A 126057-nucleotide genomic window follows, 5' to 3' on the forward strand; every position below is an offset into this window, starting at 1 on the left:
CAAGAAAGCAGGAGCAAAATCAAAACTCATTTCAGTGATGATAAACAAGTTGCCTTTTATGTTTAATATTGCAGAGGCTGTCCTGTTAATCTCATTTCATAAACATGCATATGAATTGTTTGTATATTTTTATCTCAATTAACATTAAATTGAGCATATTTAAGAGACCACTTCTTCTTTCATATTCACATTTTACAGCTATGCTTCATTCTACAAAAATTACATATTTTGCACGTAATTTCCTGGAAGTTATTGATGGTAAGAGTTGTATTTTAGATCAGAGATTAAAACTTTACAACAATCGGTAAAACATTACAAAGATTTACTTGGTTTTATGCTAATTTATATTTTTTAACAATGGCAATTTTCTAAGGAGACAACATATCCATTTTGAAACACTACCTGCAGTGGATGTGAATTTTCAGCAATATAAACTTTGCTTTCAGCCCATTGGAACACCCTGTACATCGCAAAAGTGTGCTTTCAATTTTGTGGAACCACAGTCATCAAAATATCAGTCTGTTGAATATCCATGCCACTTCAACATTTACATGATTTTCTTTGGATGAAAATATTGGGCAGTGCTGAGACATGGATATACCTGTTATTCCTCATCTGTTCATGAAACTACTAAACCACTAAAACCTGCATTTTTAAGCTAATGGTTTGGTGCTGTATTTGAGCTTGTGTATTCCATCTATCTGATACCATAGCTAGCTTGTTGTACCACTTTATAAAACATTTATTAATCTGGTATCAGTATTACACTTGACGTGGTAGTGATGCATTCATGTACACCCACTCTCCTGCCGATGTGTTCCTGTGTTTTTGTCTTTTGCTGCACACTACATTTTGGGAGTTAAAAATGCTCTACATTACTTTTCAGTATCCATTTTCAAGACAGTATTAGATATATTTATGAAAATATTATAATTATAATTATCTGTATCTTTATATTTATCCCAATCTGCACATGGCCAATACAAGCAAAGTTCAGTTTGCAAACATAAGTCCCATTGCTGGAGATTTGCAAAGAGACGCAGCATGGCTTAACATGTGTCAGACAGGCAGTCAAGTCAAACGTCTGTTAAGATTAAAGGAGGTGCTCACCATTTTATTTTCTCATCCAGTTAGTCAGAGAATTAAACTAAAAAAGAGACATGAATATATATATATATATATATATATATATATATATATATATATATATATATATATATATATATATATAATATATATATATATATATATATATATATATATATATATATATATATATATATATATATATATTGTATTGATTAAAATAAATAACATAAACACTGTAGCCACAAATATATTTTATATTAGGTGAAAAAAGTAATTTAAACAGATGTAGTATGGCAGGGTAACTGATTTTGTTCTGGCAATATGATTATAGTATATGTGTGTGTGTGTTCAGATTACTATAATAATTATTAGTATTATTATAATAAAGAAAGAAATAAAGAATTAAAGTGGCTCTCAAAAGTATTCACCCCCCTTGGACTTTTCCACATTTCATTGTGTTACAACATAAAATCAGAATGGATTTAATCAGGAGTTTTTGCCACTGATCAACACAGAAAATGTCCATAATGTCAAAGTGAATATTTTTGAGAGCCACTGTAGACACTTGTGTGTGTGTGTGTTTTTTTTTACTGTGTAATGTAACTAATGTATCAAAAATACCAAACTAATTACAAACTAGTGTTTGGAAATTAATTCATAGACCTCATGTTTCCATCCCTGAAAAAATAACAATCAAACATTATTCTGGATAAATCTTCAGTGATTCACTTCACAGATTTCAAATTGCATATATTGAAATGACTCAGAGTGAATTGAGTGAATACAATTCCTCTTCACACTGGTTGTGTATCTTCACTATACTCATTACTACAGGATAAACTATTATGTATGTCTGTTTACGAAATTGCTTGAAAATATGAGGGTTGTAAGGAAATACAGTAGAGCCACCCTACATTCCATTTTTTTTATATTGAGTCTTTAATCTGTCATCATGTTATATAAGTGTGGCGTGCTAACTGGAATATTTAAAAACACATTTCTCACTGGGACACAAACACAGAAGCCAGCCACTTCCTCCGAAATCATGAAACAATATTTATACAATATATATATATTCTCTGGCTCACACTTTTCAGCACCTATCTGAAAACTCTGCCTGCAGTTAGAGAAACAGTTATCCTTTCCCCCTGACAAATCTGCCGATAAAGTGCTTTTCAAAGCTGCATAAAGTTATTCAGACTCAATGAAAGTCCATTTGTACAGCGTCCAGCCTTCCTCTAAGTTGTGCATGTGACTGCAGGAAAACTTGCTGGATCACGCCTCCTCACACCACATGTTTCCTGACCTGGGTCATTTCTACTGGGATCTCTGCCACCTGCATATTAGCTCTGTTAACATAACAGCATCCTGTCTAGCATCCATGGAAGCCCATTGTGAATGCATGGGTTTGAATGCGAAGCTGTATGAGCTATAAAGTGGGAAATCTTTTTTATTTGTTCTCTTGATTTATTTGTGAAGAAGTAATGTGTTGAATTACATAATATGTCTCAATCATGCTGATGTTATTTCAGGCAACTAGTATAATATTTATTCTTGTATGGTATTTTTCTTCCAGCTAAGTGGACCCATATCTACTATGAAGAAAATTACTTTAATCCTGCTGCTAAATGCTTTGAAGTGTGACGGTCAGTTAGAAGTTGCCACGCCTGTTTAGTTAACTGCTCTGTACTCCAGACAGAAGCTAACAGCTCACATTCCTGTCACAGTGTTGCTATTGCTCTATCATTTCCAATGCTACTGGAAAGAAAAATAACCTTCTGGAAAATTCTGCTGAGCTCATTAGAATCACAAAATTAGGTGAATGAAAGTTAGATGGAGTATCAAATTATTTTTCACAATAACAAACTGAAGCTTGGAATATTGTGTATTAATAAAAAAGTACACTTTATAATGGTTTCTCTCCATTAATGAACCAAGACCTATCTTTGAATTAAGGAATCTTAATTATCTTCTTGGCCTTGTGTTCCGTAAAAGTTTAAATCTCCTTGGCAGCAAATATATATATATAATATGTGTTTTTTATGCAATTTATGCAAATGTTGTCACACCTTTCCCATATGTTTGCTCTTGTCAAAGGTTCTATATCAGTGAAAATATTCAAATTCAGTGTTTGAAAGATGTCTGGACAAGCAAATGAAAGCAGCATTATGTCTTTTCAAAAGTCTGGGTAGAAACATGCTTTATGTGTTTTGGGCTTCTGTACATGCAAATATGTTCTATTATGTTCTAATTACAAGAACTGTAGTGTGATTATAACAGTTGTATTATCTTTTTAATTAATATTAACATACCTTCAGGGCTACCCATTGCTTATTGTTGTTGCTATGAATGACAGGGGAGAAAAAGCAACAAAGTATGACAGTTATAATATGCTAATAACTACATTAAAACAACACAGAAACATGTCACCAAATCTGCTGTGTTGAAAAAAAGTTGAAAATTACAGACATGTTACCACTGAAGTGTGGGATCTGCAGTCAGACACAGAGCATGGATAAAGAGGGCACTGAATTACGCGGGGGCATAATGAAGGGACAATAATGAAAGATTAATTAGGAAAGAAAAATAAAACATTGATATAATTGCTGACTAAACATGTGACCAGGATCCTCGCACGCCTTCATATGCAATGTTTTGCAGCGTGGCCATAACCCTGCCTGTACAATTCATACACTTCAGTCCATGGGTGTAGTGATCCTCTATATCCCCTCGCCTCCTCTCTTCTTTTGCATTGTTCTGTAGCACCATAGTCAAGACTGTAATGATACAGCCGTAGTTTTGATGCAGCACTCAAATAAATGTATTTGAATAGAATTGTATTCTCTATTGAACTCCTACAGTAGGTGAGTATCACTCAATAGCGAGTCTTCAATCTCCAATTGTTTTCCAATCTTTATCCACAGATCTTTGCAATTACTATATTGGTGTTCACACTCCAGAATTATGATCACTAGACGTGCTAATATTCAGATTGAGGCCAGTAATTAGAAGCTTTATTGTAATGAGAGAACCATGTGAATACTGGGGCAGCAGTATTCACATTGACATTTGGAGAAGGATTGCACACATTCATTGATTATGTTTTGATGTATTCAGAAGTTACTGTGGCATTAATCCATTTTCTAGTCAAGTGAGTATTTGCGCATCTGAAAAATAATCTCATAATTTTACTTGGGTTAGTGTTTTGCTTTATGATTCTATTTTTCATGTTAGATCAATAAAGACACATATGTGGTACAACCAGGAAGTTTTAAGTATAACACAGGAGATGTACTTCAAATAATGCTGTGTGACAGGTCATTCCTGCTGATAAAGCTTTATGAACATTTGATCATCCTCCTAGTGAAGTGAAAAACACTGCAGCCGGCACAGTTGGCAGTACCAGGGCAGTAAACCTGGAAAAGACAGCACAGGACAGGCAGCAAGACAGCATGATGTTCCAGTCAGATTTAGTTTATTTTAATGAGCAGCACTGGCACAGTGTTGGGCTGATTGAAGCCGGTAAAAGAAAGGTGACATCTGCATGTTGGCCCTGAAAGACTTTTGTGTGACTTATCCTGCTCTGCATGGTGCTCTTTGACTCAGAGGTTTGTGTGCCAACCACTGAGCTCAAGACCAGGCGAATGGAAAAGAAGGCATCATTTCTAAACACCATGGGCTATCACATTTGTACCACCGCTGAAAAGATGTACAGATTTTCAGTTGTATTTGCTTGTAGCATTTCTTGCTCTCAATCAATTCTGAATAATCATTCTGACAGATACTACACAATAGCTTTACAGGGTTGATGCCAATTAGACAAAATACATAAAAATAGCTTTATGATATTATGTGCAGTTTACAAAAAAGAATAAAATATGGCGCAACAAATTACACTCTGATTAGAGATCTGATATTCAAGTGAGCATGTTTTGTGTTTTCTCAAATGAAGCAGCAGTGTTTAAAATAATGTGCTGTCACTCAATAACACTCAGCAAACAAAACCTCCCATGAAGGACAGACTGTTGGCTTTTCAGACAGTTGAGGGTTTGTTCATGATGTTTTTGGATACAATACAAATGTTATAATAATGACAACTTACTTATACACCCAAGAGATTCAAATAATATATATTAAATTTTATGTAATTGTTAGTGAAAGGTTGAATAAAATTGCATCCCAAAAATGGAACATGAAACACTATGGCTAGATCTGAAAAAAATAAATAAGGATAAGATGTTATTTCCATGGTAGCCATTCTTAAATCATTTAAATCCCACTAAAACATCTGTGTTTATTTTTCACTTCACACATGTACATTTTCATATTTTTATTCAATGTCAATTCAATTTCTATGACATCTTCCACATAATAATTAAAAATAAAAACATATCTTTAATTTATTGCATATTGCTGAGTCTTGTAATCATTTTGCCCTTTGGATAAAATTAATATTGAATATGTGATTTATGGCAGCCTTTTATTCAAAACTAATATGTACTTGTGAAATAAAGGGCTGGATTAAATCAAAACTTGGATCCACTCGCTAATAGAAAACTACAGAACTGTACTCAGTTGCGGATTCATTTTTAGTAAGATGACACTTTCTCCTAATCATAAATGTAGCCGCTATGATGAACAAGTTTGTAGTTTTCTATTAGGGGGTGGGCCAAAGTTTTGATTTAATCCAGCCCAAAGTGTTAGCTTGGTTGTAGATATTCCTAATGTATTCGCACACAGGTTAGGGCTTTCATATTCTACTGACTAATACAATTGTACAAATATTGCTCTTCCCATGTTGTATGGAAGTTTCATTCGTAATGATCTGGGTACAGAGAGGCAACAACTCACTGGAAATAAACTTTTTTTTTTTTAAGCTGGAATAACTTTTCTGAATAAAAAATATAATATTTACAGCCTGATTTTTACAATAATAGACACTAATAGCTTAAATTGTTAAATTGTTTGTTCATTTGTGAACATTAGAAAATGTTCCTGGTGCCAGCTCTATCTTAACAAAATTTCACCTGCGCAGGGTCGCAGGTTACCCAGATAACACCCGACATCAAAGTTATTTTAAGATTTAAAGATGGGAATTAATTGAAATGCCACCCTCTGAGATGCATGTTTTGTGTTTTAGTAGAATTCTACATTGGTACAAGATGGACGTGTGCATCTTAGCCAAAAGAAACATTTTAGGGTTTTTAATTGCGTTTAGCTTGGCAGCTGCTATTTTATTCAAATAAATGTGAAGCATTGTACTTGGTGTGCGAATGCTGTTCTCAGGCAACGTCTGTCTGACAGACATTTCTTGTCTGAGACAGAAAACTTATCATTTGCTCTTTTTATCCCGTCCAAAATAATTCTAGACATAAAGCAAACTAGGAGCTTGAGGGTGGCCACAGAATAGTGCAGGGTAATCTCTTAAACAAATCTAATTGAATATTTTAGTGCAGACTTCTCAACAGATATGGCTTAGTATCTTTATTTAGATTGGAAAACAATCTGTTAAAAAAGCAGAGTCATTTATTTCTTAACAATCAAGTGCATTGATATTTTGCCCCAGAGAGCTGTTAATTTTTTCTGGCATCTCCTACCTGCAATGTTTAAATTGGTGTTGAACTATCAAAATGTACTCTATCAGAAGCTGTTTATTTTTCTGATTACAATTTGTATTGGTCCAAGGCTTAATTTGTCAAATGAAAACTGGATTGCTTACTTCAGATGTTTCTACTTTCCCAGTTGTAACAATTCTTAATTAATTTTGCAGTGTTTAAATATGAAGCTTACACAATGCAGAGCGAAATGGTTGCAGTAAATTACAACAACAAGTTTAGATTAAACAGCATTTACAGTGCTTCAAAGCAAGATCACAATACTGTTTCTTTCATAGCCATGTGTCAAGACAGGTGATGTAGGACCAAAGCAAGCACAAAATCATTTTGTTATCATTCATATCATCAGGTATGGTTATGCATGAAAAAACAATCACATTGCACATAAGAACATTTAACACAATTGCATGCACATGACTCTTCTAATAAAAAGCAGCAGAATCACAACATAGTTTGTTCTTTCTGAGTTTAACAATGAAGAAAAGGAGGACAAGTATATTGCTCTTTGTAACTACAGTGAGAGTTGGGTGCCATGAAGTGATATCCAAAGAAATGTCTGTGGGTCTTAGTGTGAGGCATCCCCATTGGGGAGGCAGGAAACAGGGCACACTTCCTACAGCAGGATACATGAAATCTCTGAGCAGCATCCTGGAATTGGTCAACCCTGCAGCTTGATAGCACTTATCTCATTCTGTGAAATTCACTATTAAAGCTGCTGTTACCAAGGACAAGGTATTCAATCATATTCACTTAATGGTGATACATTTCTACTAACTTCATTGTACAAAATGGCCTACTGACAATCTGACAGGAGATTGTCAACATTGTCAACATTTGTCAAGTATCAATATTATTGTTAAAAGAAATTCAGATCCCTTTCAATTATGGCTAAGCTTGATTCTTGAAAATGAGAACTGAACCAGCTTTCCTAATTACTTCTGAAAGATAATGTCTGTTTTAAACTCAGGATTTGTTTCTGGTTTTGAAGTTTCAGGTCAGGGAAACATGGTCACCTCTGCTCTTAAATCATAACAAATAGACAGGAAATGATTGCTTAATTAAGGCTGATTTGGAAAAATAAGGCAGACATTCCTGCTGGGTGTGGTGAAAGTGTGTAACTGCATACTTACAAAAAATGTTTTGTTGCAGCTTCAGTTTAACCCTCTGAGGATAAATTAGGCAGATCTGCCCAAAATGGGGGCATCAATTAAAAAGTATTGTAACAGCCACCAGGGAGCTGGAGCCGCCCAGGCTCATCAGTATGCAAGCCCTTGTGCAGGGGCTATTGGGAAGCAGCCCCCTGGACAGTAAAGTGGACAGTATTGAATGTTTGGGGTTCGGCAATTGTCACCTGTGTGTTGCATTATGTTCCCCCATGTCCTCCCTCCTGTGTGTGTCCCTCTTGTTTTGTTGTTCTTTCCCAACTTCATCGTCCAGGCTGGAAACAGCCCTCCCCACATTTCCCGTCTTTCCTCAGTTCTTTCAACTGCCAATTCTTGCCTTTCTAAAGGCAGGTTGTAAGTGCATGTACGAAATAAAGAGCATTGCATCAATCTCAGTTACATTGGTGTTAGCAGTGGGATACATGGCGACTGATAACGAAGACGACTCTGCAAAGAGGAAGAGGAGGACATTGAAGAGGCTGCTTGAGAAGATGGAGGAGCTACAGAGGGAGACACACTTGAACCTGCAACTCCGATGGGAGTTGCCACTCTTCCCCCACAGCCAGCCAGGCAGCAGAACTAAAACCTGCCCGAGTGACCATCATGGGCAGCGCCCAATGAAAGGGGAGTCCCGAATGGCCGATGACGCCAGGACCAGCTCGGGTGGCAATGGCAGAAGGGGCCAGACCGTAAGAGGAAGAACCGGGATGGCTGACGACACCCAGACCTGCCCAGGCAACCGCCATGGAAAATGCCGCCAGACCATGAGACAGTGCGTGGCGTGGGAGACCTACCAGGCCCAGTTTCAAATCGCAGCATGGGCCGGCCACTGGACTACCGAGGAGATGGCCGGGCAGCTTGCCATGGCCCTGGATGGCAAAGCCCGCCAAGCTCACCTGGACGTGCCAGAGGAGCAGCGGTGAGATTTTGGGGCTTGAAAGACTGACTGCATTGAAGAGGAAGCCAGGGGAGAAGCTGTGGCCTGGGACATATTTCTGGCGCGGGTCGAGGACTGCACAGGCACCAGCCTGGCCCAGCACAACATTGACACTGGGACTGCCCCTCCGTCCGCATTCCTCCTCGGCACATGGTGGTTCTGTGTTGACTAAAAGCGACTGAACCAGGTCACCAGGAAGGGCTCCTACCCGCTGCCAAGGAATGATGATGGATTACATTGCAGGCTCGACCTGGTTCAGCTCCCTTGACCTCCGCAGTGGTTATTGTCAGGTGGAAATGGTGCCAGGGGCCCATCCTAAAACTGCGTTTACCGTGATGCCCTTCAGATTGCAACACGCCCACCACTTTCCAGCACCTCATGGAGCAGGTACTGTCTCCCATCCCCTGGTCACAGTGTGTCTTGTACTTGGAGTACCTCCTGGTCCATGCCCCTGACTTCACCGAGGCCCTGACCAACCTCTGCTGTGCTCTGGAGCCCATCTGCCGGGCGGGTCTCCGGCTCAACCCCCGGAAGTGAAACTGCTAAAGAGACAGATCACCTTCCTGGGGCACGTCGTGGGACCGGAGGGGGTTGCCACAGACCCCGCCAAACTAGCGGCTGCCAAGTCAGAATTTATAACATGACCCCCTGGCATGCCAGGTGCCCCTCTGCAACTTCCTGGAGAGGCCCTGCTTTACTCAGTGGCATGTCTGAAGGAGCTGAATAACTCAGCGAAAATAGAATAACAAGGTTCACCTAGGACTGTTTGCAAAAAAGGTGCATTATTTCAGTGTTATGCATATAGTTTATTGAAAAACAATGCATATTTTTGAATACCTAAGGCTTTGAAGAGCATTTTGTAAGCCTCAAAACTGTTCACCATGTGATTATGGGGTATGAAATAAGCGGACTTTGTATTGCGCTTATCACTTTGTATTGTGCTTATATTTTGTAAGACGGCTAATAAATAAATAATAATAATAATAATAATAATAATAATAATAATAATAATTATTATTATTATTATTATTATTATTATTATTATTATTATTATTATTATAAAACAATTAATTCAGTTTCTTAATTTTTTAACTTTATTGCACATTGTCCACTCAAATATTGTCTTATAAGTACATTATACATGAAAAATAAATTTAGCAGAGGTTGTTCTGAAACGATAGATATAAAACACATTGTGGTTCATAAGCAAATGCATATTGTTTATCAGATAGAATTTAAAAGTAGTAAAAATGGGACAAATTGGCTCAGTCCACTGAGGGTTAAGGTTATGTTTGTCAAAGTCAGTTACATCTTCAGCAGATATAATGTTATATAATTATCTCTGCTCTTTGGCATGTTTTGCAAAGCAGATACTTGTCCCTTTGTCTGACAAAGTCAAAACATTGAGGAGGGGACTGAATTTAATAACAAAGCTTTTGGCAGAGAAGGAGCAAGAGGAGGTGAAAGAATCAAGGGAAACAGAAAATGAAAAATCAAAGGAGGGGGAGGAAGATGAAGGGATGTAGAGTAGGTTGAAATCCAGCTGAGCAATTGGCTTAACAAAACAAAAAAGAAGTCATGATTTAAAGGAGTTGTAAAAATGTTCTATTGTGCTCACGGATAGAACAATATTCACAATACAAACTTAGCAAGAGACAGCCAAATACTCGGAGATCAATATTTGTAATTCCAAGTATGGGAGAAGTACTGTTTCCTATTTGTTGAGACAGAAAATACCTCTCCTTTTGGTATTCTATTCACAGTCACAGTATGTAAAAAGAGCCTAAATATTTCTGAAGACATTGAGTCATTGAGTTCTGTTTAAATGTGCATATGCTGTTCATGCAAAGATAACTGTTTATCTTTCAATCATTGATCACTCAGCTGTAAGTGCTAGTGTCTAATCTTTGAAGAGAAGCAGGAAAGAAGCTTGATTTTATAATGTCCTGCTACACAAAGCCTCTTTCATTCCTAAGTAGTTTTGCCTTTGCCTTCCTTCAATCTTACTCTTAGCATTAGCAGGGCCATCATGTTCCATACATTTTACAGCAGATACATTGCTTGCCTGATCTTATATGACCATTCTTTGAATTCAAACAAGAAACCATTGTAGTTTAAAGTTTAGACCAGTGAACATCTGTACAGTTTTTCTCCAGGCTGAAATCAGTGCTCAGGCAAACTGTGAAACTCATTAATGATAACTAAGTATAGTTTGATGAGGATAATTTATTAAATTAAAGTGACTTATCTAATCACAATGTTACAAATGAATACTGTGAAAACTTTCCATTTAAACTGTATGTATAAAGACAAAATAGTCACATTTAAGTCTATGATGTTATATGAAATCCTGTAATTGTTAAATAGCTGCAGGCAGTGTATGTTTTATAAGTAGGGCCCTACCAAATTCACAGTGGATTGCCATACATTTCACGGTGTTGTAACAAAGCAATTAAATACATATATATGTATTAAAAAAATGAAATAGACTATAGAAAGAGCACTTAGTGTAACATAAGTATGTATTATTAATTATATGTACAGTATATAAAAGTGTGAAAACGGTGAATGTACAGAAGTCAGTGGTTGAAGGTGAGCATGGACCATGCTGCAACTGTCTCTTTCTTCATTCCCTGTCTCTGTGCTGAAAACACCTGTCCGTGTTTTGACACAGCTCTCTCTGCGTCCACGGAGTTTGTCGGAAATGATAGACAGCGCCGAGCTAGCCTTGCCCGGTGGGGGATTCTGCTTTCAGCTGAGGTACAAAACTGGAGCCTTCAGTCAGCTGCTTTAGCAATGATTTTATAAGCAGGGATCTCTAGTCTACAGTTCTTGTCAAAGCCAGGAATTGCATTAAGCATTGGGAAATCCACCTGCAACAGTTGTATTTGTGCAGTCAAAAATAAGCTTTTAGGAACTGTAATTCAGGTTGTTGAAACCTTTCAGATTTTTGTTCTGTATTGCTTGACTCTTCGCCATAGCAGTAATCATGTATTTTTCTTTACCATGCCCCAAAACACCTGCTGAGCACTGACATTTAATTCAGCGTTGTCGGAGTGAGTTTCGCTGGACTGCGCTTCAGCTCAGTACAGCAGATTCGTTACTTTGTTGTACGCTTCATGGATCGTGACATGTCGAGATTCGAACCAAGTGATTAAGTCCATCAGTCGTGTAGCATGTGTTGCAATAAACTATTCAGAAGAACATCGTTTAGAAGGGTTGAAAGTTCTGTTAAAACCTGTGTTTTCGGGGTGAGCAAGCTCTTCTGAGACAAACTCAGAGTAGTACTTCAGGGGAGCTGCATGGTACTGTACAGCTCGAAACCACGAACTCTAACGAGTCATTACTGGCCCTGGGGCAAGTCAACTTTGCCAAACTCGCACCTCCACAGCTCACTGACGAGAGAAATGATATGTGCGTTACATGTAATATGGACAGCATTTGGCATTAGACCTTGGAGTACAGATTTGAAAGATTTTGTCATGTAAGTTGCATTGTCGCTTATGAAATCAGATACATTGGCAAAGTCCACTCCGTATTTTGAAACCATTTTAATGATCGCTTGAGAAACTGTAGTGAAGTGTACGGCATCCAAGTCAGCGCAGTCAGCGAGCACAGTTTTTATCTTTCCTGTTTGTACATTTTCAGTCTTGTCAGAAATAAAATCAAACAGAACATGCAGAACGTAGTTGTCTTGCTCATCAGTGGACTCATCAGTAACAACTGCACAAGCCTCACATCAATTAATTAGAGGCTTAATTTCCCCAAAATGTGCAGAAAAAACTTTAGGAAGGTAGTCCTGTCATAGTTTATTCGCACTTGGTAAACAACCGGCATGTTGTACATTCCTTTGAATGAATTCACGCAGTTTTCATTTGGTTTTTCCAATGGTATTAGCACTTGTAAATGCATCCACAAGCTCCATTGTAGCGAGATGACGGCTGTCAGAGCTCAGTGTCCTCTTCTTAAAAAGTGATGAAATTGTTTTTGGTTTTGTTTTTACTTTGTCATTTACCAGTGCATTGCAATCTGCTGCCCTCTTTCTGGGTCGATGACTTTCCGTATCTAAGTGGCACTGAACCGTTGCCCGTCGTGTGATCCAACGACACATTGCAACTTGTACAAAACAAAATCTGACTTCCACATTCTTTGACATGATCTGCTGCAGTAATCACTGAAGGGGTTTTTGACTTGCTTTGGACACTCATTTTGAAATAATTTCACTTTTTTTACGATTAATTTAAATTACTGTTATATAAACCGGGCCCGGATGTCCATATCTACCAATCAATGAGTTGAGCCCTGAGTGTTATTTGCATCTGAAAACTGTCAATCAATTAATCCTGTCCAATTCGTCACCTTTCTTTTTTTCTACTAACAAAACAGAATGTGAATGTCTGGAATACGTAACAATAACTACATTGGATTTTATAATATAGTATAAATTCCACCATTTCTTTAACATTTCACGGAGGAGACCATATTTCACAGTCTGTGACACATTTTTCATGGTCGGGAATTTGGTAGGGCCCTATTTTTAAGGCTCAAGTTTGTCAAGTAGTTGACAGTTAATTGACAGTAGTACTCGCAGATCCTCAAAAGATTGATACTTTGTTACCCAGTGGTTGGCTGTGATTCATTCAGGAGATCATTCCTTTAAAAAAGGAAAACCGAAAACACAACCTAATGAAATATAGCAAGCGGAAAACAATTAAATGTAATGCTTTCTGTGAGACGTCACCTCCATCAAGTGATATCTGCCTTTTTACTGGTGACAGCATTGTACCAAAGTATCAAAGACAGCAAGAAATTAATAAGGGTACAAGAGGTGAATTATATAAAGCATAAACAAAACAATCAATAAGTGAGTCCAGGTTTAATATAAACACAGGCACTGACAATGCAGCTTGTGTCCCATAGACTGGACATTGCTGGAGCACAAGGGCCCTGACATTGACAGGTAGGGTGCTGGTCACAAAGACCCTCCTCTTCCCAATCCTTCCCAATGTAGGCATGATTTTCCTCCAGACAGACATACCAGTAAAATCAGTTAGATGGAGAGGCTGCAAAGGACATTGATGGTGAAGGGTGCCCTGAATGGCGGTAGGGGGGTCCCTGACATCGTGCGGCTCATTAAGGCACAGGGGCTGACATATGTGTCCAAGAATATACAGGCTGCTGGTTAGAAAGTAATTTTCATGAACCACTTCTATTTTGCCAGTAGCCTGAGACCAATTCTGCCTTTGCGCATTCGACAACAACAGGCCACACTCATGGGGCCCCAAGTTGTTTTACAGGGCGCTTCAAGCCTTCGTGTTTGAAGTAAGCCTTCACAAAGCCTCGCTGGTCTCCTGGGAATTCAAGACCATCTGTAATCAGATGACATCTACCAAGGAGACCAGTAGAATAGAAGACTTTCCTCCCGAAACCTGTAGAAATATGTGGGCTAAGGCTACACACTCTTGCTTCACAAATAAGCAGAAAGACGTCTCCTGGATAGCTGTCAGTGCAGATGACCGCCCATCAGATCCTGTATGGAACAGCTAAAGGTATAACATCTCCTTCCCTGAGGTGTTGGTGGCGTGTCGTCGGCGCAGTGAAGTGGCCCTGTGGGAGGGACTGAACATCTGCCTGTTCAACAAGTAAGAGCCAGACCCAATCGCCATCTCAAAGAGGGGCATGAACCTGCTGAAAGACTATGTTAATCTGGAGAACCATCAGAGGGGCAAGGAGGAAAGCTTTAAAACATGGAACATTAAGGGACTTGGGGAACTTAAAATCCCATTAATAGGTCACCACTTATTTTATGTTTTGTTGTTTTCAGTTTGAAAGTTGTTTAGAATTTAATTTTAATATTTTAATCAAGATCAATAACATATCTATGTTTTTATGTTGAATGAACAATGTAAAATACAATTAAAGAGTATCTTCTGTTGTTTTTCACCAGCTCCATTTAATTGAATGGAAGTTTATTCAATTACAACTGTTGTTCAAAAATATTAAAATTATTAACATGGAATTATTAACATCTAATGTATTACTGACACATAGAGTGTATTAGAGTTTGATTTGTTTATCAGATTGGAATTAACTGAGATTTTAATTGCTGCTGTTTTTGTTTGTTTGCTTATTTTTGACAAATTGAAATGATTGTATTGCTGTTCCTCCTGCATAATGGTAGTGTATTTAACCCTTGAAAGCTGTTAGTAAGGCTTTGCTTATTATTCAATTATTTGATTATTCAAATTTTCTGACATTTGTATAGTCCTTGCCCAGTGTAGATTATAATCAAGCTAAAGGTTGATTAAAATATCCCTGCCTTGCTTTCTTGGGAGAATACACTAAACCGATTTCCAGAATTGGTGGCTGAAGAGTCAAAAATCATCCAGAGAGAGATGCATGGTCAGTCAAAAGGAATTTATTACGAGCAGCGGCACAGAAGAGGTCTAAGAGGCACCAGGGCCCACATGTCTGTCCTGTGATGAGTGGAAGCTTGGTTTCTCCTCAGGAGGACCCATATATGGTCAATCTGGGGAAAAATGAAGGCATACGTAATGTTTATTATAAGGGAGTGTATCGAAGTATCAAGCTCAAACTCTAGTGAATTCAATATTTGTTCTTCTGGGTATCAGGGTTGACCTATAACACAATACCGTAGGACAGTAAGACCATGAGAAACTGGCCTTGTGTACACAGACTCAAGGTTTAGTTTGGTAACTTCTGAAGCTTCTGATTCTTCTATGAAAACATTAACACTCATGATAAAACCATTCAAGCACAGATGGAGAACATTAGAAAAACTATGTAGCCTGGAATGGTTTAATTCAATTTAAACTTCAAATCAATACTGCAAAAAGATGACAAGGAAAAGGCATTCCTTATTGTCCAGGTCTCATTTGATGCAGGCCTGTAAGGGTCTGGAACCTTTTACTTCTCAACAGGTTCTCAGTCATGACCTGCTCTAATAAATCATAATCATAAATTATGAACTGCTGGCAGGTTAAGCATAACTTTTGACCCAGAACCAAGGTGGCGCCTTACACTTACAATGTGATTTTTTATGTTCACTGTTATTTCTTGTATGTCCATAACATGCAACATAAATGTGCAAGTCCTTCACCTGAAATGAACTCAGTCTTTAGTAACAATTGGAGTAGATGCAACAAGACATTGATTTGGTAGCTGTAGTTATTCCCCCTTGTCAAGACTTGTCAAGAACAGTGCCTGAACTACAGCTGGTGTACTAGAATAAAACAATTATATTAGCATACCACTTAAGGCTTGAAAACTGGTCCAGCAATCCAGTTGTAATCATAAAACTCCTCTGCAACAAAACCGGATGACCATACAAAACAAATCAGACTTCAGTGTGCTTTAAGCACAGGTGCAAGTGACACCAAACAACAGTTAAAACCATTTACTTTGTGTTGTGTATTGAGATGAAAACAACTAACTCTGTTTTAACTTGATTACTAAAAGACTTAAAGCAATAAAGGGCTCGGACAGTGTCAACTTTTCCCCATTTGAAAAGTTGCTGAAGCTGCCAACAAATTGTATTATTGCTTTCATCCCAATATTTAATTGCACGTCTAAAGTGAAGATTAATTTTGTCTGTGGCTTCATTCATTTGTTATCATCTCTCAGAGTCTAGTTTGGGAGGGTGCTAATGAAGTGGAACTCGATATAGGTCTGAACAATGATGTTAGAGTTGATGAAGAACAGACACCAGACTTACTAAACTTACTAGACTTAATTAGTCTGCATGTGAGAACATGCAGAGTCTTGCTCTCTTGCACAATTTGTATTATTATTATGGATATATTACTGATATAAACCTGCATACTACCATACAAATAACACCTACCCACAAAGTATCTTAAGATACTTTACTCAGGGTCTGAAATAAGGTCAACATATAAACTGACCTGACCAAACATTTGTGGAAATATATTATATTTTTTAAGGCCTTGAAATGCATTGGGGTGAAATTGTGTATCTACATGATCTGAATAACATGCATGTCAGAAGTAAAACACTAGACAGGGTCCTTATCTATTAGAGGCCCACAGCAGTCTGGCTTTTTTTTTTTTTTCTTTGGGGGGGGGGATTTCCTGTTATAAATTATCGTGAAAACTCATTAGTATTTATTTGGCAAGTAAAGAAGTTTGAATCTTACAATTAGGCTTACCGCTGGAGCGGGCTGGAGAGTAAATTGTTTGAGTCATGGTCATTCATTCCTTTTAAATCTCGTTGAAAATAAATAATTTGCCTCAGAGGAGATGTGTGGGAGGGTTAAATTCTGAGAAAAAAGACATAATTTCTGAGATTACTGAGTCAATATTTATATCTGGATTTACAAATCCTTATCCTCGGGGCTCCAGTGTTGCCTGTTTTTTCATGGAAAATACAGCAATAAAGTAATTAAGTCTACACCAGTGTCTTCTCCCTTATTTCTTGGTTTGTTTTTATATTCAAAGCTAAATGTCATTGGCATAACATTCTCTTGTACGTTTGTCGAATGATTCTGGTGCAAGGGAAGTATAAAAATGACCAATATGGCTCGCCTGTAATTCATTCACCGTAGTATTTGGGGTTTTAAAGAGATATGCAGTTTAAACATCTTCAGCAAAGCAGGTCCTAAGGGGCAAATTTGTTAAACCAGCTAACACATTAGTCAAACCATCTGGGGGTCACTGGCTCAAGTTCTAGTCATGCTACAGTGCTCATGTGACACTTTGGCTCTTTTGTTTAGTTTGAAATCATATTTTCTACAGGTGGGTACTCTTCAGAGAGCCTAAAGGTGCTGTCACAACCAGTTTTAGCCAACTGTAAACAGTGCTGCCCTGAGATGCCTTCTTTGCTGGCCAGCTAAGAAACTCTCTGTACCATAATTAAAAAGCTGTATATACATCTGATGGCACACCTGTTTTGCTTTCTTGATTTTCTGAGTTTTGTACTTATTCCAAACAGTAGACATTTCTTGCTTCAGCTGTGGTATCTATTGTGTGGCTTCATTAGAAATCGAATAAGAGGAATATTAATTTGAATGTACATCAATAATGTCAGAGAAAAACAAAGGGGTGGAAAGGTGGCATGGTGGTTAGTGCTGCTGCCTAATAGCTCCAGGGGTGTCAGGTTCAAGTCACAGCCTGGGGGGCTGTCTGTGTGGAGTTTGCATGTTCTCCCTGTGTCTGTGTGGGTTTTCTCTGGGAACTCCAGTTTCCTCCCACCATCCAAAAACATGCAAGTTAGGTTAATGGGCCTCACTAAATTGCCATGTGTGTGTTACCCAGCAATGGATTGGTGTCCTGTGCTGGGTGTATTCCTGCCTTGCACCCTATGCCTGCCAGGATTGGCTCTGGCTTCCCTGCAACCCTCACTAGCATAAGTGGTTTTGAAGATGGATGGATGGATAGAAAATCAATATTTCCCATACTATATTATTGATGTACTTCTTAGCAGACACCCTTATCCATAACAAGCTAATGTTGACTTAGCTCAACACTTACAGTAATAGATTTAAGATTAGAGACTTTCATAACTTGAAATGTTATGCAACGATACTATAAGAAATACAACAATAGAAAAATAATTAATACACCATAAATACATCCACCTGTTTATATTCCGATATTGAAATACCAAATGGATGAAAATAATGTTATTTTGGGTTCATTCATTGTGAATGATACAAAGCAATAACACTGCAATCCGACCAGACAGACACAAACAACATCCTATTTGTCTAAAGCTATGAATAGTTGGACAGATCTCTGAAAGGGTCTCTGAAGTTCATCCTAAGTAAACATGCACATTGCCTGGTTACTATGAACACTGAAAACATGCACGCAACACAGTTCCTTCGTGATGTAGGTAGAAATGGTACCCTGAACTTCACGTCGATGGTCACGTATGCAGGAAGCCACGCGTCAGAAAATTAATTCAGAACCAATAATAACTTCAAATGTTCTGCACATTTGTCAGCGAGCAAATTATCAAACAGGGAATGGGATTGAAATAGTAAGCATGTCATTTTGTGCCTGTTTTTTTTCTGTAATTCCTTATTTAGAGATAAAGGTGAGTATTGAGGCTTTTTACAACACAATTGCACACACAATTCACTAATATGGCTACTTTTGTCTGTTTCTAAAAAGAAAGAAATACATAATAGTCCAATAAAACAAATATATAAAACATAAGCCTATCTTATAGTGTTGTTCTAGAGTAAAGTTGCAGGCTTATCTGTCTAAGAAACTGATACCACACCAATATCATTGCCGTATTGGAGGTGTAGCAGATGATGACACAGAGGCTCACTACAGTGCCATTACATTTAATTAAAATATCTGTAATAGATAAAATCGTGTTTTTATTACAATGCTACACTCGCTTAAACTTGTGTTGTTTTCTTTCCTTCCACAACACTGACAACCTAAAGTCCAGGATCACGTAGCTATATCACCACCTGCTGGTATAAACTGCAACTCTCCTGAATGCATGCTGTAGTTTTTCTCTTGGTGTGTTAATGTTCTGGAGCCTAATGCAATTACTACCATCTTACCTTCCTGCCGTTGACAGAGCACCACTCCCCGGCCTTCTTGTGATGCGTCACAATGGAGTACAAATTGCTGTGTGAAGTTTGGGTAGCCTTACAGTTGTGGCTTGGACCAGAAGTCTATTAGTTGGTTCAGGATCACTTGATGGCTGGCCGACCAGGTTATGGGTGTATGTTCTTGCTGTTTTTTCTAGGTGTTATTTCAGGTGTTATTGTGTTATTTCTTTTAAAGTAACATCTGATGTTGGAGACAGCAAATCAGACAAGTGTTTGACCACTCAGGAGAAATTTGGAATGTATATCTGATAGTAAGAGAGCAATCCCAGCATTTTTCAGAGATCTCAAATGGTGGCATTTTTTCTTTTAAAGCTTGCACTGGAGCTGTCTCAGCTGGGTCGAGAGTGGAGACCATCTTTCACAGGAACCTGACCTTCCTTTTAAACAGTTCACAATGTCACGCTTCTTGGTGAAGCGGCTTTGGACCTGACATATATGTTTTCTGTACTGGTGTGGTATCCTTAAGGTTGATGTGCATATTAAGAGATGGAATACAGCCAATATCATTATCATCAAAGGAAAGGGGATTGCATTCATCTCTCAGCATCAGTCTACAGTTTTCTGCTGAGTCATGCTTAAATGGTCAAGAGTCATAGGTGGATCCCCATGATGTGGTTTTTGGTTTGTACAGTTACTCCTAACCCCCTGCCTTGAGAGGTCTGGTGGTTGGTGAATATCTGCAGTCATGTCTTTGTCCCTGGTGGACTGCAGCTGGATAGGAGGTTTTTACTATCTGTGTATTGAGACAAAGCTCTGGTCTCAGGTGACTTCATGCTTGGTGGTGTTTAGGGTGTTTTTGGCATGTGTTTGGCATTCCTGTCCCCCACATATCCCAGTACTTCATCCATGAAAACCCCATCTGGTAGTGGATAGAGTTTGCTTGGGTTTTAAAATGGGCTCCCACATGTGCTCTTGCATGTTGAGTGGTCATCTGATTCGTTGGCAGATGTTTTCTTTTCTGTCTTATTCTCGCAATTCCTTCCCACCAGAGTTATTCTCTGCAGTTGGTATGAGCTTGAATATAGATTCAGCTGGCAGCTGTCTTGATTGTGACAGGTTTGGGTCTTTTGCCAAGTGTGGGTCACTAGACTACAACAGGAACTCTCCGTGTCTCTGCTGGGGGAGAATCACGATCAAGCTTGAATCACACCTCAATCCATCCAGAAAAAAAGATTTCTGTTTGATTTGCAGCAAGTCCGGACAACGTTTCAGGCCCTTGCAGCTCTTCCGCAGGTCAGACTGACTGATCGGACTGGAGATTCTGTTTTTCTCCAGGGCTCACTGATTATGCAGGCTTGTGCTGCGGTGTCCCAAATGGCTTGCACAATGGTGTCATCTAGCTGCAGATTGACAAGACAATGCTAACTAATCAGATCCAATATTGGCTTGATGTCTTGGTGGCAAGTAATGTGGTCTTCCTAGTGTGGACAATTTTTGGAGCTTTGCAAGTGTGCACCCTCCATTCTGGTGACTGGAAGAACTGGGGGTTTCTGTGTATTAACCTGTGTGGAGGGATTCTAATAAAGGTGGGAGTCCCATCTCAGCAGCATTTCTGCATTTCCTGATTGCCGTCCCCTTCTCCTTCATGTACGCGGTTAGCAATGATCGCTTGTCTCCTCTGTTCATGGCTCCTGGCATTCTTTACAACCTTTCAGTCATTGTACTGTCTGTACTGAACATCTTCCTCTTTTCTGCTACATCTGTCTTGAGCCCCTCAACCAGCTTGTAGGTGTCCGGGTCGAGCTCTTTACATTTCAGTGGAGTTTCCTTTATTTTGAGGAAAAACCTGCAAAAGGTGGGTTTCCTTGATCTGTGGCTGGCTGCTGCAGATGTGTGTCCCTGTGTGGCATTTGTTTGCTCGTAGACATTTTCCCCAAACAGCTCTCTTTCATTTCTGTTGTCACTCTCCTTCAAGGTTTGCAGCCTCATTAACCTTGTCTATGAGCGTATCGTCTGTAATGGTGGTGTCAGGGCTTCACCTGAAATTTGATGGAAGACATTTTCCCTGTATGAGGTCGATGCTGTATTGCTCATCTGCTGCCTTATTTTGGAAATGTAGACATACATAGAAAGTCCTTACTAAGTGTAAGTTTCTAAAGTTACAAATAATATAAGTATTAAGGGTGCCACGGATAAAATGTAGTAGCTATACATTTAAATCTGGGTGTTTATCCTACAAGGGTCCGAAACGGTGTAGCAATGCATTTACATTGGTACTAATAATATTAAAGATATAGAGATAACAAAGAGTGATGGATGCGTGTCAGGAAAAGTACCAGATTATACAGAAAACAAAGAGAAGGTGTTTTTATCCGCCCAATACGTTGACAGAAAATGACTTCCCACCGCCATCTGCTGCTCCCTTGCAGAAACACATGCGGTTGAGCTGCTGGACAGCAAGCCTCCTGTGCGCCATCTCTCTGCTCCCGAGTGATGCGTTTGTCAGGAGATACACATCTTGCAAGTTTGTGGAAGCAATTCAAGTGAAAATCGTAGTTGAATTGATGTCTAATATTGTGATGTACTTTTCACACGGGAATAGCAACACATGGCGGGTGTAGCATCCATGCGCAGCGCGGGCCGGAACTCGGCGCTCGGTCACATGTTGCCGGTCGTGGTTTGTATTCCACACACTTTGAATAGGGTCATACTTTTAGGCATGCGTTTTATTGATTTAATATGGCTACTTTTGTCTGTTTGTTTTTTCGTTGCTTTATGTGTTCACAGTGTGACGGTCGAGGCAGGCGGATTGAGGCTGAACTGGGTTTATAATGTATTCCAGGATCTTATTCGCTATGGGAAAACCAAGCGCAATTTACAACGACCAGCCTTTCTGCACCACTTCGATGTTCCTAAAAGGTAATAATGATCACCTTCAAGTCTGACATACTTACTATGAGTATGGCATTACTTCCTGCACCAGATCTGCTCCTGCTATGTGGTTACGATGAATAAGGTGATCTCTTCTTTTCTTTCCCAGGTGGTTTGTCCATTTTTACACAGTGTCTGTCATCTGGAATAGCTATTTAATGGTCCAGACTGCCCTGCTGGACCAGCCTTTCCCTGTGTGGTTGCAGAGCACAATCAGTTTTCTCACCCGAAGTACTGCTCCATCTCCCGAAGGCAAGCCTCCCCCACTTGGTATTGTTCTGTCAAACTATGTGAAAGTTTGCCACATTGAAGACACGACTTGTCATGAACATTTAAAAGTTGTCCGCTGTGTCTCCTCCCATGTTGTCCCTCTTTAGGTGAGCAGTTGTCCATTACCCTGGGACAGGCGCTCTTGTGGATCCACTCTTTCCGAAGGCTGCTGGAGTGTGTCTTTGTCAGTGTCTATTCTGATGGAGTCATACATTTAGTGCAGTATGGATTTGGCCTTAGCTATTACATCTTACTTGGACTAACGGTGCTTTGTACGGAAGGACAAAGGGAGCACACAGGTCTGTCTGATGTGTATCATCTTTTTTGTAATGTTCCTACTTTATTAAAATGATTTAAACTATACAACCTTGTCTATATTTAACAGAAAGATGCATTGTATTTTCCAGCTATTATTCCATTATTGTACTAAATACTGTATATCCCTTTGGCTTTCCTTTCTTAAAAAGATTGCTCTATTTATATAATAAAGCCAATATATTTGTCTTAATGACAGTTTCCTATTGTTTCTGAAGGACTTTTGAAAGAAGATGTGTTTGCACAAGTTCATTGGTATCACGTTGTGGGGCTCATGCTGTTTGTGTGGGCTTCGGTTCATCAACACAGATGTCACGTCATCCTGGCTAATCTCAGAAAAGGAAGTTCAGGTGGGTTTTCACACGATTGAAGGAATAAAAAGCATCTGGACGTTGAAATTAAGCAACAATTTTAACAATTACAACAATGCATTTATAACCATTTTAAATGCAGACCGTTTAGTTTAGTAGCAATAAACACTGTATACATGTAACTACATCATTAAAAACTTTTATTTTTCAAGTGTTTGGTATTGAGACATCAGTGAGTATGATTTGTTATTGATGGTTACTTTACAAGGAGATGTGTATCTATAAATTGTGTTTGTGATAAATGAGGGCACCTTTTTCTTCTGCTCTGCAGGGACAGTGGTGTCTCTGAAACATGGCGTGCCTCATGGGGACTGGTTCCAGCTCGTCTCCTGCCCGCATTACTTCGCAGAGCTTTTAATCTACGTGGCTTTCTGTATCACCAGTGGCTGTACATTTACCTGGTGGCTGGTGGTTCTCTATGTGCTCTTTAACCAGACCCTGGCAGCAGTACTGTGTCATGATTTCTACCACAAAAAGTTTGAATCGTATCCAAAACAACGCAAAGCTTTTATACCCTTTGTATTATAGAAATGCAATTATATTTGCAATTAAACTCGTGTCTTAAACATGGTGTGTTTGGCCACATTCTTGACCTAAGCCGTCAGAGGGGATGGATAGTAAGTAGCCCAGGAAGTTCAACATCAAAATTAGATCAATTAAAATAGCAGAAACCTGTGAAAACAATAGAATCCATGACACCTGAAATATGATCTCATCCTTATGCAGGTCTGGCATGTGAAAATGTTGAACCTGGGAGTGCTGCTGACGTCACTGCTGGACGTTTCCCTTTCTTCAACACAATACCTGTCTTCCCTCTAACGATATTCACACATTTCCCATTGTTTGCTGGAATTAGACCATCCCCTCCTTTTTAAACAGTTGAATTCCTGTTTTTTCCCCAACTACAGACCGTAGTCAATTGTCAAATGATTTGAAAACCTTTTTCTAAAAATAAATAAATTAAAAAAAACTTTCCAGTTGGTGTTTGAGGAAAAATGTTACTGTATGTATTGGGCTTATAGCTGAGATCAAGTGTCAAGCACATATATTTCACTGCTCTGTAGTTTTTAATTGTTTTAATGCCTAATAAACGTTAACAATTACCAATATTGTGGCCCCAACTGTGTGTAAAAAAACACACTCACATAAATAGGGTCACTAGGATTACAGTGACTTTCTTTATTCAATTATAGCTTGAATGCCTTAATTTCAATCTGCAGCTGTACTAACAAACTATTAATTTAGATAACTTTATTCTCCATGGAGCAAAAACCTTTCCAGCTTATTCGTGTTCAAGTGCTGTGTGTATATCAATATGTGATAAATTAAAAGAAAGTTAGATAACCTAACCTAGTCAATGCATACTCTGCGCTGAGATTAAACAGCTTTTATAGAAATAATGATAAAAGTTGGCTTTCGAATCGAGTGGTTTTAATGTATTAGCAGTTTCATCACTAGACACGTTTATTTATTGTATTATTTTTCTATTCATTAAACCTCCGTTCAAAGTTTGCTTCCACTTCCTGCTCCGGTGTCGTAAATCTCCATCTAACTTGACATTGAATGGTGTGACGTATTTGGACTGCCAGGTGCCTTAACCAATCATATCACTGTATCGAGTGCGCGTCAGACCGGATCTTGAATATGACTGGTTTGACGCTTTGACAGACCTTTCGCTTAGCCAATGAAATCGCTGGGATGGGATCCGTGCGCTCAGGACTGGGCTTTAACCTCCCCGCTGACGTGGGCCGGAATGGTGATCAGTGAAGCTCCGCGGTAGGAAGTTCGTATCAACCCGTCCGGTTTGTGAAGGGAAGAGCGGACCGGGTCTAAATCAATATGAGTAAATACTGCCGCTGAATCCAGCTTATAACTTCGTACTGAAAGTTATCATCATTTTTATCTATAGCTGCAGTTTGTGTCGTGCGTTTTTAAAATGTTTCACCACGCCGGCAGTGGGCGCGGAGGCAGACTCGTCCTGTCGCTGCTGGCGGTGGGGCTGCTGTCGGCCGCCGTCCGGGCGATCCAGGAAGAGCAGAGAGCAGAGCCGGATCAGCCGCAGCAAGAGGTATGAGCCCGTACACTGCTTCACAGTCATAATACCGGCGATCATCACTGGAGCCTTTTATTAAAGGCTTAAATGACATTTTAAATGACTTTTTAGACAGACCTAAGATTTCTATAGTATAAAACTAAAACACTTTTTTGAGGTTTGATTCTCCATCAAGAGTGGCACTAGACCTGGCTCTTGTAAATGGAGATTGTATTGTGAGGATCAAGTGTTTCCGAGTCCTGTAGGACATCTCGGGGTACAGAGGACAGCAGAGCAGGAAGGAGAGATGGAGAGTAACCATCAGTCTTACACCGTGGGAGGAAAGGCGAGATGGATCATGTTGGCCATCTGTCCAAAGCGCTGCAGCAGTCATTAAAGCCAAGCATGGGCTGCACTGTATTAAATACACTGTTATACAGCTGGGTTTTGTATTTGGTCTGTTGTCCCAGTACTTTTAACCAGTGTATTATTACTTCAGATTTAATGACAGTGAAGGAGAGCTTTTTAGGATAACAGCCTGTCTTACCCTAATCCCCCACCACAACCACACACACATACACACCACTCACTAGGCAGAATGAGCAAAGGTGGCGTTTGGGTCGGAAGAAGGGCTGCTGAGCAACGAACACTGGGGATGGGGAGTCTGTCGCCCATATTTTGGTTGGGTGTGGAAATGAGGCAAGATTGTGGCTGCCCTTCCCACCCAGACATTCGTTATGAACTCCAACAACTGCTAAGGACGTGGATTCTTAGTTTGGAAGAAGAAAATGTTCTATGATGGTAAATAAACAATCCATTCTCTCGTTATCGTATCGATAATAATGTGTCAAAAAGAAAACGATTGGCTAGACGAGATTGGGTTGTAAACGTAACCTTGTAAAATTCTGCTACAGGTCTCATGTATGTATTTCTCCCCCCCCCCCTCCCCCATGTGCTCCAATGCAGAAAGCCCCGACAGCACATGTCGTAGGCCCCATCATTGGCGAAGATGACCCAAGCAAAGTCAACCTGGGCTTTATCCATGCCTTTGTGGCGGCCATTTCCGTTATCATTGTGTCCGAACTGGGGGATAAGACCTTCTTCATAGCCGCAATCATGGCTATGCGCTACAATCGTCTGACGGTGCTGGCTGGAGCAATGCTTGCTCTGGGGGTGATGACGTGTCTCTCAGGTTAGTGAAATCATTCTGGGTTTAGTGATTTGTCCATCCTGTTGTAGTGAGACGGACTGAAGCGAGACAAACATCACTAAGCACTTTCTAACATATACGCTGTGTTATAGTGTCCTCATCACAGATGCTAAATTGTAACATCTTGATTTTAATGACATCTTCTACCGATTATTTGTTTTTCCCCCAGTTCTTTTTGGCTATGCCACCACCATCATCCCCCGAATATATACCTACTACGTGTCCACCGCGCTCTTTGCCATCTTCGGAGTGCGGATGCTGCGGGAGGGCATGAAGATGAGTCCGGACGAGGGCCAGGAGGAGCTGGAGGAAGTTCAAGCTGAGATCAAGAAGAAAGATGAGGAAGTAAGCTGGCCATTGCGATGGGAGAATATGTTCACTTGTCTTGTTGGGCACCTTTTGCAAGCCCTTTTAAATCCAAACACAGGAAACACATTTTTGCACACAACGTGGCCATGTTGTTTAAGCGGACTCCTCAGCATCCTTCTAGAAGCATTTTGATCAGTTTTTCATGCAACCAAATGAACGAGGTGGGCCGAGAAGCCTCATCTCATTTGTATCCTCTCTTCTCATTTGATATTAAGTTCCAGGCTTCTCCCCAATTCTAATTTCACGCAGGAGAGAAAACTTCAGTTTACATTTGCTAACCGTTTTTATTGATGCTTATCTGGGCTATGTTTGTAGATACAGCAGTTCTTTTGTATTTGTCCAGACATGGTTAATGTATTTGTTGTGCTCCATTAAAAGGTCCCTATCTTAACGTGCCTAATGGGAAGATGTGATTGATTGCAGCTGCAGAGATCCAAGCTGGTGAACGGAGCAGCAGACGTGGAAGCCGGCTCTGGAACCAGCATGCCCCAGAAGAAGTGGCAGAGTGTCATCTCCCCGATCTTCATCCAGGCCTTCACCCTCACGTTCCTGGCAGAATGGGGTGACCGCTCCCAGTTGACCACCATTGTGCTGGCAGCTCGAGAGGTCTGTGAGAGAAGCCGCCTGCGCTTCCATGACAGTGCTGTGCCGAACCCGTAAAAGCTCCTTCTATAACAGATGTGGAATGGGAGGCTTAAAACCCGACTCGGGCTGCATGCGTTCCTAATGTGCTGGGCCACTGCTCTTGTTTTTTTATTTTTTATTCTTTGAATGAACCTTTGGGAGTTGTTTCTTCACACAATTGTACACACCCCAATGACTCAACTGAAGCAGTGTCCCCAAATCTTCAATGAATGTGTGTGTATATATGTAATTGTCATTTAATTACAATATTTTGTGAGCCAATGGCATCACCAGATAACACTTTTGTCGGAGTGAGTTCTTTCAGCTCTGACTGTTCTTATATTGCATCTCTTCAGGATCCTTTCGGGGTAGCTGTTGGCGGAACGCTGGGGCACTGCCTGTGCACAGGACTGGCAGTGATTGGAGGACGGATGATTGCTCAGAAAATATCTGTCCGAACTGGTAAGGTTTGATTATTATAACCCTATTGAATTACAAATGACAAATGTCTTATTGTCTTCATAGTAGGGAGTCACAATCCATTAGGTGTTATGTCTTCAGACAATGGTTAAAGATCTTTAAGACTCGCTAATGAACTCTCGTGAATTCTTTGTATGAAGAACTTCTTAAAGAACCAACTCTTATTACACAATTGAAGATAGTTACTTTAATATGAACCTTAATTGTAGTAACGGAGAGCTTGGTTGGATCACAAAACAGCAGGGTAGGGGATCTCTAGTACCAGTGCTATAGATCTAGGGTCTATACTATATTTAACATTTCTTTAAAAAATATGCATGTCATTTTTTTTTCTGTTTGTTAAATATAGGTCGTATTGTATTCTGTAACAGATTGCTTATCTAGGTTATAATAGCCCTTAAATGTCAGATTCCTCTCCTGTGCAATCAGTGTGAGGTGGTGTGTAGCGCATTGCTCCTCACATCTGGTGTTTGAGGGCCAGAGGGCTTTCCTTTATTTATTTATTTTACTCCACCTGAGATTGTATTAATTGTTGAATTAGTGACCCAATTAAACCCTTCACGTTAAAAACGTGGCCTCAAGTACTGGATTTGAAAACACTGATGCATAGGACTTCAGTTTGTGACACATTTGCATGCCATCATGACACAAAAACATCAAACAAGACTAAGAAGCATGGAAAGGAAAGAGGCAATATCATTGAAAGACTTGCTCAAAATGTGTAAAGTGAGATGCTGTGGGAAAAAAAATCATTTCCACGTGCACAATGTAAACCTTTTTTGTTTCCTTTCTTTTCCAGTTACGATAATCGGTGGGATTGTGTTCTTGGCATTTGCCCTCTCGGCTCTCTTCATCAAGCCAGATGCTGGATTTTGACCGATTTGTATTCCTGTGCTGTGTGAAGATTCATCCAGAGTATTTTCTGTATATATGTACAATTATTCATCTGTGTGATGGAAGCCGTACATGTATGGTTCCGCTCCAGTCCTGCTCTTTTGTGAGTTTGCGACCCATTCACTGCGTGTGCTCTTCAAGCAATTTCTTTATTTTGGTAGAAGAAGTCTTCAAATATAGGAAATGTTTACTGCTACTTATTGACTACATTGTAATAAGAAACAAGGCCAGGGCCATCTTAACAGTTTGAAGATATTTCTTCTGGACTCAGTGGCAGTTTTGTATTTATTTAATGAAATTAGTGTGAAGATTTAAAATATTTTTGCTAGTTTTTTTTTTTTTTTTAAATCAGGTACTGTACATGTCAGGGAAATTTTACATTTGCCGGGTTGAAAACTTACAAGGTAACTACATTGTCAATATTTGACACAAAGCAACTTGACCGACTACAAAGGAAATATTGAGCCACATCGTTGTGATGCAGAAGAATAGATGATTGTAAACCCTGATTCATATAAATAATGTTCCAAATTAAACCAATAAAATCTCTTCCACGGTGTGATATTAGCCACCATTTTAAATCCATGCTGCATTGGATTCTTCCTGATTACTGCAATGACGAAGAGGGGGGGAAATGAGTCAAGACTACAATATAGGGTTTCGATGCAAATGTAAGCCCAATTCAGTAGGAATAGACACACAAGAGCCAAACTCGGAATAATTAAACATATTCACTGCGTTTGTGAATCATCTGCTACAAGGCAACAAACCAAGGATGACCGTTCTGTAGTTTGATGACACAGATTTGAGTTGAAGTGATTATTTTTGCATCATAAACATTTTCATAATATACAAAGCACATGTTTTAAAGTCTCAGGAGACCAGAGATCCAATTTGATTACATCTTAGTGTTTGTTTGCTGCTGGGATTCAAGGGTTTTAGTCTTGGTCTGATTTATCCTGAGCTATAAATGACCATGAAATCTGCGGAGAATGTATTCATGTGTTCCATCTTTTCTCCCAGACAGTCCATACTAATGCTCCCCTAGACCCTTGCAGTTTGGCAAATTAAACTTTTTATTTTCCAATTGTGTAATACAAACCTGAATATTAATTCCTGAAGGTGTAGATATTCCTCAATGGATCCAAGTTTCCAGCATAAGAACAAAGTTTACAAACAAGAGGATACCATTCATCTGATCATGCTCATTTGGTGTCCATTAATAAGTCATCCAAGGATCCTATCCAATCTATTTATAAATGTTCCCAAACTTTCAGCTTCAACCCCATCGCTGGGGAGTTTGTTCCAGATTGTGACAACTCTGTGTGAAGAAGTGTCTCCTGTTTTCTGTCTCGAATGCCTTGAAGCCCAATTTCCATTTGTGTCCCCGGGTGCGTGTGTCCCTGCTGATCTGGAAAAGCTCCTCTGGTTTGATGTGGTCGATGCCCTTCATGATTTTGAAGACTTGGATCAAGTCCCCACGTAGTCTCCTCTGTTCCAGGGTGAAAAGGTTCAGTTCCTCAGTCTCTCAGTAGGACATTCCCTTCAGACCTGGAATAAGTCTGGTTGCTCTCCTCTGAACTGCCTCTAGAGCAGCGATATCTTTCCTGAAGAACTAACACAACTGAATATTACATTCGATTGAAACGACTTGTTTTCTCGTGCTGTGTAGCAAAGGACTGGAAAACAAAGGGGGCTGAATTTAACACAAGTGCATGTCATACATTGTCAAGAGTAGTTCAGTAATGAAAGACCAAGTTCTTAATATATGTTTATTTTCAAAATTGAGTAAGGGGAGAAAACTCAGCAAGTTTTACTGAAAAATGTTCCATTATGTTTTGTTTATGTGAACTGCTTAGCCCATGAAATGAAAATTTTGCAGTACACTTATTAGAAAGGTAAGTGTTATTATAGCACCATCAAATGTAGAATGCACTTTTCAATCTTGTGAGGCTAGTTTCTAAAACCAAAGGTGCTAATGTCATAATTAAAATCTAGGTTTGTTTTTATGTATGGCATATGTGTGGCAAATGGGAAAATAGATCTTCAAATTGTTTTGTTTTTTTGTACAAAACCAAATATTTCATAAGCCAAGCACACGTTCCGCAAAGAACATTATGCATACATTAAATGATACAGAAAGAACACTAATAAACATTCAGAACTTCTAGTGCTTACATTAGAAGTATACAACATTACATGATTTAGAATTTCCCTTTCCTCATTTCTCCCGATCAGTTTTATTTCATTACTTTTATTTAGTTTTTTCATCTTAATAGGACGTGTCTTTGGATTTTTGTTGTAATTATAATCTGCAGTTTAGTTGTAAAACATTTGGACTTTCCATAGCATTATAATGTCAGCAACAATTTAAAATACACAGAACTAAAGAAACATCTATTTGCTTTGTTATAAAATTATAACCTTGATGATTTGCAGAGAATTTATGTTATCAACAGTTGCACATACCTTATTGAACAATAGATACTGCCACTTTCTCACCAGTGTAGGTGTACACAAAATAGTATACAAGTTTAAAATTAAAAATAATTTTGTGGGAAGGTGGGATCAATTTATATTCATATTTAGAAACCAAGTTGAACAATCCTCTTCTAACAATATGTCACAGTTTGTTTAATTTTTAGAATAAATTAAGTTGTTAGGTTTTCTGGATATATGCATACTGGGTTTATTTGGGTTCCCTTTCTTAAAAGCTATGTCATAATAGTTAGAACTAAAGATTTGTTTTATATATCTATTTACCTTATAATCCAGGCCATAAAAAAATAAAATATATGTATTTATATATAATCTTATTAAAAACACTTGGTCATTTATACTCCGAACCTTACCTACAGAATATGTTCAAGCATATTTGAAAACTTGAATGGGTTCTAATTTAAGTACCTTCAGTAAGAACCCACGAAATATGTCTTTATTATATGAACTAATTATAAGCAATACACTCTTTAGATTATAAAGTCCCTCTGATTAGTTTGCTTTCATCTACAGATTAATTTCTACATGCTGGTTACTGTTGAAAACAAAAAAGTTCTCTGGGATTACCAAACTTAGGTTTTAGCTGGATATAGGTGGACCACCATAGACTGCACTGCAATAATGCATTGTCATCTCTTAAATATATATAATTATTGGAAATCTCCGGGTGTGCAAGAGAGAGTCAACTGAAACACACTTTTTACTGTGCGGAAGTACAGTGGTTTGCTCTCGGACGCAAAAATGCAAGGAATAGGTTCACTGGGTCATTGTGTCAACACGGACCCCCATGTTAACAGACAGGAGGCAGTGAAGGGGTCAGCGTCAACACAGAGGAAGTGCCTCTACTGCGGCCGATCACTATTCTAATTGACGATGGGACACTAAACCATAACCTATGTGTAACAGAGAACACAATATGCCCTTCCAGGGGTTCAAGTGGATTATCATCATATCCTGGATAATCTCACATTAAAGTTAAGTCTATACAAGCTCTCTGAACTAGGCGGCGTCATCAAATACTATGAAAGCACCCACAATGCAATGCACCTTTCCCTCACGTCACGTCTATGTCTAGTTTGTGAGTTTATCATAGGGACGGGCTGAACTGAAACCAAATTTAACAGAACAGTTTATCGGTTTTCTTCAATGGCTTCTCAAACCAGAGACTGCACTGCCACCTATTGCTGTAAGTGACTACTGGAGATAGATGGCAAATTCTGGGTATCTGTGAGACTCTGCATTGAACATTGAGAGATGTGTGTGCTTTGGAGTTTTCCCATCACTATAAATTCAAACGGTGCGATTCATAACAAAGCTTGCCCACTGTTTCCAAGATTCACACAAGGTAGTCACAATCTAAACCTACAAAACTTGTTAATCAAGAAAAATAAATATGCTTGGAAAAAAGTTATGAAGCAGTTACTGTAAGTGCTAATCTTCCCCCTCCCCTCATCTGATAAAGCAGTAGCAGACGTTAAATCAAAGTGTTCTGTATGAGCATCTCTGGTCCCTTTAACATAAACCCCTTCGCTTTCAGGAGGATTATTCAAATAAAGTTTGAACAGGTCTGAAAAGAATAGTGTTTTTATATTGTATTTTAATATAAGTACTATATGATTGTCATTCACGGAACAAAACAAAAAACTATACACAGGTATCTTCTATTCCAATAATTTAAAAGAAACAATCATCAAAATGTAAAAGTGTCTGATTTGAAAATAACCTGATCATAATAACTGGTTTACCCAGCAAAGGATTGGCCAGAAACCATACACTGCTGTAATTTTTACAATCGCACACTGTGAGGTAACAATCCAAAAGCTTTCTCTTAAAGAAGTGAGGAGCCGACAATTTCAAAGAGGGAACAGCAAACTGAGAATGTGCCCAGTTACCATAAGAGGGCAGTGCTGATTTATTGCCTTGAATAAACTGAATAAAATAATGTAAAAAAAATAATGTTTTGTAAAAATCTTTACTGACCCAGTTTATCGACACTGATGAGCAGTGGGGATATTCTGAACTTAGGTCAAGTTTGCGTCGACATTCATGTGCAACCTCGTCACTTTCCCTTCCCTACTGTCAGCCGACAAAACATCTCTATTGGACCAAGCATCTCTAAATATGACTAAAAACATGTTCAGTTATTCATTAACATTTTCCTCCTCGCCAGAATGCACTGGGTATCGGACTGAAACGTTGCATTTCCATAAAGATGAGGATTATTTGCTTGAAGTGCACATGTTGGGCGTTTATACTGGGATGATAAATAAATAAATAAATGGAGCAGCTGTGCCTAGTCTATCAGAATGATCTCCCTGGACAGACTGTATTTCATACACCCTTCCTGGGGCGGAGATCTTACAGGGTCCTTTAGCATTTGATATGTTTGTCAATAATTATGACCAGCATTAGGGGTTTTACTCCTTGCAAGGCTGTTATATGTGTTCACTTTAGGCCCAAGCCAAATTCAGCTTCATGGTGTAAACTTGTCAGCTCTTGTACTAAGGATAAAACATATTTCAACAGAATGAGCGAGGAGGGAAGGTCCATCAGAGAGATGACGCCAGCTCCAATTTGGAGATGGTCTGTGATTAGTGTCACTATTCATTTCCTGTGAAATTAAGCGAATGCATAGCATTGGCAAGTAGTGTCCTAACAGCAGCCCCAGCACAGGTAGCATCTGCTCAGATTGTCTGACCCGGGCTGTGGGAAGCGGAGGGGTAGCACAGTCTCAATACATCGGCCAAGCAGTACAAACAACCTCTTTTGGAAATACTATGTATTTCAAGATGGGTCCTTTATAGAGAACACAACATTAGAGAGAACACTTCAAAGTACTTTACAGCTTCGGTACTTAACAAGATCGCTGCTGCAGCTTAACGTCGATAACGTAACACTACATGTTGGATCCAGTCAGGCTAAATGATTTTCATTCGGGATGAAAACTTTGTGGTTGCTGAAATCTACACATACGTAAGCCACGGTGGTCTATATTTAGAGTTAATAGAGATATATATTTTAATATACTTTTAGTGTGCAAATGCATAATTATGTGCTGATAACTCTAAAAGGGATTATATTGTTTGATATTTTAAGGTTTTTACTATTTAAAACTATTTTTAATATAATATATAATCTGTTGTTTGTCAGGGTAGTTTTTTGAAAATAATACGACTGCTATAAATTTCTGGATAATTCATATAAAACTAATGAAAAGTATAATTACTTTATTGGCACTCCGATTAATAAATTTTATAACAGCATGCAAAGCTTTTTTGTAAGTTCTTATTTACATATTAAAATTTGACTCACATTAGCTATTTGTTTATATTTAAGTTCTCTTATTGTGCGTCTTTGGAACACAAAATTAGCAGAAAAAGGATTTAAAATAATTCTTCTGAAATTCACAAAACAGGACCTCTATTAAAATACAAATCTACGTATTAAACAAACTGTGACACCACAGACTTTATGCACAAACAAAAGTGCCAGTCAAACAGATGCAATATATCTGATGTGAAAGGAAGTTGATGAAAATATTAGCTTTAGCGTTTTTTTTTTCCAAATACTAAAAAAAAAAATAATAATAATATATTCAAAGCTACAAATAACAGATTACGCTTTCATGCATCATATAAAATATTCGTTCTCTTTCCTTTTATCCAGATATTTACACATTATTTTACAGGTGTCTATACAATAAAGTTGAATCCACATGACATTCTGAAAAATATTTTCTGACCCATAATTATTTGACATGAACAAAAAAAAAAAAAAAAACCCGTCCTTTGGACTTATCTAAAGCATCATCATCATCATCATCATCATCATCATCATCATCATCATCATCATCATCATCATCAGCCACAAAATAAAAAGAGGCAGCAGGTTTTTTTTTCTGCTTGAACACTCTGCATAAATTAAAACAACTGCTTGAAAATGCAATTGCGAAGAGTAAGAGAAGGACAGGGAAACGGTCAGAACCTGGGTGCTGCTCTCCCGCCGCCAGGAGTCAGGTCTCGGTGCGTTCTCTCTGCAGCGCCTCCCAATGTGTTGCCGTGTGAACACAGCCGGCTTGCTGCTCGAGGCTGCCCTGCCTCCCGTTGCATCCTGGGTAACCATCCACTGTAGTGATCCATTGCTTGTGAACATGTAGCACCTCTAAGGAACTGCGGAGGTGCATGCTGAATACTGCATTTCAAGCCTCTTAGACTGCTCTTACGCTCAGTACAAACATCTGACAGAGCAGGACAGGGTTACTGGGGCTGCACACTGGAGGGATCAGACATGCTGTCGGTCCTGTGTCCGGAGAGCTGCTGCTGCTGCTGCTGCTGCTGCTGCTGTTGCTGGTGGTGTGCTTGAGTGAAAGTGTTCTGTTGCTGCAATGGGAACGCAGCCTGCAGGATGAGCTGGGTGGACTGGTTGCCGTGAAGCAATCGAGAAGTCTGAAATACAATTTTAAATATATTCAAAAGTGAGGCAGAGACGTGTACCTAGATATAAGGGGATTGCAGCCAGTAAGAGCATCAGATGATCTTTTAGTCAAATAAACCAAAACCACATGAAATCAATCCCTTCTTGAAATGAAAGCACGGCATTTCTGTCTATTCAACAGGTGGTTCAAATAATTAAAAACCAAATGATTCATTGTAAATGTGGGCTGTTATTCTGTCATTCCTGGTTGGAAAGAAAGATATGTATATTGCAAAAACAATTATTGAGATCAGAGTTAACCATTATTCTGTGTTATATAGGCATGACATTTCACAATTCCTTTTACCACCACTGACCACTACAACAGTATTGTCACTAACAACTCAATGTCCTTATTAGTATTAGGATTATGTGCAGTTTGTTTGCTTTATCAATTTCTGGAATTGAAATTTCAATTATTAAGAATGTGAAGTGAACCGTTGGTTTGTCTTTCAGTTCAGTCAGTTGCATTTCAGTACATTAGCTCTATATCCAGCCTTTGTGCTGTTTTTGCAGGAAAATGCCAGAAAGGCTGGTTTACATGAGTGTGAATGATACTCGAGACCACAGAATACATGGCTGTCATGTGACAACCTCACTGTTCAAATGAAACCGTGTGCAGCTGTGGCTTGTGCCTTGCGTCTAGTTGTTTAACACCTTGTTTTCCAGATCTTATCGGAGTGTTTTTCACATCAAAGATGGTGCTAGCAAGCCATGAATGTAAGTGTTTTATAAAGTTAGGATTACAACATGATGTACAGTACTAAACAATGCACAATAGACCCACAGCAATATAGAGAGCATAACGATAATAGGGAAAAACTAAAAAAAAAAAAAAAAAAAAAAAAGCTTTCCGCATTGCCATTAACCTGAAATACTCCATTCCTAAACCAGGAAACGTCCGTCAGCAACTTATTTCACCTTGAAACCCACAATAAACTCAGCACTTTTATAATCCATTCATTTAAGGATATATACAATTAACCCAGTAGCATCTGCACATGAAGAGCGGGTTTACAAGTGGAAATGGACATGTCTTTCTTGTCTTTATAGTTATCATGTCTTTTATTTGAGCATTTAGGATTGACTCTGTCCTTCTGCCTTTTTTTTTTTTGGTCCTGTTGAGTTTGCAGGCTAAACGTGCACACACCATCACTTCACGAGTTAAAAACACTTCATGTAAACTCCCCCAATGTCAAAGCAATATGGTGCTGTGTACTTCTGATGAGCCAGCTGCAAGGAGTAGTACAAAGGGCTGTGATGAGGATCAACTCCTCGCAGACTTCTAGAAGCAGTTGAATGAGAGACCACTTCAGACACTGGAAATTGAATAGTTCTTAATCACTAGCAGCTATAGTTTAGTTTGTGAAAGATTTAATTTTGATTTAATCAAATACTGTTTAGTTGACCTTCAACACATAATGTTGAACAAATGTTCTTTCCTTTATATTCTGTGGTGTGAGGCAATCGTACTTTGCTACACTTCAGAGTTCTGTGGTTTCCTTTCCTTTCCCTAATTAGGTTTTAACGCTACAGTCTGGTGTTTTAAAGAGTTCTCAAAAGCTCCATTCACACAAACTGTTGCAGCCTTATTTTCGTGGCAATTTCTTGCAGGAAAGGTCTCTGTAAAACGGTATAAGCCAGGAATTTTCCACCTCGCAACCTAGTGGCAATGGGTCTGTGTGAATGGAGCAGAAATAAGAATACCAGCAACTGACGCGTCACGTCCTTGCGTTATCATGAACGTTAACTAACTGGAGTAACCAATCAGAAGGGTGGGGTATCATCTGAGATTCCCTCCTGACTATTTGTTGCTTTTAAGAGCCTTGTTCCTGAGTATAAAACGAACCAGTGCCCTGCTTAGAACGAAGAGCCCAGTAAACACAATGGAAGGAAACCGGCAAAACGGGGAAATGATCCATGTGTCCTCTCTTGAATCCACATGCTTCTATAGCATCTCGTTCCCAAGGCTACAAAGGTTTTGCCAGCATTCACCCCATTCCCCATTCACACTGAAACAATTGCCTGCAATCTAGTGGCATTTTGTTACTGGCAAGGTGTGTGTGAATGGGTTATTGACGGTAAATTATTGCCAGCATAATTTTCTGGCAAAGGTCCTAGTTTAATTACTGGCAATTTTCTGGCAACGTGTCTGTGTGAATGCAGCAGGAAAATGATTGCCGGTAAATGACGCGTCACGTCTTTGTGTGGTTCAGCTAACAGATGTAACCAATCAGAATAGGGGTGCATTTTTGCGACTGCAACACAACAAGGTTAAGCCACCTTTGACCAAGAACTTGTGACCGTAACGAGAAAGGGACTGGGTTGTTAGAAATGACGGAGCTTGAAAATAATATAGTCGCAGCAATTCTGAGTGTTATTGATGAACCAACAGGTTGGCATATGTAATGCTAACTATTGTCACACATATGTCAGATGTTATATACCAATAAATCATGCAAAATATAATATCTATACACAGGCAAACGTGTTACCCCCTCACACTGGGTTCGTTTCAAAAGAAATCGCTTTGGTTCGTTGCTTTGAAACAATGTATCAGTCAATGCACTCGCTGTTCACACTTGCCTTGTGTACAGACGTGCTCAGTTTGTAACTCGGGTTCGTTTTTCGTGGTTCACTTCCGTGTTTTCTCATGACTCGGATCACTTGTGTTCATATTGCAAAAATCAAGTGAGCTCGGTTCTTTCAAAGTAAATACATGCAGTAGTCTAACACATTTAACAGTCTACTTCTGATACAACCGAATAATACACGGGCGCGTTCACGTGCAGAATGTGCGCAGATCTGACCAGCAAAGCAATTCATTTTCACAATCTGTGACTATTGTCTGTATCATGAACGCATCGTATATTTAAACATACTGTATGCAGTTACTGAATATAACAATATGCTGCTATACTTCTGAATATATAATTAGTGCATGTTGCACTGCCGAATTGTGATTTTCTTTGCCTATATACAAATATACCATAACACAGTAGTGTGACGTCCCCTAAATATCCATCTAGGAGTATTTTACTGCTACTGCGATACCTTTCAATCAATCAATTTCAGATCTGCAAACCCAGACTTTTGAGAGATACACTACCAGTCAAAAGTTTTAGCCCACCCCCATTTTTCCTGTTTTTATAGAAATTTAAGCAGTTCAAGTCCAGTGAATAACCTGAAATGGTACAAAGGTAAGAGGTAAACTGCCAGAGGTTAAAAAAAGTTTAGGTTACCAAAGACTGAAAAATAATGTACATTTCAGAATTATATACTGTGTTACTACACCCTCTTAAGCATTATTTGGCAGTGTTACGCGCGGCTCCTGTGCATACAACGCGCACATCGTTTGAAAGCTTACTCTCTTGTCTACCAGCGTGTTTCATTCCCAAACACGTGCAATTTACAGTTTCCGTGTCGCCCGCCGTCATTCAGAGCCCGAGGGGTAAAGCCTGGCTACAGCGCTCTGTTTTATATCTATATAGCAATATCTGTTTTCTGTGTGAATGGATCCTTGCTGGCAATGTTCCGGCATTCAAAGCCAGTGCGAATGGTGTGCAACAGGAAAAAAGCAGGCAAACATTGCCTGCAATTTTCCGGCATTTCAGTGTGAATTTGGTTTATTTTGTGTGTTCAAGGGTACAAGCCAGCACTTTGCCGGCAATCGAAGTTAGTGTGAATGGGAGTGCAATAGGAATAAAGCATTACAATGCGGTCTGCTTTTTGCAGATATGCGACTGTGAAAGGGACTAGAGAAATGCAGGAACCGGATTACCTGTAAGAACTGCTGTGGCTGCTGGGAGAGCTGCGTCTGTGCCTGACCAGACTGCATTGCGTTCTGCTGATGCTGCTCCTGTTGGCTCTGCTGCTGCTGTGCTATTGATATTGTCTGTGGCTGCTGCTGCTGCGTCGCAAAGGTGGGATATGCAGTCACTACCTGGCCCATAAACATGGTCGTGGGCACCATGACGGCTCCGCAGGCCATTGGAGCCGTAACCAACTTTGTCACAAGCTGCTGTCCTTGAGGAAATCTGCCAACAGAGACGGAGGGAGAACTCAGTTTCAAAGCATTATTGTTTCAGTATTTATTTCTTAGCAGACATCCTTATCCAGGGCAAAAAGTATTATATAAAGGCCCTTTTCAGGAACAGGCCTTCCATCAAAGGTATATTACTCCATAATGTTGACATTTTCAGACCATTTAAAATAAAAACTGAGGTGAAGCAAATAATCCAATGTTTGGCTCCAGACTTCATGGGAACTGCGTAATTTGACATAGGTTCATATATACACAGCATAAAGACGTCTGCTAAATAAAAGCTGACGTACAATGAAAAATAATATAAAGCACACATTCCTATGATACTTTCACTACTAATTCACTGGAAATGTTTTTCCGTGTTCATACCAGTTTTTCCTGTCTAACACCTGATGTTTTTCAAAAGATAACTGGTGGAGCATAATTGTTTGTTTTTGTTTATTTGAACAGATAATAATAATAATAATAATAATAATAATAATAATAATAATAACAACAATTATTTACAATAACCTTTGTGTTAACACTAATTTGGGACTAATTTGGTAGTGTGGTGTTACGCATTGCATACTCATCACAAATGTGCATCAGCACGGTCAGATGGTTTATGTTTTTATTTATTGGTGTTCATTTACCCTTCGATGCCTTTTGTTTAGTGAAAAGAGTGTATTTTGGCACCTGGAATCAATTGCAACTCCTCTAAATTACGGAGGACAAAGTTTCAAAGTTTCCCAAAAAGTTATCAGAGAGGGCAAAAACACTTTACTACCAACCATTTTCTCTAATAACCTTATACCTTAATCTATACTATAACACCGGGGAGTCACTACACCACTCCAGGAAGAGCAGCGCAATCCAGTGTTTGTCCTTTCTTACCTAATGGATCTGCCTGCTGAAGAATATTAGTCATATATATGATGATTTAAATATAAATAAGTTCAAATCATTAAACTCAGAACCACATAGCCTATTATTTCTTACCGTATCTGTCTGTCCTGAGTGAAAGTGGCCACAGTGCCACTCTGATTGGTGTTTTGTGGCAAACTGGATGCAATCTGAACCACATTAGCTGATCCAGGTTGAGAGATCATCATAGTGTTATAGAGTGAGGGTGGGAGTGCGTTCTGAGTCTGACTGGGCAGGGAGGTCTGCTGGCTGTGTGCTGTCCGTAATGACTGCTGGCCCTGCTACAGACAGAAACACAAACAAAACAAGCGTTAATAGGAAGAACACTCCTCGGTACAGTATATGGTCGCTCCCAGATGCAGCAAAAGGACAGCAATATGGCTCACTTCCAGCGGAGGATCATAGAAAATTCCTGCAAAAAATTCCTCTACAACTTTCCCTGGGCGTACACCTGCTGGTTCACATGCAATCCACCTGAACCACACCAGAGGAAAAACAGCACACGCTAGAATATACTCTGGTAATGACGCAGGCTAAAGCTCTTTACACACTGGATCCGATGACGCATCCCATTTGTACAAGCGTGACAAGAGAGAGACGAGTGCATGCCTCCCTATATCAGCCACACACCAAGTCCGTCACTGTCGTACGGCGGAGATGCATCAATTTTGGAATCGAATCGAGTTGGATTTGATCCGATTTTATGTGTGTCAAAAATTCTGCTTTTGTGTCTGAGGTGTAGTATGCGATAAGGTTCTTTAAAGAAACAGTGGTATAGCCTGTGAGACGCACACCAGCGCAAGAAGGGGAGAGGCTGTGTACTTGTTTCCCAGTACCTGTGTTAATGTGGTGTTTTGCTGATGCTGTTGTTGCTGCTGCTGTTGCTGTTGCTGTTGCTGTTGTTGTTGTTGTTGTTGTTGTTGTTGCTGCTGTTGCTGCTGCTGCTGCTGCTGCTGTATGACGTGCTGAGTGCTGACATGGCTGGAGCTCAGTCCTCCCTGTATGGGACTGGCGGGAATGACCTGGCCCTGCATCGTGATGGACGTGCCCGGCTGCATTGTGGTTGGACTCCCTGCAGCCAGCTGCACAGAGCCAAAGTTTAGCCCACCAGCAGGCTGCTGAAGAAACATCTTCAGAGATTAAAAAAGTAAAGCAGGTTTTAACTAATCTTTCCACACAAACAAAACATATGGGTACGTTTACCACATGGAAAGGTACTCTTGGAATCCAAAAAGTGAATCAGAAAATATTTTGACTGTCTCAATCTTTTCATATTGTAACCCGATTCATTTGTGAGTGGGAGTTGTTTGAGGGGGTTTGCTCATTTGGGTTTGCTTCCCAACTTTGCTCATTTCTTAAAATCTCCTTCCCCAGGGAAACCCATTGCACCTCCACAATTATCTTAAAAACAGATTCACCAAACCTATTTCACTTTCCATTTTTAAAATATAATATTAGCTTGCGATCCACATGTCTGGAACATGCAGGACATGTTCAGGAGTCATGAGCTTGCTACTACAAAGATTACGGTTACATGTTTATTGAATATTTATTGTGTAATACTGAATACTCTTAGTATAAATGCATCTACTGAAATGATACAATTGTCCTAGATTTAATGTGGTCCACCGATCTGATCTTTCATAATAAGATGTGTTTAAACAACCCCACCGAAGGAAGAGAGATGTTGACAAAACAGTATCTAACATGCTGTGAAAGAGTGCTAGGAAAAAGAAAAGAAAATGTGAGCAGAAATAGAAAGACAAGAATGTAGAGTATATCTGTACTCATACGCTACTATCATTTAATTATGTTAGATTAGGAATTTGTTAAAGGGATACTTTGGTATTTTGGCATTTTAGCCTGAATGCTTACACACTCAGAGCCACACAAATCCATGGAAACCTTTTCTAATTCTGTGCTTCCAGTTTGAAGAAATCTGATTTTTTTTGTTTTGTTAGTTTAGCACAGGGGTGAACAAACCTTTTTTGACATGAGATCTACTTTTTCTATTGCCAGCCTGATGAGATCTACCAGTCCCAGTTACGAAATGTATGAAACGGAAGCTCAGCACATATCACTATGATACTCAGTTGATACTGACACATCAAATCAAAGGACTCTACTCTTATATCACAGTGATAGGTTTCCATATTGGAACATTTTACATTAATTAATTTCCTATTTTAGTGTGACCGCTGTCATTGGAAGGATGCAGCTAGTTTCTCAGTCTTGGCAGTAGCAGCTGGTTGCAAGCCTCAGGCAGGCCACTAGGTGGTCATCTGTCATGGTAGATCTGTACTTGGACTTTATGATCTTCATGTGAGAGAATGCAGACTCGCAAAGGTAGGTTGATCCAAAAAGGTCTGACAAGTAGAATGCACATTTTCTTATGTTGGGATAATTCTCCTGCAGCAATAGCTCCCAGAACTTTCCCTTCATCTCAGTGATTGCCCTGAATTTAATCTCAATGTCATTTTGAAGGGTGAGAATTTCATTCTCCACTGCAGTTGTGTCCAGGTGAAAAAGTGATCCAATGCAATGCCACCCACATCTATATCTGTGCCACACGGGAAGCACATACAGCTCTGGAAAAAATTAAGAGACATTGATTTCTGAACTTGGAGTGGTCTCTTAATTTTTTCCAGAGCTGTATATATGGCGACAGGCTCAAGTGACACAAAGTCAGAGAAGCGTCTGTCAAACTCTGACGAGATGCTCTGTACTTGCTCAATGTAACATGCACTGTCAAACTGCGCTGCATATTTGCCCTGACACTCAAGTTCTGAATGCATATTTTGAAAGTTGCGCAGGTCCTTCCATTGCAGTTTACTTGAGAGTAGTTGAAGCTTGCGTTTAAAAGGGTTCACGGAGCCGATCATGTCGATTACATTGTTTTCTTTTCCTTGCAGCTCTACATTCAGTTCATTCAGCATGGCAGTTAGGTCAGTAAGAAAAGCTAAATCCAGAAGCCACTGTTTGTCCTCTAGCTGAGCATATTCTGCATTTTTAGAGAGCTGGTGAAACTTTGATTTCAGGCAACAGCTCACTGAATCTCCGCAAAAATTTGCCTATGCTCAGGCAGCGCACATCAGTGTGCAGGTCCATGTGCTCTGCTTCAGTCTCCTCCAAGTGAGCACAGAACAGCCTCTGCTGAAGGCTTCTCGTTCCAATCAAACACAAGATTTCATTGCAACATCCATCACCTCATTCATGTTTAACATTTTTCCCGCACAAAGCATGTTGGTGAATTATGCAATGATTTGAGATCCTCTGCTATTCCCTCACATTGTATTTCTGGATAACTGATAATTGATAGCAGCCACGATTTCAGTCTTAATCTTAAAATCCCCAAACAGCGAGTCTGCAGCCTCAATAAATGCCTCTGTGACCATCTCTCCATCTTTGAACGAGTTTTTGTGGTTAGCAAGAATGTGACTCAAATGATGCTATGGTTGCTGCCTTCCCTTTGGTAGGTCTCGTGAAAATTGACTGCTGCGCTGCTAGTGGAGATTTCAGTTCTTGCACCTTTCTTTTTCGTAGTTAACTCTTCGCAGGGAAATCAATCTCATGGGTTTTTTGTGTGGTTTTGAAATGCTGTTCTAGATTGCCCTTCTTTGCAATGGAAATGCTAGCATGGCAGATGAGACACACACACTTTGAGGTTGACATAACGAAGAAACAATCCTCCTCCCATTCCTTGTGAAAATGATACAGCTTCTGTCTCTTTGTATCCATCCCATCACTAATTTTTGTTTGTTTGATATATTACCATAAGAAAAAATCTATGATAGTCTGACCGGGCTATTTGTGATTTCTGTTCACATAGTACGAAATTGTTAATTCTAGAAGTTTCACTGAGAAAGTTCCATTAGGGAACGAACAGGGAAACTTGAAGAAAGAAAGTTTTCTGAATTTGATTATATAAATATTTTTGTGGTAATTCATATTGAGTATCGCATAACAAGAAATAATCTGTGGAAATTAAGAATCGCTTTAAGAACGCAACACCCCCCCACCCCTACTTTTTGTGCTAAATTGTATATCTGGTACGGTCCCAAAAAATGGGCAGGGACTGGTCAGCGTTTATGTCAATTAAAACAAGGCATTTATGTGAGTGGAGGATTGTTGAACATTAAAACAGGAATTTATTACAGACATCGATATGAGTGTTGAACTGTCAAATTTAAATATGAATATTGATTATACTTTTTCCAAAAATCATCACGCGATCGACTGGGAAGCACTCTGCAATTGACTGGTCGACTGGTTGGGCATGCCTGGTTTAGCACAACTGATGGAAGCAAATAGTCAGAAGAAGCTGACTCTCAAAAAACGGCTAATAAATCTTTTAAATACTGAAAAGCTGGGTTGATAGCAAGTACTCTCTACAAGTCTATACAAAATCTAAAGTATTTTGATGAATACGTTTAAACATATTTTCCGAAAATAGTCCGTAAATAAGGAAATGTTGGAAACTCAATTCTTATTGCCAGTAAATTAACAAATATATTGAACTATTTATAGCATTGTAAGACTATAGATGACAAACAGCCAAGCTTTGGAGTATTTAAAAGGTCTATTAGCTTCCAGCAATTGTGCTAAACTAACAAAACAATAAATTCAAATTTCTACAAACTGGACGCACAGAATTAAAAAAAGGTTTCGATGGATTCAGTCTAAAATGCCAAAATACTGAAGTATCCCTTTAAGGATGGTTTTTCCCAACTTTACAATACTTGGCTTTCTACAAATACGTTTTTGAAGATGAAGATCATGGCTTCAATTTCAAATAAGGACAATGAAAATGCAAACAAAGTCTGCAAACAATAAAAAAATAAGCGTAATACTAGAACATGTAATCTGTAATTCAGTTAAAATTTTTTTTTTAAACTAATTAATAAATTGTGGTTTTGCAGTTGCAGTGCTAGGTCACAATATATCCCAGTGGCAGGAGGAGCCCTAGCCCACACCATGGTTACCTGCAGGCCCTGTCCCTGAACCATCTGGAGCTGCTCCTGAATCTTGCGTAACTCCTCCTGCTGTCTCTGGATGTTGGCCTCGATCATCCTTGTCCTCTGCTCCAGCTGGTCTTTAAGGTGCTGCATAGCGCCGAGCTGAGCAGAGAACTGTAACATGGGCTAAGCACAAGTTAATGGAGGGTTTTGCAATAAGACAGAACTGGTTTTGGTGCTACATTTTCTACTACTACAATTAACAAGAATAACAATAATAACAATAATAACGTGTCAGGAAAACACAACAGTGTTTTAACATTATCTTAACATCATACGATATGTATTATTTTCTTTTCATTCTCCTAACTCTCCGTTCATTAGTTTTTAATTTTAAAAGACAGTTTCAGGTTTACACACAGCACACGATAGGCAAATGCACATTGAAGCTGCATGCTGTTAGCCTGCAGTATTTCCTCACCTGCGACATGCTGGGTTGAATCTGTAAGGTGGATGGCTGTTGCGTTATCATAGGCTGGCCCATAGTCTGGCCTGTATTTTGAGAACTCATTGATTGCTGGCAAAGACAAATATGGGAAAGCAAGTTACTTAAATAATATATAGCCCAGGTGGTACAATATATTTTATCAGTCATTAAATGGATGCATTTGATTAATTTTAAATATGTATTTTTAGTATCCCCATCTCTGACTTGTATGCAGGCATGCAACTAGGGGGGTTCAACAGGCGCGGTGAACTTTGGGCACACACAAAAATCATATTTTATCTGTGGTGTTTTAATTAAATCAGTGTGTACTGTGATCTCTCGTTTCTTACTTTAATTGAAAAGGCACCATTTATTTGTGCCAGTTTGCACAGGGATTAAAGGGGCTTCACACTGGAGGTGGCGCTGCAGCTCCCACTGATCTCAGTGGAGACGGGAGCGCACTGCAGCAGAGGGGCAGGGCTAAGAAGCGGAAAAGCTGAAAGGCACGCAAGAGATCAAATATTTTTCAAACTTTCACCATCGGCCATCAGCCAAACCGAGAAAAGCAGGGGGCTCAGTGGAGATATCGAAGTAATTCAAATGGAGGAGAAACTTATCCGTGATTATTTTCATATTTAATATTTATATCATAACTGTCAATAGATTGAAAATCCATTCACCTTAAACTTGCAGAACCCAATATACTCCGAAAAGTGATGCGAGCAGCAGGTTGATAAGAGAACTTTTCAGAAGCTTGATATTATATTATTTTGCTTGATATTATAATGTAAGCAATATATTAAACATATTAAAATAATAACAAAAAAGTTATGATGTACCCGCAAATGTGTTGCATTATAGAGACTCTTATATGGAGAAAATAAATTGTAGACATCCTTATTATAGGGCTGGAGCTATCAATTAATACGATAATCCATTATTCTATACATAAAACGATCAATTATTCGAATATCAAATCAAAAACAGTTTTATTAGCATTGTTTTGTTATAATAAACTTTTGTATTAAAACAAATACACTAAAATAAAAATAAAAATATTAAACAATACACTGAAACACTAATAATAATCAATACACTGGAACTCATGAAAATACACTGAAACTCTGTAATAATAAACAATGAACAGTAATTATCAACTAAAACTCAATCTCTATCAAAACCTGTGCCATCGGCGGCTTGTTCTGTACAACGTATTGAAATGTTCAGCACAATAAGCTTGGAAGACAGTGCCATTGTGGCACACGTATGCGCAATAACCCACATGTCTACAGCATAACTTAAAAATTACTTTACACAAAATCCTTTTTCCCTGAGCTGAGTTTCCCAGCTTAAATCAATTAATGTGTTCGATGCTGCGACTGTCGGTGCACAAGCATTGTCGAGAACCAATTGACTTTAACTGGGAAATTCTGGTGTGCTTGTATTCAAGTCACTTTTAAGTTATTCTGTACCTATGGGAAATTGCATCTACGTGCCCCACGATTGAAGACAGGTGTAGGCTTAAGTGCATGTTTAGGTATGTCAAATTCGATGTCGAATTTTGGATATAGACTTTTGCATAGATTAGCATGAAAGAAAAGCTTACATCGGAGGCAAGCACAGCAAATACAACACTTTCCTCAGAGCAATTTCATAATTCACAACAGTTGCGCTATTACTAGCAACATTGCAAAAACTCGTTTAAAGTGCTCAAGCTTGTCGAATGTGCTCTTTTGGAAAGCTAATTCTGATTTACACAGTCCACAAAGCACCGTACGGTTATCATTCTCTCTCTCTTATAAATACTTCCACAGTTTCGATGCTTTTGCCCGAGTTTTGTTTCGTGCGGTGGCTGGCTGCGACGTGGATGACAAACCAAGTGATGAATTACTACCACCTACTGCTGTTTGCAATGAAACCGTTGTTCTCACACAGAGCTAGAAATACGGGCCAAGGATATTAGGCGAAAGGGCTCAGATCAAGGATATTAATAAGAACGGCTATGATACAAACTGTAATGTTTTTTTGTGCTAAATCTTGGTGTGTCAGGGGTCCACAATTACCTCTTGAACCCCCTCCTGTGAAACACTAGTTGTACCCCTGCTTGTATGCATGCCACCCTGGGGTATTGACTCAAATATTATCATATATATCAGAAAATGCTTTAATTCCAGACACTTGCATACTGTAGATAATAAATGCTATCTTTACAAAATTCTCCTTAATAAATCACAATTTCACTTTGTTGATTATGAAGAAAACTATGTTCCTTCAATCAGCAGTTTTTATATAAACAAAGACAAAGACAAAAGATGAGCCAGTGTTGTCAGCTGTGAGACCACACGTACCTGACTAACTTGACTGCTTATGGACGATCTCCTCTGAGAGGTCATTTCAATAGCTGATGCCATAGACTGTCGGGGTGGGGTACTTGTTTCGGTTTGTAGCTTAGTTGGTGTTGCTGTGGAATATATTAATTGGATTAAAAACAGGATATAGATGATTTAATCAATTCTCCCATTGCCAGTTTCATAAACAATTCTGAGTGAACATCTGTTATCTGCCCATTGAAAAAGCGCTTTGCTATTGTCCTGTAAACTATGCTGACTACTAGTTCTTGGAATGTGAGCTGATTTCAACTATGAATTTGAGGGCAGTCTTCAGGGTGGTTGTGTCGGCGTGTACACTCTGAGTAACAGGAAAAGATTCAATTCCACTTCCAGCGAACACAATGGAAAACACTGACCTATAATAAAAAGTGGAAACAAATAAACATTTTTTTAAATAAAAAATAGGTCACCATGAATTAATTAAAAAATACTTTTTTGTCAGGCAATAAACCATGTCAGTTTGACGTTACGCACTCAGAACTCTCTGAGGTGTCACGCTGTGGCCAGTGAGGAAGTTAATGGTTCAGTACAGTATCAACGCCCAGGGTACTCACAGGTGGGGTCTGACACAGCAGTGTGAGAGGAGGACTTCCGAGAGCTCCTGGAGGACGGAGAGGGAGTCCTGCTGTGATCAAATCTCTCCAGAGCTTCTTTCAGACTGACTGTGTTCAGCTGGGAATCTGACCCCGAGTCCTGGCTCTGCACACAGGCACAGACAACTTGATTAGTTCACGCAATTGAAGAAACAGATATTCTTGACAACCTCAGCCATAATCTTGTGCTGGAATGAGTGTCTAATAATATAAAGTCGGGTTTCGCTGTACATCATCAAAATTTTAAATCATTTAAATAATTCTATAGTCCTTTGTAAAAAAACAAACCAAAAAGTTTCATTGGATCTCTGTGCCATAAGCTGAAATCTAGAATTGAAATGACACAATCCTATAAGAACTGGCATTGAAATATGGTGTAAACACAATGGTTTAATATTGCTTTAATATTACAGTTTATGTGAATGATCATCAGTCACATTCCTAATGAGAGAGACCTACAGGTGTAAAGTTTTTTTTTTTTTTTTTTTTTTTTTACGGAAAAATAAAATATCAAACAATACATTATAAATTAATATAAATCAACACAAACAAAATGTTAAGTCCTGCATTTTAAATAGTCGTTCACCTTATCAGCAGCAATTTCTGGAGTACACTCTTCAATCCCAAGCTCTCGCCGTTGCTCTGCCCTCACTTCAGCGTAGCTATACAGTGAAAAAGATTAATCAATAACCACTGTATACATCATAACCTCTAGCTGAGACAGACCGTTATTGTTCCTGTCCTGGCGATTATGGCACGGACATGGCAGACTGGGAGATGTGTCATAGGGGAACCCAGGCCAGGCTAATATTACAAAGGACCAACGTAAGCTAAAGCTGAACAGGTGGGGCAGCCAAACCAGATGCCTGGCTTAAAAGTGAGTTAGAAAAGGAACATGAAGAATCTGGCTATCAAAATATGGCAGGAAGTGTTCCTTTTCTAGGACTGTCGTCGTTAAAGAAGTCAACAGATACCTTATTACAGACATAGTCAACAGACGTTTTCTGATATTTTACCTGTTGCCTCAATACTTGATACTCAATAGTGTCAAAAGTGTGTTCATATATAGAATTATGTAGGGGTCTTTTCCTTACATCACATATGAAGTATAATAGCTGACAAACATCAAATGTTTACAGTTTACCTTACTACAGTGTGTGTACAGACAATGAATTCTGGTCTGGAGTTCCACTGGTGGTAGGTAATGTAGTAGTGAGTCTGGAGCCAAATCCACTGTTGCCCTTTGGTGAGGAATCTGTAGTAACAGGATTTTCCTTTCCCATACTGCATTACTAAAACGCAGAAAGAATAACATTACAGGCATTCATACCGTGCTCACATTAAGTCACAAATCCTTCAGTAGTAACTTAATCAAAAACAAAAGGCAGTTCCCAGATTTTGTTTAGTACAAAATTAGGATGTCTGCTGCCACTCTCCGTTATTCTATAGTGTGGTATACTATCATAACTAAGACTGTCTAAGTCAGATTTCTGGTGCTCATAAACTCAAATTTAACCCCTTCGGGAAGAGGTTTGCACCAATTTCGGGGGAACATTTGTCATCACGGGGTCTGATTAAGCAAATGAAGTTGATACATGGCATCAAGTCTAGAACTGGAGATCAGGGCTAAATGCTTTCAGGCAATTTGTATTGTGCATCAACTTCCCACAGTCCCAGAGAAGGCTTGTTCTGCATAAACTAGTAGTCCCTTAGATAGGATGTTAGTCAATTATGGGACAATATGAGTTTATTGACCCCATTTATTTCAGGTTTTAAAGCATTAATAGCCTAGCAAGAATCAGATCAAGAACAGCTTCTGCGTATTACAAAAAGGCTGACATCATTTCAAAGTCTGTTACCTTCGAATAGAAAATAATTTTAAATATTTACACAATTCCATGTCTTACTGTAGAAGGCTTAATGTACTTACAATGTTCATGGCATTTTGCTAAGGTTTCCAGGTCATCCACATGGTAGTAATCGTAGCCAGATGTGCCAAGAACCTCAAATGGCAAGTAACCGATTATTGGAGGAGCCCTAGATAGGAAAATACACAAACATATAAACAAAATAATACCATTCCTTTACAAAGGAATTTTAAGAAATTACAATGCTGAGTAACAACACTATTAGTATGGATTGAAAACCTTTAATATAATCTCTCTACCTCGCCACAAGATACAGTTCTCAACAAACACTCAGCTCATTTAAATGTCCTCCCAGTAATAAGAAAGCCTGCAGCAACCCACTCAGTGCTAGAAAATGAGTGATTGACAAAGGAAGCAATAAGGATGGCAGTAAAAGCTGACCAAATGATACTCTCTCTGGGACATTTGTGTTTGATGGATTCTTACAGTGGAAAATCTACTAGGAGATTAAAGAAAAACAAATCTACCTGTGATCCAAAAACAAAAACTTCCACTCCAAGCTATGCCTTGAGGTGAATTCTTCATTAGGTTCTTCCACTGTGCACATTTCCTATAAGAAAGAAAGACATATTAAAAGGTTTAACCTAAAACACTGATAGGAAATAAATTCTGTATTTCATTAAACACAAGGACAAACATACTCTGGATGCAGAGATGAATGAAGTAAGGACCCAAACATTTGAATTACCTGCCTTTCAGGCCAAAACATAAATAGATAGAACAGATCTAAACAATAACTAAGTCATTAGCACTATATGTTCAAATATGCCCTTATTATGTCAGACAACAAATGGGAGAGAGAAGAAAAATATAGAAATTATGTGTTAGGGCAAATATCTCTCTGAGGGGGGAAAAATACAATAATTTCTATAGGAAATAAATAATAAACATAAGGAAATTAATTTAACAATTATAACAGCTGTAAAAAATCTCTCAAATCTATGGCTATATAGTTTCTAAACAGTTTGTCAGATTCACTAGGAAACCTGCTACAGTCGTGACATTGGAGCTAATTAAAACCCACACAACTGCAGAAATAAACTTTTTCTGAGGAATTCATGTTATTTGTGTTCATTTGTTTATTCATGATGATTTCAGGGAGATATCAGCACAGACAAACATATCTGTCAAGCTGGAAGCGAGTAAACAGTGCGTTTACTCATTTCTTAATGAAAGATGATACCAGACCCCTGAATTATGTTGTTTAGAGCTATTCCGAGTTTGTCTGTTACTTTAGGATGCACTAATTGAAGAATAGCCATACATGTCCCTGATTACCAGGAAGGAAGTTTAAGTGTTGATTGATTCATTAGTTATACATCCATTTGAGTAGAATGGCGTATGTGTCATGGGAAAAATGAATTCAACTGCATTCTGTTGGTTGACCTGTACACCTTGATACAATTTATCTTGACAGATGTTAATAAATCACATACAAAGAGTTTGGGTACTGACTTTTATTTATTTTTGAAATATGGAGTACTCCAGTTAAACAACTAATATCTCAACATGTCACCTAGCATGACAGAAATGACTGACTAGCTGTATGTTGATACACTGACACAAATCAGTGTGTCAATGCCTGAAGCAAGGTGATAATTGGAAATCCTTTTCTGTTTCATCAAGGAGAAGTATATAATGGTTCTTCAGCAGGTTTGTCTATTAATTACATTACTAACAGTACTCTTGACACTTTGCATATTTCAATAATCGTGTGTGTTTATACACGTGGGAGTAACTTGCAATGTCACATGTCATTAAGGTTTGTTGTGAAATTATGGTGAAATATTGTGAACAGATAGGCAGAACAATGTGACATGGTTACGTACCTTGATAAACTGGGGTTTAGCTAACCTTACAGTTGCTATGAAGCAGACTCTTTCTTCATATGAAGGCCTTAATGACCTTTGTATAACTCCTTCAAAGCCATTTCGTGTGGACGTAGGCACTGTAAAAAATACAATGAGATCTTAGGGACAGCAGAAACATCAGTTTGCCCAGTTGAGGTCAGTATTCTCCATATTTTGCTGTGATCATTGCTACCGTTTAATCTGAAGCAACTTTTGATCTTATCCAGTTGATACCAAAAATATATAATTTGCTTCATTAGTATTAATGTGATGTTTGTTTAGTGTATCGCTTTCTAAAAAGACAAGTTTAATGAGAGCAAGAGAAATCTGAACGTCATAGTCATAGTCCAGTAGCAGAACATGTAATCCTCTACCCTGAAACAATAGTCTGTTTTCAACAAAGTATAGAACAAAACCTAGAAATGCTATTTTCCAATCTGGATGGATGGAAAGAGGGATACAGAAAGTGGGACAGAAGCGAGAACCATGTTCAATAGTTATTTCACTGAAGCTTGGTGTCCCAGGGTAATTGTAAATGCAATATAATCTAAATGTCACAATGCCATAATATAAATACAAGGAGGCAAGAAGTTATCAATGCCTTAAGCAGTCATTTAGACGATGGTAATATTTTTCCAGAATGAAATCCAGAATCTTAGCGGTTAGTGTTTATATTTCATATTTCTTAAGACACTGTTGAGTTAATCTTAATTATTATTTGTTGTTGATAAATAGTAGTAGTAATGTATAATAATGCTGTAAATGTGAATATTAAGTGAAGCAATGTTCACAGTGATTTTTCTTCAAATTCTTCACCTAGATTCCTAAAATGTCCGTCTTATATGTTTACCCATTTTGAGTATAAGACTAGATTTCTCAACATGCCTAACAGCAATGCATTTCATTCACAATTTATAACCTGTGTTTAAAAACATTTCAGTATGTGAACAAGGCAGAACAAAACAGACACATTAGTTAAAGTGTTATAGTGACACCCACTGAAAGATAAGAATACATTTTTCAGAGCCCGGCTATAACTCTTCACTTCTCACATTTGCTGTCATCGGAGAGTCTAGTGTTCTTCAGTTCTTTTGTACATTCAGAAGTGTGATCAGTATCAAAATTAAGTCTTCAGGGAAAGAGCCATGAATTTGTAAACAAATACAACTTACTTTTCTTTGCAAACTGGATATTAAGTAAACTTTATTACAATTACCAACATAATACTATTAGAATAATATACGTTATATATAAATACAGATAATTTTATACTTTTCCTAATTTACTAAAGGTCTAAATCAAGATGCCATAAACTAATCTGAGCATGGAAGCATAATCACGTAGAACCAAATTCAAAATAAAAAGATATTTAAGAATAACTACCTTTCCAAATACTGTTATTGAGCTCATATTTCAGCACTAAAACAAAAACCTGAGGAAGGTGGAGATTTATTATTAACTTACCATTATTCAAAGACTTGAAATTTCCTATGAATTTCACATACTCATAAACAGGGGGTTCCTTGGGATCTATTGTTCCTCGTAGCATATGGCAACAGAATTCTAACTGGTTTTTTGCTGGAAAAAAAAAGTGAAACACAATGCATTTTAACAACATGGGTACAATTAAGTAATATTTTTCTTTTTGATGTACTACTCTAAGTTAATATTTAGTAAATAAATGTCATATTATGTCATGTCTCACTGATTACAGTGGTAGTGGAAGCTGTAAAAAGTAAATTGGAAATGTGTTTATTCAAAGCACTTACTCTTTAAATACTCTGGAGTCAGAGTCTCTCCTTCCAGCATCTGGCTAGAAAGAACTTTATACACCTCTGAATGCTCCCCCAATGGGAGGAAATTTAACAGATTCTGATCCAGAAGATCCGACTGAAAAAAAATAAAGACTATGTGAGTGATGCAATATATATTTGTCATATTAAGGCAAGCACTTAAAAACACATTAGATAGTTAAAACTCTGAGGACAAGCATAAACCGATTCTTAATCTCTCTCACATTCCTTAAAAACATCACTTCCATGTTTATTTTTTCAATTAAATGAAAAACGAAATGATTATGCTGACTGAGTCTATGTATACATTTCATTTCTGGACCATCTGCAGTTCAAGCATTCTCATCAAAACAGACCATTTCTAAAAAAGGTAGATCATCTCAATAGCGACACAAAGATGTGTCTTGGTCAAGTACCCGCAGAGAGGAGCTCTGTCACTTTACGATTCCTCCCCAGCTGGGCTGCTCTCTTAGACCAAACAGATTTTAAGGATTACCACAACAACACAACAGTGCCAGAGGTGGTCACAAAATCAGCACTCATTGTTTTAAATTGAGAAATTCACCCTGCAGCCACAGGCATCACTTGGTGCAGAGTACCAGAGATCAAAAATGATGAGCTTTTGCAGAGCTGCTTTGTGACGCATCTGAACTGCAGCCAATGGGCAAAAAGAAGAAGCTTCCCACCCTGAGAGATCACAGACTGGTCAGAAGCCTCAACATGCAACATCAGATGACACCATAGAAACAGAAAGGGGGAAAAATGCTTTCCCCCATTCACACGTGATTAAATTGATATATATACATATATGAGATACATTTGAATAATAAATGAAACCCTGGTCATTGTATACTTACAGGTAAATGTTCAAGTAAGGAAGTAACACTCTCTGAAACATATATTATATTTCCATCTGTCATTATTGCTAGGAAGAAGCCATCTAGCGCCTGCAAAATTTAAAACAAAATAAATATACACATGAGAATAAATAAATAAACACATATGTATACTTTTATTTGTTTATATGCATTTCCTTGCCTACCAGCATGATTCATTTAAATGTTTTTCAAACAACATGATTCATTTCATCAGTGGCTTTTCAAACAGCATGATAAATGCCGTGTGTCATATGAGCCTCCCACTCCTGCTTATAAGAGAAGCTGGAAAGGCTATTATCTCACACACTCCATGTGAATCAGCTACCAGACCCAGCAACACGCATGTCACAAGGTTGGGAATGCGAGAGCCCCATTGTGCTGCAGATGAGACTACAGAACCTTGTTCAGTTAGATTAAAAGCAAAGAGATATTCTCTATAAACACGTGTGCTAAAATGGTTAAATGTATGAAGCTTGTTTTTCCATCAGGGCCCCAGACTGAATTTCAGCCTCTGTTTCTAACTCTAACAGCAGGATGCGTTCTGCAATTTACTAAAACCCATATCAGACTAGATGCAGACATAGACCTCTTTACACACTGCTAATTAGTAGCAAGCAAATTCAATCTGAGGGGTCTTTCTTTATTCACTCCTGTACACTGCATGCTGAAAGCGCAGCTACTGCCGGGCCGCAGGTGGGATCAGTGCACTTACCTCTAGCATTAATTGTGTAAACTCCTCATTACTGAGGAATGGAGGCTTCCAGTCTTGTCGGATTTCACTCGACTCTGACTGTGCTGCAATTTCTAACACAAAGAAATAATTGCTTTAGGTTAAACAAACAAACCCAAATACGAATGATAACTGGATTCAGTAAATATAATACATATAATTGAAGCCAATTCCAGTATTGCAAACCAAGATATAAGACACAGAGACCTATTTGAGTGAGAGAAACTACTTGAATTGATGCTCAGAAGTTGTTTAGTTAAGCTGGGTAGCAATGCAGTTTAGCTTATGGAAGAGAGTGCTGTGAGTGAGCGCTGACATGAATGACAATCAAATATTCCTGGTAGTGGGTGGTGTGATGGAGTGAGCAAAAAGCTGCATTGATCACTATAACCAATGCAGTAAAGGTAGAACAGGAGTAGGAACAGTATCAGAATTGGCCTCACTAAAAACATAATTGAAGAAGAGCAACCAGATTTATTTTAGTGTCAATACCACATCTTAATATAAACCCAGTGAGGATTAATCAAATTAAGTTGATAAGTCCAATAGCTTTACAAATGGGAGCCATTTGCAAACAGGCAAACAGTTTGACTGTAATAAAAACATTGCATATTAAAGCAAACAAAAAAAAGCATTGTTTGCTAGGGAACAGTAACAGGCTGAGTGCTACCTTTGTGCTTGCGCAGGAAATCGATGCTTTTCTGCAGGATTGTGGATTTGTCCATCTTCCGGGTATTCCCCGGGAGCATGGAGCCCAGCTCTTTGATGAGGACATTGAACTGATCTCTGCGTTTCTTCTCAGATTTGTTCCTGGAAACCCTGAATGCAAATTAACATAAATATGGGTGATTCACATGTTACAATATCAGTAAAAACTAAAGCAATATGATGCTGACAGATAAAATAATAATAAATACTGGTTCAATTAAAGATCTTATGGCAGCTTTCCCATGTTGACCTAAAGCTGTGACAAAATATACACATACATATATAAAATAAAATATACACACTACAGTGAGGACAATGAAGACAACACAAAAACCGACCAAGTCTCAAAACAGGAAAATTAGGCTTTTTCTGCAGTTTTGAAAAACAACCAATCCTTACATTGTATCAGGATTTGCTGCCCATATATACATAACAGATTCTAATTACTCTTTCCCAGTGAACTACATTATTCTGTATAGTACAACACACCTTTTAGCTTTATCTTTGTCATCTTCTTCCATTAATCCATCAAAAATGCTACTGTCATCCCTGAAATAGAGGTACGTAAATAAATACATTAAATAAATACATAGCTCAGCTGAATGAAAGCAAAAGTTCAATGTTAGACTCCCATGTACAGACTAACTCTCAGAAAGGTTAGTTAACTCTGTGTTGGAAAAGAAACGCTAAGTATTAATTGATATAAAACAACCACTGGGAATTCTGACTATGTTACTTGTCTGCAGATATTAGCCACTCCAAAGTTGTACCAGGTATCAGATTATATTAATCAATTCCTGAATTTTTTTTGGTATCAAAGTCTGTGAATGTTAATATGGTCAACAGCTCATGAAATGAACAGCAGGTAGTATTTTCAAATTCTATAGGGTGCTGTATATGTATGAAAAAAGGACCAGTGAATGAATTACGTCTTTGCAATACTCTGCATCTTCCACACAATTGCATGAACATTTAAAGAAATTATAGACTGAAAAAAAACAATCTGTTGTTTTGTTTTTTTTCTACACTGTGACCTTAATCTAGAATTCACTCTACTACTCTCTCTCTACTGTACAGCTCAATAAAGGTTGGTTTCCAGATTTCATCACATATATAAAAAAAAAAAAAAAACAACTACACCTATTCTGTTTAAAATCTATTTTATTTATTTGCAGATGCACTTATCCAGGGCAAAGAACAATTGTTGTAGACTTTACATACAATTACCCATTTATACAGCTGTTTTTTAACTGGAGCACCTTGCTCAAAGGTACAGTGGATTCCCCACCAGGAATGAACCCATGACCCTCCGCTCAGGAGTCCAGAGCCCTAACCACTACTCCACACTGCTGCCTTATCTAGAAATGTTAATTTGTAACACTAATATAAACCCTTCACCTAATCCTTCACTTCACAAACACCATGGCTATGCAAAACAAACAAGTAACTAACATTGTACATTAATACAGCTGTTAACTTGAAATGAATTATGTGGGGTGTCTTATGTTTTTTTGTTAATAATAATAATACTAATAATATGATTAATAATTAATATACTTCCATAAAAACAAAACCCAGAGTGTCTTATGAATGCAATATATTTAAATGCCGCTTTTACCGACCAGGCTTTAAAAGACATGAACCTAAACTAACAGAAGCTGATGTTACAATTTCCTGTTAACTTACTTCAGTGTTAGCCAAAAAGGAAATTCTGATAAAGTGGTGCACTCCTCATTTCAGTTGTAACATTAGTCATTTGTTACTATTATATTACCTTCAACAATGTTTTCAGTTATTATCAACTAGGTTGGAGGAAACTACACACGCCAGCGTTGTATTATTGTATGCTTTTCCATTTAACTTATTTTCTCATGCATTCTTGTTCGGTTTTTTTTGTTTTGTTTGATCGTGCAATGAGAAAACTGAATGGCACGACATGAAGGCTAAGACACAGACACTTTTCTGAAGAGTAATGCTTCCCATCATTCTCAGAGGAAATGTCATAAATAAAGGCAGTAAATCTGATGTTGAAAGACCAGACTGTCTGTAACAAGATAACATCCATTCACTTTGTGTACTTTGCAATTACCCAGAAAAACAAGTCAAATGGTACTGGACTTGTTTGAAGTGTTATTTTAATGAAAGAAACAAGATGCCACTAAATATGTTCTACAAAACAAAAGACCAAACCTAAATCATGTCATCACTGGAAATGTAAGATGGCGGTAAAGAGATCATGTAAACTGGAGAGTTGCCAAAGATGACTCATTATGTAAATGTTATTTAATATGTAAGACAAAAAAAAGTTGACACCAGTATGTATTGTAATCAGGTGATAAGCCCCCACGTAAAAGGGTTTAACTAATTAACTTTAAAGTGTGTTTAATAATTGAAGATGTTAAAATAAGGTATTTCCCAATCTTCCCATGGTGTAGTGGAACAAAGGTTCTCGGCAGAAATCTATTAACAACTCAACATATTTGAAGACCTGTGTCAATACTAATTCTATCTATTGTGTGTTCACTAACAACGGAAAATCAATGATGTGCATAAATTAACAAACTAACGGTAAAAAGTCAGGGCCTTTGTGCATGAATGCAAAAAAGATTGAACCATTCAAGGCAGGTGATGCATCAGAAAGGAAGACAATAATGTTCCAGAAAAAACAAAGAGGAAACTTTCCCAAGCGATTGCCTTTTCTCCTCTGACATGGGAAAAAGCTTATTTTAAAAGATGGAAATTCTGATAAGACTACTAATATTTCAAACGATTCTTACAAATATCTAAACTGGGTCAAATAGCTGTGCTTCAATGTCACAGTTATGAATCAATAGTTCCTCGCACTCAAGATGGCCGATCTGATGACTTGTGCACAGTCGGACGGGAAGAGGAGAAACATACCGGTCTACGCTGGAGGTCATTTTCTAACTTGTTCAGGGTAGCAGTTGTAGTAAATCACACTTTAATCGTGAGGTAGACATTTGTAACTGTACCTGAGAAAAAATAAAATAAAATAAATACAACTTTAATTTTGGTTTTCATGTGTTTAGTTAACCAAAGATGTTTGATTAATTCAAGTAAGTTATATTCAAATCACAATTCTAGTTGCCTCATAAATTAACATGACAACAGTAAGATAATGGTATTCCAGTAGGTAGTTAGTAGTTTAACAGGCATTTAGAAGTACAATCTGTATATCAATTAAAACTTTATTCTGAGGATGCATTCATCAAAGGTTGTTTGGGAGAACAGAAGTGCAGTGTAGTCTATGCATTTTAATCAGCCCTTTGCACCACTATTTGAAATTCAAAGTATCATTATCAATCCTTCAACAAAATAAGCTGTCATTTAGGTTCTTACCTCCAATACAGATTGTCTGTAATGTGAAGTACTGTTGGTGGGGAAAAAAGGAAACCAGGCCAGATGCTGCAAAGTCCCAACCTATATTAAAAAACTGATGTGGTAAGAAGATTTTATATCAGCAAGATATAAGAGATCTTAGGTCTTCAGGAAGCTGCCATTTTCGACGTGTTCGGATGTGCAAACACCACATGACCAAAAAAATTTTTTTAAAAAAAGCTCAGAGGATCTGTTGGGGGAAACAAATCTTATTAATATTTTTTGCACCCTCAACATTTTACTGTAAAGTACTTTCTTGAAGTACAAAAACTATTTAGTGAACAATACCATGGCAATCACCAGGATATTTTATTAGTAAACAGGACAAGTAATGTTTTTCTATCAATTTACATCCCACTCACAGAGTGTAATAAATAAATAAAATAAATTAAATAAATTGCAAGTGCAGTTAAATATTCTATTATTTTTATTTTAGACACAGAGGTCAAGCACTGCAGCTGATTTTGACTTGCCAAAATTAACATTTTATATGTTATGTGCTCCAAAGCATTGTTACATCATACTTAGAATGTATTTAGCATATATTGCATAGACCTAGCTATGGTTTGATTAAAATACATGCAAAAGAGACACCTATTAAACTGGTATTTTAATGTGTGTCTGGCATACTGGAATAGAATACTTGTAACAGACAGACTAATATGTAATAAAAAGAAAATCTGAAAATGTACTGTATTGTGAAACTGAAAATGTAGATAATGAATTGGAAATGGAAACTGTTTGGGTCCAATGAAAACGCAATGGAAAAGGTCAGAGAGCATGGCAGGGTGATAATACTTTTCTCCTCTGTTCTCATCACTATGAAGTTCTAGCAACTAGAAGCACGTTGCAGGTACCAGTCCATTCATTTTTGTGTACACCCTGAAATAACAGTGACGCATCATCACACATGTAAACATGTACACAGCTGAGGGCGGTGAACTTACAATGGTTAAACAGCAGTGCGTTTCTGCAGGATCTTCAGTGGGTGACTTCCAGTTATGTTTTCTTCTCTCAAGTCTACAAAACAGGAAAGGATTACAAAAATGAGGAGCACATTTAAAACGTGATTCTTCTCATGTGTGCTGAGCATGGAGCATACATGCACCATGTCCATAAACCCTTTTGGGTATTAACTCAGCCACACAAATCAGTATCAACACTTCATGACTTTTATGTAAGTGGCAATGGATTATTAAATAAATGAATAAATAAATAAATAAATAAATAAATCTTGTCACAGTGGGCAGCAGCCTCTTTACTCCTGCAGTTTATTACCCAGCAGGTGAGCTGGACAAGTGAGTAATTATCCAGGTTAGAAAATCTGAAATTTGCCAGAGTGTGAGGGTAACCCATGCTCTCTTGAATACTGCAATGGGGTTTTCAGCAACAAAAGTAGACCTCAGTTTAACCTAAGAACCAAAAGACCATCTCTCATACAGCACATAAAGTGGGGGAAAAAAGTATTTGATCCCCTGCTGATTTTGTATGTTTGCCCACTGACAAAGAAATTATCAGACTATAATTTTAATGGTAGGTGCATTTTAGCAGTGAGAGACAGAATAACAACAAAAAAATCCAGACCATTTCAAAAAAGTTATAAATTGATTTGCATGTTAATGAGGGAAATAAGTATTTGACCCCTTCGACTTAGTACTTGGTGGCAAAACCCTTGTTGGCAATCACAGAGGTCAGACGTTTCTTGTAGTTGGCCACCAGGTTTGCACACATCTCAGGAGGGATTTTGTCCCACTCCTCTTTGCAGATCCTCTCCAAGTCATTAAGGTTTCGAGGCTGACGTTTGGCAACTCGAACCTTCAGCTCCCTCCACAGATTTTCTATGGGATTAAGGTCTGGAGACTGGCTAGGCCACTCCAGGACCTTAATGTGCTTCTTCTTGAGCCACTCCTTTGTTGCCTTGGCTGTGTGTTTTGGGTCATTGTCATGCTGGAAACCCATCCACGACCCATTTTCAATGCCCTGGCTGAGGGAAGGAGGTTCTCACCCAAGATTTGACGGTACATGGCCCCGTCCACCGTCCCTTTGATGCGGTGCAGTTGTCCTGTCCCCTTAGCAGAAAAACACTCCCAAAGCATAATGTTTCCACCTCCGTGTTTGACGGTGGGGATGCTGTTCTTGGGGTCATTCCTCCTCCTCCAAACACGGCGAGTTGAGTTGATGCCAAAGAGCTTGATTTTGGTCTCATCTGACCACAACACTTTCAACCAGTTCTCCTCTGAATCATTCAGATGTTCATTGGCGAACTTCAGACGGGCCTGTACATGTGCTTTCTTGAGCAGGGGGCCTTGCGGGCGCTGCAGGATTTCAGTCCTTCACGGCGTAGTGTGTTACCAATTGTTTTCTTGGTGACTATGGTCCCAGCTGCCTTGAGATCATTAACAAGATCCTCCCGTGTAGTTCTGGGCTGATTCCTCACCATTCTCATGATCATTGAAACTCCACAAGGTGAGATCTTGCATGGAGCCCCAGATCGAGGGAGACTGACAGTTATTTTGTGTTTCTTCCATTTGCGAATAATCGCACCAACTGTTGTCACCTTCTCACCAAGCTGCTTGGCGATGGTCTTGTAGCCCATTCCAGCCTTGTGTAGGTCTACAATCTTGTCCCTGATATCCTTGGACAGCTCTTTGGTCTTGGCCATGGTGGAGAGTTTGGAATCTGATTGATTGATTGCTTCTGTGGACAGGTGTCTTTTATACAGGTAACACGCTGAGATTAGGAGCAGTCCCTTTAAGAGAGTGCTCCTAATCTCAGCTCGTTACCTGTATAAAAGACACCTGGGAGCCAGAAATCTTGCTGATTGATAGGGGATCAAATACTTTTTTCCCTCATTAACATGCAAATCAATTTATAACTTTTTTGAAATGTGTTTTTCTGTTTTTTTTGCTGTTATTCTGTTTCTCACTGTTAAAATACACCTACCATTAAAATTATAGACTGATCATTTCTTTGTCAGTGGGAAAACGTACAAAATCAGCAGGGGATCAAATACTTTTTTCCCTCACTGTACAATACCTTGACACAATACTCTTGGAATGGTCTAGAAGTGACCTATGGGTCCACCAACACCACTTCCTGTTACTTTTGGTCAACAACGAATACTAATCCACTTGTATTGGAAATTGTCCTTAGAGTTGGAATTATGACAAATCATTTAAGTGACATAGCATGATCTTAGATACAGTAGCTTCTGTGCAGGTCCTACAACTAGTTGTATTCCACAGTGATTTGTTTTAGTTATTTTGTCATCTAAATTGCTGTACTTACAACAAAAAATAAGCGGTATCTACAATTCATTTGAAACCATCATCAAAATGAAATTTATATCTGTTGCTTTGAAGTTGTTGTTAATTTTATTTCCATTTGATGTGATGTAAAACATATCACTGTAGTCAATTAACTTTACTTTGGAAGGAAATGGAACAAAACTCTCAAAGAATGCAAAGATTGTGGCATTCTGTTTAATGCTCAATCAAGTTATTTTGTTCTTTTTCTTTGTTTAGTTTTGCTTAAATTCTGGCTTAACCTGATTACTGCACCCACTGAACTATGTTGTATTTTTCGTTTTCTTTTACATTTCCAGATTGACTGGAGATAGCGTGACAAAAAAAAAAGAAATCTGACTTATGATCCAGGCTTGTGATTTCTGTACTTGAGTGAGTGAGTGAGTCCGTGAGTCCCTAATTAATTCAATTTAATTACATAGTATGATATTGACAACAACTGGCACAGTACTGACTTTAGCAATTCATTTGAAATAGCTCTTCAAACAGAAATTAACTGTATGAGCAGAACAGAATTTGTAACATAAAGAAACAAATATTTTATTTAGGCATGGAGTGTAACCATAGGTAATTAAAAGGTGTGGTCTCCATTGGTCCCATTTATGACAGCATAATACAAGTTTAAGATAAACTAAGTAATTTGTTACTCCAATATTTAAAGGGTAATAGGCGAGTTTATCAGCTGCAAAGAATGGCAGTTTTACTAGCACGATACAGAATATATTCCAGCTCTACTGATAAGTAAATAAAGTTCAGTGCGAGTGAAACAAGAAGGTTTCCTGCAGAAAATGAATTGGAAACACAGTACCCTTCTATGCATGGGAAGCCACAACTCAATGTGCTGAGAGTGCACTAGACTGGAAGCAAAAGGCACAGAGCGACAGCGCGAGCAGAAGAAAAACTTCAGAAGGAATTTTTGAGGACATAAAGAAGCCAGGGAGGGTGCACACAAATCCAATTGCATGCCACACAAACATGGATGATTGTCAAAGAGACTTTCTACTTGATACAGAATTAATGGTGAGGGAAAAATAATAATGAAAAAAACTGGGAAACAAAACCCTAATGAGGGGGAGTTGATTAACGGTAATCTGAGATTTACCTGAGTCAAGTCAGTAATGGTCTAAAATGCTCCTGGATCTAAGCAACCTGACATTATGATTTACCAGAAACAACAAGTCTTTTTAACAATTATAATTTTCACCGTGAATAAGTGAAGTCTTAGTAGAGACTACACTTTTTTCATTTGTTAGGATTTAAAACAATTTATTGCGCAGGAGTTTAAATGATGACACTAGGTTTCCAAGCATTACAGATATAAAAGCACATTGTACCTCTCTGTTCCACCTGTTTTGAGATGAGAATGCTTTAGAGCAAAACAAATAAGTGTGAAGTGAATACAATAACCAGGTTGTGTTCTGACTCAGAATTTCATATCAATCACTGGCTTATGTATTGAATTCTAAGATGTCGGGACAGTTTTAAGAGCAACTTTAAAAAATCATTAACATTCAATGAAACCAAGACATTAATACTTATCAGACATATTTTCTATGTTTTACATTTACTTATTCTACTTTTCAGGTTCGAAAAGTTAAAAACAATATTATGACTTTTAAAATCCTGCATTAATTGCTGTCAGATTTCATAATGTCCCAGTCATATCCCACTGTGTATTCTTTTCATGTTGTTTTCCCCCCTCCTTAACACAATTCACTGACTTCAAGCTATTTATTTCTGCTGCATGTGATTGCACGAATTCTTTGACCTTGATGTTACAGTAGTAGTGCTCTCCCAACTGAAACTCCACTGCTGGTTTATAAGGAAAAGAAAACCCTATTCGTTTTCAGGAAAAAGTTAAAGGTGTAGAGCTAATCTGCCAAAATAAGACACTTAATAATGAATCACAAAATTAGTCAGGTGTCGGGATATTCTAAAGGCTGTTAGGATTGATTCCAAGGTTTGCTACTTGGGTCTAGCCTCAACAGATCTGGAGACATTAACTCACTGTGGTTTGGCAGTGAAACGCATAACGTGGCACTGCCCTGCTTTCCTGAATTTTTGTGGGTAATAGTTGGTTAATTTTATTTTCCAGTTTCAGAAGAATAAACTTGTGTAACAAAAAATGTGGGTAAATATGTTTCATGACAGAACTGTGCAGCAGTATTTCAGAAATGTTCAATATACAAGCAGACACACTGTTTCTGGAAGCAATATAATGAAGTGTTGACCAAAACGTTTGACCACAAACACATTTTAGAAACAACTGAATACGTCTCCTCTTTAATAATAATAATCAGGAGAAGAATAAGAAAAATACGTCTGTGGTAGTCCACAGCTTTTAACATAATTTCCAATCACCTATTTAAGGCTCAACCTTTGAGGAAAAAAAATAAAGATCTAATAAAATTGGTATCTGTAACTGATATCAATGCTCTGCTATTCTTCCCACCTATCACAACACAAGTGACGCAGATTGTGGCCTCTATATTTTAAATTAATGTACCTAACTGACTGCATGTAAAACTGCTCAGCTAAAGTATCCTGGAGACAACATACAGTGTAAATATCTCTCTGAACAACCAAGGCCTCAAAGACAAGTAAATCTTGCCACTCAACACCATGTTGGTCAGCTACTAAATGTGTCCCTGAGCGTGATCTCCTGTAGACAGAGTCAATTCAAACTCAGAGTGACAACGTCAGGAGACAGCGTGGTGAGGGGCGCAGAAGAGATCGGAGCCTGTCAGAAAACTACATTTTAAAGTAGAATCACCTTTAGTGAACGCTACGCAAAGGAGGAATGACCTTCAGAACGTAGTAAGGATTACAACTTCTACACAGATGGTTTGCAGATCCCTTCAGTAGCCTGGTAAGTGGTCCAGAATAACCTCCGACACCCAGACGTTAGGTTAAGTGGTATTTCAATGACTGCACATCAGCCATCTTTCTCAGACAAATCTGCTTTCTGCATTAATTATATGGACAGGGTCTGCAGACAACCTGCTGAATGTTGCTGGCATAAAATCACACATTAGGAAGAAGATAACCTGCTATATTGAGGCAGGATTGTTAAATAAAATTGATGAGACCACAGGTCCGGTAGTTATGCTTTACGATGCTTAACTTTGTCTGATGCCTCCTTAGACCAGGATCAGAGCCGGTCAAGACGAGAAGTGCCGCGGTTTCATACGTACCTTTTAAATGCACCGGTTTAAATGACTGATAATATTTAACATTAATAATAAATAAATAACCATCATATTTCTTATCTTGTATTTGACAATATACTTTTGAACATCTCTGCCAATTTAAATAGAAAAACATAAAAATGAGTAGCATTTGTTTTAGAGTATGAATGTTAAACGACCCCAAAAAAAAAAAAATATATATATATATAACTATTATCAAAATATGCATATCATTAAAAAATAAAAATAAAAAATAGTTTTGGATTCAAGTGTGTACCGGTCAACTATGATAAAAAAAAAATTGGACTTGATGTTGGCCAAGGTTCTCTCAAATTGTCTTATATTAAACTTAAATAGATTGTACATTCTAAACAATTGGTCTAGTGTTTCGGACTGCGATAGAAAATAAGGTTTTGTTGTTTGTGAAAGTTCATAAAATAAAGATTGTTTTAAATGCATGTTATTAATGAGTTCCACTGAGCACCACAAAAAAAATCCCAGTCCTATCAAAATAACTGCTTCTCTTCTTTTTGTCTTTTTTTAATATATATATATATATATATATATATATATATATATATATATATATATATATATATATATATATATAAATGTCTTATCAGTCTGAAATGGAACAGCCGAGTTATTTCCAGCAAGAACTACGCTTTTATCACAGCTCTAATTAAAGGATCACAACTGAAAAAGAAGTCTCTTAGTCAGATTTTTTTCCCCTCCTGAAGCTGATGATCTTAATGGCCAAAAAAAAAAAGAAAAGAAAATGGAGGGGGAGTGTGGAGCGGAAACAGTGAAACAGCACTGTGTTCCCTAGGCAGCAGGCAGTGGTTGTATAACTATGATGTCATCATATGCATTCCCTGTCCCAGTAACCTGATGACCCAATGACCTACTTTCCCCGCAGCTAAACGCTTATATCACCACTTAACAGGTGTCTTTTTTCCTGCTCTGAAACCCTTTCTAACACTCAGTGCTAAGAATAAATTAAACAGAAGTGCTTGAAGGAATCTCTTTGTAACGATAAACCTACAAAATACTTCAGATTAAAACAAGAAATGATCATGAATTGGTGACTTATCTTAAACGGTTTTGCTACTGAAAATCCCCCCCGACTGCAATGCACAAGCACAATCCTTATTCCAGTTTATCCCTGACAAAGGCCTTTATGAGAGGTAATTTGTGAAAAATTGAAATGCTGACAGAAAAACAGACATTTCAGGAACAGTGATTCAGCAGCACGGCAACCCTCATCCCTGCACCGACCTCTTTTTGTGTTTTGTTTTAATTGCCTTTAGGAGGGAAAATGTGGGCAGATAATAAACATGAATGAATGAACATGAATTAGTTACAGAAATACGACTGCATATTCAGCCATTTCTGATAAAACTATACAATATATACATATCCACCGCTGGATGAAGGCCTCTCCAAGATGTTTCCAGTTGCTTCTATGTACAGCTTCTCTTTTCCATGTCAATATACAAACATGCAAACAAATACAGTCACATATTTACAGCACTGTGTAAAAGTTTTAGGCAGGTGTGAAAAAATGCTGTAAAGTAAGAATAAACATGATTCAAACATTTATTCAAAAATAAACATGTTAATAGATTATATTTATCAATTAACTAAATGCAAAGTGAGTGAACAGAAGAAAAATCTACATCAAAACCATATTTGGTGTGACCACCCCTTGCCTTCAAACCAGTATCAGTTCTTCTAGGTACACTTGCTCACAGTTTTTGAAGGAACTCGGCAGGTAGGTTGGCCCAAACATCTTGGAGAACTAACCACAGTTCTTCTGTGGATTTAGGCAGCCTCAGTTGCTTCTCTCTCTTCATGTAATCCCAGACAGACTCGATGATGCGGAGATCAGGGCTCTGTGGGGGTCATACCATCACTTCCAGGACTCCTTGTTCTTCATTACGCTGAAGATAGTTCTTAATGACGTTCGCTGTATGTTTGGGATCATTGTCATGCTGCAGAATAAATTTTGGGCCAATCAGATGGTATAGCCTGGTATTGCCTGATGGATAAGTATCTGCCTGTACTTCTCAGCATTGAGGAGACCATTAATTCTGACCAAATCCCCAACTCCATTTGCAGAAATGCAGCCCCAAACTTGCAAGGAACCTCCACCATGCTTCACTGTTGCCTGCAGACACTCATTTGTGTACCGCTCTCCAGCCCTTCGTTGAACAAACTGCCTTCTGCTACAGCCAAATATTTCAGATTTTGACTCATCAGTCTAGAGCACCTGCTGACATTTTTCTGCACCCCAGTTCCTGTGTTTTCTTGCATAGTTGAGTCGCTTGGCCTTGTTGCCACGTCGGCTTTTTGGCTGCAAGTCTTCCATGAAGGCCACTTCTGAACAGACTTCTCCGGACTGTAGATGAGTGTACCAAGGTCCCACTGTTTTCTGACAATTCTGAGCTGATGGTACTGCTGGACATCTTCCGATAGCGAAGGGAAGTAAGCATGATGTGTCTTTCATCTGCTGCAGTAAGTTTCCTTGGCCGACCACTGCGTCTACCGTCCTCAACGTTGCCCGTTTCGTTGTGCTTCTTCAAAAAAGCTTGGACAGCACATCTGGAAACTCCTGTCTGCCTTGAAATGTCTGCCTGGGAGAGACCTTGCTGATGCAGTATAACTACTAACTTGTGTCTTGTTGCTGTGCTCAGTCTTGCCATGGTGTTTGGCTTTTGACAGTAAACTGTCTTCAGCAGCCTCACCTTGATAGCTGAGTTTGGCTGTTCCTCACCCAGTTTTATTCCTCCTATACAGCTGTTTCTGTTTCAGTTAATGATTGTGTTTCAACCTACATATTGAATTGATGATCATTAGCACTTGTTTGATATAATTGTTTAATCATACACCTGACTATATGCCTACAAAATCCCTGACTTTGTGCAAGTGTACCTAGAAGAATTGATGCTGTTTTGAAGGCAAAGGGTGGTCACACCAAATATTGATTTGATGTAGATTTTTCTTCTGTTCACTCACTTTGCATTTAGTTAATTGATAAATATAATCTATAAAAAATCTATTAATTGAAAGCATTCTTACGTTATAGAACTTTTCACACCTGCCTAAAACTTTTGCACAGTACTGTATACACACGCATACATACATTTCGATAATGTAGATAATTCGGTACAGCAGTCCAGTTCACCTCTGTGACGCAGCAGCAACGTGTGGACAAGTGACAGTAGCTCGCTGAGAGGAACACGCACTGAAACACTGCGCTTCGACCACTGGCTCAGCGCCGCCAGAGCTGTCTGTGAAACCCTACCGTGTCAGAAGTTCACTTGTTGTGGGAGGAGCAGAGCGATTGTGGGTTTGGTTTGTTTTGTTTTAAAAACAAAGACCGAAAACAACACTATGAGCGATACAGCCTGATGTGAAAAGGACTTAAGTGTCTATTTTATTCTTTATGCTTTACATGATTGTAAACAGCATAATAAATACACTTTTCTGTTAAGAGATATTAAGAAGAGCTAAACGTGTATAGACAACATTATATTCAGACACACATTACGTTACTGTAAGAAAACTTTTCCATGTGCAACAACAAAATATTTGCTATTTATTATTATTGTTATTATTGTAATCATCAAGATATGTGCTAGTAGATATGTATTTTAAATGGCACAACTTGACTCCTGTAACTTATTACTCTTACTACAGATGTGTTACTGCAAACAACACTTTTTGCCGTATTATTTTTAATTTACATAACAGACGGCCTTAACCGGGGCAAGTTACAGTTGAAACAAAATACACATTTCACAATTAATCATCCAGCTACAATAAAGCAGGTTATAATTTAACTGAAGTATGCACGTCTCAGTCATGGCGTTTATGGATGCATTTATTAAACCAGTCTGTAATGTTTTATAGGGAAACCCAGATCTGCTGTATTTATTTATTCATTCATTCATTCATTCATTCATTCATTTAACTTGTAAATGGGCACACGTTAACTAAATCGTGTTCGCCTTCATACTGATTGTCACTGCGGTGCTGTTACACAACAGACCTACAAACTATTCACAGGACAACAGCCTGAAACACTGTCCAGTTGTTTATAAAATATTAATAAAATCCACTGCTACCGATCCGATTATTATCCTTCCTGTGAAATCAAACTTTTTAATACACTCGGATATTAACTGTAAGCAGTAATTGTTTCTGTACATGGATTTCACTCCATGCTGCTAATAAACTAATTTGCAGGGGGAAGCAATAAAAAAGGCAAACAGGATGTTAGGGTATATTGTCAAAAGTGTAGAATTGAGAACAAGGGCAGTGATGTTCAGACTGTACAATGCGCTAGTTAGAGCTCATCTGGATACTGTGGACAGTTCTGGGCTCCACACTTCAAGAAAGATATCGCTGCTCTAGAGGCAGTTCAGAGGAGAGCAACCAGACTTATTCCAGGTCTGAAGGGAATGTCCTACTGAGAGACTGAGGAACTGAACCTTTTCACCCTGGAACAGAGGAGGCTACGTGGGGACTTGATTCAAGTCTTCCAAATCATGAAGGGCATCGACCACATCAAACCAGAGGAGCTTTTCCAGATCAGCAGGGACACAAGCACCCGGGGACACAAATGGAAATTGGGCTTCAAGGCATTCAAGGCAGAAAACAGGAGACACTTCTTCACACAGAGATGCGTCACAATCTGAACAAACTCCCCAGCGATGTGGTTGAAGCTGAAAGTTTGGGAACATTTAAAATCACACTGGATAGGATCCTTGGATCACTTAGATATTATTGAATGGCCTCCTCTCATTTGTAAATTTTCTTATGTTTTTAATTTCTTCATGATCCCACAGGGCACTTGAGATTATATCTTCTGACATAATTTGTGAAATGATCCACTGTTTGGCAAGTGTTTGTCATGTTCTGACCATTAAGAATAGATTAAAACCACAATTAACTGTCTGGTTTCTTCAACTCTCACTCAGGAGGAAAAATTAGCCTGTAAACTTGAAATAAATGATTTGACATTTATCGTGATAATTATCGATAGACTGATACATTTTTGGCCATATCGCCCAGCCCTAATACACACATGCACACACGCACACACACGCGCACACACACACGCGCACACACAAGTTCATTTGTAAGTCAGTTGTTTGGAACTTGGAAAGCATTTTACCATAGAAACACTATAATTAAGGGTGGTTAGGTTCCCAGGCTAGCCCACAAAGCTTACTTAATCTATAATGTAGCTGACATACATTTGCAATGTAAAATAGTATAAATGTTGTCATATTAGTAATTAAAACAGAATAATATATATATATATATATATATATATATATATATATATATATATATATATATATATATATATATATTTGAATAAGCAGTATTTTTTTTTTTTTAGAACTGGTTCCTTTGGGGCACTTTTCTTAACAAAAACAAATTCTGGGGAAGTGTGGGCAGTTGCCATATTTTTCTCAAGGTACATTTCCTTGTAACATGTGGGCATTTTTGACAGCTCTAGAGAGTGAGACAAATCTTGAGGAGCTGGGGCCTTGCTCCTCAAAGAGTGCCAGAGCCACCTCAATCATTCTAAAGGTCTCAGACATTTGTTTACTGTGTGTTTTTGGTGGGGGTGTCTCAGCCAACACCTCTGCAGCCTCCACTGCACAAGGTCATAATTACATCCTCCGCATGTGAGTTCAACAACTCCCCTAGATCATCCACATCCAGTTCAAGACTGAGTTGCTTTCCTAGGTATTTAGAATCTCCTTAACCCTCTTAAAATCATTAACAGAGGGCAAAATTTGTTCTAAACCCCGTTGATATTGTTCTGCGTTTCTTCATGCCAAGACTTCTCCAATGTTTGTGACTGGAGCCTAAATGTTGTAACCCTTCCAGAAATCCTTGAGGGTTTTCCCCATCTGTAGCCTTAACTGCCTGGGTAAAGGTTCTACGGGTGTAGTAAGCCATACATGACCTTTTAACTCCTTGGTCCAATAGCTGCAACAAGGAGGTAGTGCAGGGAGGTATAAAAACACAACTTTGATGTCAGAATGGAATTCATCTAGGAAAAATGGGTGCCCAGGTGTGTTGTCTAGCACAAGCAATTTGTTTTAGTGTAAGATAATTGTTGGCACAATACAGTTTAACTTCAGGCAACAAAACGGTGAAAGAACCAATCTTCAAAAAATTCCAGTTACCCAACCCTTGGGATTCAGCCTCCACACAACAGGCAGAGAGGCAGTCGTTATACCCTTCAGTGCTCTCGAGTTCTCAGTATCATAAACAAGGAGTGGCTTAAGCTTCAAATCCCCAGCAGCATTCACTCCAAGCAAAAGAGTTAAGCAGTGTTTTGCAACTTTAAAGACAGGAGTTTTCTCTCCTTTAAACACTTGACAGGCACTGTATAGCAGCATATGTCTGAAGAAGAGCAGCGGCTGATTCTTGATCAGCACTAGCAGCTTCCTCACTTATCTTAATGTTATGTACAGTACGTTTGCACTAGCTTTAAACCTTTTAAACAATCTTAATTATGACAAAAAGCCTTCTCTTGAATCAACATAGGGCTAATAGGCACTTTACATTGATGTGGGTCTTCGAGACACAAAATCATTTTTTTTTTTCTGTGTCCAATTGTCAGTTTTTAAATATTATCATTTTTTGCATTGGTGTAGATCACTTCACATGTTCAATAATTCTGGCTTTAATGATCATCACTATCGTAGAACGATTTATACCATGAACATGCCCGATCTGTGGCGGCATTTCTCCTTTATCTGAATGCTTTATTAGGTCTAATTTCAGGTCCTAATCCAGATCAAAAAGTTGAGGGTTCAAAGCAATTATATAAACCGATCAACCATAACATTATGACCATCTGCCTAATATTGTGTAGGTCCCCCTTTTGCCACCAAAACAGCACTGACCCGTTGAGGCATGGACTCCACTAGACCTCTGAAGGTGTGCTGTGGTATCTGGCACCAAGACGTTAGCAGCAGATCCTTTAAGTCCTGTAAGTTGCGAGGTGGGGCCTCCATGGATCGGACTTGTTTGGCCAGCACATCCCACAGATGCTCGATTGGATTGAGATCTGGGGAATTTGGAGGCAAAGTCAACACCTTGAACTCGTGATTCATCAGACCAGGCCACCTTCATCCATTGCTCCGTGGTCCAGTTCTGATGCTCACGTGCCATTGTAGGCGCATTCGGCAGTGGACAGGGGTCAGCATGGGCACCCTGACTGGTCTGCTGCTACGCAGCCCCATACGCAACAAACTGTGATGCACTGTGTGTTCTGACACCTTTCTATCAGAACCAGCATTCACTATTACAGCAATTTGAGCTACAGTAGCTCGTCTGTTGGATCGGACCACACGGGCCAGCCTTCGCTCCCCACGTGCATCAATGAGCCTTGTCCGCCCATGACCCTGTCGCCGGTTCACCGCTTTTCCTTACTTGGACAACTTTTGATAGGTACTGACCACTGCAGACCGGGAACACCCCACAAGAGCTGCAGTTTTGGAGATGCTCTGACCCAGTCATCTAGCCATCACAATCTGGCCCTTGTCAAAGTCATTTAGATCCTTACGCTGCCCATTTTCCCGTTTTTCTAACACATCAACTTTGCAGACAAAATGTTCACACGCTGCCTAATATATCCCACCCACTGACAGGTGCCATGATAACGAGATAACTTCACTTCACTGTCAGTGGTCATAATGTTATGGCTGATCGGTGTATTACTGATGCAATTTATGACAAATATAAGAATAGTTATACATGGGGGCTGCCAACTAATGCAAATTTTACTAAACATCCCAACCAAGCAGATTAGGTACATATGTCAATAGCACAAGCCTGATCCATACACATACAGAACATACTATACAGTTAAATAAATATTTCTTGTTCACTGTATACATCATTTAAAGATGATTATTGTGCAGTAATGAGTTAATGTGTTTCAATCTTATATGTAGCAAGGCAAGGTACTTGGTTGTTCAGTAATATTTGTATTGGCTTCATATTCTTGTTTATCTTTTTGTGGCTTCCAAAATTTTCATTTTGCCTGATTACATTTCCGATGGGTGGTATAGTTGGTATAGTAGCTACTTAGGCAACCTTAGCATGGTGGAAATATGTGAGGTGCGTCTCAAAGGCGCAGGGAGGTGGGAGGTAAAACCCAAGTAACTACAATATTATCTCCATTCAGAAAACACTTGAGAGTAAGATATACATTTTAGTGGTCAGGTCTGCCTGTAAGGCCAACAAAGTAATGGGTAGGTTTGCGTGTAAGGCAAACCTTTAAACGAGACCGAGCAACATCTTCAGTCTGCACTGCATTGTTGTGAAATGCAAATTGCAAAAGGAGTTTTTCTGTAATCATAAAGCATCAGACAAGCACTGCAACGAGTGACTGCTTGCACCCAAGAGAGGCTTCTATTGACTTTTTTGCTAAATGTAGGTCAGCTTTGCTTTAAGGATATGACTCATTCTTTGGATCCACCTAAGAGCTAATTATGCAGTTTACTGCATGCACAGAAACGTCAACATGAAAAACTGAATTAATCAAGAATGGCATAGCAACAGACTTCACAATTCAGTATAAAAATATCTTCCCTCTAACTCCTTACATTCTTTAAATATTACAATACCAATCCCTCTTCCTTCTCGACTTCTCAAAGTGTTTTATAGTTTCATAGAAATTTCTAATGGTTTCTTAACTCGAGCACTAGAGAAAACCTTTCATTTTGCACATTAAAATAAGAAATATAATTGCCTCTGCAAACTGATTCAGAAAATACATGAGAGCGCTCTCCTGCCAAATCATCATGTAGGCCCAGAGTTGTTAGTCCACAGATTTTACAGACCACATTTTGGGTCTGGACAGTTATTTTTCTAGGTCTCAAAGATCTTGGTGGGATCATGGTTGTACTGGTTTGCTTGCACTTGCATTTTTTTTTGTAAAAGCTAAGAATTGTATAAATACCATTACAATATGCATCAATAACATGTCTGTTAATGATAGTTAAAACTTATTATAACCCCAGCAATCAGTATTGTGTGAAAACATTGTCCTAATCATGTCATTAATGTGACAAAAGTCAAGCTTCTTGTGGTCATGGGCACTGCAATTTAGGCCAGCGGTTCAAAATAAATAAAAATGATTCATGCTCAAACTTGAAATCTTTACAGACGAAGTTCAAGTGGGCCTATTCCCCTCAGTACCTAAGGCTAGGCAAGTTCAAAGGACCCAGTCTTCCTTCTGTAGCTTGATTGATAGAGGCACAGCGTTATTTAATTAATGATTATATGTTTTAGCTATTTGACTGAATGAAGGTTAGACTGGGTCAGTGCCTTAGTTTTTGCCTATATTTTAAAAACCCTAATGTTTTTAAATGTATGTAAATTTGATTATAATGCATCTTTAGAATACAGAATTCAGTGTAAAATCTACTCTTATCCTAAGCTGCAACGGGAGAGTGTCCTATCCAAATAGTCTTGTGTTTTTAGTTCCCTTATAAAAACCACTACACAAACTAGGAAATACCATTATATTGTTACATTTGACTGAAGGGCTAATAGATACGTATGCTTCCGAGCTTGATTAAATCCTTCTTATTTTAGGTTATTTAAGTAGTAGGGTGAATTTGTTTGCCTTTGTCTGTACACCACTTTTTTTTTTATATAATCCATTAACAAAGGAGGTATCTAGATATGGAATGAAGACATAACTAGGAAGAAAACTGTCATGACTTTCCCATAATTTCTCCAACCCCACCCATTTGAGCTGGCATTTCTTCAACTGAAAGTAGTCAATGAAAAGCAGAATCACTTCTTGGTTACAAGGAGATGGTTTTCATACTATAATTACAGCAACTATCATTACGATCATTTAACAACATATTCTGCAATTCCTCATTGTTCAGTGTACAGAATAACATTTCACAGTCAAGAGCAGCACACTATGGAAATGGTTCAGTGCTCTGTGAGAGGAATTGGAATAGCTGCCTGGCCAATATACTTTACTTTTTAAAATCAACACCTACATAAAATAAACCCTCTCGCTTTGTAAGCATTCAAGGATCCATAAACAATGAGCCCAAAATAACAGCTCAGATCAGACCAATTTGCACTCTGCCTGGCTAATAAGATACGTCAATAATGACTAGAACTCAGTGTTTAAACTCTCTATATGCATTGTCCTTGCAAGCCTAAATCACTTATTGTAAACATTTTTCAGCATGCAACATTAAAATATCTAATTGTTTGAAGTGTTGCCAAAAAACACATAACGACAACTCGACAGGCAAACTGCAGGCATCTAGAAATATTTGAAACCTTGAAAGTAGGTCACCACAACCTTGATTTGGATATCCTAAAGGGCACAAGTTAAGGAAAGTCCATTCAATCACAAATGCATGACTGGTCCTGAAGATGGTCAGTAAGGCCAAGCATATGTGCAGCATCTTATGAAATGCTCACAATAAGAATGCCTACTAGTATTATATACATTTTTTTTAAATAATACTAATAATAATACTAATAATAATAATAAAAGCTATAAAGAAAACAAACATCATCACTCAACAGGGAATCCCCATATCTCCATATTGTGCAGCCTTTGTGTTTAATTACACCCCAAAGAAGCTGTTGTACTGTGTCCAAGCACTAAATACCACTTGAGACAGCCATTCAAATATTGAAAATCCAGCTAACAAAAAAAGTTTTGTTTTATGTATGGTATGCGCTTGTCACCCTTCCAGAAAACTGTTCTAATGTATAACCAGAGGTTTCCATTTGAAAGCTGTTTCAACTGTGCAGTGTCTGCCAGAGTATGTGTCTGCTCTAAATAAAAAGCTGCCGCGCAGTTTCAAAGGAAACGGGGATATGCCAAGCAGCTCACGCCAGCCAAGTAGGTCAGTCGGGTTCATGAAAATTGAATATCTAGTTCATGCATACTGAAACAGGCACAGACCAACTCCTCCGCTCAGTTTTTCTAGTTTGCCCAAGATTTTCTCTCCTTTCAACACAGAGCTTTTCAAATCAGTTTAATCAGCCCTGCCTGCACAGCTCCAGCAGATTTAACCTTCAACAGGCTGGCTGGAGCAGCAGTGGGAAAGCCCTATTCTTGGTTTTGTTCTGGTTCCTGACCTGCCAGTTCAAATACAGAAGAGCTTGCTAAGGAGAAGCAAACTAATTCAAAGAGCAACCTGTGGAATACCTTTGACCAGGCAAGGAAAATATATCAGATTCCAATGTGAACAGCAAAAGTAAAACATGACAAAGCTTTCACTCCTCCTTTCACAAACTCTTGGGTTTCAGAGCAAAAGACCACGTTTAAAACATTAACATGAATAAATCATTGTTTATACACTCACCTAAAGGATTATTAGGAACACCTGTTCAATTTCTCATTAATGCAATTATCTAACCAAACAATCACATGGCAGTTGCTTCAATGCATTTAGGGGTGTGGTCCTGGTCAAGACAATCTCCTGAACTCCAAACTGAATGTCTGAATGGGAAAGAAAGGTGATTTAAGCAATTTTGAGCGTGGCGTGGTTGTTGGTGCCAGACGGGCCGGTCTGAGTATTTCACAATCTGCTCAGTTACTGGGATTTTAACGCACAACCATTTCTAGGGTTTACAAAGAATGGTGTGAAAAGGGAAAAACATCCAGTATGCGGCAGTCCTGTGGGCGAAAATGCCTTGTTGATGCTAGAGGTCAGAGGAGAATGTGCCGACTGATTCAAGCTGATAGAAGAGCAACTTTGACTGAAATAACCACTCGTTACAACCGAGGTATGCAGCAAAGCATTTGTGAAGCCACAACACGTACAACCTTGAGGCGGATGGGCTACAACAGCAGAAGACCCCACCGGGTACCACTCATCTCCACTACAAATAGGAAAAAGAAGCTACAATTTGCACAAGCTCACCAAAATTGGACAGTTGAAGACTGGAAAAATGTTGCCTGGTCTGATGAGTCTTGATTTCTGTTGAGACATTCAGATGGTAGAGTCAGAATTTGGCGTAAACAGAATGAGAACATGGATCCATCATGCCTTGTTACCACTGTGCAGGCTGGTGGTGGTGGTGTAATGGTGTGGGGGATGTTTTCTTGGCACACTTTAGGCCCCTTAGTGCCAATTGGGCATCGCTTAAATGCCACGGCCTACCTGAGCATTGTTTCTGACCATGTCAATCCCTTTATGACCACCATGTACCCATCCTCTGATGGCTACTTCCAGCAGGATAATGCACCATGTCACAAAGGTCGAATCATTTCAAATTGGTTTCTTGAACATGACAATGAGTTCACTGTACTAAACTGGCCCCCACAGTCACCAGATCTCAACCCAATAGAGCATCTTTGGGATGTGGTGGAACGGGAGCTTCGTGCCCTGGATGTGCATCCCACAAATCTCCATCAACTGCAAGATGCTATCCTATCAATATGGGCCAACATTTCTAAAGAATGCTTTCAGCACCTTGTTGAATCAATGCCACGTAGAATTAAGGCAGTTCTGAAGGCGAAAGGGGGTCAAACACAGTATTAGTATGGTGTTCCTAATAATCCTTTAGGTGAGTGTATATTCCAGCCTTCTGTTGGATGTGATCATATTTAATGTTTTTTTTTCATGTTTACGTACATTGTACAGCTAATAGTTCCTGAAAAAATTAATAAGAATAAAGTCACACGCTACTTGCATCTCTTCACTTCCATGCCCAGTAGTCTGAAGCTAAGGAACCACCACTCAGACTCACAACCCCAACTCTCTTGGTATTTGGACAATTTTGCACCACCAACAGGAACAGATCAACTCAATTTGCAAGTCAGTATTACAACCTGCAATCTCCAGCCTCCAGTATTCATCGTACTGGTAAAAAGGAAGCTCTTTAGTGCCAGAGCCTTCTGGAAGCCATTTTCCTTGTACAGTATTACTATAGTATACCTATAATAAGTATTGTTCAGCTGTTGTGAGTAGACTGACTTTTTTCCTAAGCTTTTCAAGAGGTACTATTAAAGAATACTTTTCATATTGTGTCATATCAGACTTTAAAAATAATCAGTTTCATGTGGCGGCTTCATTTTAGGTACAAACTAATAGAGTATTATACAGGACCCATTAAAACCACGACAGTATCCTGTATAAAAGTTACATAAAAACCAAAGTCAAATCAAATGCTAAACATCTGGAATGTTGGTGTTAAATATGTAAAAAAAAAAAAAAAAAAAAAAAAAAAAACTCAATCTCAGCAGGTTTTCACAATACAAATCAGAAATGATGGAGGAAAGTAATTAATAAAAATACTTTAAATACTGTAGTAATAATAATAATAATAATAATAATAATAATAATAATAATAATAATAATAAAAACAAAAATGAAACACACTGATGAAGGCTGTGTTACTCTTTTGTTCACCAATAATGACATGTCTTGTAAAATAAATGGTTGAGTCAGGGCATTATTCAGAAAGAGTGTTTGAAAATCAGTTGGAGTTTACGGAGAGCAGACCTTATAGAGCTAGAAATCTGAAAAATTGTGGAGAACATTTATCGAAGAACATGGGAATAGCTTGTTTAAAGTGCAATGGCAACTTCCACATATATCAAACTTGAGCTTCTTTTTAAATGCCTGAGATGAGCAAGGATTGATAATCTTGCAGTCTGTTTCTATAAACCTTTCCTATTGAATAATCCTAAACCCTCAGGGAAGCAAAGCACACTAAGCCTGGTGACAGGTCTTCTCCGAAGCTCAGTTTGATGAGGCCTGATGACAAAATTCATTCTCTGCCCTTTAGTCCTCTCAGCTGATGGAACTGTAGCTTTGAGTAATGAATGTGTTCCTAGATGAAGTAAAATAAGCAAGCAAGGCATAACCCGCCATGTCACCACATCACTCAGCCTTCACGATGCTTCTCCATACACTGACAGATATATCACACGGGAATACCTGTTTTTATGAATGCATGTTTATAATATTTGATCTGTACATACTATTAGTTCGCATATTTAGTGGTACAGATTGTGTTTTATTTGTATTCGTTTCTGAGAATTAGGAGGCTAGGCATCCTGCGCATACTATACATTCCCTTTTGTTTTTATTATTATTATTTATTTATTCTGCTAGTTAGATGTGAGTTTGATTGAGTTTCTTTTGTAGTTCGGACTGTGATGTCATTTGCAGTTATGCTAAAATACATCCAACATCAGATACTAATTCATTGGCAGCATTAATACGTTTTCAACTGTAATAAATTATTTATTTTCCTATCAGTGATTTTGCTTGCATTCTATGAGATGTTCCTTCTTGTGGCCACAATTTATGTATTCATTTCCGAGAGAAATTTAGTTTGAATCTGCCCCCAAAGACATTTTTATTTTTCTGTCCCAGTCTAAAAGTGAACTATTTCTGTGCACCCTCAAGTGGGTAAGATAAGTGATATAAAATACTTCTTAACAATATTGTGATACTGAATCAAGTATATGAATTTAAACATATTTTGGACTACCTCTTAACTAAAGATCAGATATGAACATACAATAATATTAAAAAGAAATTACAGACCGCAGTATCCAATTTATTATAATAATAATAAATAGGTCACCTGGATGAGAAAAGGTACAGCTCCTTCATCAGTGAATTTGAAATTAAAAGTAAAATATCAGGATTAAAACTGAACCGAGAATACTCTTGAGCTCCTGCAGATTAAAATAGCAAATTGCTGAGGGGGTTACTTGTCTGGCACTGAGCTATCATCACCTTTTGAACTTGGATTGAACTCTACTTGTGAAAATATAGAAGTAGAGTTCTCTGAAATACTCAACATTAAACCCCTTTTGTATGAAGGGCTTTCACCTCCAAGTCAAGTGCAGATTAATTTTGTGTGTCACCAGGGCTCTCTCGTTCACTGTTTAGAAATTCACGATCCGTTTAATCTTCAAATGAGCAAAACCAACCAAAATCCCTGCAGGTGTGTTTATACTACTACAGAAACATCTTATTTAGCAAAATCTTCCCTGGTATGATTGCTGGAATAGCTCAGACTGAAAGCTGCAACATATGCTGATTACACAAGCAAACAGTTAAATTGAGAATCTGTAAATATTCCACCTGTGTTAGTTTGCTTATCAAGAAACTTAAAAGGTGAACATCAGAATGAAACGTCTCAATCTGAGAAGAAATCCCGAATTAAGGGTTTCAGGATAGATCTGCATTTTGTATAGAGCACCGTGCAATGAAAGAGAAGCCCCCTGATATTACAAGACTGCCACCACTGGCTTTGTTTACCACCCCCATGCTTTCATTTACAGTAAGACCACATTTTAATAAAGCAGAGAATATCTAAAGGAAACAAGAAAAAGAGCAGACCCAAAACCAGACCACTACCATGAAGATGCTCCTAAAGGTCTCAATAAAGTACCTCTAACAAAGGCATTAATTTGGCAACCATTTCATTCCAAGGTACCAATGTAATGTTACTGCCAAAACTCAGAACACCAACTGAACCTGATTAAAACATTAATCCATTAACAAAATAATAAGCTGGATACCAACGACCAAAATAACAATAGGCTAATAACAGAACTAATTCCTCACAAAACATTGTGATCTGTCATTTTTATGCATGTTGTTAACAGACTGTGTTCTTTATCTGTCCATTTCCAAGGGTCATTTGGTTTCAGATTCATACCCACAAATGGTACACAAACAGACATGTTTCCTCACTAAGTCAAACAAGAGAGACACTAAAATAAATACCAGAATCTGAGAAGAAATCTTCTCAATTAGCCCTGCTTTGTTCCTATTGTGATTTTAAAAGCGGGTAATCCATACGCCATTGCCTTCAAGTTCACTTTCCTGGCAAACGTGCTACATAGTAATCCATAAACAGCACGAAGATATTGCTTTCTTGCTAGAAAAATCTGAACAATAAAACAGAGAACACCTCTTGCTGTGAAGATCAATACCAGAGGATGCATTTTGCAATGTTACATTACACAGCTCACAAGTGAATGGAAATAAGAATCCATGACTGCCAGGCACTATGGGTTCTGTGCTTCTAATAAGGATTTTAACATGGAACATTAAACTCTATGGTCATGATTTGTTGTGCCTTTTAATGCTCCAGAAATGTCAGAACCAGGTAGACATTTTTAGTTTACTCCATCATGAAGATGTGTGTTCTACGCACTGATACAGAGAGAGGCTGAAGTATTCATATACTCAGTTTACATTATTGTTGATATCACATTAGCAGTTAAAGTATTGATGTAAAGAAAAAAATGTCATGAAGAAGTGACACACATTTTATGCTGATCCCTAGGATCAAAACAACCTAGACAGATTAGCCCTAATTGGGTTTAGAGCAGTTCAAAAAAGATTACACTTAATTAGTTCAATTCAGGATATTGATATAGTATGGCCATATATGATCTATCTCAAACATATTTTAAATCTTCAGCAATTCAAAATTACAACCATACAAAATTATAGCTTATGTGAGTATATATATATTGTTTTAGTTTTGAAATAAATTCTCTATCTGTACTTCTCATCACTTCAAACTGCAATTCGCAAATCAAGAGAATGAAATATGTTTCTCGCTGCAGACCCTCCCACAACCAGCATGAGACAGGCATCTTGACTTCGTTTTGTAAGAAGCGTAAGCAGTTTGAATCTGTGGTCAAGGGCAGTTAGTCTCACACAGATTTCATATTTATATTGTTTGAAATAAATTGTGGATTGCCATTTCTATTCTCCAGCAATGTTATAATTCTGGAGGAATGGAACATTTGTGCGATGTCAAAATATTCATTAATATAGGTTTAATTGAAAATGCAGGTACATACCCTTGCACTAAAGCAAATTCGTTTCTAGCAAATTAGTCACTAAGCAACTGATGTACTGTACTCAGCTGGTTTTGGTTGGTTTCATAATTTAAAGAACTGTAAAGACAGCATTAAAATATCGACTCTAAATACTTGCTTTAGAGTCTGATAATGCCATCACAGTTATTATGAATCATTCATAGAGTGAATGCAGAGGCTGACAAAAACAAAAAAACACTAAGCAAAAGCAAATATATTAAACTCCTACTGGAATTTCTGGATTTAATACTGTGACTAAGTGATTGCATTTGGAAAATGAGCTTACCTTGAAGCACAGAAAAATTCCCTAAAGGCAAAGTTGCAATTCTCTTTGACCTGTCGCAGACAGTCCAATGCTACATGGCACAGTGGTTGACACAATGCAGAAGGTCCCTATAGGGAAAAATAATAATAATAATAAATAAATTATAACAAGCCTTCTGACCATCAGAAAGGGAAAGGTTAACAATTATTTCAAAGCAAGTTAAACGCATTATACACCATCTTCTGATGAGGCCCTGGAAATGTATGCTTCACTTGACATTGTGACTTTTATCCAGTACTTGCTTGATTTTGAGGGAGCTCAAACACAGGAGGCCAGTCTTGGTTTGCTGAAATTGTCTTTTCTTGCCAAATAGTTGATGGAATGAGAGGGTGTGCCAAACATCAATACAAAATCAAGCAAGTACAAAGGATTTATCCATTCAATAGATTTTTTTAAAGCTATACTCTGTGAAAGACACATACATGTATTTCTTGCAGCAACGCTTCGGTTCTGGATGTTTAATTGCTTTTATTTATTTTGGGAGAATTAAATAAACATTGTTACAGTTAAATGTCAACAAATTCATTTATTTAAAAAACATTGTTTTAATACCACATGTTATGTTTTAACTAATTGGTTTACTAATTACTTTATGAAGAAAAACAGGTGTTTAATGGAAGTATTGAGTTGTTTACATGGCAACGTTGATTTTTGCCTTCTGCTTGGAGTAAATACAGAAATGCAGAGACACAATGGACCCACTATTTTTCTCTGACGCCAAGCTGGAACTCGGTAGTACAGAGTAGATAAAGGGGGTTAAAATTAAGCATCTGTGTAAAGTCACAGGAAGAAAAGCCTGTGTAACTAAAAACTGCAAAAGACATATCTGGCATGCGTAATAAAACTGAGTGCAAGCATTTAGCAGTATACAAAATGTATGATGCTGGTCCAACTTTATGTATAAGTAACTATGATTTGCAATGCTTATCCACCTTCATTTCTAAACTGTTAAGACTAATGTGAATCACAAGCCTCATCTATTTTGGATTGTCCTATGCATTATTTATGCACCAGAAAGACCAAATTGCTGAATTAGAAAGACAGAATGACTATTAATACTGCACATTAGTGTACTGTAATTTACAGCCTCCAGCAGACTATATATAAGATCTATTTGGAAATGCTTTTTTTTTTTTTATCTAAGCAGGACAAAATGTTGACACCTTGTACAATGTCAGTTTTGGTGGGGGGCCAAATTCACCGTCAGTTAGTAAATCCTGTACCATAAACTGAACAAGCACATTGGTAGAGTGAAATGGTAAATTCCAGGGGAAATTATTTTCTTTCATTATTATTATTATTATTATTATTATTATTATTATTATTATTAGAGTACTACTAGAAACAACAAACAATGAAAGCAGATGGCACTCACTTCATCTAATCTCTTCCACTCACCAACTCTTTGTAATAATACATTAATTTCAATTGTTTATCCAGAATTAATATTCAGCATTTTGTTATAAATGCATCAACATGTCAGAAGTGTTAAAAAACAGTAGCAGGGGCTTCTCTGTTAAAAAGCTGCTGTTCTACAAATGAAGTGGGAGCATCTCAGGGGCTTGGAACACATTAGTAGAAAAAAAAACGTATTATTTTCCCTAGACAAAGCAACTTGAAAAGGAATATCACACTACATTACTGAGGAGGTAGAAACTAGAGGAAAAGACCTTGTGAGAAAGGGCTAGCTATGCTGTGAACACTCGATTGAGAAGCCACGATGTAAAGCACTCTGGCAACAGTATGCAATTAGTGCTTAGAGAGCAGCCTGACCCAGATGCTTCAATCCATCCATATCTAATGTGTAATCATTTGCTGCTTCATCTTCCTTAATCACAACCTTGGGGAAAAGTTTTTGTCGTAATGAACAAAGTCTCTGAAGCAATTGAAAGCGGTCCATGTGAAAGTGGCTTAGAGATCACCAGAGCACTCTGCGTTCCATGAGGGGCTGCGTCATTTTCTCATCGTGTTCAGTCCTACTCTAAACCCTGGCTCAGTTTCCTCTCAAAGAGCTCCACAAGCACTTTTTCTTTTTGGCCCTATACACTCATAACTCCTTGACCCAATTTCTGGAATTACACCTATTTGTATTAGTGTAACCACACACAAAACAGACTTCCGTACAGGAAAAACGCATTGGATCAGTGACACACTTATCTTTATGATTCTCGATCATTTTACATTTGTGTTATTACACACTGGAGATCGCAATTTACTATCACAGGTGCACATACTAGGAAAAAATAAGTTTCTATTGGGGTGCATTCAATCCATATTCTCTCCAACATATCTCTGTATCATCATCTTATTTCCTTAATTTACATTTCAGGCAGAAATAAATCATAATATGTTAGACAACGTGCAGATCACATTCCTCCTTGAACTACTGTTAAAATAAAAGATACTGGTGAACCCCACATGAAAAAACAAGCCAAAAAAAAGACAGCAATTTCCACATTGTACATGTCTTATGTTTTTGTTTGTTTTCAAAAATTGCATACATGTCTATTACTTCAGCTCATTGGGGAAAAAAACTTCCAAAGCTGTTGTAAGCTGAGAAACTGCCCTATGAAATACCTAATTACTGACATCATTTTCTAAAACCTTTAATCTGGATTCGACTTGCAGACTGTAGCATGTTTAAATAACAGTGATTAGGTACAAAAAAATACAATAAATCCCTTTCAGAATAGAGGTATAACTTAAAAACATTCAGGAGTCCAAACACATAGATAAAGTAATTAATAAAAATAAACTTTTATTTTCGTAATGATACAATTGTGATTATATAAAATAAAATTGTCCTTTCATCCTCCAGAAGCTGCAATGTGTACTGATGTAGAATAGCACAGAACGTCCCTGTGGATTTTCTGCTTCAAGCAAATCTCCTACTCCCTTTAAAACAGTGCATGATTAGACCAAGTACAGTGTCTTACAATTATAATGGACTTATTATTGATATTGCTATAATGCGTCTTCTGTGTCATCCATGTATGTTTTTGTCTTTGTGCGTATACTCTCCGATACGGATATATATACATTTGTTTTAACTGAGAAGACGGCAAAGCAGACCTGTTTGGGCTGTAAGAGGTAATGCAACGACAGACGAATCATTGCAAAAATATGGGTTACATGGCTAGTTTAAATTCTATAAACCGTTACATGGAGACCACAACAAGAAGCAAGGGCTAGCTGACTTTTACCACCAAGCAAAGTAAAATAATTTGTCTGGGAATATCTGCCACTATGTTAAACACTGCATGGATACCTAACAAATTTGAATTATACCTCAGAACTTGTGGTGAGTAAATAAAACCTCCCAAGCTTTGAAACTTTGAGCATAGACATACTGTGGACTACAATACATTCCACCACTAGGCCAAGAGCTACAGTGGTTTGGACTCTAAAAGTTAAAACATAAGCCAAGCGCATAATGGTCTTTCCTTAAGTGAAGACTCACTGCCTGAGGAATATAACATACGTCTGTAAAGGACCCCACCGGCAGAAAAAAGGAGACCGAGAGACCTACGGGGTTCAGTCTGCTGGGCTCCAGGCTTTTGTTACTCTTCGGAGTCATGCCATCAGAGGGGGAAATGTTTCTAATTATTACCAGAACAGACAGACAACCCAGAGAGAAGTTTCTGTGATCCAAGAGTATCACAGTGCCATTAAGCGTTCTCCCTTGATGTGGTTTCATTCGGGAGTCTGTGGCTTGTGTAAACCCTGTCTAACCAGAGAGATCTCAAATCAGCTTTTGTGCGTTTCTCTCTTGGCAGTGAGGTCAGGTCCAGTTTTGTCTTGTTACCTGGAAACCAACAATAGCAACACAGATGGATGAAACAGACACAGTAGCAGTGTTCCAAAGTGCTCAAGCCTTATCAGCGAGGCTATATCAGGATTTTAAACAGATGCCTGGTCATGAACTTTCTCCAAACCAAATGGAGTGATAAAATACTTAAAACATGCAAAGATTATTTGAAACAAATAATAGAAAAATATGGGGAAAAAAAAAAGTATGAGAAATAGTCAACTACAACGCAACTACTCCTGTTGAGTTTCTTTGGATCACAAGGAAGTGGTAAATATGATACATTAAATTAAAAAATAATAATTAAAAAACAAATTAATATTTCATTTGGATAGCCTGGAAGATTTCACCAATTATTTAGTTGAAACACAAAGCTGGGTAGAGTTTCACAGGCAATGTTGATCCCAATGCATAAGCTATAAATAGCTTTGGAAGGTAATCCTTTGAATATTAAGTAGAGTGGAATGTACTTCCCACACACAGCAGATGCAAGAGGTTTTTTCATCTGTAGTTGTTTTTTCCTCTCTCCAGACACAGGGTAGCCTAAATAAGCCATTGTTAAACATGGCTGGTGTGGACCTTCAGGCAAACTGGATCCTTGACACCATTTCTGTCTCTTATTTAAGGTCCCAAAATAACACGTTTTTACCTATGAAAACACAAACATGTATTCAGGAGGTACAATTTGTAAATTCAATTGTTGACCAAAGCAAAATCGTCATCTGGCATGTCCCAGTAAAAGCTTGGAGAATAGCAATGTATTCATACCCATAAGAGGTGGCTTTTAAGGGTCTGTGCTTCATTGTTCAATACCAGAGTGGTACGATTTTTGGCACTTGACAGGAGCACGAACAAGTAAATGTTTTCTAGATTTTAACAAGTTTAAAAACATTAGGAAGCTGCTTTGTCCATTGTCAAACCCAGACTTCTGTAGAGATTTCACAAACAAGATATTGAAACTCAGTTCAGTTTGAACAGAAATACGACCATGAACTGCAATGCAATTACATGAAAGGATACTAAATTAATTGCACACAAGTTGAAGTTTTTGCATTAAATCTTAAAAAACAACAAACTAACATTTCAGGTATCCTTTTCCATGAGCCTAAATCACACGTTCATGTGCAGGCTATATTCTATTTCCTGTACAAAATCCTTTTGCATTTAAAATGCGTAGACGCTGATGTCAAAACCACAATTTTCCATGAACCTACAGAGCAGTCGTGTTCTGTGCTTTGTTCAGGCATTCTCTGTATTTTCTGTATCTCAGAGTTAATTACATGTAGAGTTCTATACAAGTTGTAGGACAGTTTTAAATTGATCATGACCAAATAAAAATATCGCTACAGTTTACATGTTTTAATTTCCACCCAGCAAGCCTGGAAAAGGATTAACAGAAAAAATTAACAGAAAAAAAACAGAACATGTAATGTTCACCAAGAAAGTCGGAATACAGGCAACCCAATGTATTGTACACAGAGAGCAATTTTCAGACTGAACAAAATATTAGCTAAAATCAGACACATTGTCACTGTGAAACAGAAGTTCATGTCTGGAATGTTATAATTCTATACTGTATTTTGTTGCCTTCTAGTGGCAGCTAAAGATCAACCTAATATACTTAACGATTTTAATAAATCCATGTGAAAAGTGTCTGGGAAAGAAAGGAAATACATAGTTAAATGTCTAAAAAGCCTTGAGGCATAAATTACTGCAAATTATGTATAGTATCACTTAAGTATCACAAACTACCCAGCAATGTGGTTGAAGCGACAATTTGGGAACATTTAAAAATAGACTGGATAGGATCCTTGGATCACTTAGTTATTAATGGACAACAAACAAGCACGATGGGTCAAATGGCCTCCTCTTGATTGTAAACTTGTAAAAATGATTCAATTTGCAATGAAGAATTGACAGATTATATATTGTATACCTGAGTTGAGTAGTAAGCTTCTTTCATAGCAGGGTTTTGGCATTATTTTGGACCATTACGTTTAGGGGCCGACAGATGTATCAGAGCACCAATATTATTGGCCGATACAGACCTTTTACATAAATATCTGTATCGGCACACATTCCACCGATAAAGCACCGATATATTTTCTCAAATTAGTATTTTTTTTTAAATTACCATAAAATCTTTTGTGAGATGTCATACAATAAATAAAGACATGTTTATGTGGTTTTACAGTCAATATTATAATTATTTACCCTTCTTTTTTAACATAGTTATGGTGCTTTAGTTTTCGCTGGGAGCTCCGACTCCACAGTGATTCTCAGCACAGCGGCGCCACAGTGAAACAAACACCCAATGAGAAACACAGGGCTCATAAACTAATAAACATATTTTACTAACACCCTCATAATCAAATAAAGTGTTTTTGAAGACTGTGCTGCATTTGAGTATCCATGGTTTTGATTGTTTATTTTTGTCATGAATGAAAATTACCATATACTATGGCATAGATGTGCATTTTTACAGAAAAGTTAATAAGTTAAAAATTCACAATATGAATTAAAATAAAGAAAAACAGTAAATGTTCACTGAAGTGTAAAATGCAAATATAAGCTAGACCAGCACTTAACACTATCTTATTATTTGTTCTAATGCTGTGGTTTTCAAACCGGTCCTGGAGTACCCCCTGCCCCGCTGGTTTATGTTCCAACTGAGGTCTTAATTGCTTAGTTGAATCATTAATTGACCTAACAAAGCAATATACCATTCAATTAAGTAATTAAGACTTAGGTTGGAACAAAAACCAGCAGGGCAGGGGGTACTCCAGCACCGGTTTGAAAACCCCTGGTCTAATGTATAGAGCATGCACATTTTTCTCTGTGTATGAAATCGCTCATATACTTGGTCTTTGTGCTAATGTACAGATCATGGATATTTTTATATTTTTCCTTTATTCTGCCTTATTTTAATTTATTGTTATCATGTTTGATTTGTGGTTGTTATTTGTGATGATCCATGCTAGAAAATGTCCATTTTGCATGCTAACAAAAAAGTAAATAATCTGCAGATATATCAGTAATCAGGAAATGTAACTTTCCAATTACCTTTATCGGACCCAAAAGACCTATATCGGTCGGGCTCTAATTATGTTTTAAAAACATGAATACCAAGCTGGAAATGGAAAATCAAAGAAATTGTTTTCTGAAATATAAAATCATTAGCTCTATACATTGTATTGCATTCTGTTTTCATGGATCATAGATTTAGGGTAATTTTCACTCATGAATAAAGTCATGTGCTGATCATGCTTTGAGCTGTAATGCCTAGATAACACAAACCAAAGAGATGTAAAGCCAATAACCACTTAAAATGACCATTTCCATTGATTTAATACACATGGTGGATGATTTAGGAGCAAAGGATACCCAGTAAACAGCAGCTGAATAATTAAAAACATCATAGAAGTTTGCAGAGAATTTGTACAGATGGACAATACTTTGACAACATAGGTTAAATGTCATTTCAAGCAAGTTTAAAACCATATGCATATTGCTCTAGAAGTGACAGTCTGCCACAGTCCCAGCTACCAATTAATTGCTTTGTACACATGTAAGGAGCACCTTCTGTTAGATGGTTGCTCCTCCAACAAGAAAGTCCTTTTGGATGGCTGAGACATATTTGGTTTACCCCAATAACCATACCTTGCACATCTTGTGGGAAACACAGACCTATGTTTGTTATTACAAGATTATTGAAGGTTATAGGTAGACTGAACATAAACAGATGTTCACAAATCCATTACAGTACTGTACCATGATCATCAAAGCAAAATGAAAGTTTTATGACCTTTGGCAAAAAAAGTTAAAATCGACGTAAATTAAAAAAGGTGCCGCGTGTTTTTGTCATGAGTATCTGACAGCTATCAAAGAACAGGACATTCAATAGTGGAGAACACAAGCAGAGATACCACTGCAATATCATTAATATAGCACACAAAACTTTACTCTTAAAATGCATGAATGGATAATTGTAAAATGAAAACTAAACTCTTCGAGGAGTTTCACATGACCTTTACTTATTAGACAGTAAGATGATAAATAACGTTTTTCAGGGTTGGCAACCCTAATTAAAGTCTTCTGACATATGCTCTCTATCATACAGCATAATAGACTGTGTGTTCATTAAAAACAATAATGATAGTAACTCTATATTTTTTGCTTTATAGACCTGGCAACTATCAAAATACTTGATAGTGATTCAGTTTTGCAGTAGAAATAAAATACATGGTAACAACTAGCCTACTTTAAGAGCCCTGTAATTAAAGCAATTATAATAAAGCTGTTATACTAAAAGCTAGAAAATCGGCAGCATTCAATGGACTTAATTTACGCACTCAGTAGTACCCATAGCAAATTCCAATGCAAATATAAGACTATCAACTTAAATGGTTTGTAGTTTTTAATCAGTTCTGTTCTCAGACACATTTAATCTGTTTCTCATAATGCAGCAATGGAGGAAAATAATTATGGCTCCATCCAAAGACATGAAAATGAAACAGACAAATATAATTAACTACCTTTTTAACCTGTTACATTTAGATCCACATTCTCTAGGTGCAGCACTGGTTTAAAACAAGAGAACATTTCTGTACAGTAAGGTAAAATAAGTCCACAGCTGCTGTCACAGAACTCAGATAAATCCTTTTAATATTTGGCATATCCATTTTAAGCTCACTACTCAAACGGAACAGTTTTTCTACTGTTTGGAAACTAAGAACTGCAGCTACCTTAAGCTTGGTGATATATATATATATAAGTGAATCAGTGCTTGTTTTTTAATCTTACAGATAAATCTGTTTTTTTTCTCAATATTATAGATGGCACATCAGTTATGTTGGGGGTAGTCAATATGTGAACCAGCTTTACTGACTACAATACTCTAGAGCACATTCACAAACTATAATAATGTGCATCCTTCCAATATACATAAAGACACAGTATGTTTAAAATGCTGTCACAGGACTGTATGACAGAGGAGACCAGAGGAGAAACAGAGGATACTCGGGGGGCTGGAGGTTGTTCCCTGCTCAGATTACTACTAAATGGAGATTTAGTCATTCAAGTACTCTGCTGTATTGAACTCTGTGGGACCTACACGTTGGCCTAAATCACCAGATAAGCATGGTTTTGTGAACATACAACGCTTGTTTATATTTCATATTAGACAATTCTCCTAGTAAAAGGTTCCAAACAATATCCTGATTGACAAGTAAATAAAAAAAGATATCAGTTTGACTCTGTGTCAGTTTAGACAAAATACTTTGCGAGTTTAAGCAGAAGGTGTCCTGTGTAAATGAACACCGTTAAACTCTGCCACATGACTAATGCTACGTCCTGGGGAAGACCTGTCATTTCCTTGACTATCATGCAAATCTCAAAAATGGCATTTGGAAATAAACAATGGAAATACAACCCTCTGTGGGTAGATGGATCACAGCATCTCACCACTATGTTTTTTGGCAGCTGATAGAATTTTAATCAGACAGTGATTGTTGGGGTTTCTTGACAGGGGTTGCAGAGTGTCAATAGCCAGTCAGAGTTGAAGCTTTACAATAAACATACATGAGACAAACTGAAAAAAATGTCAAAACCATAAAGGACAAACCACAAGCCCAACGTGTGTAAAACATATAAAAGTAAAAGTGGTAAAAGGAATAATGTCTTCATCACCTGGTGCTGGTGAACATATAATGTCAACAAGAAACAAGACCAAACTTTATTTTCAGGTGCAGGAGAAGTTTTAATAGTAATGAGAAATCAGCAAATAGCCTGTAGCAAGTTATCATTCAAACTACATAAGGCTTTGTCCCACATTTCAGCACTGCTTTGTTTATTCTTGGTATGATTCATTATTCATTTGGCTGGTTTGTTTGTTGGTTTCTCTTTTGTACTGTACAATACCACAGGAAGGCAAGTCCACACTTCCTTGCATGCAAGTGGCATTCAATCTGTACCAGACCAGACCCGGCAGCACAATTACCACAGTGACAAAACAATCCAAACGTTTGGTGCAAAAAAACAGGCTCAGCACCCTGCACACAAATCTTGTCCAAGAGCACCAGCTTAGAAGGGAGCAAAACACATGTACTGGATATGCCGAGTATAGCAGATGTATAATGAAGAAAATATTGCCCATATGTAATAAAGCAAAACTGGATGGATGATTCACCTATTGAAGATCTCTAATTCCTGCATTTTAAACTAGAGGGTACAAACTATAAAAGTGGTTCACATCTTACAGAGTGGAAGCTGATCATTTAAATGTTGCAGCTGCGCCCTACAATAATTATATGAAAAGCAACCTAAAAAATACAAATTTGAGTACAACATTTCTTTGTTCCCACTAATACAGGAAAAAGACAGACAAATCATGGTTGGATGGCTTAGAAATGTTGTGGACAAAACATTGCGAAGCTGTGTTTCTTAACCTAACATTAAATAGACCAGTAATTATTGCATTGACAACAACAGCTGGCTCAGGTTAACCTACTTTTGAGGAGGAACGATAGTGGAATAAGGTTAAGCACTGCTAGTCTACCTAACCACATCTAATGCATGGGCATTGACTTTATGCATGTAGGTTTTTATGGCTTTTAAAAGGTACTGCAAATTTAAAGAAGTGCTTCTAGAAAGAGGTGACCTATTCACAATTACGTGCTTTACTCGTTTTACATATACAGTGTTATTTACAATAAATCCTCTGCAGAGGCTGTTTTTATATCTATTCCCCTGCTAAGTTCTGGCATTAAGCTCTAGTGGCGTGCTGTGTTTTTGTCTCCGCCGGCTGCGTTCTTCTTCCAGCTGACTGATGATCACCGTCTGCCATGTTGCACACTATACTCCTACTCGGCCTACTTCACCCTAGGGTGAGCCTCAAGTATGCAGCCAGGCAGAGAGCTCAGAGATCTGATCGGGGACGGGTAAGTGGGAACAGGTCTACACAGCTCTCCCATAGCTGGGCACAGGATGGGTGTGCACATGGAAATGTTGGAGGAGTCTTTGGACATGGAAATGATTGTTTATGTTCTCTTTTGCAAGACATGGACTGGACATATATTTGTGTAATACCCAGACCCTCACACCTACCAGGTACAATTATTCAATAGATCTAATGAAAGACCATCTATCTTTATATTATATATAAGAAGAGCTAGATGTAATAAAACTCTAAAAACAAAGGAAACTTGTTTTAGTACAAAACCAGCCTATAGATAAGAATAAAGTTCCTTGATTAAAATGCAAATTTTCTAGACTGTAATTACATGAAGATCTGATCAACAATTAATGTGACCTATTTCTTTTGAACTCCACACAGTCATACTCTCTATTAATTCAAGAAATCCCTGCCAGTGTTCTGCAGACTGTTTTAAGATAACTCTTAAGCCAAATTGCTATTTTGAATGTCTGATAAAACTGAGCTGACCAAAATGATATCTGACAAGCAAAACTTTCAACTGAAAGCTGCCTATGGCAACAACAAAAAAAAGTTGAAATGTGAAGGTCAATTCCTTGTGGGTCATGCGATAATGACATTATCAAATCACTCTTTCATGATCAGTTTGAAGTGTCCCAGTTTCACATTAGATTGCTTGAAAGCAGCTTTCTCTCCCTCTACTGTAGAGTATGCTCCAATTCCTGAGCTCTAACACTGCCTCTGTGATGCCTTTTGCATCTGGAAAGTCCCACAAAGTTTTATGAAGCAGTTGGTCAATATGGCAGAGAAAAGCCTTCTGATTTTGGCATCTTATTTCATATTAATCCAGTTAACAGTTACGTCTGTGAAAGATGGTCTTCATAACTCTAACAGAATGTTTCTTTTTAATCCCCAGATTATTTCAGGTCTCTTGGTCTGACTTGTTTTTTGTTATTGTAAATAAATAAACCAAAAAACTCTCCAGTATTTTTTGTATTAAAAGATTCATACTTTCAAATAAGTGTATATTTGTATTAGGTTTTTTTTTTTTTTTAAATGACATAGTCATCATAAAAATACATTTAATAAAATATTGTTTGAACAGAGTGCATGTTGCAAACTATTTTTTAAACTGTATGACATGTTCAACTGTATTATATGCTTTTTACTTTTGAAAACACAGAATCCAATATCCTGCAATGATGGATTTATGTTATATAGTGTACACTTTCACTATGTTCCACAAGAGAATGTAGTTGGTTATAGTTCATATTAAATGTAAACCTAAACCTTAAACAACTCTCCCTGCACCTTATCACTAATTAAACTGAAGGAAAGCACAAGGATAGCAAATCAGGTATGCAAGCATAACAGAAAAGTGCTAATTTCCTTTAATGTTTCAACAGACTAAAACGCTTATTCTACTTGTTATACTTGGACTGGCTAGACGTAATGTCTCTTATCCTGAATGGCTTGGAAAGGTCTAGAAACAGCAGGAGTTCATCTGGAATAAATCACTGTAACTCATCTGCTGCAATCAAAGGGTCTTAACAAACTCATTATCTAGTCTTATCCATCCGTTTGATGCATAAGGTGTGAGAAGAAAACGGGTGAGAGATGACCAATCTGGGGGGGTAATACTGTGCAAGCACTGGTGCAAGGCAGTGAGAGAAATAGAAGATTACACCCTAACACCAGGCTAACTCCCAGTCCACACTCACACGGTGCTGAAGTCAAACTTCATCCCTAAACACTGTCTCACCACATGAATGTCCAGTTGGGTCTGGATGTGGGGAATCGCAAGTCACAAATTCCAATCACATTCTGCCCCTGAAGCTGCACTGAGCACTTCTTGATCAGCAGAAACCTAAACTGTTAATCTAATCTAGTAAATGGAAACTGTAAATGCAAAGATACAAAAATAGCAGCACAATATGTTGCTAGAGATGACTTACTGGAGTATACCAACAGAAAAAGGCACATTTCAGGCAACTCTTACCTAAGCTTTGCATACGCACATGGTAGCTTTAGACAGTACAGCTGGAATAGAAAAGAAAGTGCTGTAAGCGCAGGTGTGACGTATCTTCATGAAAGCAGGGTGACAGTGTTTGGGGTTGGTACTTACACACCCAGACTGCAGGGCTTTAATGGGTGCATGATATGGGTCACCTATATCTCCGCCTATGACACAAATCTGAGCAGCTGCAATTCATAAAACCTTATGCAATACTGCATTAAATCAACTAATACTAATCCTAATGGCAGAGTTCTATGGCCTTGTTGTATTTTTAAGTCATGAAGCATAAAAAAAATAAAACACATTAATACGGTATAGTCTATAAAATAATTAGGGGGACTGGGTACCTCTGTTGGGGTGAGTAGGGTCTTAATACTACCAGGGACTGGGGGGTAGATCCACGTCAGCTCCCATATTGAAGTGCTGCTGGCTCATTCTGCAAGGATTCCCTACCTATGGAAATTACAGAACTGATGGCGGCTACTGTAGACAGATCAACAGAATAATCAGATTATCTTTAATGTTTGGGTCTCCTGAGTGGCTTAACCTGTACAGGCCTCCACTCGAAGCAAATCCTGATGGTCAGAGTCTGGGCTGTCATTACTAACTTTGTTATGCCTTTTGGACCGTTTTTACATTTTAGGGAAATAAAGCTGCCACTGAGCAGGACAGGTTTATAGTGATTTTGGGTCAAAGCTTTGTTTTAATATGGCACTTGATCTGTATGCCCAGTTTGTACCAAAGATCATTCAGGATACAGAGTGAAAGCGGACTGTATTCAGCAAACTGAATATGTTTTAAATACAGGTAGGTAAACCCAAAATGACCACAGAAAACTGTGGTGAGAATTCTGCACGAGGTTTGGTGAACTCGTGGTAGGATAGGGTTTCCTCGGTTTGCTACACAGCAATGCACCATGTGGTTGAATGGGCACCGGTGAGCCCGCAGGGTTATTATGCAGAGCTGTAGTAGTCCTCCGTACAATGTTATGGCTCATTTGCTGGTGCGCTGGACTCACAGTGTGAAAAGAAGCCGACATCTTGACAGCACATTTCAGAGGAACTGCTCGTGTTCATTTTACGCCTGCACACAACAAGAGGGAGTCACTGACGCTGAGGTCAAACGTGAGCTGACTGATTCAAATGCGAGATGGAAGTAATCAGATTGATGATGAGGAATAACAAGTCCAAACAGGGGTGCTAATTATGTCTAATTCAAAAAGCATATTTTTTTATGCACCATTTCCAGTCAGACACAGATCAGAAATATACATTACAATCTAAAAGCAAGAACAATATTGGCTTGTTAACTTTTGCATCAAATATATATTCTGTTTATCACCTGTTACATCTAAAATATCACAACATGGCTTTTTTGGGCTATAGACCCACATCTAATAGATTGTCAGAATATGTTTCCCATCATCCTGTGATTGGTACTGAAACATATGTAGAAAGTTAATAAAACACTTGGAATCCAATATTCATGTAAATAAGTTGCAATTATTCCTTCTAAGCTTAAATATGTATGTTTTAAATAGGTTTAAAAGGAAAATATGAACAAATATATTTAAAAGAAAAGTGTCTCTCTCTAGTTAAAAAATGTTACTTTTCTATTCATAAAGTTTTTCTTCCCAGTAAATTTGTAGAAGAAAGAATGTGTGTAAGATGTCTATCAGCCTTTTATTTCCTGGGAAAAAACTCTCCACACTAGCAGAAGAATAATCACTCCACAGCCAGCAAAGTAAATGAGCATATGATGGTAGAGCCTTCCTTAAGCCTAAAAGGGTATTACTTGTGAAATGCTTGTGAATTGGACTTTAAAGAACATACCATTACTTCCCAGCTGACCCATTTTCTTAGCAGCAGTGAGTCACAGTTTCCCAACTTGCTCACTTACTGCCTTCCTGATCACATATAAAGCTGGGCTTAGGCTGACACCTGACTGCATGTCAGCTCACATGATTTGACAGATTTGGGTTTTTTTTTCAAATGAAAACCATAACATTGAATTTGTGTTTTGTTATTCCTGTCTTTTCACTTAACCAAAACAATATATTGCTACTGTTTGAATGGAAAGCAATTACATTTTACAAATGATTTAGTCATGACGACTACAGATATTTTTTATCTTTGACAAGTTTAGCTACTGAATTAGGAACACAGAAAGATTATAGTGAAAGAGTAATCAGTCTAGATGCTTCAATACATCTGAAAATACTTGGTGTGTTAAAATGCATCTAATCAGATCCTACATAGCTTACAAGCTTCAAAGACTAATAATACATTACAGAGAGAATAACTACAGAAAAAAATACCTACTTGTTTTATCCACAGTGTCTTCTCATTTTTGTTCAACTCTTGACCCATTTGTTAAATCGACCATTTAATTATTTGCTTAAATGAACAAAATCTTAATCTCTGCTCCTAAATAAATAACCCACAGATCAATAGAAAAAAGTATGGCTTGCCTTTTAGAAATCTGAGTGGCTTATTTAGCATTGTAGCTTTTTAAATGTCCCTTTTCCTCTTCATCAATGAATAGTAAAACTTATTCCGGTCAGGACTCCAGTCTCAACTTGAGCCAAACTGCAGCTTCGGAGACATTCAAGTCGCCAGCAAAATGTTTGTTTCCAGTCCCATCTGATCCACTCAACTGTGGGTGGTCCAATCTTAGAAAACCTTAGAAATTTCAGTTTCTGCAAGTGATTCATAAATAAGTGAACTGAAAAAAGGTCATTGGGGTATCTGAGCATGATAAGAGAAACATTATGTCGTGTCAGGGATTTATGAAAGGGATTTAATTACTTTTCTACTTCTACTACAGCAACAAACAAAGAAACATCAGACAGATATAAATCTATATTTCATTACATTGCAGACAAACTAACTCTGACATGGAAAAAACTCAAGGGATAACATACCCCACTTACCGTGGAAAGGAGTAATTAAAAATAAGGTAATTATGAACCATTTGTAACTGCAGCAACAATCCCATTTAACAATGGAACCCTCCCATTTGCAGAATATTTTAAAAGACTACAGAAGAAGGTTAGCTTCTATTAAGTGACGATAAACTAGGACTTATTTTAGTCCCGCCGAAACACATACTATTCAACACCCTCACAGAAGGCAATGACTAGCAAGAGCTGACGCCAACATGAAGAGAGCTTCCTTTCACACAGTAACTCTTCGCATTTTAACAACACCACCACCCTGATCAGAACAAGATTTGCTATTCAGCAGCAAAAAGCCAGACTAAGAATCATGTCCAACTCTTCTGCATTTTGTGATGTTTTGGGGGATATGAAGTCATGTTCACTGGAGACTCGGCTCAGACCACAAAATACATTTCCTTTAGTGCCTGCCAGAGATTGATTTGAAACCCCATTTTTCGGATGACAGGGGCTCCGACAGAGGAACCTGGGCATGAGATGTTTTGGTTTGCACGTCTGCGAACTTACCTCCTATATTCCTGAAGTTGGCTACTACTTTTCTGCCAAAAATAAAGAGAATGCTTAGGATATGTAGGCTATTACGGAAGTGTGTGGAACCAAATAATTAATAATCTCTTTAAAATAGATTATCTTCCGTTCACTGTAGGTCATCCCGATTTGCAGTAACAATGAAATAGTGAAAACATATTCATAAATTAAAATTAATTGGGAGCGTCAATAAAAATGAAGGCATTTTTAATTAATGGGATAAGAATAGCGACTTTTGTGGTAACTGCAAAGCCATGATGATAAGAAGAAAAAATGAAAATACAAAAAATTTAAGATTTTTATTTCACCCTGTGGTATAGAATTTAAAGGCCAGAGGGATGAGGTCGACATTTAATAAGTACTAAATTAGTCTTTACTGATAATAAATAGCCATTTTGTCCATGTCTTGGCATATCTGATTTTAAAGTAATTTAAAAGTAAAGGCATCCACAGAACCAGAGGATCAACAACAGGAATGTCCAGGTTATGAAATCAATGAACTGCAAATGTAATTGCACTTCTCAATAAAATCAAACTCAGTGGCGGCATCAATATTTGTAAGATGCTAGTTTCTTCTACTCATAAATGCAATCACTATGATGTACAGGTTTGTAGTTTGCTATTAGCAGGTGAGTCAAAGCTTTGATTGAATCCAGACCCAGTTCAGCCAGTCCAGTGACATGCAATGTAATGTTGATCATAAATTTGAATTACACTCACCTAAAGGATTATTAGGAACACCATACTAATACTGTGTTTGACCCCCTTTCGCCTTCAGAACTGCCTTAATTCTACGTGGCATTGATTCAACAAGGTGCTGAAAGCATTCTTTAGAAATGTTGGCCCATATTGATAGGATAGCATCTTGCAGTTGATGGAGATTTGTGGGATGCACATCCAGGGCACGAAGCTCCCGTTCCACCACATCCCAAAGATGCTCTATTGGGTTGAGATCTGGTGACTGTGGGGGCCAGTTTAGTACAGTGAACTCATTGTCATGTTCAAGAAACCAATTTGAAATGATTCGACCTTTGTGACATGGTGCATTATCCTGCTGGAAGTAGCCATCAGAGGATGGGTACATGGTGGTCATAAAGGGATGGACATGGTCAGAAACAATGCTCAGGTAGGCCGTGGCATTTAAACGATGCCCAATTGGCACTAAGGGGCCTAAAGTGTGCCAAGAAAACATCCCCCACACCATTACACCACCACCAGCAGCCTGCACAGTGGTAACAAGGCATGATGGATCCATGTTCTCATTCTGTTTACGCCAAATTCTGACTCTACCATCTGAATGTCTCAACAGAAATCGAGACTCATCAGACCAGGCAACATTTTTCCAGTCTTCAACTGTCCAATTTTGGTGAGCTTGTGCAAACTGTAGCCTCTTTTTCCGATTTGTAGTGGAGATGAGTGGTACCCAGTGGAGTCTTCTGCTGTTGTAGCCCATCCGCCTCAAGGTTGTACGTGTTGTGGCTTCACAAATGCTTTGCTGCATACCTCGGTTGTAACGAGTGGTTATTTCAGTCAAAGTTGCTCTTCTATCAGCTTGAATCAGTCGGCCCATTCTCCTCTGACCTCTAGCATCAACAAGGCATTTTCGCCCACAGGACTGCCGCATACTGGATGTTTTTCCCTTTTCACACCATTCTTTGTAAACCCTAGAAATGGTTGTGCGTGAAAATCCCAGTAACTGAGCAGATTGTGAAATACTCAGACCGGCCCGTCTGGCACCAACAACCATGCCACGCTCAAAATTGCTTAAATCACCTTTCTTTCCCATTCAGACATTCAGTTTGGAGTTCAGGAGATTGTCTTGACCAGGACCACACCCCTAAATGCATTGAAGCAACTGCCGTGTGATTGGTTGGTTAGATAATTGCATTAATGAGAAATTGAACAGGTGTTCCTAATAATCCTTTAGGTGAGTGTATTCTAGTACATTTACAGAATAAGGAAAATTGATTTAGGGAGGGAATGCACAGGACCCCTTCCATATAACCTTTAACCAATACAGATTCGGAAATGGTTTAAGGCTCAATTTACATATTATCTTTGATAGGTTTGGAGCCTACTTTAGAACTCACTGAGACTTCTGGTCTCAAAGTGTCCCAGGGATTATAGGGGCAGCTATTAGCATTAAACATTTATTTCCTCAAGGAGCCGGTTACTGAAATGTACAGAAACTGCTTTTTATTTAGAATTTCTCAGTGGAGGAGATAAATTTTTCGGCCCATCATCAATCAGGAAAATATCTTACAAGCAGCCACTAAAAATTAACCATTCAACATTAGTGTCTAATGCCCAGTTTCCACTAGCCACGTTTAGTTGCATCTCAGCGTGGCTGTGCCGGGCCAGGGCGTTTTCCACTAGGGTTCAGCTAGTTTCAGGCGGCAGTTTCGTAGATCGTACCGTACTGGTCCAGATCAGTACTGTGACGTAGCTGACGCAGCGCGTCTGCATTCTGACATTGTAACTACAGTAATGGAGGCCGCTCTCAATGTGAGAGATGCGGTATAAACTTTTCCAAAGAAGGAATATGTGTGTTTACCTAGGGAAAACAATTAATCTGGAGCAGTTATTAATGTACAGAGGAAAAGCGCCACTCAGGATGAATTGCTTGGAGCAGAAAGACATTTAAAAGTGTTTGAAAAGATCGCAAAAATCCTGCTGGAGAAAGGACTACATCAGACTGCAATACAATGTGTTTTTTGTTATAAATACACTAAAACATGAACTATTCATCCTGGATTTAAATTGAATGTCCCGATGTCTTGCAAATTCTCTCAAAATAATTTTAGCTTTACCCCGTTTACACTTAAAACTATTAAAATGTTTAAAACAGAGGCTAGTTTTTATGTGATCAATCACATGAAGTAGCGCATAATTTAATTATATTTGTAATCCCTCATTATCGTTAACTAGGTTAATGGTAATCCAAGTATAGAAGCTTTACCGACTGAAGAAATATAAACCTTACAAGCGATTAATACAACTGATCCATTAATTGTCAAGAGTATTTTTTAAAGGAATCCCATTCACAAATATAGCTGATGCCCCGTGATGTTATTGATGAGTGATTATTTTATTTTGCGACATTGATAAAGCTGCAGGTATACAGAGAAAAAATGCTGACACTGAATTTGTGGGGAAAAACTGTTCGAGTAACTTATGGATCCCAGAGTGTTGCAGCCGTATTTATATACATTTTGCTTAAGAGACTGGCTGTGTCTGTCATACTGTATATGTCATGATATAGATATGTAGTCTCTACATGGCACAGATTTAAACCCATGCACAATGTATTTAATAAAGATAAATCGTAGATAAATAATAAGGAAACTATCTAGGATACTTAAGCTATTGTCAATGTAAATCAGATCATGATACACGAAGAAGTATTTTTTTTTTTTTTTTTTAAGAGCCGCTAAAAAAAAAATACACTACATGAAACGGGAGCAGATACGTCAAAATTAACACTTAATTTTCCAACAAATCATATTTTTAAGTGATGTAATTTGTTATATAAATATGTTTTCAATATGTATCGTAACAACTTTTCAGTCCAAAGTGTATTGCACTTTAATTTTAGTCTCCAGTTTTAAACACTAAATCCCAGGATGCCGAGGGTCCCAGGATGCGTTTTGACCTTTCATGTAATTCACATCCCAGGGCAGCTGGACCTCACAACAACGTGAGTGGAAACAGTGCCAGCAAATTTTAGGTGCACGGTTACAGCCCGGCCACACGGAGGTGCACCTGAACGTGGCTAGAAATGGGGCAAAATGTGCAAAAGAATCATGTCTTAAAGGATGCTGTAAATCAGTTAAATACATCAACCAATTACAGAGCAAAGCACATGACAATTCCTCTACATATTACACGTGTTTACATGTCATCTCCTGCATAGAACATGTTTTTATAGTACACTGCAGCGAAAGGGCCAGCAGCTAAAACTGAAATCTCATGAATCTCGACCGTAAGACGACTTGGTTGAACAATAACTTAGTACAGATACAGATGTGTGCAGCCCCCGGGAAGACACGCTGGGTGTCTGCTCCCCAAGGTTTTCCGAGACTCTCCGATTGTCAATTGCAACTAATCGCAGTTGACAAATCATGACCTAATTGAGCCCCTCCAATATGTATTCCATGTTAACCACAGCACAGAGACTTCATTAGTTCCAGCTGTAAATGATTTATTAATGGCTGTTGACTCTGACACCGCCTTGCATTCCCAGATCTGAGAGCTGTTTTTGACACCGCTGATCACAACACTTTACTACTGCGCCTCGGGGAGCCAGTAGGCGTTCCCAGCACTGCTCTACCCTGCTCTTCTCTGCTGGTAGGGTCGTAACTTTATAATGGGACTATCATTTGGTGGTTTATCTTCTTCACATTAACTCAACTAAACGGGTTTAATGATTGAAAACATATTAATGAGTTTTCAGGACTCATGCAAATCAATTTCAGCCGGGTCCTGACACATTTACCAAATGCACCTTCAGCACCTCTGAGGCACAGAGAACAAAACAGGAAAAACAATGTAGTTGGTTTTCTTTCAGATCTTGTTATTGTTTGTTTTTCAAACCTGATATTCATGCCACTTGCATTTACCTGTATACAGAAGTCATGTTTTTGCTTTAGTAAAGAATAAAACTGTCAACACAATGAGTTTTTATAGTTGAAGATAAAAAACAATGTCATTCTCAAATTCATTATGCTAAAAAACTATGATTTTAAATCTCACCTGCAAAATACACTGCATAAATATAGAACGAAGCAACTGTTGCATCATTGTACTCAGTGAAGTCAAGCGTAAGATATATTTACACTAACAGATTATCAAACCATACTCTCTTTATCAGAGGTTTTTATCCCATGTGTTTATTATACGTTTTGCAATCCAGAAGTCATACAGGCCAATGTAAAGTACATTCCCTGGAGATCCCAAGCAACTCCATACAGTTTTGTTTCACTCTGCTCTACTTCAACTTTTGCCTGAGGTGCAACTGAAGATTACATTCATTTTGAGACTCATGATCTCATGTACTGTATCACCTTTGTTCCCTACAGAATTATACAAAGATCTTTAAGTTCATAACTGTTACACTCAATTTAGGTCACAGTGTAAAAGCCTGCATGTAGACGCATGCTGATGAAAACAAACCTTTTATTTATGCACTTTAGGTGCATCCAATAATGTGACATTTTGTTAACAGGTTCTAGAATCTGTCAACCAAAGTAAAGAGCAGATTATGTAACAATCTTAACAAGCCATCAGTGACACCTTGCAACCTAGAAATATATGCATTCTATTTTAATAGCATAGTGTTAAATGTCTGAAGTATGCTGCTTTTAAAACTAATTCAATTACATTTTTATTAAAACCATGATATTAAACTCAATACATGGTTTCAATGGAAATATATCAGAATGAAACAATTTAAAACATTTAACAGAATTGCAATTTAGCCGTCCTAAAGGAATTCACAAATAATAGCAACAGGCCCTGGTTTTCCAACAGAGATGAACCAGCACAAAGCTACATTTTGTATAAGAACAATATACTTTCTGCGGAGGGCTAAATTATAAAATACCTCAATTAATACATGAATCTCAATTAAGCAAAGTTCATTAGGATTTTTTAAAGCAATAAAAGGTCTTGCATTGATGACTAACATTCACATTTCTATTTTTTGATTAAGGTCACAAAAAATAAACCAAATATAGTTCTCAAAAAGCAGCACAGTGAGCATTGTTCATTCACGAAAACTCAAATTTTCCCTCTATTTAAAGCCCTACAAAATGCTGTATTATGAGAAGGTTTCACACAGCACATAATGCTTCTTACATGAAATGTGCAGCATTTTCGAGGCGATTTGAATATGAATAAATCCACATTTAAAGAGAATAAAGCACACTGATTGATTACTAATCCATATAATTTAATAATAATAACCATCCATTAGTGTTCATGCATTCAGCTCTGCATTTTACTTTGACTTTCAATATGTAAAGTGTAAAGAAATTCAAAAAAGGTTTGTTTATTTGCAGCTATAAAACAACAGCCTATTTTAGAAAATGAAAATAAAAAAACAGCAGCACTATCTAGTTCCTTCTGGCATGTTTTGTTTGTTTGTTTATGTAAAGATATATTACTTATGAATACTCAGGTAATTTAAGTCTGATAAATTGCATAAATTCAAAATGAGGTCTCTCTCAAAGCAGGGCAAATACATCACATCAAAGGCTGAGAGAACACAATACAAATATTAATTCCAGCAAGAACTAAAAATTACTTACACAGAGTTAAGAAGTCACATCTAAAGAGTAAACAGCAAATTAAGTCTTTTTAACACAGCAGGATAAATATGAGTGGAAAGGGGCAAGCGCTGCAATGATTATTTGAATAATAATACCACGATTAGTCAAGTGTAAACATATTAGTCGAGTATTCCCCCAGATTTAAAAATGGCGGAAGGCGAACAAGCAACAAGTTCCTCTACATGAAACAAACCTAAAAACAAGAGCTCAATAGTCTGGAATTACTTAAAAAAAGGCATTTAACAATACAGTGTCTTAATTACAAAGTAAGAAAGAGCAGTCTTTTCACAACAGTACAAATTCAATGTTAGAGCATTTAAAACTAAGACATGCATAAGACTTCGGCGGCAGATTCGGCAAGTTTTACATCTATAATTAAAATATATTATTATTATATTAATATATTATAATTTTGCATCAGATTTAACTAACTATATATATATTTTCGATGTAACGTCATACCGCTGTTTTATACTAAGGAATATATATATATTTTTTTTGCTCATGCCAAAACACTACCACATTATTGTCATTATTATAAGTATTTTTGTTATATAAATACGGTTTATAAAGCAAACAGAAGAGCATATTTCTTACTTTCCTCACAGCTACCACTGTTCCTAGTGAAGTGCTGTATTTAATTTATATCAGATTTAGGAGGTAGTATTTTGTTAACAAATACAAAATACTATACTGCTATTAGTATTACTATTATCAGTAATTATAATAAGGCTGATGATAATAATATTATTATTATTATTATTATTATTATTATTATTATTATTATTACTGTAAGCTTGTTTTTATACTACTAAATAAAATGTTTTAGAATGTATTGGATATTTTGTAATTTGTCTTGAATTATATTAAATGGTTTGTCTAAACTTTTCATATGTGAAAAATGATTTGCGGGTCAATGACACGACGTGCATTTTTTGTGTCCGAAGCCATTATTAACATCACTTAATGAAAACTATGAACAGGATATGGCATCACAAAGGAAGACCCCAAATGACCTGTATGCTGCAGTAAAAAGATTAGCAATCCCCCCCCCCCAAATATTTGATAATTTGACATTTTTGAGCCATGTTGAGGTTGGGTCAAGTTACCATGTCAGGTGGTATGACCCCTGGAAAACTTCAAAACAAAAATGGTTTTGTAGCAATTTATGTTTTATTTTAAAATGGATTTATACACTTTACTTCAAGGCATCCAAGTTAGGTGTCCTTGTTAGATTTGAATTGAGTTTGAAAAGTCAGGTGGCGCAATCAATAAGTCAAATGGTGCAACCAGAATTACAGTTACACCAATGGAAAAAAGTCATGTTAATTCATGTTTTGGGATATATTAAATGCATTTGAATGATCATAATAATCTTCCTGTATGATATTAAGTTATGTAAATGCATCTATTTTAATTCATTTTTGTTTCAAAAGAAACACCTGAACTAAATAAATTAATGAGCATCTCATTGTGAGCCTCCAGTCCAGTGACACAGAGTCATACATGAAAGAATGTTTGATAGTTAATGTATGTAATACACTGAATTTATGGCCAGGCTTATAAATTCACACATTTCATATAGAAAACGTATGTTTAAAATATTTTCAAAGATGTTTTCACTATTTTATGTGTGTTCAGAAAATAATGCATTTTGTTTTTCATGAAAACTGATTTTGATTTATATTTTTGCTTTTTGTGGTACAAATTTTCTCTAAACTTTTCCACATAGGTTAGGTTATTTCAATTGCACATTATTCCTTCATTTCTTATGCTATTTTCACCCAACAATGTCTACAAATTTCAGTTTGAGTGGTATTTCAACATAACATTTTCATCTCAAAATGTTCCTTCCACATCATCCTTATAATGTCTGTCCAAATTAAAAATGTAATATTTATATATATATATATATATATATATATATATATATATATATATATATATATATATATATATATATTAAGTCTAAGAAGTTTAAAACAAGCGGAAATGGGTGTAAAGAAACCAGAATAAAATGCATGAACTTCTTTCTTGTTATTTTGGGATAATCAATTGTTATTGAGTATGTCAGGTGGCACAACCAGTCATGGTCAGGTGGTGCAACCAGCAAATTTATATTTTAAAACATAATTTTTCATTGCAACTGCAAAGTTAAGTCATAAATATAGCTTTAACACCTTATATAATGTATACAAATAATTTTCAATAGATAAGTTTCAAAAACATTTTTCTTTCTCCCTATGGGAAATTGGATGCTTAAAAAAAACATTAAAAAGTATCTGTTTCTAAGAAATGTAATAAAAACCCCATAAATAAAGTAAGTCTTATGTATTTTAGACAGTAAGTACAATGATTCATATGTACTTGTATCCAGTTGTGGGAAATACATTAAAAGTATATATTTTTTAAATGAATATACGGTTGCACCACCTGACATTTCTTGGGTGGTAAAATCAGAAATCTTATAAAGAAATTAGAAATGCCATCTTAAAAGCTATAAAACAAACAAGAATACACAAAAGTGAAGTGAGTAGTTTTGAGATTTACAATTATACTGTAAATACAGTATAATCATAAATCTCAAAAAACTACTAACTTCTAAATCTTTCAGTCATTTTTATTTCACTTTAGTATAAATACATGTTAATTTGGATTCATATGTTGTTGTTTTTTTTTTACTTTATTTGAACGAAAATACACAAATTCGCCCGTTTTCTCATTGGAAATAGGTACATTTCAAAATATCACTGTCCTGATCACAAAAGCAAAGTTTGTGGGGAACAATAGCCATTTTCTATACTTCTGAGGCATAAGCAATTAGGAAATAACACTTACTACCCAGAAACAAAAAATGTGTTACATAGTGTAATTATTCAAATTATAAAATTATTTAAATAAAATCAATAGACTATTCAACTACTTTTAATTGAATGTCGAAGCACTAGAAGGGGATTACAAATTCACGGATGCAGTATTTTAGAGAATGCAATCATTATCACCAAGAAATAATAATGTCACACTTTGGCAGGTAAGTAAGTAATGCAAGACCAAAGGTAAAACTCAAGGTCACCGGAGGAGGATGTTTAATCGCAAACAGAAAACATAAATATGCCTCAAGTACTATTTACACTCGGAGCTAAAGAGCGCACCAGAGTGCAAATGAACAAATAACCAAGCAGCTGCAGTATGTTCTATTTTGAGGGCATTTATTTCCCACCTAAACTATTTATAGCTAGATTTTCCATTTTGATTATTAATAGCTATAGAGCTCTCTCTGACTTTGAAAGAATACAACTTTGGTGTTACGTAAAATAACTAACTACTTATGTTTAACTTTATGTTAATAATAATAATAATAATAATAATAATAATAATAACGGTTTTCTTCCAGGGCAGTGCTGTTAAAATACAACTTACAGTGTAAACGTCAATTTGACACTAAGTGGCTGCCCATCGCCATTATCTTCGATGGTTTCTCTCAATCTCTCGCCCTGAACACAAAGCCACATCAGCTACTTCTCAAGCAACCAAAAGTAGCAGAGAGCAGAGAGAAGACAATCTTTGAGAAGACAAATGGAAATTGTCAGATTGCCGATGAAGGTCTGTACACTACAGAGGGCTGGACACAAATCATGTAAAATGATAAACCAAGCTGTGAAAAATGCACCGTGCCTCTGCGGTCTTACTGGCAAACACGCTCTGCAGTTCCCCTCCAGAATGTGTGTCACTGTGACAGTACAGTCACTGCATTAGAGCTGCCAAGAGATCACCATTCGTTTTACCTTACTGAACCATGTTTTTCCTGCAAAACATTTTGTATCAGTGATATTATATTTAGATACGTGATGCAAATTTTAGCCAGGTTGCTTTACACAACCTTGGGAAAATGTTTCATTGTGACATCAGTATGTAACCTTGGGCCTTTATAAAATGATTGTCCACATTAAACAGTTTATTGTACAAATATATAATGTAGAAATAGTGCACAAATCTTTTCCATAAACCAGCTTTAAGAGAGCTTCTAAATTATCCATTGAGGGGTCAAGCTCTGAACATAAACAAATATCTGATTAGGAAAATACTTTTTAAAAACTGTTAAAATCCACATAGGCTATATAACCATTTGTGTATTTTAAATGTTATGTTATGTTATGTTATAATAACAGAGTGAGGAAAAATAGCACCGTAGGCTTCTATGCATAAAAATGACTGACACGAAGCTAGGGTGCTTCCCATCGGGTGTGATTCACTGTGTTATTGAAATCAGGAAGTTAAAGTGTGTATTCTGACATTCACTTTAATCAATGTATTATAGATCGATAATATGATCTATTTGAAAAATGTAGGAAATTTCTATGCTTTTCTATTTATTTATTTAAGCTCTTAACTATAATTCTCTTTAAAATGTGGTTGTCAATTAAAATAAATTAGTGTACAAACTTAAACAAAAAAAGGAAGAAAGAAAAAGATTCAGCCCTGTGTTACCAAGCTTCAACTTCACAACATTTTCCCTCTGACCACACCACGCGCCACAGCTATCCGCCCTTGCACCACACTTACACAGCCCTCATGCTCTCAACCCCGGCACAGCCTTTTTCTAATTCTCCTTACAGATCTACAAATTCAGACATCTTATAACATTATATGATTCTCAGATTCAGAGATGCATTTAGAAAGCACAAACAGTGTTTGAGAAAACAGAAGACCATTTTTAAATTTGTGTCAATCATTTTAAAAACTGTGGTAGTTTTTTTTTTATGAATCAGATTTAATCAGGTAAATATAATTATACACACACACACACACACACACACATTTCATCAGGTGAATATAAATTATACACATACACACATTTAAATAAACACTATTCTTAATACATTCAGAAAATCATAATAAATGCTTAAGCAGAAATAAAGTACAGCTGACTACTCTGAGTGGGTGTCAGCTACCTCTGCTTAGTTGTATGTTCCTGCATTTCATAATTTCACCATCCAACAAACAAAACCAGATTTAAACATTTATTAACAGATTCCCAGACACAACAAAGTATTTAAAACATGCTTTGTTCAGAAGGTGCAATTGAAAATACATTAACTTAATATTAAATTTCCAAAACAAAGAAAATATTATTTTAAAAATGGTTTAAACAGGTTGTTTGACAATAAAATAAAATCCTCAATTCTAAGTCACTATTTTGTAGCAGAACTGCAGATATTAACTACAAATAGAAAATTAAATGAAATAACTTATTTACTCCCAGCTGTTTAAGAAAGGGATAAGACTGAGCATTACATCTATTCTGGGATCAAATGAACTGGGAAGAGAAGCAAAGACCTTAAAACTGCATTATTCTCATAATTTACAAATCGGGAATAATATGCCACATTTTTCTAACAGGTATGTCAGTTTACTTTGACCGGTTCCAGAGACTGAATCATAAACTGTGCATGTATTTATTCTAATAAAGCTTTCTGTCGAGTCAAGAAGGTGAGTTTTCTGCTTTAACCTACATTCAGGAAGGAAAAAAAAAACATCTGGGTTAAATATTGGGTTCTGTTGGCTCAGAAGCCCTAGCAAAACCCATGACAATATTATTTTGTTGCTGTTTTTTATGTTTTGTTTTCCAACTTCATGTATTTTTAATGACACCGATTTATTTCTAGAATTATTATAGACATTACAAACTTTGTTTTCAAAATATTACCACTAAAGGGCTACGCTATCTCGACGGTGAAATGATCTGTGAAAAACGCCCACTCTACATTATCTCCAGTTACCTATGATCAACATTTATTTAGTATTGTTTTTTTTAGTTTTTGTTTTGAATGGGCTAATTACAAGCTGTTATTGTGTTGCATGATAGATTAATACACCTTAATCTCCATCAAAAACATGTGGGGAGCTATAAAGGCTAATGAGATTCACGTTCTAACCTAAAGTGGATTTAGAGGGCCTATCAAATCACTGAAACGGTAAAAGCCTCCACTCTGACCAGCGACTGGGCCATGTACACTTGAAATCAGGGAGCCTGGTCTATCTCTTTCCAAGCACCCATGACAGTACAGTTTTATCAGTGAGGAGTTAGCCTAGTCCTCCCTACAAACTCTAGCTGTGCTGCTTTGTGCTACAGAACCACAGTGAAAAGGCAGAAGATGTCTTCAAACAGAGCATGCTGTGGAGCACTCATAAATATTGTGATCCATCCAGTGCTGGTATAAGGGTCAGAGAGGTAAGCCAAGCTGAGTAACAATTGGTCATTCAAAACTAGAAGGGGGGGAAAGAAAAATATAAATTAAAACATAACATGTATTTTGAATAAGCACATGGCACAGTTCAAAGACTTCTAGTTGAAGAGGAAATGGAGAACATTGTCTTTACTTGTACTTATAAATATTACTTACTAAATGTAAATTTTTTTCTTGGTTCCATTTCTGTGCTAATAACAAATACCTTGAGAATATGCTCAGAATAGAATGAATAAATGCATGAGATTTATTTTGAATTACAAAATGGCACAGTCCAGAGAGTTGTACTGAAAATATTACTTAGTAGTGTAACGTTTTTGCTATTTTTCATTTCTCTGCCAGTACCATATACCTTGAGAACACACACAGAAAATGCTACACTAATTACAATTTTTACTATCATTGTAAAACCTGTAATTGAAACAGACTTCACAAAAAGACAAGAACACTATAAATATATAGTGAACTCACTGAATATTAAATTGTGAAGAGAAAATAAATATTACAAATTACTATCATTGTTTAACAATAGTCAGAATAATGTAACTTTAAGAAAGATGTAGTAGACAAGATGCACATGTAGAGAAGTTTAAAACTTTAGGTAACCCTATAACAAGCAGCAAAAAAATAATAATTTAAAACTATTTAGCCTAATGTAAATACTTAATACCTTCAGACTATGCAACACAATTTTAGGTTTAATGGTTTGTTGTCCATTAAAAAATATTGTTATCATAGTGCATTATTCTAAGAAGCCTACAGATATTAAAAAGCGCAGTAATTAAGCTGCACATCATGGTGAACAGAGAGGGCTGAAACACTGCCATTAAAGAAGGGGGAGATGTTTCCCACAATGTTTGCGGAGGTGAGGGGACTTACAAAGGGTGGTAGAAAATCTTAAATAAATGATACAGCATTTACAGATGATAATCATACATAGAGAGGGATTGTGAGAGGTGTCACTTGCTTTTGGCTGTTAACGTATGAAAGTATCCTAGGGTAGGGAACTACCCTCCCAATTACAATGACATCCACAGATTAAGATCTCAGTGCCATACTGTAAAAACTGCACTGGATTTAAGTTAATCAAACCTCCCGGTTAATACAAAGACAATCTTTTTTTTTTAAATGAATTTCTGACAAACTGATGATGAAATACACTGACTTCAGATCAAATGCATAATTTGTCAGTACCAATTCACAAATCCATGCTACTAAGTATGCATATTTTGCTAAATGAAAATGAGCTCTTTTAAGCATATTCCATAACAGCCAATTAAGGCATCTCCACTGGATCACACCGAGGCTACAGAAACGCTTGTTCAGATGATACCCACAGTAATTAGTAACAAACTCCATTTTCTAGTCACATATGGGGCAGATAAAGACGGGCAAGATTCATAGGCACATTTGACCCACTGACCCTCATTCTCCTGTAGCCTTGTTGCTGTATGATATTCTGGTTTGTGGCACTTTTTCAAGAAAGTAACACTGAATATGAATATTATATGCATGCATACACACACATATATATGCACATACATACACTGGACACGATCAAAAACATGCGATAAATGCATACAAATAGAACCAGATTGCGACGATATTATTTTGACTGGTTATATTTGCAAAGCTATCATGTTGGTTTACAGAATCAGGTATTAAAGCTGTATTGAACACACAGTTCAGAGGGAAGGATCGAGCTAATGTAAGTACAGTATAGCCCACAATTGTGCAATGATCGCGCTTCCCCAGGTACACTCCGCCCCTACAGATCAAACTAAACCTGCCCGGCTACAAATGGGATGATCAACACCTGGCTAGTCCAAATAACAGCAATGGGTGGTGAACCATCGGGTTACAAATCAAAACCAGAAAGAAACGTCAGCGAAACCCAACACAAACAGGCACCACCCGCATACAGTACAGCCAGCCACAGGTTGCTCGGTTATACAACCAGACCCACCGCCGGTGACATTTCACGATGGCAAAACGACAGAAAAGGGTCAGATATTAGTTTTTCCCCCCCGTGCAATGCTCGGCAATAATCCCTCGGATATATCTGTGTATGTCCACCCTCACAAGTCGCTCAATGCCCGCCTGCGATGGCACGACACTGAAATGAATTAGAAAACCGCAAGTTTGCTGTCATTGCAAATGCATGCCCGAAACATCCAGTGCACAGCGCATCTGCTCATCTAACACATTCAAACCTTCAGCTGGAGCTACACATCTCAAGATTACACGTTTCACCCGCAAAACAACGCACAGGCTGGAGGATCAATGCTCAGTACCCTCACACAGTGCCACACAGCACACTGCGCTCTTTATCGGGCGAATACAAATGTGGGTCACAAGGCCTAAGTCTCCCCCAACGGTAGAGAGAGGTGGGGAAAAAGGCACCCCAGCTCCGCTCACACTGTTACTCTCCGATCCTCTGCTCCGAAATAAGTCCGGCGCCATTCGGGCTCACCAGTAGGCTAAAACGAGTGGTATTTGCCAGTCGAAATGCCCGTCTTACCTCGCCGATCCCCCGGTCCTCCGGCTTTTCCTCCTGCTTGTTTTGATTTAGATGGCTGCTTTGAGTTGAACTGGAGTTACAAAAACAGCAGGCCTAGCTCGGGCTCCGCTCGGGCATGCGCAGTGGCGGCGGAGGAGCGCACAATCTGGCAGTCGCGACCGGGAGCCTGGACCGGGCGTGAGGGACACTGTCTCAGCTTGAGTTTCTCACCTGGGCTGGGAGAAGAAAAGCACTTTTTTTTTTTGCAGATGAAAACAAACACGGCGCTCCCTGGACTGACGAGGGAGGGGGGATCTTTCTGGATCCGGAAACAGTAACAAGGAAAGCACACAACCCAAATGAAATGTGCTAGAGGATCCCCTTTCCTCGCCAAACCTGAATTAAATTGCTATATAACGTGTGCAATCGAGATCCATTAAAATAAAAGTCATGCATTGCAGGGTCGAATGCCTCTGTTATGAATGTGTTTTTTTTTTCATTCACATATATGGCAATCATTGACATTTACAAGCAAATTAAAAAAAATAAAAATCACTCGGCTAAATACCCTTTAAATTATCTAAACGTTCACTTGGTTCAAAGGGCGTTTGCTAACTATTTTCACTTATTTATTTGGGCGAAAAAGTCTAATTCCTGAGCTTGTGTTGTTTGAAATGGTTGTTATACAAACGCTCCCAATATTTGGCCTTTATCTGTCACTCATTCTCCTGGCAGAGAGCCAATCAGGTCAAACGCGCACGTCAGCCGAACTTGAGTATCCCTAGCAGTGAGTGACGGCGGCCTCGTCCAATCAAATGCCAGCACTGAAGCGGCTGGGTTGGCCGAGTCTGTTCGGTTGTCTGCGTCTGCTGTGCATCTGTGCGTTGAAGGTGATATTTTGTTGATTTACGTGTTTATTGTGCTGATATTCCGATGTGCATTTGAATCTGAACACATGTAAACCTCATCTATGAAACATGAGCCGCAGACACCAAAGTGCACGATCTGCAAGAAGGAAAAAAAAAAAAAACGTAATTCGTTTTGAAAAATGGACGCTGAAATGCTTTAACGTATCTGCCAAAGTTAAGGATTTTAATCGTTTTTAAGCCTAAGCATTATGACAAGATACTTGAATTCAAAGTAAATATTTACCCATTGCCTACTCTTATTGGTCTGTCTTCCTAGCAGAGGTCCTCTTCTTTTCACTGATGTTCAATTGCCTGTCTGTCACACAGATCAGAGGTTTTAATCAGTATGTATTTATGTGTTTCGTGAAATGAGGTATGATGCGATCTTATTCATTTCTTCATTTTTAAAGCAAAAGCTCCCACATTATAATGTAAATACAGAGATTTTAATGTTGAGGCTTTTTACTTTCCACTTGAATGGAGACAAATAAGGGTAGGCTACAGCACCTTACAGCCAGGAAAACAATTAAACTTTCTCGGAAGAAAGTATTAGTTATGTTTTTTTGGGGGGCGAATATGGAATTGTAATAAATAATAATATTTATTAAACTGTTGTCATTATTTGTTGAACACCTAAAGCAAACTGGAGAAAAATATTTCAATATCAGTGAATCAATTCTCACAAATGTCTGATTGGGTACTTTTAGACATGTAATCAATTAATACATTTTCATGTTTCCCCATTTGTGCTGTTCATTCCACTTCAGCTACTTTAATTTTCATAATCTTGTGCGGCAAACTGCTGCTTTGAAGAATCAACCAGATATATACTTTGTTTTGTCATCAAAGCTGATGAGATTTTATAATTGCATTTGAAGAATGTAAATACCACATTGTTTGTATTGCAACAGGGTTATATTCCATAATACAATGTGTTTGTCACAAGACACATGTTATATATACAGTGCCTATATAAAGTCTTTACCCCTTTTCACATTTTTCACCCTTTATTGCCTTTTAGTCTGGAATTACAATGCATTAAAATTGTATTTGTTTGAATTTATTTATACATCCTACCCCACAACTTTCAAGTGAAAAGAACATTAATCTGTTGTGCAGAGTACATAAATGTGCCTGAGGAACACCTACTGCCCTCTGTAAGAAAGCTGAAACTGACAGAAGTTCACCTTTCAGCATGACAATGACCCATAGCGCACAGCCAAAACTACACTGGAGTGGCTAAGGAACAAAGGTAAATGTCTTTGCGTGGCCCAGTCAGAGCCCCAACCTAAAGCCAATAACAAATTTGTGTCATGGCTTGAAGATTTCTGCCCATCAATGATCCTCAAGGAACTCGACAGCTTGAACAGTTTTGTAAAGAAGAATGGTCAAATATTGCCAAATCTATTGTGTTTTTTTTTTAACAAATTAATGTTTTGAATATCTTGGCTTTATGACAGAAGCAGTACTTCTGAAATAAATTGGCAATGAAAACTAATTTGAAGACTTGTTCCTGTGTTCTGTATCAATGATCTAGATCTCTGATACTCTATATAACAGTCATACTGACCCACTTGGTGTTCCAAAGGCTTGGTTAAGAGGCAGTTACTAGGGGTGACAATGGGAGGAAAAAGCTTTAGCCATTCTCCGGGCCATGCAGAAGTGTATACATTCATAACAGAAAACAGGTTAAGTCTACATATCTGGGGTGAACAATCAGTTCGTAAAATATAGTGTTTCCAAAGGCTAAGGAATAGACATTTATGATGCAGTGCACTATGAAATCAGGTGATTCAAACATCCCACAAATACCATCAACAGATCATTGGTAATCTGCTGGAACAATTGGGTCAAATTGCTTGGTGTCAAATTCTAATATTTGCTGATTTTTCTGTATTTTGTGTATATATCCATGAGCTACACAACTCAAGTATGAGCATTTCCAGTCTTTCACCAAAACTCAAGTTGTTGTCATTCCAGGCGCACACACAAATTCTCACAGATCATTTCCCTCCACAGGCAGGCCTGAATTTAGGCTGAGCGAAAATAAATCGCAACAAATGTCAATCAAATCCTGTTGTAGACAGCAGTAACATTGAATTTAACAGAAAGGGAAAATGAACTCAAAATCAACCGAAGACAAATGTGTAATTTCAATTCTGAAGAGTAAAGCTTGCAGTGACCAAAAATGAAAAGCACTTGCTCACAAATGTGACAAATAATTACTACTACTAAGTAGAAGACAACAACTTACCTTTAATGTAAGCATTAAAGCATGTAAGTTAAGCAAAGTTGACAGTGGTAAGTCTTAGTATATGTTAATTGGTGTGCCAAACAATGCGGAAAAAGTTTTCAATCTACAGTAGATGTAGAAGTGTCCTAAGAATAGCTAAGAATATGCTAACAGCAGTGATATTTTAGTACATCTTTCTGTTCCGGAAAGTTTGTATAGATAACAATACTATTAAGAATAAGTTTCTATACATATCAATCTTAGTCAAATCTAAAAGTGGCTTTATATAGCACACAACATTTACGATTTTAAGAGTAAAGGTATTTTTTTTAGAAAATGAAGTGCAATAATGCAAACTTGTAGGTGTGTGAGTTCATTCCATCATTAAAATGAAAATATGACTTTGTAAACTAGACATAATAAAAACATACACATAGTTTTGTGCCTTCCCACAAGATGGGGGAATCCCCTTGCTAAAATGGTTTATGTCATTGAATAATTGATGGAATGAGTCAGATCTACTTATAATTTATAACTTGAAGGTCACACTGGACATTTAGTTTGTCCAGACTAAAGCAGAACATGACATGTCGTACCTTCCACTGACAAGAGTGCTACATCGGGGGGGGGGGGGGGGGGGTATCTTTGAACAGTTTTAATTATGTTTATGAGTCTTTTTTTTAATATGTAACCTATTCCCAGGTAGGCAATATAGTGCTTATAATTTGAGAGTTTAGTAAATGAGATATATTACTGGTTGTTTTAAATGGGCACAGCAATTACTTTTTTATTTTATTTTATTTTATTACCATTTATTTAAAGAGAAAAAAAAGTGCCACACAACCACAATGTGAATGCAGGTCCAGATTGTTCTGAAGGGAAGTGATCAAGGATTATTTGAGGGATTAAAGACTCTATTCTATGGGCCAGGAGAAGTATCTCATTTTAAGATTAAGGTTGATTGATTCCTGGGGGCCTAAGTCCTTTGGGTATATTTGTGCTGACGCTGACAATTACAGATTTATAAAGTAGTGGTTAAACTTTTAAATAATAATCGCACATTCATGGAAAAAGCAGAAGACACTGAATGGGACTAAATAGCAACTAGTCCTTGATAAAGAGACAATGATATTCAGTATTAGGTTATATTAAAATCGTTTTCCTTCCTCCTTTAGAAAATCATAATAATGATTAATTAATTCCAATCATACCCACAGTAAGACTATTTAATTTGAAATGCAAGGATAATTTCAAACTTTGCTAAAGTATAGGCAACTGAGGCACTTGACCTGGGCTGTCTGGGGTGTAGTTACCTACCGCTCAACTCTAGAGAGGGAGATGAAAGGCTTTATTACTAGAAAAGTAAAACAGGTAGACCTATTAAATCTATCCTAATGCTTCTGTTCAACTCATAACAGAAGTGGCCAATAGGAATAGCTGCTTGAAAATCTACTTTCAGGACTGAGTTATGAAAGTAACCTTGGAGTGAAAAGATTAGAGATCTATTAATCAATAGAGCATTAAATGGTAAGGGACTGATGCATTGCTGGTTGTTCTGAAGTGGCAAGGCTCTAACAAAATGGTTTAATGACTTGAAGCATCTAGGAGCCAAAGAACGTTTCTCAAATATCATTATCTCACATAATTTGTTTATGTATTGTAAGTAAAATTAAATCAATGTAATAAGTCTGGTTAAATAATTATTTAAAAAAAGGCTTATTCTGTAATCCACTGGTCAATTTTTGTGGAAACCCAAATAAAATTAGATGTTCTAGACCAAATCAAAACTTTAACCTATCCACGAAGTACAAATCTGTACCCAGAACCACTTTATACTATTTTTAAATCAAAATGCAGTAGGGTATAACTTAATAATAATTTGTGATATGCAGGTGAACCAAATATTTAATTTTGTCTAGCCCTTAGTGTTAATCACGATTAAAATGAGGTCAAATCAGAAATTACCATGGCAATAAAACTACAGTGAAGGAATATATAGAAAAGATAATTCGCCATCAAACACCATGTGAATTGCAGCTCACAACCGTCCCCACACACAATTCCTTATGAGCAATAGGAGATTAGCCCAAGATGAGATCTGAGAGATATGAATCCAAACCTCCTATTCTCAGGGACTTATCACTAAGCCCCAGGGATATGCCAGCGATCAAAAAATCATGGCAAATTATACCCTCTGCGGACCAAGATGCTGCATTAAAAACAACCGTTGCATCATTAATACAGCAAAACAAGTGCTCTGGCAGGCAAGGAGCATCAGGTTTTTTTCTTTAACAAAACCCAGGCCTTTTGGTACCACAGCAGTGCATGAGGAACTTTTTATAACACTGTTCAAACTTGACCCTTCGACCTTCACCTGTCCTGATTGCTACCGCTCAAGGAAAACTAATTTGCCCAGATTTATGTGGCCGTGAATTTAAAGTCAAGGAATGGTATCTGTATGATGTTTTAAATGTCTTTAAGGAAAGTTCTAAGAAAATTAGCTGTAAATAAACTTGCATTGTTTTGGAAGGCATTGGAATATTAAATGATTATTTGATTATCAGTAACCATATATATGCCATCTATAAATATATTTCAAATATTCATTAATTAAATTAATCTTATTTTTTACAAATAAAGCAACGTATTCTGTATTTACTGGATTTACAAATATGTCATAACCTGAAAAAAAAAAACCTAGCATGAGCAAAATGTATATAATGTAGGATTTTTCTCTATGAATTAAATGTTTACAACAGTAATGTTACCTAGGAATAGAAATGCAAAAATAAAATAATAATGTGTATCAGCATTAAAATGTACATCTGTGTTGGACAGGATGAGATGTTAGTGAACCAGTTAGGGGAAGCTTTATTGTTCACAGTGTTACTCAGTGTTTAGCACATTTCTAAGGAGCCACACAAGAGCATTATGGGATGTGACCTACCTTTAATTCTACTGAGAATACTGCAGCCTAACCAAGCTGTTTTGCATGCTAAGCAAAATATTAGCAAGTTGTTTTTTCCTCTGATTACTTTTTCTCTAAAAAAATCTTTCTCAGGCATTTCTTGCAGATCAGTCAAAGTTCCTTCTTTCTATTTAAAGGGACACTGAATGGAAGGCAACGCACGGCAGCCTGTGTTTTATTCAGTGGGAGTGAAATGTTTCCAGGGAGCTCAGTGATGTTCAGAGGAATGCAGTAATTTTCAGACATTAATCTCCAAAAGTGCTTGGTAATTGACTATGGTTGTGAATGCCCCCAAGAGTTCTTACAGAAATGCTGGTTTAGAGTAAGCCTTTTACATTGTGCACAGGGCCTGTAGATTTAAATGATAATTGATTAATGGTGGTTAAGGTAACAGTATTTTACTAAATACCTGAATGCTTCTTCTGCACGCATCACATGTTCAGAAAAAAAGTTGGAATCGGGGTTAGACACCTACCAAAAATACACTGTGTACTTGTAAGTAGTTCGTATGTCTAAGCGTAGTTTGCAGGAGATTTGAAGTATGATGATTAATTAAGATGATTAATGCACTGAACTGTGTAATGTCCTTCTGACATATTAAACAATGCCTTATGCCAGCAAAATTATTAAAAACTGTTCAAGATGAGTAATTGAACAGGTAGGCATATGAAAAACGTCTACATTTTTGTGTGGTTGCATTGGATTTCATAAAACAGGCGCTTGCATTATACATTCTTGAGGGAAAGCATACTTTCCTTTTAATGACAAATGTTGGCTGCTGCCTGATCCAACTGTTGTATATACACAGGAGCACTGAAAAATGGAATAGCTCATCTTTGCACAGGGCCTGAATGCAGTGTCCAGGGAGTACACTGAAACAATAAGTGCAGCTATCAGTAATTCAGCTGACTATGCTATTATATGTGTTAATTGTTGTCCTCTGCGATCAAAAATGACTCAGAAATCCTCCTGCCCCACTGGGATCAGACACAACTCACTATACTCCACTTCCATTTAAACTTAACAGCCTTAACCTCTAGACATCATCAACCTGCACACATCAGAACCAACAGAACTGCACATTTTCTTTCTATTAATTGTGATGCCTATTGATATTGTCTGATATAGTACCTGTATTTCATATAGACAGAAAAGCAAACTGGGTAATTAGGGTAGATTACCAGATTTGGGTGAAAAAAAAATTCTTCCATCAGCACTATTATGGTGGATGATAACTGCTCTTGATGCAATCTGCATCCTGAAAGCATTGTGCTAGACTGAAGAGGGCATCATACTCACTGCCTCTTCTGTGGGGTGCCTGATATCTGTCTGAACTGCCCCAATAGCGGTCAGTGTCCCCTCTATTTCTAGAACAGCAAATGAGAATTAATGCTACAATTACACGATGATTAATAATAAGCACACTGGATTTACTAACATTACTATTAAATCATAAAGGTCAATAGAATTCAGTTAATCAAATGACAAATGCAGCACACGTATTTCAATTTGTGCCATTTGTAACACATATTGTTAAGAAAAAATCACTACAGCAAAACGAAACTATCCCAGCTCATAAATAATTATTAAGTACAGAATGTAAACAGAGGAAGAGTAAGTAAACATAATGCTCAATCAATAATCAATAGTTACAATATTTGTAATATTTGGGCAGTAGTTGTGTTCATCTAACCCAATAAATCTAGTTTCGATGTTAATTGATTTAACTGATAGAAATGCAACTTCTAGCACCGCTTTGTAAGTGCTAAATAATTTTCATTTTTCAATTTTAAATTGGTATTAATAACATCACTATTTGATAAACGTTATATAAAAAAAATGTTCTTGTTATAAGATTCCTCTTTTGTTATTAGTAAAAATGCATTTGAGAATCAATCTGAACTCTGTATGCTTCACTTAAAAAGAAGCATATCTGCCACCTAGTGGCAATAATGAGATACTACTGCTCCAAAATATATCAGTTTGATCTGAATCCATAGACATCCACTATTGGCAGTTACAGGAACAGTGTCATGTTGCAAGATTTTTCTTTACAATGTAAAATATACAAATAACAACATTACAGGCCTTGTCAAATTATGAGTTGATAGTAAGTAGCCTAATTGTTAATGTTCATCAGTACTCAATTCTTATTGATCCTAATTCAGACATAAAGCTGCTGCTTTTCTTTGTTATTTTGCAGAATACAAATATTTTGTTTAAATGTTTTAAGTCAGGGATTTTGTAGGCATATAGTCAGGTGTATGATTAAACAATTATACCAAACAGGTGCTAATGATCATCAATTCAATATGCAGGATGAAACACAATCATTAACTGAAACAGAAACAGCTGTGTAGGAGGAATAAAACTGGGTGAGGAACAGCCAAACTCAGCTAACAAGGTGAGGCTGCTGAAGACAGTTTACTGTCAAAGGTTATACACCATGGCAAGACGGAGCACAGCAACAAGACACAAAGTAGTTATACTGCATCAGCAAGGTCTCTCCCAGGCAGACATTTCAAGGCAGACAGGGGTTTCCAGATGTGCTGTCCAAGCTCTTTTGAAGAAGCACAACGAAACGGGCAACGTTGAGGACCGTAGACACAGTGGTCGGCCAAGGAAACCTAGTTTGGGGCTGCATTTCTGCAAATGGAGTTTGCAGGCAGATACTTATCCATCATGCAACACCATCAGGGAGGCATCTGATTGGCCCCAAATTTTTTCTGCAGCATGACAGCGACCCCAAACATACAGCAAGTCATTAAGAACTATCTTCAGTGTAATGTTGTAAGTCGCCCTGGATAAGGGCATCTGCCAAGAAATAAAAATAATAATAATAATAATAAAGAAGAACAAGGAGTCCTGGAAGTGATGGTATGGCCCCCCCAGAGTCCTGATCTCAACATCATCGAGTCTGTCTGGGATTACATGAAGAGAGAGAAGCAACTGAGGCTGCCTAAATCCACAGAAGAACTGTGGTTAGTTCTCCAAGATGTTTGGGCCGACCTACCTGCCGAGTTCCTTCAAAAACTGTGAGCAAGGACTGACGCTGGTTTGAAGGCAAGGGGTGGTCACACCAAATATGGATTTGATGTAGATTTTTCTTCTGTTCACTCACTTTGCATTTAGCATTCTTACTTTACAGCATTTTCACACCTGCCTAAAACTTTTGCACAGTACTGTATATATTTTAAAAATACAAAACTTAAATATCATAATTTAATAAATCTCCACCCCCTGAGTTAATACTTGGTGGAAACACCTTTGGCATCAATTACAGCTGTGAGTCTGTTTGGGATAAGATTGACTTGTCAAGGATTTGGTCATGTTTGAACGAACAAGCCTTCAATAATATGACCCTACCTTCTTCCAGTACGTTTTGTCCACCACACTGAGCCCCGCCAATTAAATGTGCATGAATCTGCCCTTTCTTGTACACAAAGACAGTGGGCAAATGCCTGTCAGGGTAGTTTGGAATACAACTCTCAGCTATGATTTTCAGGAATTTGGTTTTTGGGAACTTCTGGGCCAGGTGATTGAAGTGCTGATTGAGGAGTCTGCACAGAAGTATTCTGAAAACAAAGGGGGTTAAATTGTCTCTAGCAATCTGCTGACATGAAGGCTGACTGTACCAGTTCAAATTGAAATTGAAAAGAAAGTGTTTGGGACAGAATTAAAAAAACAACATGGTCTGTTTAAAAATATCTGGATCTACTAGAAGTGTCAGAAGTATTAATGTGTATTTCATACAATGTATATATATTTTTTAAACCCTATATTACCCTATTTTCAAACCCTAAATTAAACTCTCCAGTATATACATTTTAGATTGAAAGTAATTATATTGCAAAGTATATGAAATACAACCTTTACTTGTGTTTGTCATTGTGTTGCATGTATGACAACAGTGCTTAGATCAGCACAATAACAGTGTCTCAAAAGCACAGAAAGATCTGATATTGACATTGCAGGAGAAAGCTGTAAAGTATTTGCACATATACAGGGGAAGGGTCTGATTTGTATGTAACATACAGCTCACAAAAAGCAGGTGAAATTCAAACTCACAAAACAAAAATAACAATTGACTGGGGTATTAGGGTATAATATTACACTGCCTGGAGGGGAGGAACACATTAGGCCAAGCATTTAAGCCATGGACAACCAGAGATGTATTTATTCCTATAACAATCTCTGATATCCTATTGGAGGTTTTGATTTTCTCTCCTTCATTCCTACCTTGTAACTTTTTTATAATTTTTAATAAAGTGTATATTTGAAGCCAGAAATTCCAAAGTGCATCCTCTGCTTTCCTTACCCTGGTCTGTAAAGGTGCAGCACGACCCATACATCTTCTCCAGCCTGTGTGACCTCCCTCACATATTGGTCTCCAAATATTTCACACAGCTCCCCAAATGGTTTTCCTTTTGGAT

General features: G+C 37.6%; 3 protein-coding genes across 10 annotated transcripts; 2 read left to right on the top strand and 1 right to left on the bottom strand.

The window, feature by feature from the left end:
- Positions 1-21776: 21776 nt before the first annotated feature.
- srd5a3 (steroid 5 alpha-reductase 3) lies at positions 21777-23809 on the top strand. 4 transcript variants are annotated; one of them, XM_066719899.1, is made up of 6 exons: positions 21777-21880; positions 22144-22275; positions 22397-22557; positions 22665-22856; positions 23091-23222; positions 23515-23809. In XM_066719899.1, the coding sequence occupies exons 1-6, from the start codon at positions 21792-21794 to the stop codon at positions 23769-23771; spliced, it is 963 nt and encodes a 320-aa protein (XP_066575996.1). In that variant the 5' UTR covers positions 21777-21791; the 3' UTR covers positions 23772-23809. The 4 variants fall into 4 exon arrangements, with proteins under 4 accessions (XP_066575996.1, XP_066575997.1, XP_066575999.1 ...); XM_066719900.1 differs by having other exon boundaries at positions 22397-22539; XM_066719902.1 differs by lacking the exon at positions 21777-21880 and adding an exon at positions 21891-22033 and having other exon boundaries at positions 22199-22275.
- A 1184-nt stretch (positions 23810-24993) lies between these two features.
- Positions 24994-29437, top strand: tmem165 (transmembrane protein 165). The gene is made up of 6 exons (XM_066719909.1): positions 24994-25311; positions 26242-26467; positions 26655-26830; positions 27278-27460; positions 27835-27940; positions 28758-29437. Exons 1-6 carry the CDS (start codon positions 25180-25182, stop codon positions 28832-28834), a joined length of 900 nt encoding a protein of 299 aa, XP_066576006.1. The 5' UTR covers positions 24994-25179; the 3' UTR covers positions 28835-29437.
- A 1173-nt stretch (positions 29438-30610) lies between these two features.
- Positions 30611-115934, bottom strand: clocka (clock circadian regulator a). Of its 5 annotated transcripts, none has more exons than XM_066719906.1 (24): positions 115537-115934; positions 84160-84266; positions 61434-61506; positions 60448-60676; positions 59989-60080; positions 57577-57636; positions 57050-57198; positions 56362-56453; positions 55629-55718; positions 54748-54868; positions 54443-54556; positions 52958-53076; positions 51596-51678; positions 51131-51237; positions 50345-50492; positions 49787-49862; positions 49162-49306; positions 48566-48678; positions 46212-46307; positions 45758-45904; positions 41612-41905; positions 40851-41056; positions 39606-39861; positions 30611-35796 (listed from the first exon to the last, which is right to left on the bottom strand). In XM_066719906.1, the coding sequence occupies exons 5-24, from the start codon at positions 60006-60008 to the stop codon at positions 35608-35610; spliced, it is 2625 nt and encodes an 874-aa protein (XP_066576003.1). In that variant the 5' UTR covers positions 60009-60080; positions 60448-60676; positions 61434-61506; positions 84160-84266; positions 115537-115934; the 3' UTR covers positions 30611-35607. The 5 variants fall into 5 exon arrangements, with proteins under 5 accessions (XP_066576003.1, XP_066576005.1, XP_066576002.1 ...); XM_066719908.1 differs by having other exon boundaries at positions 41612-41890; positions 45758-45916; positions 115537-115930; XM_066719905.1 differs by having other exon boundaries at positions 41612-41893; positions 45758-45916; positions 115537-115928.
- Between the last annotated feature and the right edge of the window lie 10123 nt (positions 115935-126057).

Source organism: Amia ocellicauda, chromosome 13, assembly GCF_036373705.1.
Source record: "Amia ocellicauda isolate fAmiCal2 chromosome 13, fAmiCal2.hap1, whole genome shotgun sequence".
Taxonomy (NCBI): Eukaryota; Metazoa; Chordata; class Actinopteri; order Amiiformes; family Amiidae; genus Amia; species Amia ocellicauda.

Excerpts from the sequence above, each read along its gene's own strand:
- srd5a3 (XM_066719899.1), top strand. The coding sequence starts at position 21,792 with ATGCGGTTGAGCTGCTGGACAGCAAGCCTCCTGTGCGCCATCTCTCTG. Across the intron at positions 22,857-23,090 it reads AGGACAAAGGGAGCACACAG|GACTTTTGAAAGAAGATGTG; the intron begins GTCTGTCTGATG and ends TTGTTTCTGAAG. Across the intron at positions 23,223-23,514 it reads TCTCAGAAAAGGAAGTTCAG|GGACAGTGGTGTCTCTGAAA; the intron begins GTGGGTTTTCAC and ends TCTGCTCTGCAG.
- tmem165 (XM_066719909.1), top strand. The coding sequence starts at position 25,180 with ATGTTTCACCACGCCGGCAGTGGGCGCGGAGGCAGACTCGTCCTGTCG. Across the intron at positions 26,468-26,654 it reads GGTGATGACGTGTCTCTCAG|TTCTTTTTGGCTATGCCACC; the intron begins GTTAGTGAAATC and ends TTTTTCCCCCAG. Across the intron at positions 27,941-28,757 it reads GAAAATATCTGTCCGAACTG|TTACGATAATCGGTGGGATT; the intron begins GTAAGGTTTGAT and ends TTTCTTTTCCAG.
- clocka (XM_066719904.1), bottom strand. The coding sequence starts at position 60,008 with ATGACCTCCAGCGTAGACCG. Across the intron at positions 56,454-57,049 it reads TTTCCTGCGCAAGCACAAAG|AAATTGCAGCACAGTCAGAG; the intron begins GTAGCACTCAGC and ends TCTTTGTGTTAG. Across the intron at positions 45,917-46,211 it reads TTCAACCCAGCATGTCGCAG|CCCATGTTACAGTTCTCTGC; the intron begins GTGAGGAAATAC and ends ACTTGTGCTTAG.